At 32.2% G+C, this 135912-nt stretch overlaps 7 protein-coding genes and 1 pseudogene across 7 annotated transcripts; 3 read left to right on the top strand and 5 right to left on the bottom strand.

Moving 5' to 3' along the window:
• Positions 1–5714: 5714 nt before the first annotated feature.
• On the top strand, positions 5715–10755 carry LOC133200840 (tubulin-specific chaperone A-like). Its single transcript, XM_061336659.1, has 4 exons — positions 5715–5854; positions 8212–8317; positions 9245–9331; positions 10021–10755. Exons 1-4 carry the CDS (start codon positions 5802–5804, stop codon positions 10108–10110), a joined length of 336 nt encoding a protein of 111 aa, XP_061192643.1. The 5' UTR covers positions 5715–5801; the 3' UTR covers positions 10111–10755.
• Positions 10756–15681: 4926 nt separating this feature from the next.
• On the top strand, positions 15682–18125 carry LOC133173764 (polyubiquitin-C). Its single transcript, XM_061308795.1, has 2 exons — positions 15682–15766; positions 16337–18125. The coding sequence occupies exon 2, from the start codon at positions 16341–16343 to the stop codon at positions 17940–17942; it is 1602 nt and encodes a 533-aa protein (XP_061164779.1). The 5' UTR covers positions 15682–15766; positions 16337–16340; the 3' UTR covers positions 17943–18125.
• A 2184-nt stretch (positions 18126–20309) lies between these two features.
• Positions 20310–38910, bottom strand: LOC133173757 (protein misato homolog 1-like). Its single transcript, XM_061308783.1, has 14 exons — positions 38797–38910; positions 34230–34322; positions 33942–34054; positions 33660–33732; positions 32376–32475; positions 31919–32066; positions 27229–27346; positions 23916–24050; positions 23364–23516; positions 22861–22986; positions 22161–22342; positions 21717–21800; positions 21106–21221; positions 20310–20912 (listed from the first exon to the last, which is right to left on the bottom strand). Exons 1-14 carry the CDS (start codon positions 38872–38874, stop codon positions 20701–20703), a joined length of 1731 nt encoding a protein of 576 aa, XP_061164767.1. The 5' UTR covers positions 38875–38910; the 3' UTR covers positions 20310–20700.
• Positions 38911–45765: 6855 nt separating this feature from the next.
• On the bottom strand, positions 45766–55798 carry LOC133200829 (uncharacterized). The gene is made up of 3 exons (XM_061336648.1): positions 55398–55798; positions 53619–53723; positions 45766–46799 (listed from the first exon to the last, which is right to left on the bottom strand). The coding sequence occupies exons 1-3, from the start codon at positions 55703–55705 to the stop codon at positions 46646–46648; spliced, it is 567 nt and encodes a 188-aa protein (XP_061192632.1). The 5' UTR covers positions 55706–55798; the 3' UTR covers positions 45766–46645.
• A 7977-nt stretch (positions 55799–63775) lies between these two features.
• LOC133200819 (uncharacterized) lies at positions 63776–76127 on the bottom strand. Its single transcript, XM_061336637.1, has 5 exons — positions 75887–76127; positions 71024–71168; positions 67944–68259; positions 64751–64855; positions 63776–64502 (listed from the first exon to the last, which is right to left on the bottom strand). The coding sequence occupies exons 2-5, from the start codon at positions 71031–71033 to the stop codon at positions 64349–64351; spliced, it is 585 nt and encodes a 194-aa protein (XP_061192621.1). The 5' UTR covers positions 71034–71168; positions 75887–76127; the 3' UTR covers positions 63776–64348.
• Positions 76128–76632: 505 nt separating this feature from the next.
• On the top strand, positions 76633–102235 carry LOC133178078 (MAM and LDL-receptor class A domain-containing protein 1-like). Its single transcript, XM_061312842.1, has 9 exons — positions 76633–76793; positions 77183–77324; positions 78294–78450; positions 96578–96715; positions 97144–97400; positions 99451–99532; positions 100380–100517; positions 100791–101047; positions 102143–102235. Exons 1-9 carry the CDS (start codon positions 76633–76635, stop codon positions 102233–102235), a joined length of 1425 nt encoding a protein of 474 aa, XP_061168826.1.
• An 899-nt stretch (positions 102236–103134) lies between these two features.
• LOC133178077 (patched domain-containing protein 3-like) lies at positions 103135–107689 on the bottom strand (annotated as a pseudogene).
• Positions 107690–113335: 5646 nt separating this feature from the next.
• LOC133200808 (patched domain-containing protein 3-like) lies at positions 113336–118438 on the bottom strand. Its single transcript, XM_061336627.1, has 3 exons — positions 117481–118438; positions 116248–116454; positions 113336–114729 (listed from the first exon to the last, which is right to left on the bottom strand). Exons 1-3 carry the CDS (start codon positions 118436–118438, stop codon positions 113336–113338), a joined length of 2559 nt encoding a protein of 852 aa, XP_061192611.1.
• Between the last annotated feature and the right edge of the window lie 17474 nt (positions 118439–135912).

Here is a 135912-nt window from a genome sequence, read left to right as displayed (position 1 = left end):
AAGTTCTATGGTCGATACAATAACCTTGTCGGCAAACATAATTTATCATTAAGTCAAATGCTGACTAACGTTTTTCATACTAATTGTTAGGCCATTATTTACACACTGAATTGTCGACGGATTATTCCGTTATTTCCCGATCATGACAAGGAGCACACGGCGGGTGTGACTGGTCGGCAGGGGATGCTCACTCCTCCATGGCACCTGATCCCACATCTGATGGTTATGAGGTCCGTGTTTGCTCTGCTCCAAAATTTGTATTGTTTAATGGACTTTAGAGCTTGATTACTGTTCGTTGTCTCCATATATTTCATACAGATTTATTGCATGCATAGATCATTTCACTTAGTAAATATATATTAAATATAATATTTAAAAAAGAACATATAATCATAAATATCTACAAACAAAATTATGTTTAGATAGCCTATATCCTAAAAGTTTTATTACATATATGAATGCATGGAGGAAATGCAACATACACTCTGAAGAGTGCCTTAACATGTGTAATTTTTATGCCCCCATAATCGAAAAAAAAAAGAGATAAAAATGTATATATGGAAGCCTACAGTTCATCGTGTCCACCCAGAACCAGAATTGCTGAAAACGTGAATGAATGAGATAGCTTTATTTGTGTTTGTTAACTAAATTAAATGCATTAAAAAAGAAGTCTTATATCCTTTAAAAAAACTGCTGGAATTTATCCAAGATCGCATTGTTTGATCTGTCGGAACAATGATAGTGATCCTTGTTGTCTTCTACAGCGATGAAAATGAAGCACCTATGAGGTAGCATATTTTTTTTTTTATTTTGAGTGATAGTTTAATGATACACATATACACAAGTATATTTTGATAGTCCCTACCCTAAACAAAATTATTATTATGAGTCGGGGAAATGCAACATACACTCTAAAGTGTCTTAACCTGTCTTAACATGTGCATTTTTTTCTTAGGTATATACATGTAAAAAGTTTTATTGCATCTATAAATACTGCTATACACAGTTTAATTCCCTTCCTCTTTCTTTAACATAGAATTTTTAACCAAAAGGACCTTTACTAAATTGACAAGAGTTATGCCCCATTCCTATGGTAATTTTCATACATAACAAATTTATGAACCCCCAAATAATGCTTTTCCCTAGTCCGATTTTGTAAGGTATTTTGTGATTCCAAAGGACAGGGTGTGGTTACGGCGGAATTTTGCCCCTTATATGATGTAAAAATCAAATACAGTTAAAATTGTGACAGTTAAGAACTTTAAATGTTGCTTGTTTAAAAAAAATCCAGCACTAATTTTGATTCAAAGAATAGTTGGAAGCAACAAGAGTGTCCCAAAGAAGGACATTTCACCAAATTTCCTCAATTCTGATGGAATTTGTCATATTTGAGATATGTTCACTTCGGGAAACATAGAGCACAAGCTTGCCTATCTGAGAATTGTATACACAAGACGATAAATGTTTTGTGTTTTCTGAAACAAAATGTGGTCTAAAATTGATAAAATTTGCATAAAAGTGAGAAAATTCGGAAATTGAAATATTTCGTGACCTTCTTAAAGTAGAAAAAGACAAAAAAAAAAAAAAAAAATGAATAAATAAATAAATAGATCAAGACAATTTGGGACGTAAATTTTAACCATCTGTAAACAGATACTTCATTGTGTTTTATGAATTTACCTTTCTTGATGAGTGAAACCAATAGAACTGCTACAAGTATGAGTACACTAGTGTAAAGTTAAACAGAGAGCAAAATTATAAGGATTTGGAATCAAAGTCATTTTTATTGTTTGCTTGTTACTATGTGTTTACTATGTGTTTGTATATATTCGTGTGTATATAATTTTAGAATATTATTTATTTATTTATTTATTTTTTTTTTTTGCTTTTATCAGTTCGAAAACAATCAGATAAGTTGGTTGTCATGTGTGCTATCTGTACAACAAAAGGCCATGCAGTCATACCAATTGTGTAATAAGCAACATTATACACCTTGTCGTTGTATATATACTTTAAATACACACACTTATCATACCTATCTTTTAGCTTCGTGAGTTTAATCCCATGTCTTACGTTGATATTGGACTGTCCGAACAAAAATCATTATCATCAATGGTTCTATTCTCTTCAAAATGGGTTATTTCCAAAATTTAATTGACCTTTTTTTGTTTAAATATTATTTACCAAATTAAAACAATTCATGTCCACAGTAACAATAAAAATACAAAATTCAAATTACATGTACTAGTACTTTCACATTTTACATTCTGAAATACAACATTGCACGCGCACAACAACATACGATTACGGCTCATAAGTATCTGCAGGAATCATGTGTACGAAACATTTGTGCAACTCGCTTCTGCAAGACGTTCCAAACAGCTGGAAAGTTTAATATAGTTTAAGGAAGCTCTAAACACTGCTTACAGAAGAGTACTAATTCAAGGGTAGTTTTATGCATTTGGAGTAAACTGCCTTTAGATGCAAGGTAGTACAGTGAAATCTTGACACAATGTGTACTAGATAAAAGTATTCTTAACATTAAATTAGAAAAAAGATAAAGTTATTGAATAAATTACTTGCATGTATCTAACCAATGTAAGGAAACAGCAGTAATTTCTGTTCAATGAGACATCATCGTCTTTGAACTTTTTTTCTGGGGAAATATATTATTATATATTATTTGAATAATTTATATTTCAAATTATAAAGAAATTGTACAAGAATTTTGATCATTTATAAATAAATACAAAAAGTACTTTTATAGTTTGGCTTATGTTGGCTTATTCAAAATTCAACAAAAACAGAGGTGCAGTTATCTTTTGCAGCACGAGGAAACATAAATAATTGCGTTGTTTAAAAAAAAGGCATCGATTATGAAATGAAAAGTTTTGGAGATTCCCTATAAGGAAATGTCAGTATTCCTCAAATTTCCCCCTTTTTTGGGGGGTCTACTTTACGATAAGACAAGGGCAATTCTGACTCGTCTGATAAACTTATTTCAATTGTTATTAAAAAAAAAATATAAGTTGAAACTTTACTTCCGTACAATAATTTGAGAATAACTTAAAAAAAATTTAGATCAACCCGGACTTTTATACCCGGTACTGTATAGGATACATGTATGTCCGTATTTGCATCATATTTTTCAACTCGGTTTACCAATTTTTAAATCATTTCCAAGATTTTCACTTAAAGCACGTGCCTACACTTCATTCTTTTCTGAGGAAAACAAAAATTTTAAAAAGAAAGAAAACCTTTTTTTCCTGAACAATCTTAATTTTTTTCATTATATTTGTTGTAAAATATTGATTTGTGTAGGATTATCTCTTTAATACTTTTTAAATAAAGAAGAAGGTACAGTTTTAGCTTAATTGTGCCCTAAAAATTTAATGTTTTTAAAAAGTTTTGAAACTGGCTTAAATATTAGTTAAGTATATGACTGTGATAAATTAGGAAAGAATATGGCATGAAGGAGTACCATTCTGGAAATACGACGTCATTAATTTGATGCATTTCTCTATTTTAAACAGAAAAAAGCCTCAAAATGACCAATTTCAATGGTTATTTTCCTTAAGAAAATAGTGTCCACAGCCGTCGCCCACTTTAATTTTCGGATAAGTTGTGTAAAATTCTGATGTTTTCGGCTAATTTAAACATTGCTCCGTATTGTACAATATGTATATATGCCTCTAATGAAGAAAAGTTTTAAGAATACGAGCGGTGCGTGCGTTATGATTTGGGGGTGGATGCTTATGGGTGGTAGCAACGGTTTCAAAAGTGGAGAGCCAACTTCCTCAAAAAAATCTGACAAGCAAGCAAGCAAAAAACAAAAAAACAAAAAACAAAAAAAAAAAAAAAAAAAAAAGAAAGAAAAAAAAGAAAAAAAAAGAAAATAAAACAAATCTGCTTCCCAAATAATTATAATCTGACAAGCAAAAAACGAAAGGAAAAAAAAAAAACTAATTAACAGTCCAAATCCTGGAATTTGCCAGTGCTCAACCTTACTAACCTTACTGCAACAAAAAGTGGGGGGGGGGGGGCATATAAAGGAAAATTTACTATACTCAGAAAAAAGTGCCCCCGGCCCCTCCCCGCGTTCTACTGGCCTGGGTGTTATTAACAAGAGGCTTATGGGCCACAACGCTCACCTGAGTCAATATGGCCCTGCTGTTCTTTGTCAGCAGATTTCTTCTTCTATATAGTCATATGTAAAGCTTTGATCGTCTGTTCTAGGCATACCCTATCCCAAGGTACCATGTTTTGAATGAAATTGAATCTAAACTTTCTGAGGATGCTTCTATATTCATATAACTTATCATGGTTTTGCTGTTTTTAAAAACGGAATTTTAAATATGTCTGCCACCCTACCCTGGGGGGTGGGGGTGGAGGTTCATGATTTGAACAAACTTGAATCTACACTACCCGAGGATGCTTTCATATCAATATGACTAATTATGGCTTTGTTATTCTTGAGAAGAAGATTTTTAAAGATATTTCTTAATATATATATATTCTTTTGTTAAACTTTGATCCCCCATTATGGCTTCACCCTACTACTTGAGGATGCCTTGAACAAACTCGAATCTACAAAACTTGGGGTTGCTTCAATGTCAATATGACTAATCATGGCTTTACTGTTCTTGAAAAGATTTTTAAAGAATTTCCCCATATATTCCTATGTAAAACTTTGATCCCCCATTGTGACCCCACCCTACCCCCGGGGGTCTTGATTTCAACAAACTTGAATCTACACTACGCGAGGATGATTCCATATCAATATGACTAATTGTGGCTTTGTTGTTCTTGGAAGAAGATTTTTAAGGTATAGTGGGTCTTTGCTTCATGTTTTTGGTAACCAAAAATGTATATTTTATGCAAACTTTGAGGATTAACTTTCAAAAAAATGGAGCAAAGACCCACTGATATCGAAAAATAGTGTTATAGTATGAGAAAATGACTCTTTTTGCTCTCTTTAGTGTGTGTATAATATTTCATAAGCAAATAATTTCAATCTATGTGAGATTTTTGCCAGTTGTAGAGATTTTTGCATAAAGTATATTTTAATGTTATATGAAATATCAAGGAAAATTTTGATATAATTGAGATTTAATTTTTCACCTTCATGTTTGTCACACTATAGGCTTTTCGCCCATCATGTTCACCCATCTTTTTTATGAATAATGAAAATATTATTAAAATCGTTTTAAAGTATATTAATCATTGGTAAAAACAATTTATTTTTAATCTCTCTTCCCGAGAAGGATCCCCCAATTTTTACTCCACAAAATTCCTCAAAAACCTTGAAAATAAATCGTTTTATAATGATAGATTGACAATAAATGAAAAATCATCATGTCATTATTGATCTGATTATTGATGATTGCAATAATTAATAACGATTTTAATTTCAATGTTTTACCGTTTAAAAATTATACAAGAGTCTTGTACGATGAGTGTTGACAGATGTGTATGGAACTCTGGATAGAGAATGAATACGTACATGTATCATATGTCAGGACTATGCTGAAATCTTTGTGACCTATCTTGCCTTTTCTCATTCTTTACTATTTTATGCGGTGGTATATTACTTTATACTCAAAAATATTTTCTTTTTTTCTATTCTGAAACTTAATATCTTTACTTTGCAGCCGAAAACTTACCTGTACGCATTATCCATACACGATGAAGCACTTCCGGTTCTTGTAGAAGCGTGAGTAACCACGGCAGTAGTGTTATTCGTTATTCTGGTACTTTTGTTTTCAGTGACAACTGTGCTGGTGGAAAAGAACCAATATAAAATGGCTGATCCAAGAGTTAAACAAATCAAAATTAAGACAGGTGTTGTCAAAAGGTATCATGTTGTTATATTACATTTAATATTTTGTTGTCACGGTTCAGGGACAGGGGCATATTATCCGCTATGTTTTCAGGGTTTACTGAAGCATAGGCCTCTGAATTTCTGTCAATAACTAATAAGTCGTTATATGATTGATCAGATTAATATATCCATAACCCTCTATATATAACAGTATAAATGGATAAATGGAGGGGTAGATATCTGGATATATCACCCTAATCAATCATAACGGCTTATTGATAGAAAGTCATAGGTCTAGCTGTGACTGAAGCTTTTAGCTCATTACTTGGCATGACTTGGGTTAGTGGATTTTAATATTTAGGCTCACTGGAAAATGACAAGTTCAGGTATCCACAATGGATAGAAAAATATTTAGTACTCTGAGAAACTTTCAAAACTGATTTGCAATTGCAGATAGTGATAGCTAGGAGAGGTTGTGGACATCTGAATTTAATTTCTCCAGGTAATGATAGAGAGATGATTTGATCCTCAACATAGTTGCCAGCTTGCCTGATTTTGTAGGGTTGCATCCAATTATTCAACTCTTAACCTGATTATTTTTTATGATATGAGGGGAGGGATGGGGGGGGGGTCATGCTTTTCACCTGATTTTTGCTGAGCAACATGAAAATCTCCCAGTTTTTGAATTTCGTTTGTAATTAAGTTCGCAAATGTCACTTCCATTTAACGAACAAGCTTGGCTCTCTAGTTAAACAATGCCGATAGCTACTTACCGAAGTTGTGTATCGGTAAATTATCAGTACAGGTGTTAACAATTATCTGGGAGATGTTTTGACATATCAAAGTTTAAAGTCATGATAAAATGACTTCCAATGGAATGAATCCTCACCATTCCAGATTATTTTTTACTCTACATCATAGGTCTAGTATCTTGAAATATATTTAATATAAGTACATGTAAAGATATACAAGAGAATGAAATTTTCGTGAGCAAATGTTGACGGATTTGCATAATTACGTGAAAATAAAGTTGTCCTGAATAAAAAGTAATTTACAGTATACTGGAGATGTGTGAGTTTTGAATTGATTTGCTATCACTATCTGTGGCATTTTTCTCTAAAAATTTTTATTATTTCCAGGGCATTTTTTTAAGTACAATCATTTATATTTATTACATATACACATGTAAAAAGTACATGTATAACATTTACATGTAACTACATGAGTATCATGTTTTTAGATATAATTTTCCTTCCCTCTGTATTTTATTCTCAAGCTCCTCTTGCAAGTGCATGCCTCTCTGTTCAACAGCAATTTTCTTAGTTGCTACCTTAAAAAAAATCCAATTTACCTAAAACAGTGAATTGTTTCATTCAGTCACTGAAAAATCATGTTCTTTTGTACAGTAGGTATTTATCACTGGGGAAAAAGTAGTATAAAACTGTTGCTGAAATGTAAATATTAAAGCTGTTTATATATGGCTTATCAGAGCTAAAAAAATAATAATAGTTGAGCATTGAAACACATGATATATGTCATTTATGTTCAAAAAATTTTTTCACCAATTTTAAACTTGAATAATTTTCCATTTCTATAGTTTAAATGACTTTAAATTTGTCTCATATTTAAATGTGAAGTCTGTAAATAAGTTGGTTATTGTTTTAAATTAGATTAATATCTTTTAAACGCAATTGATTTAAATTGTATAAATTGCAGAAAAATTCTATCTTTATACATGTATAAAGTAATATTTACATTTCCAATGTCATTGTCCGAGATAAAATTACAAATTGTAAAAATACTTTATTTCTACATAAATCTACTGGTTCATCGATAGGCGCGGTTAAAAAAAATCGGGGCGGGACAAAGAGACAGAAGCGGGGCTATTAGCACGGGAATTTGCAGAATCAGGAGCATGTAAATATAAGGAATAACTGTCAGATTTTTTGGATTCATGACGATGATCAATCGATTGGCTTGCATGATAATTTTATGCATAAGCGCCTTTGGCGTTTATGCAAATTATCACACAAGCCACTCGATTGATCACATCATGAATCCAAAAAATTAGACAGTTATTCCTTAAATAAAACAAATAGAAAGATCTTGTTAATTTTGGTTATATGTACTTTTCAAATATGCGCCATATATGGCTTTAATTGTATAACTGTAAAATTGATGTTAGAGTAAAACTTATTTAATCCAGACACCTTTGGTTCCAAAGAAATTGGCCAGATTAGACAACATTCTGGTTTAGACAAGACTTTAAACAATTAAATTTAATGAAGGGGATTGATACGTGAAGCTTAGTCTTACATTGTATTAGGCAAGATTTCAGATTACTCAGCATCCAGATTAGACAAGTTTTACTGCATATTAAATCTTTGTAGGTTGACAAAAGAAAAGGTTGCTTATGAAAAGGAAGTTGTCAAAACTGAGGAAAAAGTAGAAAAGATGAAGGCAGAGAATAAAGATGAATATGAAGTCAAGAAAATGGTAAGTGTTCACTCGAGGGATACTGCAGAGGAAGTTCTCTTTTGAGAGATACTGTAGGAATATTCAATTTCTTTGATATTTACAGTAAGTCCCTCTCAGTGAATTTATTGATTATAATCTTGTGCGATCCAGAATTTGTTTTATGTTGTTCTATGGAACTAGTGGTATTTGGAATAGACAAGTTTAACTGTTTATAGAAGGGAAATATGAGTTAAAAAAACTGATAAATAAAAAAAATAGCTCTTCTACTACTGGCAATCTTGTTGGGGGGGGGGGGGAATGTTTACCAAATAAATGGTAAAAGATTTCACAGGAAAAGCTGTTGATACTTAGTTGGGGTACATTTTCTTGTTCACTTCTGATAATACATCTACAATATTAACAACATTTTCATATCAGGCTGCAAGTTGCACAAAAAAAGGAATTTTAATGTGATTCATTCAAGATACATTTTTATAGGTATGAATTAATATGCATGTCTCAAAAAAATTTAAGAACATGTTCTCGTCAAATTGTCTACTTCATGAATATAACCTTAACCTGTTTAGAAAATCTATAGGGATAGGTCCTACTCCCATATTTATTTATTTCGTATGTTAGACCTGCCTGGTACATATGATACATCATTAATTATTTTCAATTCTGGATTAAATCTTTGTAATGAGATCACATGACATCCATAGGAGTGGTCAATATTTCATCTATCAGTTAGGAGAATTAAAGGTCAAAAATTGGTTTGGGTCAATAGATAGGAATTCTCTTTTTAAAAAAATGAAAGCTATAAATGTAATTGAGGAATAATGCTCTATTTTATTTGTTGTTAATGAAGATAATAACCAGCCCTATATGACTTATGTTACAATAATTCACTATGCAGTATAAATTAATAAGTTGACACTCATATATAAAGTAACCTGTGTTTTACAGATTGAAGTTCTACAAGAATCCAAGATGATGATCCCAGATACACTAAAGAGACTTAATACTGCTTATGCTGACCTAGAAAACTTACTGGTTTGTTTTACTTATAATATAGTGACCTGATATATCACTGAGTCACTGACAAATACTCCCCACAATCATTTACAGTAAAACATGCTTCTAACAAAGTGCCAGGGATGGACGATTTTGCTTCATTATATGCGTAATTGTTACATGTATATAAGTTAAGTTTCAAATATATTTTAAAGTCACTGGGAATAAAAATCGTTGCGCTGTAAGTGTCATTTCATTACTGGTGTGTTCATTATATGCATGTTTTACTGTACATGTTTTATGCTGATATAAACTATAAAGGTATTATATTTTTACTTTAATTTTTTATAACTGTAAGGGAGCATAGCTAGTATAACAGCTGAAAGCAAAAACCAGCGTATATTTGAACTCTCCAAAATTCTCTTTGACTCCAAAAATTTTATCTTCAAAGAGTGCATAATGATCCTTGGTTTTCAAAGATAGTAGAAACACTGAAAGAAGGAGAACTCGTGTAATACCATGAGATACACAAAAGCAAAATTTTGTGTACGATAAATAAAATGGCTGGTTTCTGGAACTTATAGAATACAACAATAATTTGGGCTTTTTATTAATCATCTACTTTTAATGGGCATATCTGCAAATTGAATTTTGCACAAAGTATTTTTCTTTTTATGCCTAATGTTAAACGAGGGCCACTAAACCATCCCCATAATCTGTCATTGTAGAATAAAGAGGAGGATCTAAACGAGACAGAGGAGTATAAGGCTGGTAAAACTGCTCTAGAGGAAGCCAAAGCTGTAATGCCATCATCATAGGAACCCGCATCACATGTATACTAATTATAGACTGTGCTACAGGTGTTCAACTGTAAACTGTGCTGTAAAATGTTCCAACTGTAAACTGTGCTGTAAAATGTCCCATGTGTGAAAGAAGAGTCAAGACTGATTGAATGATTTTTTTAATTTTAATTCATTATTGCCAATATATTTCTAAAAGATAAATTGGTTCACTCATTTCCTCTTGCATGCATAAATTATTAGCGTGAATGATTTTTTTAATGCAGGAGTAAAATTTTAGTACATGATGGCCAATATATTTCTACAGGATCATAAAACACAGGATTGAACAATAATTAATTGCTTCACTCATTTCCACTTACATGTATTTATATATTTATTAATAACTCGAAACAAGAATCCATTTTGAAGTGTTGCAGTTGTACACATAATTACATGTATATGTATGTTATAAAAGGAAAAAAAAACTCACACTTTACATTAGATTTTCTATGGCTTTTGTAAATGTGGGTTTTTTAAACTCAGCGGTAAACTATACCAAGAATTAATTTAGTGAATTTCATATTGAAACATTTGTGTTCCAATGCTTGTGTGATGTACATTTCCCTCTTAAAATTAATATTTGAACAAAATTTTGAAAGAAAATAAAACTGTTTTTTTTTTTATGTGAGTGTGTTCTAAATCAAATAGAGTTCATTTTTTGGAATTTAGTAACATTTTCATATTCAGATGGTGGTATTCAAGTTTTTAATTGCTTTGGGTGAAGTTTAAACTGAAATACTTGGATATAAAGAGTTGTGTAGTAGCTTAATAGCACATATAATAAAACAACATGTAAACAAGAATAAGCTTTCTGAAATTTCTGTAATTTGTTTAAAAGTTTTTTGTAACATACAGAATGTCCAAATTTGTTTGCAATTTAAAGCAAACCAGTTTTTGATAATTTAACATCATTCACATGCATGTACATGCAGAAACGTAAATTATAATAACTATTTATATATGTTTCTGGTACAGGTAATATTCAGACAACCTTCCTTCCTATAATCTCTCTGTTTGTGGAATACTTAAGTATCAGACTAGAAAGTGGTCAGAGTCTTTACTAGTTGTGTTATGTAAAATGTAGAAGTCATAAGGGGGAGGGGGGTTAAACAAGAGATAAAAACCAGAGACAAAAAGTAACAGAATGTGTCTGTAAACTGGTAAAAGCTCTAAGCTATTGTGTGACTGATCTTGTCTGCACAAAAATTCTGTGTATTTATGTAAGTTATACCTATAACATATATAATGTATATATAGACTTTTTTTTTTACTATGTGGCTACCTGTATATACTGTACAAGAGGCGGATCCAAGAATTTTTTCCAGGGGGTCCACTCCAGTCAAAAAATTTCCAACCCAGAGAAATTTCTTGACAAGCCAAAAAAAAAAAAAAAAAAAAAAAAAAAACAAACAAACAAACAAACAAAAACAAAAACAAAAAACGTCAAATCCATTTCCCAAACGTGAAAAAAACCTACTTCGCGGTGGTGTCCACGTGTTCCGGGGGAGGGGGTCCAAAATCATTTTTTATTTGCTTCAGTATATACTTTTATTTTAATAATTCTGCAAATTCCGGGGGGGGGGTGTTTCGGACCCCCAGCAAGATCCACGCATGCTGTAAAACGTCTACACAATGTACATGTTTGGTAGAATGATTAAGTATAATTTAGTGTAATTCATTCATTTTTCAATTCTTTATTGTCGTGTCACCTGCTCAGCTCACCTGAGCCGAGAGGCCATGTGAGCTTTTCTGATCACCCTTTGTTCACCTGTCTGTAATCATTTCACATTTTCCGACTTTTTAAGAAACCCTGGGAAAATTTTAACCAAAGCTGGCAAAATGCATCCATTGGTAAAGGGGATTCAAAATGGGCCAAACCCCTTTCAAGAATCACTGGGCCAGAAAAGTAAACCTATTTGACGACTCCTTCAGGTAATGTTGATTGTAAATTGTTCAAACAACCCCCTCCCCCTCCAGAGGGTAGGGTGTGGCCCCGTACAACAGAGGATCAAAGTTGATACTGAAATATTTAAGAAACATCTTTACAAGTCTTTTCTTAAGAACCACTGGACCATAAAAGATGAAACTTAAGTGAAAGCTTCGTTAGGAAGTGTAGATTTTAAATTGTTCAAACCATGGTCATGGTGTAGGGTGGGGCCACAATAGGGGATCAAAGTTTGACTTGGAAATGTATTTTAAAAAATCTTTTAAAAATCTTCTCAGGAACTACTAGACTACTTATAGTTCTCTGCATCTCCCTACAAACAAACTCTGGCAGCAGTATGAGGAACCACTGGATCAGAAAATATGAAACTTATATGAAAGCTTCCAGACATAATGTAGATTCTAAATTGTTCAAACCACCCCCCCCCCTCCCGAGGGGTAATATGGATCAAAGTATATACATGTATATACAGGAACAATCTTTTCAGAATCTACCAGATCTAGAAAAGATGGAAATTATACAAAATCTTTCTTATAAAATGTAAGTTCTAAATTTGTCAAATCATGGTCCCCGGGTGTAGGGTGAGGTTACAATTGGGGATCATAGTTTTACATAGAACTATGTACAGCCGACATAAGAAAAAAAATATTAAAGTAATTAGGTGCGGCCATAAAGTTGGGTCACAATTTTTCATGGGAATATAATTTTTTTAAAAATCTGATGAGGAACAGCAAGGTTTAAGTTACTCAGGTATGCACGAATCCGGACCCCCCCCCCCCCGAATTTGCAGAGTTATTTAAAGTATATATACTGAAGCAAATAAAAAATGGCTTTAGACCCACCCCCACCCTCTGGAAAACGGACCCCACCACCACCACGAAATAGTTTTTTTCACGTTTGGGAAATAGCTTTTTTTCATGCTTGTCAAGAAATTTTCCGGGTTTGATACGGCAGGGAAAATCAACTAATTAGTAAGTGGAATATTTGACCCAATTAATCTACCCGCCAAATCGAAAATATTGTACGTAATCCATTGTTAATTAATTGCCACTGCGTGTCACATTATTGTACCCGGAAGTTTCTCTGTCCTGGTGCTGTATTCATTCGAAAAACTTCAAGGATGTTTGTCAATGTTTAACCCAATCTACCTGCCAAATCGGAAATATTGTACGTAACACATTGTTAATTAATTGCCACTGTGTGTCACAATATTGGACCCTGAAGTCTCGTCCGTCTTGGTGCTGCATTCATTCGAAGAAGGATGTTTTGTCAATTAAGTATTATACATGTATGTACATATGAGAACATAAATTATGATTATATATATTGTTTTTAATTGTACATGCCCTTTGAGCAGCCCTTGATTGGTGAATAAACATTATTCTATATGCATAACTATATACATAAAGACAGGCATATAAATGTGATTAAATGGTAAATATTCGTACATGCATTGAAGTTTGGTTTAATATTACCATGCAGGTACGTATACATGCATGTATATGCATAGGTCCCTGATATTACGACTTCATGTCTTATACAGTATATATATATATATTTAATTTTAATCAGTATTTTATTATGTAAAGCCACATCACATAATTGGCGGATTGGACATCAGGCATAGTCCTCTCCAAGAAGGTCAAGGTTACAAAGGAATTGACAATAATCATGTATAATTGTTTACAATTAATGATGAAATTGTTCATAACAAAATATATTAATTTCTAATGTAAGCTAGAAAAGGAAAAAAATAAAAAAAGATAAATTATACACAAGAGTTATTACCTAGCATATATTCTAAGTATACAATATAATGAAAAGATAATAGAAGAGGTCAACAAACTACAAAATTGAATAAATAAATAAATAAGTGCAAAAGGCAAATATGCAAAGAAAGATACAAAATAAATAAATAAATAAATAAATAAATAAATAAAATAAATAAATAGATAGATAAATAAATAAAATTGGAACAAACAACAAAACTCAATAGGTAAATAAAGAAAGTGCAAAAGACAAATATGCAAGGAAAAAAAACATTCATATACATTGGAATGCTGAGATTTGAAGTAAGTATAAATATCAAAATATTAAGATTTCTAATAAAACTTAAAATGAAATAATCTCAAAATCTCTTTGAAGACTTGATATACAGTTGGACTGCTTCAAAAATTGAACAGTTAGTTTTATTTGGTATAATTGCCTATCACCAAACAGCAAAGTATGCAAAACTTGATCGAAAGAGAGGTTTTCTAATTCTTTTATGCTCTGAAGACTTTCAAAAAGTATCATTCTCTGATTATTATAGGCAGGGCATCATAAGAAAAAAAATGATAGTTATCCTCGCATTGATATCCGCACTTAGTACAAGATGCTATTAAACAGGTGAGCATTTAAATTACTATATTTATTTCTTTGTTGACATTGTATAATGTTTTCCTTGCGATTACCATAATTAAAGATCTTGACAATTTCTTTATTCTATCTACAGTAGGTCTCTTCATGATATTCTTAAATCTTGAAAAGGAATCAATATTGACAGTTAAAATTATATTACCAAATAAAACTAATTGTTCAATTTTTGAAGCAGTCCAACTGTATATCAAGTCTCCAAAGAGATTTCGATATTATTTCATTTTAAGTTTTATTAAATTTCTTAATACTTTGATATTTATACTTATACTGATTAAATATGATGAAAAAAATTAAAATGTAACCATTAGATTAATTTTGTGAGGGAAAGGAAAACAATTACTGAACATCTGACTAGAGACATGATCTGACATACAGAATAGTTACACTTTTTTTTAAATACGTATAAGCTATAATATCCATATAATATTTCATTTTTTTTTTTTTAAAAATGCAGTCACGATAAACATATGTACTCTCCTCTCTCTCTAATTGCTCTCTGGAACTGAATTTTATCCGTCTTTTTAATGTGTCAGTATAAGCTGATTTTATGTGTTAATCCGATTATTTAAATTACACGGTATATATATACGTATACATGCATGTACGTACTCGAATTCCTTGCCCCTGGCTGGCATGCAATACTGCCCGGCGGATAGCAACTAAACCTGTATGATGAATATAGCAACTAGACCATAAAATTAATCAAGTTAATAAGAAAATAATACATTATGAAATATTATCATATGATTTTCTCCTAGCTAGCAGCGTTCTCGGTCGAACTGGCCGCAATATTTTATCTGTAATTTAATATACAAAATAAAGTTTTTCCCAGGCCCTTCAATTATTTTAACCCTCCCCCCCCCAGCTCAAAATACCTTTCAGATGTGTGTGTACTCTCCAACTATGTATTCGGGCTAAATTTAAATACTAAATCAACGATTCTCATATTACGTAACGCCTAAAAACATGTCTGCACCTGTTTATCACAGGGACTTATATATATTTAGTAGAATGTACGTAATAAATATTTATTTCGATACTTCGTTTCGTGTGTTCTAAAAACAGACTTGCAATTGTGATGTCATAATAGGGGATTATTTTTAGAATTCAAGTCATGTGCTGGAAACTTCATAACCAATCAAACGAAGACCAGATATCACATGATCAGACGGTATATATAAAGACAAACATCCCGGATGACAAGGTAGAACGCAACAAAGACGATCAATAAGGAAGAAAAACGCAGTCGTTTTAAACGAGGAACAAAAGGTACGTAAAACAAATTTTATTTAACGAAAAATAAAGACTCAAAAACTGAAGAAAATCTTAAGTAAATTCATTGATTTTTTTGTGAAAGTAAAGATAGTAAACAGTAAATTACCTGTTCATTTTGAAGTGGAATTCTGAAACCCGCCATTTTGAGAGCAACAATCGTGACGATTTTTAAGGAATCAAATCTGATATTTATTTAAATGATACATACGCGTTATTGTATATTTGTATTTATAATGATTACTCTTTATGTGGCCTTGGAAACGTTAAAGACCAAATGTGGAATATTCACGAACATTCGACATGGATTCCTTTCCGCCATTGTGAAAGTCGAATCCCGTGAAAGTCAATGGATACATAACGCAATTATTGAAAGAATTGCATCAGTAAAATTTTGAATTTTGTATTTTAATGTAAAGTAACGGGAATAAGTATGTTTTAAAATACGGCAGATTAATTAATTGCTCTAAAAAAAGGTGTCGATTTCCGTTTCTAGGAATTGTGCCACTTGTTTTCTAGGATATTGTGCTGTATACAAAAAGATCAATGTAGAATTTGTCTTTCCAGAACCATGCAGATATTCGTCAAGACACTTACTGGTAAAACCATTACCTTGGAGGTGGAACCATCTGACACCATCGAGAATGTCAAAGCTAAAATCCAGGATAAGGAGGGTATTCCCCCAGACCAGCAGAGATTGATCTTCGCCGGAAAACAACTGGAAGATGGCCGCACACTGTCCGACTACAATATTCAGAAAGAGTCGACCCTCCATCTAGTACTTCGTCTGAGAGGGGGTATGCAAATATTCGTGAAGACCCTCACTGGGAAAACCATTACCCTGGAGGTGGAACCATCTGACACCATCGAGAATGTCAAAGCTAAAATCCAGGATAAGGAGGGAATTCCCCCAGACCAGCAGAGATTGATCTTCGCCGGAAAACAACTGGAAGATGGCCGCACACTGTCCGACTACAATATTCAGAAGGAGTCGACCCTCCATCTAGTACTTCGTCTGAGAGGGGGTATGCAGATATTTGTCAAGACCCTCACTGGGAAAACCATTACCCTGGAGGTGGAACCGTCTGACACTATCGAGAATGTCAAAGCTAAAATCCAGGATAAGGAGGGTATTCCCCCAGACCAGCAGAGGTTGATCTTCGCCGGAAAACAACTGGAAGATGGCCGCACACTGTCCGACTACAATATTCAGAAGGAGTCGACCCTCCATCTAGTACTTCGTCTGAGAGGGGGTATGCAAATATTTGTCAAGACCCTCACTGGGAAAACCATTACCCTGGAGGTGGAACCATCTGACACCATCGAGAATGTCAAAGCTAAAATCCAGGATAAGGAGGGAATTCCCCCAGACCAGCAGAGATTGATCTTCGCCGGAAAACAACTGGAAGATGGCCGCACACTATCCGACTACAATATTCAGAAGGAGTCGACCCTCCATCTAGTACTTCGTCTGAGAGGGGGTATGCAAATATTCGTGAAGACCCTCACTGGGAAAACCATTACCCTGGAGGTGGAACCATCTGACACCATCGAGAATGTCAAAGCTAAAATCCAGGATAAGGAGGGAATTCCCCCAGACCAGCAGAGATTGATCTTCGCCGGAAAACAACTGGAAGATGGCCGCACACTATCCGACTACAATATTCAGAAGGAGTCGACCCTCCATCTAGTACTTCGTCTGAGAGGGGGTATGCAAATATTCGTGAAGACCCTCACTGGGAAAACCATTACCCTGGAGGTGGAACCATCTGACACCATCGAGAATGTCAAAGCTAAAATCCAGGATAAGGAAGGTATTCCCCCAGACCAGCAGAGATTGATCTTCGCCGGAAAACAACTGGAAGATGGCCGCACACTGTCCGACTACAATATTCAGAAGGAGTCGACCCTCCATCTAGTACTTCGTCTGAGAGGGGGTATGCAGATATTTGTCAAGACCCTCACTGGGAAAACCATTACCCTGGAGGTGGAACCGTCTGACACTATCGAGAATGTCAAAGCTAAAATCCAGGATAAGGAGGGAATTCCCCCAGACCAGCAGAGGTTGATCTTCGCCGGAAAACAACTGGAAGATGGTCGTACTTTGTCCGATTACAACATCCAAAAAGAGTCCACTCTCCATTTGGTCTTGCGTCTCAGAGGTGGAAATTAAATTTTGATCCTGTGACTGTATCATTCAAAATTACTGTTTTTAAAGTTATTTTTGGACAATAACATCTAAAATTATTGTTTTTAAAGTTTTTATGGACACTTGAGAGAATATAAACAAATAATTGTCAAAAATTTGATCAAACCGTTTACTTTTTGTCACCTAAATAAAAATTTTTGCAACTAATGAGCTTTTTGTTTGAAGGGAGTACATATTACCGAGATTACAGGGTTTAGGTGATTATACTTGGCAATTTTTTTACTAGGAGGGAGAAAACAAACCGTTTTAAGTTGTAAGAACTTGAATGAAGAACTAAATAATACTTGGAATTTAAGTGTGTGGTAGACCAGTGTAATAGACAGATTTCACATTCTTAAGAGTTGTCATAACTCTCATTTTTCTCACTATATCCCCTTGTAACTTAACTGTTAGTGTAAATATGTTCAACCTTCGAATGCTATCGCACAATTTCGATCTGTTCCTGTATTACCATAGTATGGGGCAACGTAAAAAACGAACATACTCCAATTAAAAATTTTAAGACATTGTCCCATAAAATTGGTAATGGTGCCTTATGCCGATTGACCTTGCAAAGGGAAATAACTTGTAAATGTTGAAATTTTAAAACGAATAATAAAACAGCCTCCAATAATTGGAGATGAAATTTCAAAGCAAAAAACCTCATTGGATTAGCTTACAGTATGTCTACCCTGTTCAAATGGTGCAAGTTTGATTATGGAGTACACTACTATAATATAGTACTTTGCATTTGTTTAGCTCATCTCCCTCCAGCAGCTATATTTGAATTAATTTTTTTTTATTGGTGATAGATCAATAAGTCTTGATTTATGTGTTGGTTATAATGATCGCCACCTTTGGTATGGTTCTGAGAAATTATTGAATTAAGTTTCATGGGTATGTAGGTGTAACTACTGTTAAAAAAAAATCATTTGTGTAGATAGAGTAAGGTACATGTAAATGCTGTTCAACAGATCATGTAATCTGTCATTTGAATCTGGTAAAAAAAATTCAAGCACTGCACTTTGAAAACTGTTGGATGTATAAATTCACCATTTGAAAAACATTGCTTACAAAACTGATCTTTGATGCCATTTTCCAATAACTGATGTGGGCATAAAAGTAATCTTTTTTTATAGGACAAAACACTTTAATTGAGTTACTGTGTCTTGAAAGTTAACTATATTCTGTCGTAATGAATATAAAATGTTAACCAAGGGATAGGCTTTCTCATTTTCAGATCGATGCAACATGCGTGAATTAAAATCATTGCTATGTAAGAAAATTTCAATTAACATGCATATCAAGTTAGACAGAATCAACACATAACCTGGCTATATGCAGCTCCAGCTTCTGTAGGTGGCAGTCAGTAAATTGTATATGAAGTATCGGTATTCTTCTCTGTAGGATTCATAGGGGTAAAAAGAGAAATTTACACTAGTTTCAGCTATTGGGTTAACTGCAGTATACTTACATTTGTACATGAACAAGTAAATTATAGGAAAATATATACATCTGTTTAAAAATTAAAACTTATCATATACATGTATTTCTAATTCCAAGATTTTGATGTATATAATCCCAAAAAGACCTTGAAGATTTTGCTTGTCTTGATCATTTTTTTGTGAGGCACCTTCTCAAACAGATTTTTTTAAAATAACAATATAACATTTCCGCCTACAATCTGTTCATAATTTTCTCTTTGATCTGAAAAATCGGTTCATTCATCTCAAAATGTTTCAGAATGCCACTCTGTATCTAAATAAAAGTATTGATACAGTACTGAAAGATTGGTCAAATTATTAAAGTTCATTATTTAATTTTTATAAACTTTTCCACTGTTTAAGATCTTCATTATATACATGTAGTATTGTAATACAGATTCAAATAAAAATCAAGAATTACCGTAAAAATGAAATTGAAAAATAATGATTGTAAACTAACATTAGATGCACTTTGTATTAAATTTATAGTTGTGGGACTTTCATGTCATTTTCAGTATTTAACAGGGTCTGAATTAATCTGACATTAGAACAGTGACTCCGTCATGTATTAGGGTTTCCAGGTCTTTGTCAATAAGATTAAAATTTTCAAAATTATTCACTGATATCTTTTATTTGTATTGTAAATCTTCAAATTACTTTTGCTTGATTTAGCATGTGCCTTTTTTGACCAAAGCAGTTTCTGCACTCATTTTCTTTAGCATAGATTCAACTAAGGGGCTGAACACACAGCATCCATTTGAGTCCTCAATAGACAGGTCACATGATGTGACCCAAATAAAAACTATACCACATATACAGGTCATAAGCAGCAACGACAAAATACAAGCAAGCTGATTATTTTTTCCCATTTAATGACATTCTTGAAAACAAAATTTGGCACATTTGAAGTAATGTACAGGTATCACAAATGTCTTAACAAATCTAAACTTTCACACAACATGAACTTTGAAAATGGCTTTCTTTGGAAAACTCTTAAGTGAGGGCTCAAGGAAGCTGTAATTCATAAACTGTATATGCCACACATATAATTGTAAGAAAAAGAAACAAATCTTACATATTCCAAAAGGTAGCTTTCAATAGTTAAGCAATGCACTTAAAAAAATATTATTGCATTGAAGCAAATGTATCAGTTGTTGTATCTTGTGTTCAGCTAGTCTGTATAAATGGTAATTGGGGAAGCTGAACTGCACTGTTTTAAGCATTATTTGTTTTTAGGTAGCCTAAGGGTCCCTTGGCTGTCAACCCATGTCACTTTTTGGCCTGTAACATTTCTCTAGGTCTGCCACATCCTGAAGTATCTCCTGATACTCATCTTCTTCCAGGCCACACTCTAGGTACCGTGCGTGTTTCCTAATGTTTAGTTTCTTGGCTTCCGTGTACAAGGTGTTCAGCAGCTGTGCAGTGTCAGGACTGGACTGCATACTGGTCATCATAGGGACTGAGTCAATGCCTGGTAAATTATATATGGTTATGTACCTTCATATTGTACAATGAAACATGTACAGTGTATGTCATAGATTATTTCTGAAATGATCTGATATTTTGTTGGAACCTAAGATTTAATGAAGCCTGGAAAAGGAAGTGCCGTAATCTAAGGATTAGCATCAAATAAATTCTAGATGAAAAAAGTCATTTAATCTCACCTTCAAACTGATGTCTCTCCGTGGTTGAAACAAGTCCATGTTTGTTAATGTTCTTTCTGAAGATGTGTGGAAATGGTGTACACACTTTTGTAGGACTTTTGACCACTGTTCCAGCGCTTTCATTTGTAAAATAAAAACATTCAAAATAAATGTCAGAAGAATGATTAATTTTACAGTCAATTCATGATAAATGCCTTTGTCTTAAAGGCCTGTTAAATGAAACAACCATAAGGTTAAAGCTCCATTTTAAGTAACAACAGTTCTTGACAGTGTGTGTACCTAGTGAGATCAGCTTTGTATGCATCACGGATCCATAGGCAGATAAGTACAAATATCAGTAAAAGTTGAATGCTCATTTTATTCAGGTAGCCTCTAAATCATAACATTTAATTGTGTTTGATACAAAAGTCGGACCATCCATGCTCACCTTATATTTTAACTTACTTGAGACAGGACTTGAATTTACTGTGAGATATAGTAACTTACTTGAAACAGGACTTGAATTTACTATGACATAAAATAACTTACTTGAGACAGGACTTGAATTAAATGTGAGATATAATAACTTACTTAAGACAGACATTGATTTTACTGTGAGATATGTTACTTACTTGAGACAGGAGTTGAAGTTTTCTGTGAGATAAACTTGTAACGTGTCATTAACTGATCGACAAGAACTGTAGAGGCCTCTAGGACTGTAATAAAGATAGAAATATATTTAATTATTAGTTTTTAATCTGAATATCAGTACCACATTTACAACTAATTCAAACTTATTCCTGCAGTAATTTACGATTGAACTTCAGGATCTCAAACACTGATATCAAGAATACCATGGATATGTAAAGTTGATTTCGAAGTCCCAACCACTTTATATTCTTTAATTTTTTTTATACCCTCAATACTCAAATCCTTTGATGTCTTGAAGTTTTTTTCTCAATCTCATCAAGTTTGAGAAAAAAAGGTTTGACTGTACAGTAATTGTTTCATCCAAAAGGTCTTATTATCCCCCTTTGTCCTTAAAGTACACAATTACATGCATTCTTTTTTCATACCTTCTTGGAATATTTTCTGGAATTCCCCTGACCACCACTGACTGCATGAAAGGGACGGACTGATTAACACAATGAGGAGTGATTGAGAGCCATGGTAGATGGCCTTCTAGTTCCTGTATCATGTCCACAAAGTTGGATTCAGCTTCCAACAAGAAAGGCAAGGCCGTGCTCATAGATCCAACCTGCAAATTCATAAATATATAGCCACTATTTGTTGGATTCTAAATAGGTACTGTATAAATGATGTGTGAAATCAATTTCACCATCAAAATTGGTACCGTACAAGATTTACATAGATCTAGGCTTTTTCCAATTTTCTGTTAGGTGAGTTATTAAAAGGTAATCCATCCAAAACCCATATTTTCCACCCCTATTCTCTCATAAATACGTTGAAATCACATATTTTTGTGGGAGTCAAACTTTCCTGGTTAAGGAAAAAAAACTGAATTTGTGGGGATTTGATTTTGTAGATGAAGGATTGTTTAGTAGTTATGTACAAGATATTTTACATTTCATGGTGGACATGAATTCGTGGGTCTCTTCATATCTTGAAAACTACAAAAATTAAGCCCACCCATGGAAATTAGTGATTTCAGAGTAGTAAAAGACAACTATGTTGCTCTAAAATTATATTCACATGATATTCTAAAATTATATTCACATGATATTCTAATGTTAAATTCATATGAGATATAGTTACCTTTTTGCCAAGACTGTTGAAGTTGTTGGTAATGTCACACATGTGTATGGGATTAACTGTTCTGTAGGGCATGGAGACAGTGTCTAGACTAGCTGCTAAGACAGCACTTGTGTGGTAGTCAATCAGCTGTTTTAAATACACAAGCACATAATCCCTATTACTTTCATATATGTCCACCGAAAAATCCAAAACAGATCTGACTTTAAATACAAGGAAGCAAAGTGCTTATTGCTACAGGTTCAACATCTGCATGTTTAGTCAAGATGTGTTTGAGAGATATAAATCTTTTGAGTCCAATTTATGACAAACTAAATAAGACAATTTAATTTTCAGGTCAAAAGTTCTTTGTAAATCATCTCTCTTTTTAAACTTAATTTGAATAAGTGTATGTGAAGTGAGAGAAATGCTTGAACAGTGTGTAACATTCATTTATATAATACCACTGTACAACTGCCAAAATGGAATCCCCATTACAACTACATGTCAAAATCATTTACATTTACCTTATAATCAAGTTGAGGAAAGTTTGCATAATTTCCTATTGTCTTCCATAGACTATTTGCTAAGGATAAAGGGAAAAACAGGGAACTGTGTGTAAAACATCTGTGATAACTTAAAACTGAGTTCAGGATTCTGTTGGCTCTTCTGACTGCAGTCTGAAAGTAAAAGAAGCAATACATAGAGGAATGAAATGTGAAATTGTAACTGAACTCATATGTAAGTCTAAATGTTACATGTATATGAAAATAATGCCATCTCAGAGTTTACAAATACAGTCATGTACTGAGGAATCATTTTAATCTGAAGTTTGTATGCAATAAAAATTTTACTGGTTCAGGACTATATTCTGGTGGGTGATTCATATATACTGAAGATTCATGAGTTGATACATGTACATTGACAAAGTTATTGTTCATGGGCATGAAATTTTTATGGGTACGAGTGAATAAGGAAATCCACAAACACTGGTCCCGCATGAACAATGATGATTCCACAGTGGTTCATTTCTCTTTGTTAAATGAGAGGTCTTAGAAAATTCAGGTCCACATGCTTACATCATCAGGAAGATTAGATGGGGTGAATCCAAACGTCATGATAGACTTTGATGAGTAGTCGTCTTGTAAATGTTGCAAAGTCTCAGCAGCAAACCCTCCAAATCCATCATGTGTATCCACCAGTACATGAAAACCCTACAGATCAAATGGAAAACTTAGAATTATCTGTGTGAAAGAAAAGTTGACATGTATGTTTCACAGAAAAAATGTCAAGCTGAAACACAACTCCAGATGCAGCAATTGCTGTGACCTAGTTGAACTTGAATTAAATCAAAATTTGCATTTGTGATGGAAAAAGCTGTATATCCTTGACATTTCAGAAAGTTGTCAGAAAACAAATTAAATATCTATCATTAGTGAATTCCTGAGTTTTTTTCAGGTGGGATAACATCTAATTTGGCTTGTACCTAAGAAATCCGAAAACTACACAACATTTCAATTCTGATCACAGTAAGTTTATCAACATTTATTCCACAGCTATAGAGGAAGTCCAATCATTTTCATCAAATTTCCAATTAGCAATGTGATTCATCCAGAGAAAAGGTGAATTTGTATCAAAGGTCATGTCGCAATTCTGACTGGTTTGTAAAGAATTTTTTTTATTAAATGTGGCCATATGTTGTACAGTGAAACACACAAGCATTAACTAGCAGGCTTGCCCTTTAAGTAAGCTGGTAGAGTGGGATTTTAAGTCTCAAGCTTATTGGTAAGCCATATTGTGAAAACACCATACCTAATGGCTCATAATTAGGGATGTCAATTTTGTCAATAATTCATATTCGAATATTCAGTTAAAGTATTCGAATATATTCGAATATTCGATAAAATCTGTTTTATTTTAAATATGCATCATCCTACTCTCATGCAGAGCTCCAGATAAGGTGCGTATCTGCAGAAATATGCATTGAATTTTTCAAAATACGCATTAAAAATTAAAACAGGGTGTACAATTACACATTAGCAATCATAAATAAGCATTACACTACGAAAATACTGTGTATGACGGATTCAATGAACAAGTAAGAGTTAGCTAAGGTCAGCTCAGTGTTTGAATTTTTTGATTTATAAGTGTATTCGGAATAACCTAGGCCGAATTCCAGTTCGGGAGAAAGATTTGAATATTAAATACTTGTTCTTTGCCTGAAAATATCACAGATTTCCAATGTTCATATAACATCCAAATTTTCATTCTTGACGCGTACACGTCGATATTGTCAAAATTGCGCAAAACATGCATGGTGTCTAATTTATCCTTTATCACTGTTTATTAAACATTTCTTGTATATTTAGCATTTTCTGTAGCAATAATATCATCTAAAGTCCGATGACAACCTTTATTAATTGTATGAAAATAATTGCTTCTTTGTTTTCCACATGATCCTGTGCTTTAAGTAGCTATAGCGCCACGCAACTTTTAATGCAAACGGGGAGTAAATCTAAAACTTTTACATGTACCTCGATCGATGCCAACAATTTATATAGCAAAACATAGTATATAATTTTGATTAAAAAAAACAAACAAACAAACAAAAGGGAAAACAACGGGGCTGGATATTTTGAGAGGGGCAGGTATGGATGAGAATCTAAAGATTAATTTTGTTTGGCCAAAGGAAGGATATTTTTCTCAGTAACTCTTGCTATGATCGATATAGGCCTTATCTTAAATGGATTTCTGTGTGCCTCTGGTAACTTTGCCTACCGTATGGTCTTTCTGGTTAAAAAAACGAAATGTTTCTCAGTTGTAGCTAAAAGCTGACAAATTTTTTTAAAATTTCATTAACCTAATTGATAAATGCAGAAACTGTTTTTTACATTCCTCTTTTAAAACACACTAATTCTGATAACAATTTTTAAGCTAAAAATCACATTAGATGTCAAAAGAGCAAAAGATTAACAAATACTTTCTGATTATTTTGCTGAAAAACAAAATCTGCATTGATTTGAAAATCAGGGAGTAAATACACTTGGAGGTAAAAAATTATCTGGAGCTCTGCTCATGAAAGGTTTAGCGTAGGTGTACTTATATTGGAAGTAAAACTGTATGAAGACTTTTGTAGGTGTACAATTAGAAATTTCATTTGATATTTGTCAATGTTTGAAATAAATAATTGATTTAAATGTAGAAAAGTATAATTTTAACAAATGAAACGTGTATTTATAGTAGCTCCAACTGAGGAACCAGTCGTCTTACAAAAGGTAAGATAGTCGTAACGGTATACTGTTCAGATTTCAATACGTGTAATGAATTACAATTATCTGCCTAATAACAGATATGATTATAATCTTTGATACAATGTAAACAAATATTTCCATAAACAATTTGCCTAGGTAATTAAATAATTTCCCGATAATGAATATAAAATTCAGGACTATGTACAACCCGAGATAATCAAGTAATTTACACATTTATTTTGAAATTAAGCCCTTTACAATATTAATTACAGACTAATTCTATCGGATATTCATTCAATGATCAATTAATTTATACTCTTCACGCCTTTTATACATTCTAAGATTTACATTTTGTTGTCCTCAATTATGAAAGTACGTTTTGTATTACACATAAAGCATTATTGTACAATTCTTTAACACTTTACTCAAAACAAAATACATGTAATTTAGTAGATCTATAAGATAAAAAAGTAGTGAAAGAAATCAGGCGATCCAAATTAATCGCTAGTAAATTAAACAGGGATAATTTCAGCACTGTTCTGATCAAAATTTATAAATCACAGTACTTCTTTTTATGTAATCTGAGAAACCCCGAATATTCGAATCTTAAATTCATATTCAAATATCAACTCATCGAATGAATATTCGAATGTTCAAATATTCGTTGCTATCCCTACTCATAATATCACCTGAGTACAAGACCCAAATGATGAATAAGTATTTATAATTTCATGTAATAGATTTCTAAGAAATCTCAAGAAAGTCAGTAAGAAAGTGTAATAGAGTTTCATGAAGTCATGTTTTTATTTTACATGCTCCTTCTACCACTAGTTAGTTAGTTTAAAGTTTAGCTGAGTTTTAAAGTTGTACATTCAAGCCATGTTGTGGACACCCCTCAGGTTTATATCTTCAGAATCATGAGGAATATATATGCATGTTGTTTATAGCACACTTGCATTAAGATTCTATAGAATACATCTCGTGAATAGTTTATGTCAATGTACATTTTGAGCAGAAAAGCTTCACTTTAGGTCAATGCTCAGGTGAGATTAACCGCAGGGACATTTAGTAACACATACATTGAACTAGTAGCTAGTGCACAACTTTCTTTGAATCGGCATTGAAAGGGAGATAACTCTACCTGTAAACTATCACACTCTTCGCTGAAATAGTGTATCCTGTCTTCGAGTTCCTTTCTTGCCTCATGATCTTCCAAAGCTTTGTGACCAGCTCCATGTATGTCAAACGGATGGAGGCTACTACAATATCAAGTATATTTACATGTATATATGAAGTGTCAAATTTTCATTTTTTTTTCAAAATTGACATCACAAACAAAATGTGCAAAATTATTCCCAAACAATGCACACCAAAACTAGAGGCCCAAGGGCCACATTGCTCACCTGAGCACTTTGGCTAGGAAAATCAGTATTGAAAAGTTTAAATATAAATGTGGTTCTGACATTTGATCTTCTATTGAGGCCTTGCCCTACCTCCAGGGACATGATTAGAACACATTTGAAAATACTCTACCTGAAGATGCTTCTGAATTCATAAGTCAAGCTTTGATGTTCTTGAGAAGAAAATTTTATTTAAATATATCCCTTATATTCTTTTCTCTAACTTTGATCACCTGTTGTGGCCCCAACCAACTCCCAGGGGTCATGATTTGAACAAACCTGAATCTACACTACCTGAAGATACTTCCATATTAGTATGACTAATCATGGCTTTGCTGTTCTTGAGAAGAATTTTTTTAAAAGATTTTTTCCTTATTATTATTGTCGTTATGGGTATTTCCTGTGTGGAAAGAGTGGTGGATCTGTGTGGTTTTTATGTCACGCAACATGGTCAATAAAGTATTGCATTCGGATGTTGAATTTGAATAAAAATGTGTTGTAATAAACGTTCTGATGAGCAGCATTCCATATACATGAGTTTGTTATTTTTTCAATCTTACTTATAAGTACAGAATAAAGAGTATAATTAATTTATATTCGGACGAACATAGTGAGGGAGAATATAATATATATTCCAATGTAAAACTTTGATCCAACATTGTGACCCCACCCTACCCCAAGTGGTCATGATTTAAACAAACTGAATCTATACTAAGAAGGTTTCAAATAAGGCCATCATTAAAAATATCTTTGTTTCCCCTAACCCAACCCAAAAATCTCAAGTTGGGTCGGTAGGTAGGTAAATTATTTTTTTTTCTGACAGCAGGTTTTGGAATGCATTCTGAAAAATTGAATAATATCTTTATAAGAAAGAACAAAAGAAACCAATTTTAAACCGAATATCATACAAATGAAGCAATATGTATGGTAAATTAATTCACAAATATTATTCATTTGAACTTGTAAAATGTCTCAGACCAGCGTAAATTTATTGAAATCGGATATTTACAAAAAACACAAGATTCGCAAATACTGAACCATCGGGCATTCGAGTACATTTGTCAAACCTACTATCATCTTCGAGAACTTACACAGACAAAATGTCAAGGGCCTTGCGTGGCACAGTAATTCTAGTGTTTCATTTTGGAGTCATGACGTAACTCGGGAGCTAATTCTAAGTCACAGGTCCCGACGTGGGACTTGCAGACCGGTCAGTCGAATAAGACCATAAAAAACGTAGGTCCAGTGTCGGAGTATAAATGTAGATGGCACGTAAAAGATCCCTTACTGATGCTTAATGATCAAAGGCCATAAGTGCCGAGTAAAAGTCTGAATTAAGAGCCCTCCACCGACCCAACAAATTTTAAAGGTATTTTAAGCAAAGAAACAACCTGTTTTCAAGGGCCTAACTAAAGAAAATAAACTGGACGTCTCAGGAAGCCGTACCATAAGCAAATTTTAAAGATATCAACACTATTTGGAAATAGTGTACATGTATAAACAATATATAATTCAACCAATCCATATCTAAAATGATTAAAGTTTCATATATCTAATTTTATAGTCACGGAGTCAATACCCCATAAATAAAAGGAATAAAGAAACGACATCTGAATTATATTTTTCAAATGAAATAATCATACAAAGACATATCTACAACTCCTATGGTCCTTCGTAGTAAAAATAGGATCATACATGAACTGTTTATTAGATCGAAACGAATCAAATGCAGTGAAATTTATTGATATGTATTCACAAGGAGCGCCCCTCATCTACAGTACCAACCAGACCCAACCTGACACAAAGCAGTCCCAGAGCAGTCCCGGGGACTGCTTTCTGGGACTGCTAAAGCAGTCCCACAGCGGTCCCAGAGCAGTCCCACAGCAGTCCCACAGCGGTCCCAGAAAGCAGTCCCAGCAGTCCCAGTGGGCGGGGTTAATTAATTTAATGGGCGGAGCTTACTCAGAATGAGATTACCAATAAACAATGTAACTATATAAAAGGCAGTTGAAATTGATGAGCAATTCTTTCTGAGTAGTATCAACAAATATTTACAATTCTTACGCGACAGTCATTTCTGAACTGTTAAGAAAATCACAGTACGCGTATAGAAAAAATTATAATTATTGAATGAAGAAGACGTTCACACCTATTAATAACATGAATATTTAAACACAATTATTTGGTATATTAATTTTTAACCAAAATAAAACAATTTCTTTATTTTTTGTGATTGATATTGGTTTTCATATTTATTTTTTTTACATAGAAAATTAAACTTGAATTGTTTATTTTATACCAGAATTAGCTTTAAATAGATAATAATAATTATAGAGCAAGGCCGATTCCCATACTATACTCTGAATGCATTTTTCTTAAGTATTGGAGCTTTTGAAAAATTCTTTGTTAAACATTGCCGAGTATTATATTTCAGTCATGATTATTTTCAATGACTTTCCAATTTAATTATCTTTAGATTCTCAGTTTTAAGTGTTTTATTATATAAATGTTCGAGTGTGCATCTGTAAATCACGCAAATGGACCCCTCAGATTATGTTCAAAATTAATTAATCCCGAAATAAATTTATACACAATTATTGAAACTAAGAGTTTTTGCTGGACATAGATTGAAATTGGTGTCAATGTTGACCAGCGTGTTCAGTGATGTGTAACACTGATACCCAAATAACATGCATTGACTTTCTGCTTATTATGCCCAAAGGCGATTGAAACTTCAGGTGTTGACACCATTTTATACAATCCCATTGTATTAACCGGCCAGGTAAACACAAACAAAAGAAATAAGAAACAAGTCACAATTCCCGATATTTTCAAATGTTTATTTTTTAAATAAATGTACTCTTTTAATGACTTGTTTATAAATTAAAAACTAATTGTTGTTCACATCGTTTATGTGACAGAAGAATGGTAGAATAATTTTATTTCATGGTCATTAAATAAATTATTAGGTTTTATCTGAGGGTGGTAAAAAATAGCACGGAGTGCTCTTTTTTAAGCATGCATGGTATTAGCTTTTTCAATTAAGAAAAAATATCCAGTACAGTACGTTCTTCTTAATACATGTATCTTACTAAATGACAGTTTGTTTGTTTTTTGTTTGTTTGTTTTTTTTTAAATAGTGCTAATGCAAACTTTGAGTACATATGTAATTTGACAACATTAATTTATTAAATAGGCCTAGATAATTTTTTTTTCAAACATCTGTATTGAAGTTTAATTTAAGGGATAAAAATTATCCCCTGACTTCCCTTTTTAACTACTTTTATTTTCTTAAAATTAATTCTAGACTATAATTGTGTAAATTTACAGACCTCTGAAGACATTTAGTAATTACATGTATAACTATCTCTATTTATTAAATTTTTGTAAGAAATTAATACTTGCTTTTTTATATTTGCTTTTATCTTAAACACCTCTCTGCAGAAAGTAAACAAAACAACAACAAGGAGCTGCAAATTCAGAATACACAAGGGGCGGAGCTATCATGTCACTCAGAACCTTTTTCACGCATGAGTGAACAAAGCAGTCCCAGAAAGCAGTCCCAGGGACTGCTGGGTCTGCTTTCTAGAGCAGTCCCACAGCAGTCCCAGAGCAGTCCCATAGCGGTCCCACAGCAGTCCCAAAGCAGTCCCGGGGACTGCTTTCTGGGACTGCTTTGGTGTCAGGTTGGGTCTGGTTGGTACTGTACTCATGAGGCAGGCTTTGCTATGCTTACTACGTACGTTAATTTTAGAAGACACATTTTTAAATACCATCTTAACACTCCTTAGTCATGGTACATTAATTCACGAGATGTCTCAAGAGTGTAGGATTCTAATAAGTTAAAGATATGTCACCATTGTTTTACAACACGAACTAACCCTCTGTGGCCACATGTTGTCGGCACCAAATGAGAGTAAAACAAAAGCCGCCGTTCTGATAAAAAACGGATTTTGATGAAATTGTATTTTATAAATTTGATAAACAATAAAAAAAAATATTTAAATAATCTTATCAAAAAACTTTTCAGTCGGCACGATTTAAGTGGGTCGGTCACGTTAGGGGAAACAAAGGTATTTTTTATTTTGGCCCAAGTTTTAACTTTTTTGGCCCAGTGGTTCTTGAGAAAAAGATTTTTAAAGGATACCACCAAATGTTCACTATTTCTTATTTATCTCCCCTAGGAAGAGGGAGTGGCCCTTCATTTGAAGAAACTTGAATCCCCTTCACCCAAGGATGCTTTGTGCCAAGTTTGGTTGAAATTGGTCCTGTGGTTCTGGAGAAGATGAAATATTAAAAGTTAACGACAACAGTAATGACACACAAATTTCGATCAGAAAAGCTCACATAAGACTTCGCCTCAGGTGAGCTAATAATTACTGACACATTTTCGAGAATATTAAGATTTAACAAAATCAAAGAGACACTAACTTTAAATGGCTGTACTGTTCTATGATGTGGATTGACTTTGGATGTAGATAAACTCGGAGGTAATCTGACCAAACTCTCACAACATCATCCAAATTGTGAAAGACTTTACCGAAAACCACAGGGGCATAGTTGCTAATTTCGACTGTATCTACAAAGAAGAGACTTACATTTTAATTCCTGACTAATGTGGTTTTATTGCTTATTAATATCAAAAGATGCATGCCTTAAAACTGACACTAAAAAAAAAATTAATTGACTTAATAATAGAAATGATATAATGTATTTCTTGAAGAATTGCACAGAAAAGTTTTTTTTTTAAAAATGCAATTAAAATTCACTCCCCCCCCCCCCCCCCCCCAACATGACCACATGTTTTCTTGTCCTGTAGTATAATATAAATTTCCTAATCACATTGATAACTTTTCTTGCTATCATTTAAGTCATTAATTTTTGAGACCTTTTGTTGTATTAGAGGAGGAATCTTTCATGTCTACATCATCATATATTACGTCTGAAGTGCCTGGGAGTCTTCCTTTGTCTTCTAATATTGCTTGATCCTTAGAAAATAATCAATAAAAATGCAAGCATGTCTATACTGTAAATTCCTTAGTATATGTGAGGAAATATGGTCACATCATTTTGCAAGAAGCACTTCTTGCTAGATAAAATTATCGGTACTCACTTTTATTTTTATAATACTGGAATAGTTTGTAAAGACTCTTGATAAATTGTCCACTCCCAAATTCATAATCTTCAGATTTGACATCTATGAGTCATTTAGTGATATAGATAGTTTTCGACAGGCCTGAATTTAGCAAGAGTTATTTCCCTTTGGTCGCCATATTGGAGGTCCAACGAGCAAATTTTCCTCTTTGAGCAACCAATTTTAAACTTGTATGGCAGAAGTATAAGGGAAAAAATCTTTAAAACACTAAAATTACGAATTAAAGAAAGTTTGTGTTAACATAAATTTGTACGAAGATTGTATTGACTCCACCCAATTGCCCGGTATGACAAGTATTATAAATTGGTTGAATAATGAAGGAATTCGGGCTTCTATACCTCCAATATGGCGACCAATTGTGTCAATCGAAAACTATCTATTAAATACTCTCGTAAAATAGGGAATCTACAGTATTCTCTCAAAAGAGGATGCAATGCATGTAACAATGGACTGAAACATACATGTATTATCATAATTCTTTCTTCAGTGGTCTCATTGTATTTAAAAGTATCGAATAATCTTCCCCATCAAATTAAACTAGAATTAAAAAGCTAATATTCCAGTGACTCCATAGCTTTATTCTCCCGGGTTTATAGCTGAAAACTGAGCTATGCTGCCTATGCATGTTCACAATGCCTTTTTCCCCGATTCCTTTGTTAGTAGTAAGAAATCAATGACAGAAGCTATTTACGAAATTAAATAATTTATATATATATATATATATATAATTAGGGATGTCAAATCGGTCAATTTTTGGTAATCGGTTACTCGGACGTTTTTCCGATCGCGTACCATTATTGTGACTGATTATTTGCTTTAGCTAATGAGGAATCATGGGTATAAAATATAAATTATAAGCCTTAAATTTTGCTGTGGAATTTTATTTGGTGAAATAATTACAACACTTAATTCCTATTTGTCAAGAAATGACCATAAATTTCCCAATCTTAATGTCATGGGCTATCTTCCTAAAACAATGAAAAAATGCCCTGGACTCTAAATATCAAACTAACATACCTCTTTTTCAAGTTCTGTTAAATAAGCATTCTTTTCTGCTGGGGTTGACTTATGAAGTGTGATATCACCACTCCTAAGACATCAAATATGTAAATAAAAGAAAACAAATCAATTTTACAACATGACTTCTAATAAAGATCATTTATTCCAATAAATATGCTTTTAAGAAATAAGAAAAAAAAGGAAAAACATGAAATCTTAAGGCTTGAAGTTTATAGAGTCACTACTTACATTTACCCTACAAGTAAAATGCACATATATTTAGCATTCTAACAATCTCACCATTTGATATCTTCTTGTTGATTTGTTTCATACAAGACTCCTTCTTGTTTTAGAGTATTCAGACTCCCTTTCAGATCCACTGCTACAAGTCTGGGGGTAAATGTTATTTCACCCTAAAAGAAGCCAACAACTTCATTACTGTAATTATCACTGTAAGTTAAATTTCAGTACAATATACCATATAGCAGGTTTCTTTAGCGGGTGTGAAATTTGCCATTTTGCTTGCTCAAAGGTATGCCAATTATTTTGGCGGAACTTTTTAGTAGTAACATGGAGTCTATACTGTACTTTGAGTGTTCTTCCTTCTCGCCATAAAATATCATGATCCACTTCTTTTTCTTTCTGTTGTGCTTCTGTTGGATTGTACAGGAAAGACGCATCCTTCAGGAGAAACACAAACTGAGTAAATCGCTTATTTCTACATACAAGTCTTATAACACATAATCACAGACATATGCAGTTGAACTTTGGTATCTCGAACACTGATATCTCGAATACCATAGATATATCAAAGTGATTTGGGACTCCCAACCTCTTATTCTTTAAGTATTTTACCCTAGATATCTCAAATCCTAGTATATCTTGAAGTTTTTTCTTGGTCCCATCACAAGATAACGAGGTTTGACTGTATAGCAGATATACTGTAATCATACTTATTTTTGCTGTATAAATTATACAAGAGGCCCATGGGCCAAAGCGCTCACCTGAGCAACTTTGGCCTTGCTGTTTTTCACCTGATTCCCCCCCCCCCCCCCGCAGTACTTATTGTGGCCCCGCTCTATCCCCCGGGGTCATGATTTGAACAATTTAGAATCTACACTACCCCAGGATGCTTCCAAGTAAGTTTCAGCTTATCTGGCCCAGTGGTTCTTGAGAAGAAGATTTTTAAAGATTTTTCCTATATATTTCAATGTAAAACTTGGATTCCCTATTGTGGCCCCGCCCTACCACCGGGGGTCATGATTTGAACAATTTAGAATCTACACTACCCCAGGATGCTTCCACATAAGTTTCAGCTTTTCTGGCCCAGTGGTTCTTGAGAAGAAGATTTTTAAAGATTTTTCCTATATATTTCAATGTAAAACTTGCATTCCCTATTGTGGCCCCGCCCTACCCCCGGGGGTCATAATTTGAACAATTTAGAATCTACACTACCCCAGGATGCTTCCACATAAGTTTCAGCTTTTCTGGCCCAGTGGTTCTTGAGAAGAAGATTTTTAAAGATTTTTCCTATATATTTCAATGTAAAACTTGGATTCCCTATTGTGGCCCCGCCCTACCCCCGGGGGTCATGATTTGAACAATTTAGAATCTACACTTCCCCAGCATGCTTTCAAGTAAGTTTCAGTTTTTCTGGCCTAGTGGTTCTTGAGAAGAAGATTTTTAAAGATTTTTACTACATATTTCAATGTAAAACTTGGATTCCCTATTGTGGCCCAACCTACCCCCGGGGGTCAAGATTTGAACAATATAGAATCTACACTACCTTAGTATGATTCCAGATAAGTTTCAGCTTTTCTGGCCCAGTGGTTCTTGAGAAGAAGATTTTTTAATGACCCCACCCAATTTTTGTATTTTCTTGATTATCTCCCCTTTGAAGGGGACTTGGCCCTTCATTTTAACACTTTAAACTCTCGAAGAAGTCGAAAATGTGAAAAGTTTACAGACGGACGGACGGACGGACAACGGGTGATCAGAAAAGCTCACTTGAGCTTTCAGCTCAGGTGAGCTAAAAACTGTTTATTACTTTTCTTTTCTTTACTTTTCTTCTATGATAATTTATATCTACAAAATTATGTATGACATGCTTGCTTTTACTGTCATTTATCAGCATAAACACCCTCCAAACTTTGCTCGCCAGCTGGGAAACTGGTTTCACACCACTAGGTGCCATAAATGTACTAGACTCAGAGAGAGAGAGGAAAATTTAAAACCAGTGGGTTTAAAATTGCAATCTCAAAGTTAAAATATACCGGTAACAATTAATGAATATAATGTTTTTACTGGTCATTTTCCCTAAATAATCTATATTTTTCCAAAGTAATTTTAGAAACATCCTTATAGCCAATCAAAATCCATTAGAGAAATGAACTTTCCAGTTGGCAAGCAATGGTTTCATGCTGTTTATGGAGATAAAAAAAAAATAAAGACTAGCATGCCATTTATGTTTTTGTAGATAAATTATTGCAGAAGAGTATGTTAGTCAACAGTTTTCCACTGCAGGTTCTATGAAAGTGCATTTGACTGCAACTCTGGGGAGGGGATACTGCTACTTAATTTGGTCAGGAGTAAGATACCTTCAGTTGTGTTATTATTATACTATGAATAAAAATTATTACATGTACAGAAACAAGAACCTGTGGGTAATATCCTATCTGTCAGTGAGTGGATGACCTGATGACATAAAATATTAGTTTCCAGTCCTGCATTATGGTTATATGTTAATTTATTGAAATCAGCTGATGCAAATAGAGACCAATACGGATAAATACAAATTGAAATATTTATTGCATTATGTTGATACAATAATACATGTAAGAGCCATGCAACATTATCATATTTGGTAAATTCAAAATCTTGTTAACTTGTATATATACATGTCTGAAAAGCAGCAAACCACCATAAAATTTTATTCTGTTATATATAAAAAGAAAAGTTGTTTACTGATATCGAATCAGGTAGTTTATGCACTTAATGATTCACTTTTTCGTGACATGCTTCGTTAAAATCAAATCAATCATATATCTGAAACACATATTTAGTTGACTATCTTTTTGGTAATTTGTATTGTAGTATCTTCACTTTTGCCAGGATTAAACTGTTTTGTTTACCGTAGACATGGTAGAAGGACATTTTTTTGAAACTCAAAATTTTTGGACTGAAACTTGGAAAACAACACTTGGATCTCATAATTTTATTTAAAAATCAATTACTGTGGAATCATCATTGTTCGTGGGGGATCGATGTTCATGGATTTCGTGGGTCACCCATACCCACGAATTTACATCCCCACGAACAATTTTTTTGTCAATGTACTGATTAACTAGATCTACCAAATAAACGAGCAGCCCACGAAATTACATCCCCATGAACCATTAAAATTTTGCTCGCCCACGAACATTGACCCCCACAAATTTAAATGATTCCACAGTAGCATTTAATTTAACATTTTACATTCATCCTAAATATAACTTATCTAGTCAAGAACATACTCAATCTGCACAGACAATTAACACACTGAAAATTTTAATTTAGACATATTTGTTTGCATATATACCTTCATTTTTTTGTTTGCATATATACCTTCATTTTTTTTTTTATAACTTGCACTTGCGCATTTTCAAATATGGGTCATTGTTTCAAATTGTAAATAATGTGGAAAATAATCATGCATTTGTTACTAAAACATTACACACGGAAAAAATATTCATCTTTATTGTATTTACCTAGTATACATGTACTAGGAATTTTTAGTCACTACAATATGATTTTCAAGAATATTTAAATGAAAAATTATTCGATACTGGTAAATTTTTGATATCATTAAATGATTGTATTACAAACTGATTTGGGTTCATTACAGGGATAGACATTAACTTTCAGATTCACTTGCCCTTCGGGCAAGTGATCTCAAACTTTGACTTGTCCGAATGCAAAACTTGGTTGCCCCAAATTAGGCAAGAACATAAGAAGAAAAAATTAATTTCTGTAAACGTTACGATAAGAAAAAATGTGATCAAATACCAGCTACAAGTCAATGAAAAAAAATTGATGCTGCATTTGTACATAAATGTATACCACTGTACTTGTAAATTTAACCTTTTAACACACACTGTCATGCAGCAATACCCCTTTCCTTTTAATTTCCTTTTCATAAAATTTATATTTTTAAACAAATTATTTCGGTAGGCTACGAAACATACATCTTTATCCTGATCATGATACATTGAGTTACACTGTACTTACATTTTGTGAATGAATAAATAGTCTAATCTCCTAATAAGACGTTAACAAAATGTTGGTAGATGTAGAGCGTATATACTACGAAGGAAAATAACAAACCTGATTTTTAAATGAATGGTATAATCCAGAAACGCTATCAAGGAATTCCGAATGCAAAACATTGTCAATAAGGTGCGTGGCGGGAATCAAGTGTTCAATTTATTGTTTTATTCATAAATTAATGTAAACTAAATAAATATGTGCATTTCTATGAAAAAAAAATTACTTGCCCGATCGGACAAGTACGTCGACAATTTCACTTGCCCGAACTGAGAATTTGCTTGTCCCGGGCAATCGGACAACCGTTAATGTCGATCCCTGCATTATGGTCTCTATTCAAGTCCATATTAGTTCCATTCAATAGACTAACGTGTAAGAACAGAGGGAATTCAGAATGAAATTTGTACATACGTCAGGCAAATTTTCTTGTGCAACATTCCCAGAATTTCTTCGCTACCAGGGTTCCATGCAAAATTATTACAAAACATACAAAAGAACAAGGATAATTGTTCCTTACCAAGAGATACGTTTACATTTATTTCTTTGCAGAGAGGTTAAAAGAAACAAAAAAACAATTGCATCTACTCTACAATGTATTTCAATTAATTTTGCACAAGAACTGTAGTCTTTCAACCAGACGTTCGGCTGTCTCCGTACATTCCGAAGTCACAGTCTAGACTGTGTCTCGTGCGATTTGAAGCTTGAAGAGGCGGATCAACGTTTCAAATGTAATCTGTGTATATAGGGGTTTTTGATGGTACAACTGCGCTCGCCCCAACGGTCACACCGTAAAACATATTAGTGTTCATTTTGGGTAAATCGACACATTGATTTCTTCATTTACGGGATTTACCTGTATGTTCCACCAGTGTGTGCCAACAAAGTTTGAATAATGACCTAACTGTAATGTAACGATCTCTCTGGAACACATTTTTTTCTCTAATAAAATCAAAAAGAAGCAAAAATAAATAGAGATCAATTCTGAATTCTCACATGCTGTAATTTGATCAAAGTACGAATAAAACTTGAAGTTTCTGTTTCAATGAAGTATTCATAAAGCGTTGTTTTGATTATGCATTTGAACACATTATTAAAAAACCAAGAACAATTGGAAAATAGTTTTCCGGGATAATCAGGGGCAGATATTTTTTGTATATCCGCTTGATTTCAGGAAGGTGTGTTTTGTGTGTTGTGGTTTTTTTTGTCTGTCTAAATACACTCATTACTAAGATAAAAATAAAAAATAGGTGAAATTTGCATTTTTTTTTTAAAATATGTAATTTCTGTATGGGGTCTAAAAAGACTTTTTATATACAGAAATATGGTGATTTTTTAAGAAATGCTAATTTCAGCGAATTTTGATTTTCATCTTAGTAATGAGAATATTTAGACAGACTTAAAAACACAAATGACTGTATTTAGTCAGACACTTTACACAAAATACACCATCCTAAAAAATCCCTATGATTTTGGTGCATTCTGCATGGTTCATATGGAAGTAAACTGAAGTTTGAAGGAAGGTTATATAAATAATGTCAGGTTTCCCAACTCTTGGTTTCCGGAAAAACCTCTGCTTAATTTATAGAAATCTGGGCGATGCAGTGATCTGTACTTTCCTGAAATACAGGCAATTTTAGAAGCACATGCATTTTCATAGTTAGATAAATATATGAATAAATTGATAAGTCTCCTCGACAGAGGATATTGAGACCAGCTGACCAAACAAGTATAGAAATATAGATAGAGTGCCAAAAAATTATAATGCCGATAAATTTCTCTTCGTAAGTCTAATTCTTGGTACGCAAATGGTATTTCGACAGAACTGATTTGAAAGGTAAATTATGCAACCTTGAAAATAAGATATATTAATCGCCCACTCTGGTATTTTATATGGTAAAAGTACATGCAGAACAGAACAGAACATTTATTTTCTAATTTAGAGCCCATAACAGACAAGTATGAAATTATTACAATAATAAGGAAAAGATATGCCAATGGATAGTATAACAATTGTAAATGTCATTGCTCATTTCAACAATAATATTGTACTATTTCATATTTCAGTTAAAAGGAATACTATATATAAAAGTGTATACGTACATGTATCTTGATATTTTGTCTTTCGTCATTTTTTCCCTTTGACTTCATGGCCGTAGGAACCGGGGGGGGGGGATGCCCCCTCTTCAATAACATGAATAACGTTGCCAAGCCGATATATAGAATACTATAGAAAACATAGCTACTGCATGCTTGTGCCTCCTCAATATTAACGTCTGATGACCCTTTTTTCCTTTTATTTGTCAAGAAATTTTGGAATCTTTGGTTGTGCCCCCCCCCCCAACTGAAATTGCTTTCTACGGGCCTGGACTTTATTGGATGTACCCGATATTATGCAAAAAAGGCTTAGATACATGTATACAGTTACATAAATGGATTTGTTTTGTTAGTGTAAAATATACACGATTATATATAATATAGTATGCAAGGCACATATGTAAAATGGTGTGAATTTGAACCTTCAGACCAAAACAGGAATTAGGTCCAAAATAGCCTGATACTCTGAAAACTGATTTGTACACTGTAATATAATAACTCCTTGGATTAGCGATATCATTTGGCAAATACATACTGGACTGAAATCCTGAGAGAAAGAGAGAGAACATTTACCAGTTATCTTTTCAAGGACGCTAAATGAGTGAATCTCAGTTTTCTATAAAACAAGCTACAACTGCAGAACCAAATAATTTCTACAACTTTCTTTTTCTTGGACAAAACACAAAGAAGATTGGCAGTTCAGCATATGCGGTCAAAAGATGAGTTTGCTCTGAAAAAATTTGCGGTTTCTGGTCAGCTTCCAAAGCTACTTCCTTTCAATAAAATCACATGTCTCATTTATTAAAATACAAAAAGAAAGCTTGCAAAAGAAAACGTGTACTATAATTAATCAGCTAAAATGTTTTAGATAAGAAAGTTTTTGACCATTCATTTTAAATTAATTTTTGAGAACAGCACTTTCAAATAATTTCTAGCATTTGAGGTGGAGACTACAGTTTTCTGCCTTGAAAACAATTGAAATGTATTTTAATTTAAAAATTCTTGCTTAAATCCGTAATCTATATAGTTTTGAGACGACTTTTAATATAATTGACAAGTTACGTTTGTACATCTAGTTTACAGACATAAAGTACTGTTAATGTGAACCTTGGACTCCACCCAAAACACGATTTAGAAATTTGTATATACCGTCTGTCTTTCTGACATATTTTCTATTTATCCAGTATAGAACGATGTTTTAAAGTATCATTTATTCACACTAAAACTACTTCTTAGTGTCGTGCAAGAATCTTATTTTAGATATTTATTTGATAAGCCCTAAACATTCACAAACAAGTGATATGCTGTTATATTTTAAGGGGATCAAACTGTTTACATGCATAACTTAAAGTTTTCCCTGTTTTCTTGAATTTGAATGATCTGCACTGTTTACAAGTTTATATATAAAAAATATTTTTTTTTACTCATACAAGTTCTTAACCTCAAGTCGTGATATTTCACTGCATGTCACCCTCTACCCACACTAGGCAATCAAAGAAGAAAATAAACATAAATGTTTTTGACATGGTGTCAATTTCTTTGAATACTTCTTTGAGACACAATTTTATACTTCTGATGAATAAATCTATTGAATTAAATTTCTTTATTCTTCATGTGCTGTACATGTACTTGTCAACTACTATCATAACAACAAAGGCATTTCAGCATCGACGAGTCCAAAGGTTAGTGTCATTAATTACTCTTAAACGTGTTTTATGATATTTTCACACGGAATGCTAATTTTTCAAAACATTTTTTTCCCTCAAAGTGCAGATAGCTTAAAAAGCTGTCTGTTTAAGTACAAGTAGGAATAATGAATTCAAATAGAAGCCTTTATGTCCCCATGATATGCCTCTATTGGTATGCCGAGGGAATATATGAAATATCAATAAACAGGGCCAGGTTTCTGGAAAGGGGTGTTTGGGGAGAGTCTGGGAGGGGTACACCCTGAAGCCAGCAATTTTTTTTGGGTTTATATATAGGTACGATTTTGGATGGTTCCCCTGCATTCTGAAAATCATTTTCAAGGATAAAATTGATTTTACGTCCTTTGCAAGATTACTAGTAATTTACTCATATGAGACGTTACCATATACCGGTGAAAGGCTTTTATACTCACACTCAGGGCCACTTTATTCTGTGCAACAGGGGATGTGTTCAATTGTGCCCAACGTACCCCCCTTGGCGACGACCTTGATATAACACAAATGCTAAATATACAAAATCCGATTATGGGGAAGATTTTGCAAACACATTTGTGTTATTACATTATTAATTTTCCCCCAGTATCTCGTACCCACCGAAAACAGACTTCTATATATAGACCATGGCTGTAGGAACCGGGAGGGGGGCACGGGGGGCCATGCCCCCCTAATTTTGCCGATATATAGATTACTATAGTATATATAGATACTATATGCTCGTGCCCCCTCAATAAAAACGTCAGATGACCTTTTTTTTGCTTGTCAGAAAAATTTTTGTTTGGTAGTGTCCCCTCAACTGTCAACTGAAAAATGTATGGCTGTGCCCCTCCCTCCCCCCCCCCCCCCAACTGAAATTGCTTCCTACGGGCCTGTAGACATTTATTCCTCAAATAGATTCGTGTTCACATTTTTTCTGGTATGTAAAATTTTACAATTTGACAAATGAATATTAGTGTTGGAGATTATAATCACTTGTAAAGTTCCAGAGGAAGGATGGTATTATATTGAGACCAACTGGATATTCACATAGAGTTTACAAGTACCGCTTTCCTAATTAGTTCAATTACATGTATGCACGTACGCGTAAGTATTACAAATATAAAATCCTATTTTTTATTCAATATCATGTGATATTCTTATAGGCTATATAACAGGGGGAAAATTATTGTATTCTAGGTGATTGTAATGAAAGTTTTCTTGTAGGAATTTATTTCAAACCATACAACCAGTCATAGTTTCTAGAAAATTGTCGAGAAGAAGTAAGTTTTCAATCATTTCTACGTCAATTTCAATCACTGTATCTTTGAAAGAACTATATGAAATAATAAATCTTTTATTCGAATATACACTGTCGATCTAAATTAGCGGCGATTTTTTAAAGTACACAGAATTATAAATTCTAATAAAAGGCGTTTTCAAAAATGTGGTCAATTTAAGTCATCCATTTTTTTAAAAATAAACGCCCATCATATATATACTTTCAGTATGATATTTTTTTCATTTGAAATTTCAGAAAAAAATAGTCAACTAGAAGGCTATTTAATACAACTTTGACTGACTTCAACGTTATGTGTCTAGACTGTCTTCAGATAAGACCACCCACAGAAATTTAAGGCGGAAGAAAATTTGATCATATGATTGAATGTCAGTCATATTTACGGAAATGTCCTTGTCAAAGCGAAAAAGCAACATTCCAAGGACATAATTTGTTTATACGTCAATAATACCCTAATTAAAACTTCTATTATTTTTTCTATCTTGTGCTGTCACGCCAAACAACAATACTTGATAATGTAAACAAGCCATTGTTTATTTTTTAATTTTCAAAACTTTTTCTAGTTCTTAGAAAGCAATGTTCATTAGGCCTGATTTGTATCAAAAATGATTTCTCTCAACCTAAAAAAATAATAATAATAAAAAAATTGAAACACTTCAAGTTTCTATGTAGGCTTTGTTCCGGCAAAAAATATAAAATCTCCTTTTTGTAAGAGCTTCAGTGAAAATCATTTAATTCCACGAAAGAAAATTCTTATTCTTCTCAAATATAGAAAACAATTAATTAATTTGTAATTTTGTCACTCTTGCCATAAAAACAAACTTCGTTCCTTTGTGCTCTCAGATTTAGTGATAGTTTCCAAGAATATCACTTTACTTTTAAGAGCAGGGAAGAGCGTTATTGACTACACATGTATATATTTCAATCCCGTCCACTTTAGTTAGAAGTCTCCCTAAGTCTGCGTATGACATAAAGATTGTTCAGATACTTAAAGAGATTAGTTACATGTAGTAGTAATATTGTACTGGTTTATAGCAATCATACACAGTATGTCTGATTATGTGACAAAAATGCCTGAAAATGCTGCAAATCATTACTATCTGACGCAAATTAATATCATTTTTACTACTTGTATGAATATAAAACCTCAAAATAGTTCCAGGCGACAATATATGAATTTTGAATTGTATATAAAAATAAAAACATGGATATTTTCAGACATGTGCAAATTTAAAACAATACTTTTAAGGTGCAAAAACTTAAACATTGTCACGTCCATATTGCTTTAAAATGTGTTGTTTTGGCTCCAACAAAGTAGATTTTATGAGAAATAATAACGTTACCTGTTAGAATTTTTGATGAATGTTTCTTCACCACCCACTATTTTAAATTACCATTAGCATGTAAATAGACGGTATCTCCGATTAAAATGCCACGAAACGCATAAGAAAGAGATTCCTGTACGAATTTGTGGTTCAATAAGCTTTGTAACAAGTAATACTACATTTTAAAAAGTTTTTTTTCTATTGAAAAGCAGTCTTTGTTGGTACTGATCTACAAAAAGTACAGACAGCAATTAAATTTCTAAGCAGAAGGAGTTGCATCTAATGTCACAGTCTTCTACCCCATTTCAATGCAAATATGTTGCCTCTTTATCCCCTACGACTCATAAGTCTCTACCCCACTGTTCATAAAACTATAACGTCTTTAATGTAGTTTTTTTCTAATTGAATATAGAACTGAAATATACTCTTTGATATCAAACCACGAAGGACAGGAAAAACAAGGGCCAGGCACAACATATACCAAAAATATCCACAGGCAATAATAAAGCTATAAACTGATAAGCTAAGTATCACTTAAAAATATTTGCTTCACAAAAGCACTTTACAATTTAAATTCTTTTAAGGAATGGTGATTCCAAAAAATGGCAAAACTCAGATTAAAGAACAGAAGGGACAATAATATTTTTTTTAAAAATTTGTTTCGTGGTACAAATTCAAAGTTTGCTTATGCTGTACACCTTGTATACAAAGATAATGGAAAACTCCAGTTATTTGAAATTGTCATTTATTTCTACTAACAAATGACAAGCATAAAGAACGAAAATTGAATGTTATGTATTCTTAAATAATAATTAATTGACGGGTTTTCAGTAAGAAAATTAACCAGTAACTTACAAATTGACTAGTAAAAGTTTAAAAACAGATTGCCTATTCACATGACACAAAATTGTCCATATAATAATACAAATTAAAAAAATTTAAAAACCCCTAAATACAGCAAAAAAAGTGCACAATATTTACCAACATGCTTATAAACATTTAGAGCATGTAATCTTGAGGTATAAAGATTTTTGCAGGAGGAGGTACAACACATATAGTGTAACTTATACTATATTATCAAAAGAAAAAAAAAAGAAAGAAATTACCCAACATAACAATATGATTACACCCAGCAACTTAAAAATTTAAGAAAACAAAATATTTCATTATTTATCTAACGAAAAAGAAGATTTAGGTGCTAGGAAGAATACCCCCCCCCCCCCCCCCCTTGAAACAAAAGTGGTGGGATCAGGTGCCTAGAAGGAGTACATGTAACCATCCCCAGAAAAAAAAAAACTAGAGGTGGGATCAGATGCATTGGATGAGTAACATACCTTGTTGACCGTTCAGAGCTGACGTGTGTTCTTTGTATTGATCCGGTAAATTGAGTAATCCGTGGTCAAAAGTAGTATGAAAAAAATTGCATAATAATAGGTATGAAACGTGTCAGTCAAGTTCGACCCAACGATAGCATCGATAAACCGAGTTTGCAAACAAGGTCATTATTATGCGAATAGAATATTCTCTCTTTCTCTTAATTGTTTTTTGTTTTGGTTTTGGTGTTATGATCCTGTTGACATTGATGTAACTAATATAAAGAAAATCCTTATCACTTCGAATAAAATATTGATCGTCGTTAAGTAACTATGTCCATTTTGCATGTAGGAATCATGAAAATGCTTTTATATATCCTGTTATTTAACATGAATAAAGTAAATGTATTTATTAAAACTGAAATACAGAATTTGATATTCATATGTTCATTAGCTTTAGGTAGAAAGAAAGGAAGTTATTTATTCTTAATTAGAATGTATCCCCGGTTGATTTTAACAGAATGCTGACAAATAATTTGATGTTACAGAGGTATCAACAGTCTCGTTTAAAGTAATACAGACATTTCTCGAATTCTATGATTAATAAAATTACCTCATTTGCATGTACAACCTGTCGTTTTAAATCGCAAGTTGACATACGTTTTTAATTGTTTGCCATGTACTCTGTTCATCCGATCAAAACAAGAGATCAGAGCGGGTGTGACCGGTCGACGAAGGTTGTTTATTCGTCCACCTGATACCACCTCTGATGTTTCCAAGGGTTCGTGTTTGCTCTTCCCGCAAATTATAATGTTTAATCGCAGTTTGGAACATGATCACTGTTTATTATCTTCACAAATTTCATCTAATAAACCCAACTACTTAATACACCATTTTAAATAAATTGTAATTTAATGCATATCATTCGTTGACAAGAACTTTTCTATTCTTAAGTTAGAAGATTAGGTAATATATCTGTATTTATCTGTTCTTACGACCCCACATTTGCACATTCACAATGAGAGGCGATTTCTACTGGAACAAAGGTCACTGGAGGGTAATACTGCAAGGTATCGTCCCAAACTAGAAGCCATTGATAGCGATATTGCTGAATACAATTTCCTTGTCCACATTTCGTATTTGGCCTGAAATTTAAATACATAAATATTATTTTTTACGTCAACAGAAGTTTTGAACGTCTATTTTGGTAGTCATTTACCTTTTTTTCAATTTAAAATTGAACCAAATTTTATTAATGAGAAGTTGATGTAAAAAGTATCACAATAAAACGCCATTTATAAATTAATGTTTTTATTATATGGATTGAAATCTATCTTTTAAAAATTTGACGTGAAGCCATTCTTACACTATACAAATATGCACCAATTCTCCACGCATAAGATAAAGTAATATTCATGTATTAAATATTCCTAAATATTTTAAAACTGTAAGGCAACAACAACAACAACAAAATAATAATAATAATAACTAGAAACTCATTACTAGTAATGAGAAGGTCTTCCGTTATACTAATTCCTGTTTGCATGAACATGTCTTTTCCAACGTCGGTATAAGCCTTAAACTGATGTAGAAACAAAATAACTTAAAAAAATACTTTTTGCTTCATTTCCTGTCACGACCGGAAGTAATGACGACAGACGATTTTTACACGATGCAAATGAACTGATGACTGACTATAAGTCCTGAAAGTTTTAGACTTCAGTCTTTTACTCTTACCGAGCAATTGTGAGAACACATTCTAATTTTGGGGACAGGAAAACACACGACCGGAAGTGAATTGAATAAAAATCTCTGAATTTTCTCATGACATTTGTAGTATCTACAGCATATGTATATAAAAAAAAACATTTCAAATACTTATCTGTAAGTGATATTTATGAGAAAGCTAAACATCGAAATAATGTAGTTTATCTCTTTAAACCGGAAGTTTACAGTTTTTGTTTCCGGTGGAATCAAACATATTTTAAAACACGAAAGAGATGCAATAAAGTGATGCAAGTTTTAATTTTATAAAGAAAAGTTGAAATTTTCAATTTTTTGATCACTTCCTGTGACGACCGGAAGTGACGGCTGACGCGTCTAACCCTATGTGTTTTGCCTACTCCTCAAGGTCTCTTACTCATTAAAGATTGGTGTCTTAATCTCCTGCCGTTTCCGAGATCTCGCTGAGATAACTTTTCATTTTGAGGACAGGAAAAACACGCGACCGGAAGTGAATTTTACTAAGATTTTTGACGTTACTCTAGACATTTGCAGTCTGAATAACATGTCTAAAAATCTTTTCAAATACTTAATCTATAAAAGATATTTAAGGGAAAGTAAAATACTCAAATTATGTAGTTTTTCTCTTCTAACCGGAAGTTGTCGTTTTTGTTTCCGGTGGGACTGACATATTTCGAAACTACACACAAGATGCAATAATGTGATGCAAAAAAAAAATTAAAAAAAGAAAATTTGAAATTTTCGATTTCTTTGATCACTTCCTCTGACGACCGGAAGTGACGGCTGACACGCTTAACCCAAATGGGCTCGCCTACTCCTCATGATCTATTACTCGTATCAGTTTGGTGTCTTAATCTCTTACCGTTTTTGAGATCTCACTCGGAAAAAATATTTTTGAAAAAAACGAAAATCGGACATATATGACGACCGGAAGTGAATTTTGAAAAAATGAAAAAAAACGCCTCGAGGTATTTTCATTCTCTATCAACCCTGAAAATTTCAGGAAAATCCATCCAGTCATCTCTGAGAAATCCTGCCGACAAAAAAAGGGGAAAATAATAATAATAATAATAATAATAACTAGAAACTCATTACTAGTAATGAGAAGGTCTTCCGTTATACGACTTCCTGTTTGCATGAACATGTCTTTTCCAACGTCGGTATTAGCCTAAAACTTATGTAGAAACAAAATAACTTAAAAAATACTTTTTTGCTTCGTTTCCTCTCACGACCGGAAGTAATGACGACACACGATTTTTACACCAAGCAAATGAACTGATGACTGACTATAAGTCCTGAAAGTTTTAGAGTTCAGTCTTTTACTGTTGCCGAACAATTGTGAGAACAAATTCTAATTTTGAGGACAAGAAAACACACGACCGGAAGTGAACTGAATAAAAATCTCTGAATTTTCTCTTGACTTTTGCAGTATCTACAGCATATGTAAAAAAAAAAAAACAAAAAAACATTTCAATTACTTATCTATAAGTGATATTTATGAGAAAGCTAAACCACGAAATAACATAGTTTATCTTTTAAAACCGGAAGTTTAAAGTTTTTTTCCGGTGGAATTTAACATATTTTAAAACAGCGAAAGGGAAGCAATAAAGTGATGAAAATTTTAATTTTAAAAAGAAAAGTTGAAATTTTCGATTTCTTTGATCACTTCCTGTGATGACCGGAAATGACGGCTGACGCTTTTAACCCTATGTGTTTTGCCTTCTCACCAAGTTTTATTACTCCTACAAGTTTGGTGTTTTACTTTCATGCCGTTTCCGAGATCTCGCTGAAATAACTTTTCATTTTGTGGACAAGAAAACACGCGACCGGAAGTGAATTTTATTAAGATATTTCATGTCAATCTAGACAACTGCAGTCTCAATAACATATATAAAAATCATTTAAAGAACTCTATCTATAAGCGATATGTTGGGGAAAATTCAAAACCCCTATTATGTAGTTTTTCTCTTAAAACCGGAAGTTGTCGTTTTTTGTTTCCGGTGGAACCAAGACATCTCGTAACTGTGAAAAAGATACAATTATATGATGCAAGTCTTATTTCAAAAGAGAAAATTTGAAATTTTCTATTTCTTTGGTCACTTCCTGTGACGACCGGAAGTGACGACTGACGCTCTTAAGCCAAATTGTTTTGTCTACTTCTCAAGGTTTAATACTCTTATCAGTTTGGTGTCTAAATCTCTTACCGTTTCTGAGATCTCACTCGGACAAGTTCTCATTTTGCGGACATTTAAACGCGCGACCGGAAGTGAATTTTACAAAGATATTTGACGTTACTCTAGACATTTGCAGTCTTGATAACATATTCAAAAATCAGTTCAAATACATTATGTATAAAAAATATTTATGGGAAAGTAAAATACTCAAATTATGCAGTTTTTCACTTATAGCCGGAAGTTGACGTTTTTGGTTCCGGTAAGACTAACATACTTCGAATCTACAAATAAGATGCAACAATGTAATGAAAGAAAAAAATCAAAAAAGAAAAGTTGAAAATTTCGATTTCTTTGATCACTTCCTGTGACGACCGGAAGTGACGGCTGACGCTCTTAACCCAAATGGTTTTGCCTACTCCTCAAGATCTATTAACCGTATAGGTTTGGTGTCTTAATCTCTTACCTTTTCTGAGATATGACTGGGACAAAATATTTTTGAAAAAAACGGAAATCGGACATATCTGACGACCGGAAGTGAATTTTGAAAAAATGAAAAAAACGCCTAGGGGTATTTTCATTCTCTATCATCCCTGAAAATTTCAAGAAAATCCGTCCAGCCATCTCTGAGAAAACGCTCCGACAAGAAAAGGGGAAAAAAAAATAATAATAAAAAGAAACAGTAGAATCACTATAAGGTCTTCCGTCTGAAACGGAAGACCTTAATAACAGATTGCCGTATAAGGTTCACGTCAAAACATGGCTGACGCAAAACAATTCCTGAATTTTCCCCTTCAATTCGAGCATTTCTGCATTGGACAGGGCTGATGGTTGTTTATGAGATGAAAAACTATGTGTAAACTTTCTTAGTTTAGCGGAATCATGAACATTTTCGGCGTGATGAATAATTTGTTTACAGTAGTGATGAGGCTTTCGCGCACCTGCAGGAGCGGATCCAAGGATTTACAAATGAATAAAATTTAATAGAAATGAAGTTTTAATACTTTTAAATATTATTTAATGAAATTATTAATATGCAAGTAATAGATATAGAAGAAAACGCGAAATGCTAATGAATGCAGCTGACAATCACTACTTTCTAAAGATAAATTAATTCTAAATAAAATAATTATAAATTCTATAGACAAAACAGAAGAAGAATGAATGGTAACAAAATATCAAATCACATCAGGGGAACTGAGTTTTATTAATGAAACTCTTAAGACGTTCCTTATAAGTTGTAAAATTTTTATCTGCGTACTGTACCTGGTTGCTTCGAGGAAGGGGGGGGGGGTCTTGAACATAAACATGTAAATTACCATTATATTGTAGAAAGAATAAAGCTTTATCATTTTGAAAACTTCAAGAAGAGTTGTTTGTAATATGAAGGTCAAGGTCATTTTATTAAGAATCCCAAACATAAAAGCGGAAAAGAGAAAGAGGGGGGGGGGTGTCGGTAAAGATCACAATGTCTTCTATAGTTGACCAAAAAAAAAAAAAAAGCGGGGTGAATAAAATGCGCACACATGATATACATCATATACAATCGTTTTTATTCAATATAAACTCGTTTCCATGGCAACAGGAAGGTTTCTCTGGCCTATCTCAATCACCAGGTAGGTGTTACTTCTACACCTCCTCCTACGTGAATGAGCAGTGAGCACTCCCCGCAAACTATATATACGGCGAAAAAATCAATACTTTGTAGTGTTTAAGAAACGTTGGTCCTACGTTGTCGGAAATTCTAAGATATTGGAAGATATTTTATTCCTTCTTAATCCTATCAAGAAACTGGTAATACGTAAAATCTTCAAAGAGGGGCCTTTACTTACCCTATGAATATTACAGAGAAAAGAAGTTAGAAAGACGAAGAAATTGAAAAAATCGACTTTTTAATCCACTTTCTGTGACGACCGGAAGTATTGACGACGGAGAAAATGTCCATGGTGACATCTACAAGTCATTATCTATGATATCTGACAGAGATAACTTTCATATCTTAAGCTGTTCTGGAGAAATGGAGCGGACATAGTCCTTTACCAAATTTCGTCTATACAATAATATTAAGAATACTAGAAACTCATTACTAGTAATGAGAAGGTCTTCCGTTATACGACTTCCTGTTTGCATGAACATGTCTTTTCCAACGTCGGTATTAGCCTAAAACTTATGTAGAAACAAAATAACTTAAAAAATACTTTTTTGCTTCGTTTCCTCTCACGACCGGAAGTAATGACGACACACGATTTTTACACCAAGCAAATGAACTGATGACTGACTATAAGTCCTGAAAGTTTTAGAGTTCAGTCTTTTACTGTTGCCGAACAATTGTGAGAACAAATTCTAATTTTGAGGACAAGAAAACACACGACCGGAAGTGAACTGAATAAAAATCTCTGAATTTTCTCTTGACTTTTGCAGTATCTACAGCATATGTAAAAAAAAAAAAACAAAAAAACATTTCAATTACTTATCTATAAGTGATATTTATGAGAAAGCTAAACCACGAAATAACGTAGTTTATCTTTTAAAACCGGAAGTTTAAAGTTTTTTCCCGGTGGAATTTAACATATTTTAAAACAGCGAAAGGGAAGCAATAAAGTGATGAAAATTTTAATTTTAAAAAGAAAAGTTGAAATTTTCGATTTCTTTGATCACTTCCTGTGATGACCGGAAATGACGGCTGACGCTTTTAACCCTATGTGTTTTGCCTTCTCACCAAGTTTTATTACTCCTACAAGTTTGGTGTTTTACTTTCATGCCGTTTCCGAGATCTCGCTGAAATAACTTTTCATTTTGTGGACAAGAAAACACGCGACCGGAAGTGAATTTTATTAAGATATTTCATGTCAATCTAGACAACTGCAGTCTCAATAACATATATAAAAATCATTTAAAGAACTCTATCTATAAGCGATATGTTGGGGAAAATTCAAAACCCCTATTATGTAGTTTTTCTCTTAAAACCGGAAGTTGTCGTTTTTTGTTTCCGGTGGAACCAAGACATCTCGTAACTGTGAAAAAGATACAATTATATGATGCAAGTCTTATTTCAAAAGAGAAAATTTGAAATTTTCTATTTCTTTGGTCACTTCCTGTGACGACCGGAAGTGACGACTGACGCTCTTAAGCCAAATTGTTTTGTCTACTTCTCAAGGTTTAATACTCTTATCAGTTTGGTGTCTAAATCTCTTACCGTTTCTGAGATCTCACTCGGACAAGTTCTCATTTTGCGGACATTTAAACGCGCGACCGGAAGTGAATTTTACAAAGATATTTGACGTTACTCTAGACATTTGCAGTCTTGATAACATATTCAAAAATCAGTTCAAATACATTATGTATAAAAAATATTTATGGGAAAGTAAAATACTCAAATTATGCAGTTTTTCACTTATAGCCGGAAGTTGACGTTTTTGGTTCCGGTAAGACTAACATATTTCGAATCTACAAATAAGATGCAACAATGTAATGAAAGAAAAAAATCAAAAAAGAAAAGTTGAAAATTTCGATTTCTTTGATCACTTCCTGTGACGACCGGAAGTGACGGCTGACGCTCTTAACCCAAATGGTTTTGCCTACTCCTCAAGATCTATTAACCGTATAGGTTTGGTGTCTTAATCTCTTACCTTTTCTGAGATATGACTGGGACAAAATATTTTTGAAAAAAACGGAAATCGGACATATCTGACGACCGGAAGTGAATTTTGAAAAAATGAAAAAAACGCCTAGGGGTATTTTCATTCTCTATCACCCCTGAAAATTTCAAGAAAATCCGTCCAGCCATCTCTGAGAAAACGCTCCGACAAGAAAAGGGGAAAAAAAAAATAATAATAAAAAGAAACAGTAGAATCACTATAAGGTCTTCCGTCTGAAACGGAAGACCTTAATAAACAGTACAATCACTATAAGGTCTTCCGTCTGGAACGGAAGACCTTAATTATAATAATAAAAATAATAATAAATAACGTATTTTTATCATATCAATATTATTAATGTCCTCATAACGTGTCATTAGTACAATTATGGACATCCCCAGGTATGACTTACGGACAAATTCCGGTGGGGACAAACTGAAAAGCATCTGGTAAGTGAACCACTTTGAGTGTTCTCATATTGTAGTTAGTGTAGTTAAATATTTCGAAGGCATACTCTCTGAAATGAACAAACATAGAAATGTTTATGAAATAAAATTTGTGAAATGAAATAGGTGGACCTAACGAACAGTGATCTGTATCAAAAAACCTACAAACAGTACAAATCTGTGAACAGGGCAAAACCACAGACCCCTGGAAATTTCAGACGGAGGTAGAATCAGGTGCCTAGGAAGAGTTAGCTGTTATGTATTCGAATGTATTTATATCCTTAAGAAAATATTTCTTCCCTACTTAAAAAAAACTTTTTGACAAAGATAATGACTGAATTGGCACTAATCTTGGTTCACCGTGTATTTCAGTTAATAAAAAATCTCTAAAGTTTATTTACGGCTAGTAAACGGTTTATACCGTGTCAGATATCAATGAATCGTATTTTAAAGTCTTGAATATAAAATTTAAATGATTTTTGTAATATCGTGTTATACATTTTCTGATATGATTTTTTAAAGTTATTCCATCATATTTGACACACATTCCATTCTGTTTTTAAGATTTTTATATTATACTTTTAAATAGAACTTTAAGAGTAATCAACAAAACAATATCACTGTTTAAAACAATGTTTTAACTATTTTATATGATATTTCATATGATAAATATGATTTACACACAGCTTTATTTTCTATTCAAAAAAAGGAAAAAGAACATGTGCTCAGAAATTTTTAAATTAAAAGCAATATATTTCACCGTCAATACTCTCGAGTGTTTAACTTCGTTGAAAATGGATCAACTTAAGATATCCGTGTTTGGGACTCTTTATACACTTCCAACAGAGATCGTGACTTTCAAATGAATTAACTTTTGCGTTTTGCAATTATGACGCTATTTCCTATTTCATCACTTTTTCTCTAATTTAAAGATCCGTTAATATTTTTAGAAATTGAAATTTTTGGAACAACACTTTACAAAAATTCTTTAATATAGTGCTCGTATTAAATTTTACAGTAATTAGTTAACTGATACTGTAGTTAAGTAAGTAGTTAACTGAAACTGATTAAGTTTTGATCACAAACACAATCTAACATAATTTAGCCATTAAATAAAATGTTCTTAGCATTCAAGTTCTTTTGATTATAGTTAGATTCTGTATATCAAGTGTGTATTTTTAAAATACATTTATTTAAATGTGGTTTTACTAAATGTTTGGTGATAGGAGGGCAATTGGGCTCACAGAGTAAACACTTTTCTGTAAAGTATCTATTTTATTTGATACATAGTATAAAATTAATCATGTTCATTTCTAACAGGTTATTCTCCAAAAATTAAAGCAGGGAAGTTTTTTTTTAGTTAAACTACTTCTTTTGCATTTGGCTCCACAGGGATCAAGAGAGTGTGGTGTGAAGTAATACATATTCAACTAACTAATGATCTTTGTAATTTATATTAGAGAAATTTGCTCCATAATTACAATAGGTTTATTTTTAGTGTATTGTATTTCTCTGCAAAAATGACGTGCTTTTTTGACTTAATGTGTTCTATTTTAGAACATGCCCTTAAGTGGAGCCCTGGAATAGAACTTCTGGTCATATGTGGTGAAAGAAATTAACTGCTATTCCTTATTCGGGAGGAAAGTAAAATCAGATGACCAATCTCCAAGGTTTAGAAATGGAAGCAATTCTATATTTAATATGTATGAATAGCATTTCCAGAAATATAAATCAGGGTTACTTACGTATTACAGCATGACGGTGATTCTTTCCCTTGATTTGTAACTGTGTGAACAGTATATGTTGTTAAATTTCTCTGAAGTTCACTCCTACCACCAACTGGTTTTATGACCGGAAGATGGTACACTTCCGTGGGTTTCACAAAAAGTCCTCTGTAAAGTTTCCGAATAGTTTGTGCTAAAGTCCTCGCGGGTTTGCAAGGGCAACTGGCTTGAGACAGCCAGCCTTGATGGTTTCCATTTATAGGATTGTTCATCAGAATCACAGCAAAAAATGCTAGTGGGAACAGTGTCTGTAAATATGTGATTATCATCACCTACACTTAAAATAATTCGTCACATTCTTTTTTTATTCCACTGAAATATATATACCAACAGAAGGAAGCAATTATTACGCATAAAAAAAATTCTCTCTGATCAAATTAATGTTAGTTACATTTCATGCAAATCATAAGAGAGAAAACCATTACTGTCAATCTTTAAGCCAGGCCCGGAAAACAACCGCGAGACTTATCACACCTCACAACGTAGAGCCACAAACGGTGGAACACTCGATTTGATTACACTTGCATTAAATTAAAGTTTTATTTCTTATTTTACTGTACAAGCCATGTACCTGTAAATCTGCATATGGTTTTTAGAAACTGAAAAGTTACACACAATAATCAAGGCAAGGAAGTTTTAAGAAAAGATGTCATTTGAAAATTGAAATGTACTATACTAACATCCTGTGCATTTGCATTATTTACACCTGACTATTGAGATGACAACATAAACTGGTAAATTATCAAATATGAACTCCTGTCCAGGGTCTATCAGGGGCGTGTTTGGGACTCATTTAATGTGCATTCCAAAAGTTAGAGAGCGGGAAGTCTTCGTTACAGGCGAGGGTAAAGCAGAGTCCACTGTGAGACTTAGCATAAAATACACTGAAAAAGAACAAATTATAAGCCTTAAAGATATATCTGTATTAGATTTTACATGCACTTCTCATTTGTGAGCCATTTTAACATTCAGACCTTTAGAATACGTCTCTTGCTTTCATTTTTTTTTTATTTAATGCCTTTTCATGTCAGTGATAAAATCTATAATTCAAAGAGAATAGTACCGTCTTTGATAGAGAAGTACATGTTTATATCTGTACAGAATTACTCCTCGAAAATAGAAGCTCCAGTCCCAAAACTGTAAGTAGCTTCTTTAACTAACACATTTTTTATTCATATGAAGCAATAACCGGGAAAAAAATTCAAAGCATAAATCAACTTTAAAGGAAGCGGTATTACATGGGATTTTTTTGGTAGACTACACACATTGTCTGCTTCAGGAAAAACATAAAATTCAAGCAGTATTTCAAGCGCAATAAAATTGCCACTAACAAAGTATGAAATATTTTTTACCTATTGATTAGAAATTCTAACTTACCTAAGATTTCTAGGATAATTTAGTCAAATTAAGTTTTAAACTAGCTGTTATTGACATTGTTTATTGATATTAAATTGCAGAGATTTGTTACGAAATGAATACACGTCTATCTTCTCTTAAAGTAGGACGTTGGCTCAATTTTCTGTAAGTGTAATCTTATGAAAACTTTTTTTTCCTGTCAGATTTAGATTCGTGAATCATGCACTGACAATAAACAAAAGTAAGCACAGCTACACTTCACTTTTAGAACAACTAAGTTTGTGAACAATTTAATTTGAACATAATTTAGATTTGAAATAGAAAACAACGACTGATTTGGAATAAACAAAAACAACTACAGTCAGACTCGTTTACATTGAAATTAAAGGGGCCTTGAGATTTATTTCAAATTACCCGAATTTCAATATATCCCTGTGTCATGTATATTGTAGGTATGATAAAAAAAAATGATGATTACATGTAGAAAAAAAAACTTGATACAACATAAGTTCGAGAATTTATTTATTTATTTATTTATTTTTTTGCATATAACATTCCATGCAGTGTTTTAGAAATATCTCTCTATTTTTCAAAGAAGTCTGTAATTTTTGACTGTCCACACTTCGCATTTGGCGATTTCAATGTAACCATTATCAAAACAACATACTTTGTGTTCAGCGGGCCTCAAAAGTACTTCAAAATAACAGAGTTTTTCAATCTAATCGATTTCAGTCTAAACGATTTTTCTTAAAACTATCAGTTTTGTAGGGCAAATGAAAGTCATTTCAAACTAACCGATTTTTCATATTATGAGAGTTAAATAAAAGGTAGTTTGAGTAAATTCCATTTCTATTAAAGTCACTCTAATTTTATAGCTTCTGTTTGGCATAGTTCATTGTGACACGTGTTCCATCCTTACTGACAAAATTCACGTATGAATATATATATATATATATATATATATATATATATATATATATATATATATATATATATATATATATATATATATATATATATATATATATATATATATATATATACAATTCCGCCTTTTGGAGTGTCATGCCTGATGATTTCCATTCCAATTCTTATTTGTACAGCATTGTCTACTAAATGAAATGAGTATTTATGTCCTTAGTTCATGTAAACTTGTTGTTGGTTTGATATCTCCCTAACATTTACACACTCTTATTTTAAAAACAAATACAACGTTCAATCATATTCAGAGGACATCAAAGATCTCTTTCATCTGAGTATAATTTTGTGAAGATATTGTAAAATAACCAGGTAACGGTGAAGATAATGAACAGTGATTCATCTCAAAAAGGGCATAAAACACGGAAATTCCGGAAGTGCAGTCAAGTGCATAGAAGAAGTAAGAAACTCTTGTCGATCGGTCACACCTGCCGTGAGCACTATGAATTGATCAATATTGCGTGGTCAAATTTAGTATAAGGCCTATCAACTGGTATGGAATAGTCAGCCAAAATACAACCAGTAGCTATTATTTGCTAACAAGGTCATTTTAACGACCATGGAATTTACGAAATACTGACTTTAAAGGAGGTTGTTGAAATCCCTGTAACATTAACTTTTTTGTCAATAGCCTATCTTGGTTTAAAAATTGATCGTACTCAGAGCATGGTCTTGAGTATAGCAGAGACATTTTATATGTCTCTGAGTATAGGTATATTAAGTTGGGAGACAACGGAATATTACTAAATAAAGATAGTTGACGATGGAAAAGATGAAGTCAACTGGTTTGTCGTGAAATTTAGTTGTTGGTAGGCTTTTGTCGTTTGTAGTCAGTAAAACATCCAAATATAAAACAGATGTCTCAGACTCTGTTCTATCTTTTATTTCGAGTTCACTGCGATATATCGGGTCGACATATAAATAGAAGTCATTATTGTTAAGTGATAAAACGTCGTCGATATATATTAACGAAATTGAAGATCACGGAAAGTGTTTTCTTCTACTTAATAAAGATTTAGAAGTATTTAAATAAATTTTATTTTGCTTTATAATAATATTTGAAATATGTTGGCTGATAGGAACTGGTCTTCAAGACTTGGTCTCCAAAGACTACAAGATGTTATCAATGAGGAACTCCAGTATCCTTTAATATCAACTACAGAGTACTTGTGTGTACTTGTGATTTTTAACTAATGAAATATTGAGATAACGAATAGTAATTAATTTTGATGATGACTAATCACAAGATATGAAAATTTCCGAGATCCGTTTTTATTGAAGAAGCAATTTTCCATGATATCAAAAAGCCTTATTTTTAATTTTTCGCGAGGAATTGTTGTATAAAATGTAGGAAAGTTCGATGTTACTGACTTTTGAAAATTTGGTGAAACTAAAGTTTCTAAAAGTTCTTTGGAGTTTTGAAAATCCACACCTGATTTACACCACTTCTAGAATATACTGTAGGGCAATACGTCTAAAGTTCCTCCTTCACAGCAGTAAATAATTTTGTGAGAAGTGAAGATAGGGGGCTGGACCCTGTAATGTATCTTTGTTTGCAAGGATTTTTATGAATAAAGGGTTCAAGTGTAGGTAGGGTAGATCAAACTCACCTTGGTTGACTGGAATGTTAAAAGTATTTAAGACTGTAAAGTGATTTTGAAGAATTTCTCTTTAGAAAGTGAACTATGGGTATAAGTTAGGTTTCCAGACGTGGAATTAATTAAAACCAAGTTTTTCTAAACTACAATTATATTAATAAGTATTACAAACAAAGACAGTGTTGTTACAAGCTTTGTCTGCTGGAACCATGTTACATTGTTACATTGTTCATATAGTCCTTCTATTTCTTTTATCACCTCCAATTTAGTAAAGGAAGGTTCGCATATTGCCTTTTAACTTTCTAGTACAATTCTTTAATATATTTCTAAAACACTGATCCATTCTACTGAATGTTCAGCTCTTCCCTTTCATATACCCAACGTCTGGCATATTCTTCGACATAATTCATGATAGAAATGAAGTGCTGTCGCCATTGGAAAGATCAGGGTCCCTGTATTTAGGACCTTTTACAATGATTGCTTTTAGATCGTCATTTTCAACTATATTAACAACTATATTAACATAACTGATAATGACGTATCAAGCAGGATTGTAGTTAAAAGACGAATAGGAACACATATTTAATATCAAACCACTGTAAAGTTTTTTTTTAATTAAAAAGCTTGGAAGCAACAGTTTGGGAATATCTGTAGTAAATGCAGGATGTAGACTTCAACTTGAAATATGGTCGAGCACAATACTGATCTTTCTTATGAATAAGAATGTTACATATGTTCACAGCATCTATTCAATTGTTGGCAAATTAAATTAAGTTTAAGGAACCGACGGGTTGGATCAGAATTAATGTCATCCGACACACATGGAAGTTTAAAGAGCCTGTCCTGGGTAACATCCATAATCACAAAAACCAGCTTGTATATTGCAGTATTTAATCGTCTGTCTTGGATGCTTAAGGTTAGGTTCACGTATAATTATGCTCACAATGCCTCACATTTAACAATTTAAACATCTACCGGTAAATGTTTCTCTGTTACTATGAGAAACGACGAAAAGAAACTTTAAAATACTTTTTCCTGCAATGGCGCTAAATTTATCTTATATATAGCATTTGTCTAAATTTTAACAGAGCTTATGGATATTATGTACCTTTCTTACAAGACTAAGCATTAAATATATCTTTGTTTCCAAGGTTATCTTGTCTTCTAATATTTGAAAGAATAAACAAATTATACATATTTTAAAATACATTTTAAAATACACAGATTTAATAAATATGTTATGAGTATTTGGTCAACTAAGCTTCAATCCAAGACTTGTATCCCCAAACCACATATTTTTTAAAAGAATTAACATTACGAGGGCCGAAAATCAATACAGATTAACAACACAAATTCTGATCATTCAAAGGTTGCATGCTCAACTTTTAAAGTAAAATACACAATTTCTTCTCTCTCATCCGAGTCAATATTTATGTACAAACATTATTTAAAGTCTTTACATACACTGTAAATACCTCTGTTTGCGATGTTTGGGAAGTTGCAATATTATCAGGTTTTAGAACACCGAACCCCAAATAGCAGATTGGATGATACATAATGATGGAAAATGTCAGCTAGTATCCCTTAGAACCTAAAAAGCTTCATTTCTTATCGATGTCATTGTTGTAATTATCTGTTATATGTAATTATAAGAAATGGGCGTCCTTATTTGTGCCTAAAGATGATATTCGCATGGTTAACGTTATATATACAGTAACTTCAGAAAAATAAATTTGGCTTCTAAAATTCCACATTTCCATATATCTGTATGTATCATTCATAATAAATATTTTATTTAATCACATAGAAATTAAATACAATGGTTCTAAAAACAATTAAGAAAGAGGTTAATTTAGAGAGTCATATTCTTTTACGCAAGTCACAACTAAAAGATAAACGTCAATTCAAAGCACCCTAAACTTTCAAATTGCATGAAGCTTTTTATTATGGGTTCTAACCTTGTCAGTAATTTTGAAATATGTGCTCTAAGAACAGATTTGAAGTCTTTAACATGTCAGTGTATAATTACATACTGGTCTTGATGAAGTATTAATGTCCAGTATTCTACAATATATCATAAGAATGGTGTCAGGGTCTCCTTTTTCTCCGCATAAATCAAACTGTATAATACATGTACATGTACAATCGAAACTTAATTGGCAAACAGGTGTTTAGTGGGGATATGCCATGTCTATTTTGTCTTACTGAGTAATGTCGCTCTTATTGGAAGGTCAAGAGGGTTTTAATCTAATTTCATAAAAGAACATAAAGAGGATTGCTATTATATGGACTGATTTATGATTTAACAAAAATGTTATAACCACCATATGCCATTTTCAGCTTTGCATTATATTGGTTATACCTTGCCATGTTTTGAAAAAAAAACAAACAAAAACTTTAACTAACCCCCTTCCTTTATTTATATGCACAAGTGAAGGTTGAATTTTCATAAGCATGTAACTAATACATGTAAAATAAAATAAAAAAAAAGATTTTAACAAAGAAAAGAACTAAAGTCAAAGGATGATTTCTACTAGCATAGATTGAGTCCTGTGAAAAATGTACCTATTTAAATAACTTACTTTTATCACTTTTATACAAAAGAAGAAAAAAAAACTCTTTTCTGTGGCCTTAAATTAACAATTAGATATTACGACGACATTTATCAATTAACAATATTTACTTCCGTTCATATGTCGACTGGATATATCCCAGTGAACTCTAAATTAATGACACCTCACATATACAGAGTCTACTACATCTGTTTCACATTTGGATGTTTCACTGACTATAGACGATAATGGCCAAATAATGGATAAACTGTATGATAAACGGGATTACTTCATGCAGCTTTTCCATCGTCAGTTTCCCTTATTTATGTAGTAATATTCCAACAATATTTTTCACAACTGATTCGAAACGGAAGAGCATGATATGAGTACAGTCAGTTTTGAAACCTAGATACGCTACTGATAAATAAGTTGATGTTACAAGAATTTCAACAATCTCGTTAAAAGTCAACTTTTTGCAAATTCTATGGTCGCTTTCATGACCTTGTCTGCAAATACAACCTATCAAAGGGTGAAATTTTGTTGGACATGTTTCTTGTCAATTGTTAGGTCTTTGTCTTTATACTAAATTTGACTACGGATAATTCCATTTACCTGATCAATATATAGGGCAAACGGCGGGTGTGACCGGGATGCTTACTTCCTATAGGCACCTGATCCCAACTCTGTTGTTCCAAGGGTCCATGTTTTGTCCTGTTCACGGTTTGTATTTTCTGTTGGATTTATGAGATTGATCACTGTTCGTTATCGTCACCGTTCACACTTAAGCTTGTAGAATGAAATCTGGACCAATAAAACAAAACAAACGGACAATTTGATTTGCAAAATCAGAATAGGAAGAATGGATTTCAAACACATTATTTCCAAAGGGCTAGCGATAGTACTATTTTCCTGAAGTTTTGTATTAATTTTAAAATGTTACACACCTTGGGAACCATTGTGTTGTTGATGGCATACAATTTTACAATTTCTCTACTACATGTATTTCTTTTGTAAAAATGACACGCTTAAGTTACTCCAAAGCCAGTTGTGTTAACATTCTTTTAAATTTTTGACTAATTTGTTGACAATGAATAAAGCTTTTTAAATTTGATATATCAGTAGGTTTCTTCATGTAGGAAAAACATACTAAATCCAAAAAAAATATTCCATACAAATTCACATATCCTTATCTATCTGAATTTCATATTTCATTTACGAAAGGATAAGTCTTATTCTACATTTAATGCAAGCTATCAAAAACATTTTATTCTTGAAATCTTACCAACACATCACAAAGTACATGTAAATGGCCAACAGCAAAAAAAAAAAAAATAAAAAAAAAAAATAAAAAAAAAAATAAAAAAATAATTAAATTATGAAATTTCATTTGGAAGAAATTTACTCCACCTAAATTTGATCTTATTATTAATTTCTACGCTCCCTCTTTTTTGAAAGCAATAATGAAAACTGAGTACATTGTGGTTTTGTAAACCATTGCCATTTTGCTATATTTCGCAGATTAGCTTATTCCTAAAGAGCTAATATGGACATGATAATGAAAAGAACGTAGGTTGTAATGATGTCAAGCTTAAATTATGGAAACATCTGGTGTAACCTATATTAGGATTTATTAGAATTAAGTACAATCATTACGTCTAATTGGAATCAAAGGTGTTCCTTAGAAGTGTCATGTTTCAAAATATGCCTTAAAGCCTGATCCCAAATAATGTATTAGAGTCACTGTTTATATAGGCTAATTTAAAATAAAGAGAATAAGATATCGGAGTTGATAAACTGTGACAAGGTTATTGTTTGTAGTAGAGTATCAGCTCTTTGCTTGCAATATTTCAGCAGATTTTAACCTAAACCAGGAATTTTATTTGTAGATTACTTGTGTGACATTTGCATCATATTTTTAAAATTCCATCAAAACATCTATGAGTACAATTAGTTGCAGAAATCAATTTTCTGACATGGATACATAAACATCAGATAGAATTAATATCGATTTTAGTTTCTCTAGCGAATTCAGCGCTATCTTAATATTTGCATAAAAATTATGATGGCACGCTACAAAAAGGAATTATATGACATATGCATAAAAAATAATATAAAATTTGCAGTTTGAGTTCCTCTTCATTTCCGAGGAAACAAGATACACATTAATATAAACATATTTATATATGTATATATATTTAACACCGGATTTACTGTCCGTAGACACATTAAAATACACCTGTATTTTGAAAACCTTTGAACTTTTTTTTGCACGTAACCACGCTTTTATAACATTGAGACACGACATAGTCTATCGTATAAAGCACAAAAATAGAGAAATCATAATGAATTCTAGTGCCATAAAGGGTAAGACTTATTTAAGGCATTTAGCTCACTACGTTTTCTGCCAAAATTTTAACGGGCGTGTATCCTACGACCCGACATTGGCACATTCACAATGAGAGGGGATTTCTACCGGAATAAATGTCACTGGGGGGTAATGCTGCAGTGTATCGTCCCATACAAGAAGCCAATGATGGCGATATCTCTGGATACAATCTCCTTGTCCACATTTTGTCTTTGGTCTGAAATTAAATTAAAAAAAAATGCAATTTCATTCCCTGCAAATATGCTAGAGATAAATTGTCAAATATATTTTGGAACAATTAATTTTTTATCGTAAAGCAAAAGCTTTATGCTATAAAATATATTACATGATGCTTTTGCCAAAAGGTAGTTGGTTTGTTTAAAAAAAAGTAACCTAATTTTGTCAGTCATTTTAAGAGTAAAAATGAAAGAGTTTTATACTGGTGAGTTTCAACTGGATACTTACGGACAGATTCCAGTGGGAACAAACTGATAGGCATTTTGAAAATGAACCACTTTCAATATTCTCTTATTGAAGTCAGTTTTATTAAATATCTCGAATGCATATTCTCTGAAATTGAGATATACACTAAGAGTTAAGTATCAAAGAATTTCTAATTGCAGATATATAAAAGGAAATATCTTTAACGGTTTTTTAGCTCACCTGAGCCGAAGGGTCAAGTAAGCTTTTCTGATCAAAGAGTGTCCAACGTCCGTCTGTAAACTTTTCACATTTTCGATTTCTTTTCAAGAACCACTGGCAAATTTCAACCAAACTTGCCACAAAGCATCCTTGGGTGCAGAGAATTAAGGTTTGTTTACAGGAAGTGCCAGACCCTCTTTCAAGGGAAGATAATTAAGAATTCGTGAAAATTTGGTGGCATCGTTTAAAAATCTCAAAAACCACTGGGCAAAAGAAGATGAAACTTATGTGAAAGCTTCATTCCATACTATAGATTCAAGTTTTTTCATATCATAACCCCCAGAGGTAGGGCGGTCAAAGTTTTATATAGGAAAATATAGGAAATGTCTTAAAAAATCTTCTTCTCGAGAACAGCAAAGGTATGATTAGTCATATCATAATAGAAGTATCCTCAGGTAGTGTAGATTCAAGTTTGTTCAAATCATGACCCCCAGGGGTAGGGCAGGGCCACAGCAGGGGGGGGGGTCAAAGTTTACCATAGGAATATATAGGAAATATCTTTAAAACTTTTATTCTCAAGAACAGCTAAGCCATTATGAGTCATATTGATACAGAAGTATCCTCAGGTAGTGTAGAATCAAGTTTGTTCAAATAATGACCCCTGGGGGTAGGACGAGGCCATAACAGTGGGTTAAGGTTTACATAGTAATATATAGGGTTAATGGTTAAGGGGCATTTGAGTAAAACTCATTGAAGACTTCAAATAGTGGAATGACCTGCCAACCCTTGGAATGAACTAGCCAAAGGGTGTATATAAGGCAAAGCTTTGGGAAAGTCAGGCATTCAGAAACTAGCTGAAGAAGTTGGATGTTGAATCAGCAGTTAAGCAGTTAAGGTATTCTGTCCCTAACAGCAAAAGGTTCAATGAAATTGAATACATGACAGATGTTAAGGTGTTAAATACTCAGTATATTTAGACATAACTCCAATTTATTACTATTAGCATATAAGGATGAGAAGTGTCATAATTTATTACCTTTTAATTAGAAAAAAATTTAATTTGAATAAATTGGTAAAAACTGTTTTCAATTGTCATTCTTTTTTAATGTGTTTTAATGAATCTTTCTACAATAGTATTTATTGATCTCCTTATTATTTGGTTTTTTATTTAAAAAAAATTGCTTGTCTCCATAGACTTTAATGCAATCTTTGTTAATTAATTACTGCTTTTCAAAATGTCTCTTGGTAAATCCTGTTCTACTGTAAAATGTTTTAAATTAATATCCGAGTATTATGTATGTGATGGACATTTGAGGATAGAGGATGGAAAACCTTAAAAGTAAGAGCAAAATAAAAGTATAAAAGTTATAAACACCAGTGGCAAGTATCGTAGTTCTGGGTGTGGTAACCGCCTTCCAAAATACCTGGTCTGTGTACCCCTGTCAATCAAGTGCATTAAGGTACATCATTGGGTGCTAGAACTTGATTGACATTTTCTTACTAGTCCCTGTGTATACGCTGTACACATTGTTTGGCACTCGTGGTGACCTTCAAATTAACATTTGATCCTTTGATATTTACCACACATGGTATAAACAATTCAGAGAAGCTGTATTACTATAGAATATTTAGCTTGATAATATATATACACACCTTTAGTATTTAAAATAATTATGATATTCTTTATAATAATATATATCAACATTTGGTATAACTTTTTTTTTCAAAGCTCAACAAATATTTAAATTTGATAATTAATTTTTTGTTATGGGTGGGGATGCTTTGACACACATTCAATTACAATTAATAAAAATTATTCAGATTAAACTTTATTTACAACTTTTTATTTCTAACTGAAAATCATCTCAAAATCCCAACATAGGTAAAGTTTGACTTCTTAGGTACTCCACTGTGTATTAAATCACTTCCTGTGTATAGGGATTAGGAGACAGACGACCACAGGTAGTCTGCTAGCCCTCAAGGCATTCACACATGTACAAAATAAGCCCCTCCCTCACCTGTAATTTACCACCCGGTAAAAAATCTCTGCCTTTAACTAAGCCATTATTAGTCATATTTATACAGAAGCAACCTTGGGTTTTGTAAAATCAAGTTTGTTCAAATTATGACCCCCATGGGTTGGGGCACAACAGAAGGTCGAAAGTTTTGCATAAGAATATATAGGAACCATCTTGAAAAAATCGTCTGCTCAAGAACAGCAAAGCCATGATTAGTCATATTATTATAGAAGCATCCTCAGGTAGTGTAGATTCAAATTTGTTCAAATTTAGGGTGGTTAGGGTGGGCCACAATGAGCAATCAGAGTTTTATATAGGAATTAATAGGAAAAAAATCTGTATTTTTTTCTCTTTAAAAGAAAGTCATGATTAGTAATATTGATATGGAAGCATCCTGAGGTAGTGTAAATTAAGTTTGCCCCCACCCTGTTCAATACTGAACTGATTTCTGCTTCTTCATAGCCAATGTGCTCAGGTGAGCTATGTGGCCCATGGGCCTCTTGTTTGTATGAATATGGTGATTATTCTGTTTTATATTACATTGAATTCCTTGCTGAAAATAATTTTGCACTCGTTTGATATCATATACCTGCAAACTCTATGAATTGTGTCTAAATATGGATATAGATTTAAGATTCGATAAATGAGCGTGATCCTAGTGTAAATGTTTTTTTCTTGTACACTCATTGAATAACAAAAAAAAAATTGAAAATAAAGTCTTGTTCAGTAACAAGGAATGCAAAATGTTCTGAAATTTATTCCCAAGAAAAAAAAATGTTCATAGTTAGTGGCCTGTATTTGTTAGTTTGAAAAAAGTACCTGTCAGTCAAGAATTTAATTGAAGGTTTAATTTAGCAGAAATGCTCGTTTTAGAATTCCAACAACCTGTAACAGAAATTCTACATGTTGCAAGATTAAAAAAAATGTTTCAATTTTGATAACTGCTATGCAAAATGAATAAAATTGAAATAGAAAAAGGTCAAAATGTAGTTACTTACGTATTACAGCAAGAAGGTATTTTTTTCTCTTTACTTGTTACTGTGTGAACAGTATATGTTGTTAAATTCCCTTGATGCTCACTCCTACCACCAACTGGTTTTATAACCGGAAGGTTGTAAACTTCCTTGGGTTTTACAAAAAGTCCTCTATATAGTTTCAGAACAGTCCTTGCTAAGGTCCCTGCAGGTTTGCAAGGGCACGTGGCCTGAGACAGCCAGCCTTGATGGTTTCCATTTATAGGATTATACATCAGAATCACCGCAAAAAAAGCTACTGGGCACAGCGTCTGTAAATATGTGTAAATCATCGTCGTCACTGAAAACAAATAGTCACATCGAGATTAATTTCACTGAAATATACACCCACAGCTGTGTCATCGGAAGCATATCCCACTACCCTGTTCATATTTCTTTAAATCACATTTCATGCTAAACTATAAGAGAGCAGTTTTACAATGCCCATCTTGGAAAGAAATGTAAAGAATATTATACTGCACTCTGTTAAGTCACAAACCGAGCACACTTGAATTGATGTCATTTGTATTCAAATAAAGTGATCATTTCTAATTTAGCTATACAAACCACGTCCCATGTATACTGGATTGAAATTAGTTATCTATAAATCAGCATGTAATTTTCAGAAAATTGAAAAATTATGCATCAAAATGAAGGCAAGAAAATTTAAAACTTTCGGAATGAATTGGCTCATTATACAGCACTCGAAACGAGAGTTTATGTTATGAAGTAATCACCTTGTCGAAACACCATTTATTAAGCTCATTTAGAATTAATTCTGAACTTGTTGTACCAATGTAAGCCTAAACACCTGTGGTGCTTGTTACGATCACTTTTAATAGGAAACACAAACAATAAAATTAAGAAATTAACGTTTATTTTTTTGTGCGTATAAACATTCTTACCTGTGAACTGAGTAAAATGTTTTTGTTTGTAACAAGTAATAATAATAAATAGATTTCATTTTCTTTTGAAAATCATGTTAAATCGATATTTCATGAAAATTTACATTTCAAATCATTCATATTTGAATATACTAGCTGTAACAGAGGCTAATAATATAAATATAATGAGGTAACAGTTTAATTTTTATACACTCCCTATTAACTTTCGATTCTTTGAAAAGTATAAACTTTGAGTCCCTGAAAGAAACATTTAGACAATGAAGTAATTTGCAAAAATTAATTCTAATTTCAAGAACATTTGATGTAGAATAAACACAATAGATAAGATGCTGGAAGGGGAAGTTTTGCGAATTTCAGTCTGGTATAAATTTTGCATGATCATGATTATCTTCAAATTGGAAGTTCAAAAGAATTGCATCCTATTAAACCTTCACAAAACAATAAAGTTTCTAAAACATTCAAAATGAAGTTCCGGGAAATGTAAAAGCTTATTTTCTTGCATTGTCATTGATAATAAATTTGAGATCATTCCGAAATATAAGTACCTTTTAGTCCTATGTTTTATGTCATATATCTGTATGATACTTTGTCAAACAAATGAATTGTGTTTTTGATAACAGGTGCTTACGTGAAACTTCCCGTTAAAGTATCCAAATTTATGTAAATTTGTCTTTCCTGATGATTCGGTTTGTTTGTGGTTTCTGTTGAACCAAATCAGTCATCATAGAAGCTATTATTCTTAATTTAAGGTCATTATGACCAATATTTATATTGCTTTAAAATCCAGAACTTTTTTTTGGATAAACACATTCTTTACTTGTAACTTTGCAACTGAAGGCATATGATGAATAAATTACTTAATAACTGTCAAAATTCAGAATGCCCCAAAAGATTCTGCTTGCCTGTTTACCGAGAGACCTTTGAGAGATTTATTTTTATTTCTCCAAACTTTAAAGACTGAAGTAAAGATACTGAATTACGCAAGAGAAACAAATTACGAACACAGCAATATGTATTTTATGCTGACTTTAATTAGAAGTGATAAGGATTCAAATTGTCACAATAACACGCATTCAAATGACCTTTTCTGTAAAAGGAAGTTCGGCCGAGTTTGTTTTACAGATTTTTAATCTTATTTCCGGATATGTTTATAAACCTCGTGCTATAACTCTGTCTTGTCCTATGCTTGTCAAAAAATTAAATGGAGAAAATATTAATTTGTTTTTATCCCTTCGTTTTATGTTTTAAATTACGAATGTAATGCTTTGAAACAACTCAGATCAATCGTTTTCAACAGAGAAAGTTGATTTCTAAATGGACATAATATTAGCACTGGTAAATTTTACCGCCAAAAAAGAAAATAAAAGAATGGAGGAATATAATCCTTATATCTGTAGTACAAGTTGAGCTTAAAGGAAGAAAAATGTACCACAGTAAGGAGCTGTATTGTTATGATCACACAAAAACCTCCTTCCTAGGTCACCAAATAACGGACCTTATATTCCTAGGTATTTAACTCAACTATGCAAATTAAGTAAATATCAGATGAATCGGTAAAAGGAAAACTGACAAGAGAAGTACATCATTCTCTCCTAGAAATATGTGTTTCTTTGATTTTCCATTGAAGTCTGAAAAAAGTTTATGTTGATAAGCTATTGCTAGGCAGTACTCCACATCAAAAGCAAAATATCTTTACCACGAAAAAGTAATATTTTTTTATTTGGACAATTATTTCTAGACATTAATTGTCGGTAACAGAGTAGGCAGTTTGTTTGCATGCTCTGCACTGAAATCTTTCCTAATTTCAAATTCAGTATCAATCCAAAGTATCGTGTGTTTAAAAATGATAATTAATTTTATATTCAGCAACATATTTCTATTATCATTCTGGTTAATTTCAATGAGCTGTGGTTTTCTTTTAAAAAGGTCCTTATTTTGAATGTAATACACTGAACAACATAAACACCATTCACATTATATGTTTCTACAATGAAGCTGTTCGTGCAAAACAGACAATTGAGACATTTCGAAGTTTTTCAAAAAGAAACTTGTTCAAATCATTCAAAAGTCATTAAAATAATGACAAGGACTCGCATTTAAAAAATCTTTCAGTGATTGATGGAATTGCGCAGCAGCAGATATATTTTTTTTAATTCTTACCTGTAAGCATTCGGAAAGGCTACTCTGTGTGTGTGATTGTTCAACAGGGGGTTCGATGTAAACTAAGCACACGGTGACATAACGTTGATTGATGTTCTCAGGCTATTGTGCTTTATTTAGCTGAACAGTTTGACAGGTTTTAATCCTAGAATGGTAAAATTCTTCGATATAAATTACTCAAGAAAATGTAAAACCATTATTTTGTAATCGTGATGAGGTTAGATTTATTAGTTACAACATCAAGGGAATGAGTCATCAGAAATAGAATGTAAGATTATTATTACATTTTACCTGAGATGGCATATAGACAATGACATGCACTACAAATGCTCATCAGTTTTCTAACCATTGATTGATTCAATACAAAGCGTGTGGCACTGATGCTGGTGTGCAAAATAAAAGATTTATCTTATTTTGACAGAGATTTACGTATTATCAGAAGTTTCCTTAGCCATTCAAAATAAAAACAACATGCATATCCTTTCAAACGGTGGGAACTTAAAGGGTTTATTTAAAAAGAAAAAAAAAGTTTGTTTGGGGAAATGAAATAGCATAAAGTATGCATGTTGCAGGATTGTGAAGATAAGAATATGACTGTTATTCAAACATGTTTGTAATTCTTTCTTATCTGATTTGAGTGAAGACACAAATATAAGGGGAAATATTCCAAAAAGTGTATTGAATAAGATGAGGGAAGCTTATTTTGTAGAAAATGTTAGTGTTATCGTAATTATTTAATGTTTATTACACAATCTATATAAATGTGTTCATTTGAATGTACATGGACAGAATCTTAAAAAGGTATTTGTTAAAAAAAATTCCTGCACTTTTATTTTTGAACAGAAATAAAACTACGTGCACTTGTATATTAATTTTAATACATGTGAAATAGTGCATAGCAGTTTACGATTGCACACACATTAAAAACTCTTATCACCAAAACTTGTTCCTGAAAAAGGTCGGTTTACTGTTTGTGTGGATTTTACAATTATGCAAAAATATTATTGTCTCAGCCAAAGGTCAAGTGTCATGGCAAAATGTTTCAATCAAACTTGAATTAAAAGTAAAATCTAATTTTAAAAGGAAGCTTTTCTCTCACATGAATACATCCTTGAAAAGTGATGACATTGACTTCCTGTAATTTTTGTGGAAGTTCAAGCCATAAACTTTTTGGCTTTTAAATCACTTATTCTATTTCAATGTGCCATTTCTCAGATATTTCAAACTAAAAAAGATAATTAGAATTATTAAAACAAAATATGCTTAAAATGCAAAAATTTAATCACAAGAATAAAAAATATGTTCGAAGCACTGTACAAGGTCATTTTAATATTTGGAATGTAATTATGGTAATATCAACCTATTAGTTACTAGATATGACCTCTGCAGATTTATTCTTTCTTCCATGTTCTTCACTTTAATTGAATACCAGACAAATCTTACAATTGTAATAAAAATCTGCTAATTTTAAGATTCATCAAAAGAAGTGTTTAATTGATTTTATGAAGTATTTGTTCTTTATTCATATTGATGCATTTTTATGCAGAAAAAACTATTTATATCTAATATATTCTTGACTACATTTATATCTATATTCTTGACTATTTATATCTATATTGTTGATTTTTGTAAGGCTTGGATTACTTAAATATTGTGTGAACATTAATTTACGTATATTGTCTTATATCATATGGATAATATCATATCATGTGACGGAAGACATTAAAGAACATCCTGTTTAATTTTTTATAATGGAATTTTATATATATATATATATATGACAGAACCGTTCGACCACCAGCCAAGAAGTATGCGACATGAAGAAGTGGCCCCAAAATGCTTAAAGAGAGAGATACAGAAATATGTTATTGGTTTTATAAATGAAGACACAATCGAGAAAGTCTTCATCTAAAAGAGTTTCCATGCTGTTATTTTTCCTGAAAGTGAACGAAATAGTAAGTTTTTTTTTTATAAGGAAAATCAATCGTAAGATTTTTTTTGTGAAAAGGGCTCCAGTTCCATAGTTATATAAATATTTTTAATTCTAGTTATGGTAAATGAGTGACATATTGATTGATATTGAAATATGTACAGTTATATGAAGTGTGTAAAAGTAGTTTTTTTTAAACCCTTACAACATATGAAAGTAAAACTGTGTAAAATGAAAGTAAAAATGAGTGTAAAATGCATGAAATATTTAGTGTTTGTAAAATTGTTTTCTAACAATCATTTTCATATTGATTTTTTATTGATAGCTATTTGTATGGATACAAGTGCTACGTATTGAATCAGCGCTTTTGCTAATATCAAATAAATTTGAGCTTTTTTACCACTTCATTATATCCATACAGGTTAACTCTATCATGCCCCCTTTAAGTGTTGCTTATGGTTAGTAGCGTTTCGGGAAATAAGCAGCACCAAGCCTATTTTAATTTTACATTGAGAACATTTAAACTGTTTCCAGCGCCCCTCAAGCTTGTCCATTCTATGAAAAATAATTTTGTTGATTGTTATCATTTTTCTATAAATAATTTTTGATAAGCGCAAAATAAAAACAAAACCGTTCCAAGGCATCAAGTATAGTTTGTTTTTATTTGCAGGTGCTAGTGGGTAATATGAAATAGAAAAAAAAATATTTTTCCACATTTTTATCACAGGTATTATTTGGGTTTCTAAACGCAGTCAATCATATATTCAATAGAATTAAAAGAAAATTTAACATGCCAAAGTGATTGCACTGAATTCCAGCCAATTACATTTATTCACAATGATATGACACCTCAATTTAATTTTCTTTCCAGTACATTAATATTAACAAAGAAATATTTTTGTTCGAATTAGAATTGCTCTTTTCTATCTAACCTACTATTTGCAAAATTTCTTTGATGTATTGATAGTAGATTCTAAATTTTTAATTAAACACAACCAGAAGAAATTCTATAAATTCTTGTTAATTAATTAAATATTTTAGAACAGCAATTTAGACGTAGGCGTCAATACTAGATACTTTTGAAACTTTAAATAATTCAAATGCCTGTTAGAGATTCTTTGTATAAGAAATAATCATTTTATTAAAAATATCTTTACAAATCAATACCTCTTTTTCTCTTCAGTTTTGTTGCTTGCATATTGTGTCTAAAATACTGAAATCACTATGTTTTCCTTTTCTTTGAATTTCATTTATTTAATTAATTGTTTCTTTTTATAATTAACTGATCAAACACGTTTACACCCAATAGAATTTTTTTTCTTATTTCATTATTATTATTATTACAATTTTTCAGAGGTAATATCAGCAAGGTCGATCATATATATATATATATATATATATATATATATATATATATATATATATATATATATATATATATATATATATATCTATATATCTATATCTATATCTATCTATCTATCTATCTATCTATCTATCTATCTATATATATATATATATATATATATATATATATATATATATATATATATATATATATATATATATATATATATATATATATATATATATATATATATTGGTTTTAAAGCTCGAATGTTAACCAAGAGTGTCTATTATATAAATTGCACTATAAGCTGGAACGTTAGACATTCAACTTTACGTCTTATAAACTGACTAATTTTTCGATTCAATACTTTTTTGAACAAAAATAGTAATAATAAATTGAAAAAAAATAAACTAAGCATAAAAATACAGGAAAGGCATTTTCATTAATTCTTGATCGTTATACACTGTAATTTATCCGCTGTATTAAATTGTTTTTTACAGATGTTGTTTTCATACTGTTTAACTGTGAAAACAACGTATTTTTTTTCACTATGTGGAAATAACAACAGGTCTATCATTTTAAACGAATTCTTTCATATTTTAATGTATAAATGACTATCAATAAATTGAAGTTGTCTAATTGTTCAAACTTATTGATTTCTTTATTTGAAATATAATCATATAAATCACTAACAATTGCAAATATGCATTCCATTTTAAAAAAAAAAGCATTCTGATGTATATGTCTTAAGACAATAAATCAAATTATTCATGCCTAAGCAGTGTTAAAGTAATTATAACATAAATGGTTGTAATTATAAATACTAAGGATCATAAATCAGTTATATTTGAATCATGTAAATAAACTTTATCACCTTGTGTTTGTGACAAAATATACTGAAGATTGTCACACGTACACAATAACAAACTTCTCAAAATAATCACTGAAAAATTGGATTGCTCGTATGTTTTTATTTATCAAAAAATCCCACCAATTGCTCACATTTTTTTGGATAAATTAAGTGCATCTAATTGTAATTTTCCTCTCTAAAGATGAAAAATGAGCTCGTATTAATTAGCAGTCATTCATTTAGAAGATATAGCAGAATAACTGTTTAAGCTAATTTAACATGCAATGTCTGTCCTTTAATCACCCAACCTATTTATAAAATTTATAGATTTAAAGAGTTTCAATTATGGATTGTACGCAAGGAAGGTATTCTACAGAATATATTTAATAACAATTTGCAGTAAGTTGTTTTCTCGGCTCTCGGTGTCACAAGGGTAGATAATAGTTTTAATGTTACGAAATCAAGATTTTGTGTCTTAAGCATACAATGAAGCAGTTTAGAATTGTTTTAAAAGTATACAATTATATAGTTATTTTAAATCTGAAATAACTCAACTAAAAGTTATAAACATTTACAGTTAATAAAATAACCGAAAACAAATGCATAGTATCAGTTTTAAACCAATAATGATGCAAAAAAAATTATAAACAAATAGTATACACATTTTCAGAGCTAGGAATGTATTAATGTTGAAGAGTTGATAGATAGTTACAAAGAAAGGAAGCAACTTACCCAGAGAATCGCTCCTTCTGAACACATACAGTGCCAACAGAGGGCGGTCGACTTTATATTTCATCGCTGAGTCTGACAATAAATTTTGCAATGGAAGAGTACACATGTAGTAATTTGATAGACATCAAAACTCGTAAGAAGGCTGGACTATTGCGGAAACAAATGTGACAGATTGGAGAGTCAATTAATATACCATAAAAGTCTCGTAATTGTCTCAAGGTGACATAAATTATCAGTCAACATGAATTGAATTTAACGTAACGTGTTGTTCAGGACGACTTTGTCTGTAACTTAATTCTGATTTCAGGTAATTTTGATTAATGAATGTGGGGAACAGGTTATAATAGAGAAAGCCGGAAACCACCAAAGATGAATTAAAAAGAAACTTATCTGCTTAATACCTGTATTTAGCTACAGACTTTATTCAAGGTTATGTGGAAATTTACAAGAGAATTAAAAATGCATCATAAAAAAGAATAAAGTACATAAAAAAATTAATGATGTTCTAACAATGCTCTTAAAAATGTATTTAATATAGATTTTTTTTACCAAATAAGAAACTTTCAGAAAATTTTTAAAATTTAACATTGTATTTTACTGACGTTCTACAACAGGAATCGCATTGTTTATCTTATTTGATATTGATATTTCAAATAATGAGCAGTGTTCTATAACTATGTACAGATACAGTATATACAAAACTCCAGTCTTATCTCTACAATAACCTCTGCTGTTAGCAATTTAATATGAAGGGAGTTTGTTTTATCTTGACATTCTCCTATGTGGTCATTTCTGTAATTGGTTACAAAGACAGAAACTGGTCCAGTGATACAGAAGGGTGCGAAAAATTAAATGTTACAAGAGTCCGTTTCATGATAGCAGTAAATGCAACTTATCAAGGGGAACAGTGAGTATTGGTTTTATTTATCACTATCTCTTACCAAACGTGTCATAACAAAATCCACCATATTTAATTTACTGTTATAAAATAATAACATTGCATTTTTTCTGCTTTGGTCGTTAAGTGTAATGGCATATGTAATTCTTGTGATGATATTCTTGAGTAAATGTAGCGAAAATTATTCTAATTACAAATGGCCAAGAAAGGAAACATAAAACATTAAGTACAGAATTAACTGACATGATCTTCCTCGTAATTTTTAAAATTACATCAACCTTGAATGTCTGTTTATTTTTATGCGGAAACCACATTAAAAAGAGTTCATGTTCCTGTCTGGAGAGATGAGTTAACAGAGTGACTTTCCTCGTTCATCGGTCACTTTCATCTGTTTTCAGTGGCTGTATTGCTTCTGTTCAAACACCCTGGCTTCCACCAGGAAAAAAATTGAATGAGACCAAGCCGATCAAAGTAGGGTATTGTGACAAGGGACAAGCGATTTACCAAATTATTCCAGCAACTGACGGAAAAAGCAAAGTTGTAAGAGAACAGAATTATACTTAATTCCCTTTTTAATTATAACAGAAATGTCTTGACTTCATCCAACATGGGTTAAATCTAGAAGATTCAAGAAGGTTGAAAACTTGACCCAGTGATCACAAAATTTAATAAATGTTTTACTGTGTCAATGGTCGTTATTTTAATAACCCTTCTGTGCACAGTTCTGGTCACGAGCAGGATAAATATGTGGCTTGTTATTTACAGCATGTTCTGGTATCTGAATTTTAATTTTATGAGATTCAAATTAAACAAAGCATACAAATACATATATCAAATATATCTTGCATGATAATTTAAGAATCCGATATTCGTATTAGGTAAATAAATTAGTGCAAGTAGAACAGTCATTGGATTTCAACAACCTCGTTTAGAGTCAGCATTTTGTAAATTCTATGGTCGTTATAATGACCTTGTTAGAAAATATAAGCTATCATTGGGTCGTATATTGGCTGACGTGTTTCATATCAATTGTCAGGCCTTTGTTTTTATTCTGATTTCGACTACGGAATGTTCCGTCTAACTGATAAATACATAGAGCTCACGGCGGGTTTGACCGGTCAACAGGGGATGCTTACTCATCTTACGCATCTGACCACACCTCTGAAATTTCTAGGGATCCGTGTTTTATGCCCTCTTCACAGATTTGTATTATTTATATATTTTTTTTGAGATCGATCACTGTTCGTTATCTTCACCTTTTTCATTAGGTATTCTGTTAATTGTTGTATCTGAAGAAAGATATCTTTTTCAGATTATATATATCAACTTTTTAGAATAACTTATAACACCTTTTATCACACCTTTTTATATCAAATAAACATTTTTTTCTCAGAATTTTCCCTAATTTCATTGTCAGGTCTATCAGGTCAAGGACTTTCAAAATTAATAATCGTCAAAAATTATATATAATTTGACAATGATGTACAATTAATTGTCATTTATTCACAGAGCATCAATGTGACTTTTTTCTCCTCTGATGTTCTGGATGCTGACCCGCCAATGTGTCAGATTCCATTTAATGGGACTTTTCTCCTTCCTGGTCCAGATGGGTACGATGATGAGCTCATGCCCAATTGTTATGTCGAAGATTCCAGGGAGGGGGACCATATGACGTACTTCTGGTTTAAAATGTTTGATTGGAGAATAGAATAAATAAAAAATCACATGCTTTGAGTCGCTGCTTTATAAATTTATGGTCCTTGATAGATAGGACTGTTCACTTTAAGTTGTTTTATGATTATTAAATGTGAAGAATTAATTTATGTATATTGTATAATTAAATGCAAATGTAATTTCATAGATAAACTGGCATCATTATAGAAATGTTACATGTTTAATGTATAATTATATCGGTGTACTTTAGAAAATTTGGTATCAAAACTGGAATAGATAATTGAATACAACCTTTGACTATTGATACATCACTTCATGTTTTATGACATCCAAGTTCATACATAATAGCATGACATAATTGTTTTGGTAATTATATAAGGTAGATGTTCATGATATTGTTAAATGAAAATGTACTGGTTGATCTTGCCAGAGCATTGCAGTTTTGCTTATCAATGCATAATGCATCTGAGTTTTAACGTCTAATAGTAGGTAGCGGAACAAAATGCAGAAATGTTGTAAGACAAAATTAAGGAAATGAATTTTTCCTGTAAAATTTCACTTAAATCATTATTATTTTTCTAATGTGGATATCTGCAACCGTTTTACTAAATTTTCTAACTTACTAAGACTAATGATGATTAAGAAAAGGATCTGAGAAAGCAAATAGATCTCAGGTTTTCTAAGACAGAACTTATATTATTAAGGATTTTTTGCACTTAGTACAAGAATATACGTGTAAATTGCTCGGGAAAAAATTAGATTCTTTAAAAGTGGTCCGTTTTAATTTGTGAAGATTTATTTGAGTAATTCAACCAAGGAGTAAGGCATGATCTTCATGATCTTTGAATAATTCCTTAGAAATCGCTTGTATATACTCAATTCTATTTATAAACTTTTGAAACTATGAAAAAATATACATTTATATCATGATTAACAATTCATTGCCTCTTTGACGGTTTATATAAAATTTTCAATTCATATCTTTTTGATCTATTACGATACTTTTACTGCTTTAGCTCTATAAAGTTTTTACGTAAAATAACATTTCATACTTTCAATGTTAGAGAATAGTATTCAATAAAGAGCTTAAGGTTGTTTTATACATGTACAAATAATTAAGAAATTAGCTATTCTTTAAAAGTTTACACGTTTTACTTTTCAAGACACATTATAATAAAATAAAAGTGTAATAAATGTGAAATAATCTTAATTATTGAATCAATGAAAGTGCAGTATTGGATGGATACAGACATGACATTAATTAACAAAGGATATAAATATTACTTAATCAGATCAGAAATAATCGGATAATAACCCTTGGGTCGAGGCCTCTGCTGGTGGACTGTTAGTTCCCAAAGGGTCTCTACAGCCTAGTAGCTAAGTACTTCGGTTCTAGCTTGAAAATACGGATATATAATTCATTGCTGTAGTAAAATTTAGAAATTCATTGCAAAATATCTCCCTCATGAATATCTCTTATCCTTCGACGTATATGACTTCAGTCTTTGGCACCTCTTTTTTTCAGCTCTTCAAAGTTTTTTTTATTTAAATATTTCGGATTTCCAACGTTTCGGCATGAGCACCACTGAAGAGACATAATTTGTCGAAATGAGCATCTGATGCATCAAAATTGGTACCATATAAAATTTACATCCTTATTTCTAGATAATTATATGAAATGTTTACTACTTGGAAATGTCAATTTTCGTAGTATATTACATAATTATACTATATTTATTGTTACTTTTTTCGATATAAGCACATGAGTCAATGACTTAATATATAAAAAGTTGAATCTCCGTAAATGTAAAAGATTTCAGTTTCATAATAAAAATTTCTTTTCTTCTTCTTCCCTTATTCTTTTTAAATATTACTGTTCAGTGAATTTACCTTATTTAATATCAACGACCCACGTACATCACGGAAGGTCTTTTCTTTTCCTTCTACGTCGCGATTTCATTATTTAATGCATCCATAATTCATATTTAAATATGGCTTTTTTAGTTTATAATCAAGGATTTATATCTGTAAACACTATAATTTTAAGAGCGTTCATCGGCCATTTTTAAAAATTAACATAAGAGTACTAGGCTCGCCAGTCGCAAAATTGACAGGTGATAGCTCTTTTGGTCAAGAAATGATTGTATTATTCACTTTTTAGATAGACTAAAACCACCACCAAAATATCAGCCAATAGCTTCTTTTCATTGTGAAACATAGAATTTCAAATATACTTTTTATTTGTGAAACAGAGAATTTCAAAATATCCTTTTTGAAAAAAAAAAAAAATTTACAAACCAATCTTTCATTGCTTTTCAATACAATTTGTACAACTTCAGACAATTCAACTTTAATTCATAACCTTTACATGAAAAGAAACTGTAAGATAAGTTTAAATAACAATATTTCACAGTAGAAGAATAGCAATCTTTAGCACTTTGTGAATTATGAATTTCAATACATGCATTCTTAGAAAATGACATTAATATTTTTTTTTATTTCACAGTCATGGGCATCAAAGGTATATATAACCTAGATTCTGAAGTTTATGATAAATTAGCAATTAATGTTTCACTTTCCAAATGTTTGTAATCATGTTGAACAATTATTGAGCAATTATTGTCAATTGCATATCATCTTTAAATATGAATAAACGGATTACCTCTGCTAAATCAAAAAAAAAAAAAAAATCATTCGCACTGGTATTATCAGTTCTACGAAATTACGGGAAATTGGAAGAAAAGCCATCTCCAGAGCTATCACTATTGGGACACGGTAAAAACTATGGAAGGGGATTTTAAACGTGGAATATAATGCGCCAAGTAACCGATGTTTGTTTACGCAGAATATAATACTTGCATGGTAAAATCGTAATTATAATTTTCATAATATGACCCTCAGAATCATTTCACTTAATGTACAATACCATGACATTTCGAATTATCATATTATAAGAATATAGGGTGATCATTTAGATCAATATAGCCACATAAGTAAAAAGAAAAAAAAAACATTATTTGTGCTAAAATTCAATAGAAGTATACAATGCATTCATGTATATTTATGTAAAGCTTATTTTTTGTGTACTTTGAGTTTCATGGACTGTGAAAATGATGAGCAGGGCCAAGCTTAAAACTTTAAATACTGAGAGCAGGGCAAATACTGATCCCTGAAAACAGCAGGGGACTAGGTGTAAGAAAAACCCGTCGACCGATCATACCCGCCAGAATCTCTCTGTGTCGAACAGGTTAACGATTCAAATCAGGAAAAGGGATTTGTAGTTTGAAACAATAGCATAACAATCTGACCCAACACATAGTTGTATTTGCAAACAAAATCATTGTTACGACCACGGAATTTGCGAAATGACTTTAAATGAGATTTATAATACAACTATTACAACTAATTTCTCAGTAGTCAGTCTCGTTTTAGAAATTGTTCCTACCAGAATATGTATGAAAAATTGAAATTATTTTACCTATTCTCATTAGAACAAATAAGGGATATAAAATGCAGTTTGCTTCTGTTAATCTCGGTGATACATCTCGGTGAACTCGAAATCAAGACATTACCGACTTTGCCACAACTGTTTCATATTTGGATGTTTTGTTGACTAAAGACTATAATGGCCAACTAATAGCGAAACTGTATGTCAAACAGGATGACTTTAACTTCCCTTATTTATGCAGTAAAATCACCTGCATATGAAGTTTATGTTTCCTAACTGATCAATTCATTTCGCATAGGCAGGTTCTGGGTGCGATGAATTTTAAACCGAGGCAAGCTACTGACAAATAAGTGGATAAGGATTTCAACAATCCCTTTTAAACTCAGCTTTTTGCAAATTCTACGGTTGTTATACTGGCCGTGTTTGTAAATACAACCTATCTTTGGGTCGTATTTTGACTGACATGTTTCATACCAGTTGTTAGGCCATTTCTTTTATACTTAGTTATCACTTCCGTATACCTGATCGATACATAAGGCTCACTGTGGGTTTGACCTGTCGACATGGGATGTTTACTTATTAGCAGACCTATTTCTGTATTCATATGAAGCAGAACTTATTCAAAATCTTATACATGAGAAGAAAACACTTGCTGTGGCTGTCAATTCGACATTTAGAAATACCGACGACATAATATCAGATAGCAATAGTTACTTCCATTTATATTTCGACTCGATTTATCCCACTGAACTTGAAATTAAAGATACTAAAGAATCTGACACATCTATTTCATATTTGGATATTTTACTAAAAAAAGACGTTAATGGTAATCTAACAACAAAACCTTGTGATAAACGTGATGCTTTTAACTTTTCGATCGTCAACTTCTACCTGCTTCCTTATAAGGCAATATACCCTTATCACATGCATATTCGGTTTATGTCTCCTAGTTGATTCGATACGCAAGAGAATGCTCTACGTAAGAATAATTTCTAAAACGAGACAAGCTATTGACAAACAAGTTTATGAAACAAGGATATTAGCAGTCTCGTTTAAAGTCGTAATTTCGCAAGTTCTATGGTCGATACAATGACCTTATCAGCAAATACAATCTATCATTAAGTCAAATGCTGACCGACGTTTATCATATCAATTGTTATGCCATTATCTACACAGTGAATTGTCCACGAATTTTTCCGTTTTCATGACAATGAGCACACGGCAGGTGAGCAACCGACATGGATGCTTTCGTCTCCAAGCCACCAGATTCCACCTCTGATGTTTTTAGAGGTTCGTGTTTGCTCTGCCTCCGTTTTGTATTGTTTCGTTATCACCTTATTTCACTGAGCTTTAGAGATTGATAACTGTTCGTTATCTTCATATATCACTACTCCTAGCCACTTGATCCCACCTTTGGTGTTTTCAGAGGTCAATGTTTTTGCCTTTTTCACGATTCATTTTGGATTTGTGGATCGATCACTGTTTGTTTTCTTCATCTTTTACATTTATCGCTGTTTTCCTCCTAGGAACTTCATGGCTGCATAATAGTAGTAAAGATAAAAAGAAAATGAATGTATTTGATAGCTTTTAAAATTAGAAAAAAATCAGTTCTTCAACTGTACAAATATTTTAGAAAAGCAAATTCTTTAATATTAAGTCTCCTAACACTGAAAATGCCTAGTTTTCGTCTTGAAATATTTTAAATTTTTTTTAAAAATATTTCTATCATTATTCAAAACTCAGAACTATATCCTTGAAGTGTCCTTTGGTATTAAATGATCACAAATACACATTTGGATATTAAGCATTATTCAAATAATAAATATATCAAAAAATTAATTAAAATTTGTGTTTCGACTTTTATCTTTCAAGTAAAATTCCTCGTGTGATAAACTGTCAATCTGTCTCAAAGTAAATGCCTATCAAAACAATTGAGTCGAAATTAGCGAATGACGTTAGGCATAACATTACAAAGTTCCCTTGGGTCAAGGTCTTTTAGCACTTAATGTAAAGATCGTAAATATTCTCGTCTTTATCTATTGAAAGTTAAAACAGAAAGTTAGACCATTACTTTCATACTGAATTCACTAAAGATTACTCCGTTTATCCAGTCATGACATAGTACACGGCGGGAGTGACAGGTCGACAGAGGATACTTGCTCCTCCACGGCACCTGATCAAACATCAGATGTTGTAGTGGTTGGTGTTTGCTCTGGTCATAATTTGTATTGTTTCAGTGGACCTTTGAGATTGATTACTGTTCGTTATCTTTATATTACAAATATCGATTGTTGAATTAGCAATGCATTGATTGATCATCTTCTCCTATTTAAACAAGTAGAGCTTTTTCAAAAAGCTTGGCAGTCTATAGCAACAATAAGCAATAAACAATAAACTGCCATACACCTATCCGGCCGTATTATTCTTGAGCATTTCTTCAACAAAATTTTACTGACATTAGCCCTACCATGTGAAAGTTCAACCAGACGCTCGTCTTTCTCTGTAAACTTCGACTCTGTTGCTGGTCGGAGTTTAAGGAGAACGCCGAGAGATTAGAAAGACAGTGCAAAAGAAAGAAAAAGAATAAATACAAACTAAAAAGCTGACAAGCAATAAAGAACATTTCTGTCTACATTGAAAATATAGAAACGCCTTGTAGGAATTGTTATAAAAAAATTAAAGTGTTATTTAGATTTATTTATGGTCATTTTCAACTGTTCGTTTTGTCAATTTTTTTAAAGATTGAAAATGTTGAGAAATTGTTAAGTCGTACGAAAATTACATCATCAGAAAATTATCTCCCTTGCCTTGAGCATTTTAACCAATGAAATAAATGGAAATTCTTATCATGTAATTTCTACCAATCACAAAAAAGAGGAAGTGCATAGTTCGAAGACTGTAAAATACTTCAACTCTGTATACCGTCTTGTAAGAAGACGGTAAAAAGCTTGCATGTGTGTTATCTCCACTCAAATATTGAATTTTATCATTTCTTTTCATTGAATTTTGAAATTAAAAAGCAAATTTAATGTATGAGGTGATGATAAGATTAGGTAAATGATTTTTGTAACTGGATTATGAAGTCCCATATGAGACTTTATTTTTAGTTTGGTTGGCAAACGCTTTCACATATACAATGTATCTGTCACAGAGAAAACGAAATTTTGCCGTAAGGAGTTTATATTTCAAATATCAAATGTTAATGTTTCAAAGACAAAACTGACTCTCATATTATGATGCTGATCATTAAGAATTCTACAATGGTTATCACAAAGATTGAAGGAATGTCGCGGTCATTATTCTCCAATAAATCATAAACATAATCAACAAATTATCAGAAAATTAAAATCGGTTTCCTCTAATTTTGAATTCTCTCACTAGGAAAAGGATCGAGGCATCTTTTGGCTGTGACACAAATTTGTGAGAAAAAGGTTATTTGGGATTCGGATTACATCGCACTTTTTCTAATGCGTGAAGTGCAATTGAACGAGGAGTAGTATCCAATTATGACATCATAAGACACTTCTGTTGACGTTGAAATATAGTTTCTCTGTTTCTCTAATAATACTTTAAAAATTCTCAGTTTCTTCGGTCTCTGTTTTTATTTCCAAACAAATCTCCCGACTATCAGGGTAAAATTTCCAACAATTCCAGCTACGCAGGAATCATGTCTTAAATATTTCACTGGAGGACTTTGAATATTTTTATAATATATTGAAACATTTCAATATCATTTGGTCTATTTCGTTTGTTTCCAACATAGATTTGTTGAATTAATAAAGATACACAAAATTCTTTTAATAGTTAGGAAAAAAGTTATCAAATCAGACGTAAATTACTATCTTTTATTAAATATGTAAGTAAATTGGATTTAAAATTTATATGAGTGAAATGAAATTCAAAATTTTTTTTTAAAAAACTTCAAAATTGTCTATAAGAAATTAATCTATTTTTAAACTTGTTTTCTTTCTGGTTCAAGGTAGTATCTCCATTTCAAGTTAATTTTATTTGATTGATTGGCAGCTTAAATTTAATTGCAAATAAAATAGAGACAGTAGAAGGAAATTATCATCATTTTTAAATGATTTACTTGTTATTTTCAGAAGCATGAGTTTGCAATTTATAGAGTTTAGCACAAATCGATTTCCACAATGCTTGAACAATATTATTCAATCTCTCTAAAATGTTATGATTTTGATTAAGTACATGGATAGGAAAAAAATATTAAATGGCCTAATATTTAAGGTTATGCAACTTTTTATCACATGTGCGAGGGCTGTGTGGAAATCAGTAAGACGTTTTCCCTAACGTTAAAAAAACAAGGTCAAATTATGAAAATTTAACAAAATTTTATCAAGAATATTTACTGTAAATGTATTTTATTTGGCGTCTACTATATTTGGTGGAAATTGATTTTTTTTTTAATAATTTAGCATAGATTTAAATTAGCACATTCTGAGCGTGCTTTTTATGAAGATATTTAAACAAGACATTAAGTGCTGCACTTGATTTGGCTGGAAATGCTTTCCGCGAAAGGTGTTAAAGAGAATACACATCCAAATGTAATACGTTTTGAATAATATATATGTAAATATGTCAATTTTCTAGGCAATAGCATCATTAGATAAATCCCGGTGAAAATTATAAACCTTCATATGTCTATTATCTACTAGCGCTCCATAGAGATTATCCTTTGTCATAAGGCGTTAGACTTGTTCTCACATTGAAACGTACATTGTTTTTCTGTCATCGGATGCTCACCCCTCCATGGCATCTGATCCCACCTCTTGTTTTAGAGGTCCATATTTGCTCTGCTCCTGATTTGTATTGTTTAATGGACTTTTGAGTTTGAATACTGTTCGTTATCTCCATATATTTCATGTTAACAATCTAAGCAGGGAAAAATCTCTCCTTGATTAGAAGTTAAGTGTTTTTGCTACCTCAATGTCAGATTTCCATGGAATGTATATTACAATCTGAAGGGAGTCATTCTGAATCGACTTAACGCCGCTAATATTAGTTCGTCCGTAAAAACTGATGATTGTCCAGCTCCATTGATTTGTTGAATAATGGTAGTGTTCGCTATACATTAAGAAATCTTTATTCATACAGAATTGCCAACACCAAATATTTCATGTTTTGTCTCAACACGCATGATTTATGCAAAATTGTCTCAGACGAATAAATCAAAAACCTTTGATTTACATTTACCTAGAATAATTTTTGAAGTTCATTAGATTGACAGTAATGCATGCAAAGATTTTTCTTGCCAAGAATGCATTTTAATATTTTTTATGACTTACTTGAAGGTCATATTAGCAATGACAAAAAAAATCAAAGAACAGCTTAGACTGTGACCTTGCATTCTAACAGACCTCAGGGTGAATAAAACGCCGAACTTACGAGAGCACGTTGTGATAGACCAATCTTTCGAAGTTTCGAACATTTCTGAAAAAAGAGGACAACAGACATAGGCTAACTTTGTTAAGATAGGTTGCCTGGTTCAATATATTTGCTTATTTTCCCGGTTTATTAATAGCGTAAAGCAACAGATGTTATAAAAAAAGAAATAAAACATATACAAACATATGTTTGTATATGTATAACAAAATTATGAAAAAAAACCCACAAACACACAATAGAGGCTGAACTGGGCAAACACATTTTTTGTATGGCATATAATAAATATGATACAAGTTTTTTGTTTCTGCGCTGAGTATAATTAGAAAACTTAAGAATATCCCTTTTGAATGCCTTTAAATGAACAAGTTAAAATAATGCAATGAGGATATGGATCAACAAGCAAAACCATTTTCGTGCCAGGAAGTGCAGACACAAGTATTTAGGTTATCGCAGTTTAATTCAGACATGTGTCCTAAAATATGCACCTTCAGCAAACTTCATTTGCAACAGAAAATATTTTTGATTTTATTAAATGTTTTTTCTGATACCTTTAATATCCATGATTTCAAGTGTTGAAAGTTTAGATGTGAGATTTAAGATATTCAATTATTTTTAAAATTAAGAGAGAAAAAAAATAGAATATATGAATTAAACTAAGAGACACACATTTTAAAACATTTATTGCGCTTTGGCTTGTAGCTTTACAAAAGACTTCCAAATAACTGCTATAAATTTTTGAAAAAAGCAAAACCAAATATTCAACACATGAAGAAATGAGACGTGAAGATAACGAACAGTGACATTCCCAAAGTCTGGTCAGTTTAAACAAAACAAATTACGAGCAGAGAAAACGCGCACCTCAGACAAAAGAGGTGGTATTTAATGCCATGGAGGAGTAAAGATCCCCTGTCGACCGTTTACATCCGCCGTGTACTCCTTGTCACGATCGGGTATACGGAAAAATCCATGGACAACTCAGTATGAAAATAATGGTCTAACAATTTCTATGGAAGACGTCAGTCAACAATCAACTTAACGACATATTGTATTTGCAAGGGTCTTTGAATAGAATTTGCGAAATATTGACTTTCAAAGAGATTATTCATATCTTTGTATCGTCAACCTATTTGTCAATAGCCTGTCTGGCTTTAGAAATAGTTGAAACGTTAAACATGGTCTTCGTATAGAATCAAATGAGAGGCATAAACTCCATATGCAGCTGATAATGGAATATTGCTACATGAAATATGTAGATAACGAACAGCTCAAAAGTCCATTGAAACAATACAATCGGGAGCAGAGCAAACACGAACCTCTATAAAACATCAGAGATGGTATCAGGTTCCATGGAGGATAAAGCATCACCTGTCGGTCAGTCACACCCTCCGTGTGCTTTGTCATGATCGGGCAAACGGAAAATTCGGTGTTTAAATAATGGCCTGCATGTAACAATTACATGTAGAATAAAAAACGTCAGTCAGCATTCGACTTAATGATAGATTGATTTTGCTAACAAGGTCATTGTATTGACAATAGATCTTACAAAATGATGACTTTAAACGAGATTGTTTCATCAACTTGTTTTTCAATAGCCTGCCTCATTTCAGAAATTGGTCGTACGTGGAGCATGCTCTTGCATATAAATAAGAGAAGTCGACGATAGAAAAGTTGAAATCATCACGTTTTCATTAAGTTTATTCGACAGTGTGTCTTCATTGTCTTTCTCTACTAAAACATCCAAATATGAAGCAAACGTTTCAGACTCTGTGGTGTCTTTCATTTCGAGTTTAGTTGGATACAAGTACCGATTAAACGAAGGAATGAAACTGAATATTATTAACTGATAAAACCTCGTCGATATAAATCGAATTTAAGGCCAAAGTAAGAGACTTTTTCTTTCATGTTAAAATTTTCTGAATAAATTCCGAAGAATACAGTCATTTTCAGACAAAATTAACTCGCCTTTAACTTATCGCTATATGGGATTATGTCATTCATGTCGCAATGTAGGTGCAACTAATAATAAGAAAAAGAATACATCAACCAAAGGAAGTAACATCCACAACTCAGCAAACTTAACGTGAATGAAGCACATGTACACGACACATTTAATATAAGAAAACATGACTTTCAACTTTTAGGCAGAGGAATCTCTCACATTGAAGACTCGTTATGGAAAAAAAGTCGGTGTTAAGTATAGAAATCAGACACACTCAGGACTCATTCATTTAACAAAATATATCAGTGTTTAGCATAGAAATAGGACACATTCTTAGACTCATTTCAGAAAGCATATCAGGGTTTAGCATAGAAATCTGACATATTCAAGTCTCATTCAAGAAAACATGTTAGGGTTTAGCATAGAAATCTGACATATTCAAGTCTCATTCAAGAAAATGTCAGGGTTTAGCATAGAAATCTGACACATTTAGGACTCATTCATTTTAATTCTTGGGAGTCAATGTTCTTCACAGAATTCGAATTAGAGGTACAATCCTCCAAGGTAATAGAACAAAAATATGAATGAAAAGATAGAATCCTTTGAAATTCATGCGTCACAAAAAACTAAAATAGGTAAACATAAATGTGTATTCGGTATGTGTCTTTATCTTCCCAAGCAGACCTTTGTTTTGATTAGAATAATATATCTTTTATGTTAGAGATCTGAATTTTCAACTATATCACAAATTATTGAACCAATAGCATTTTAGAATAGGGAATTGTCTGCGAAGTAATACTAGGATTTATTTAAAAATATGTTAAAATCCTCTTAGAATGATGATGTTAACAGAATGCTGGGTCATTCAAAAATCTTTCATGATTTCCATCTGACATATATATAAGTTTAAAAGTCATATAGTACTTTCTAAAAAAAATTGATTTTCGCTCAGTTACAAAAAGGCTTTCGTAATTCAAGGATTGTACCTTATGTAACACTTATGAAATTGACATGTTAAATAATAGTTTAAAGATAGTTTTTATAACAAACTTTATGTAACTTGTTTGTATTTCCACAACGATTATTTTAAAATCTGCATTTCTTTTGACAATAATGGATACATGGACCTTGCAGTTTTTCATCGAGTGTTTTGTGTTCTTGTTTCAGATCACATTTGCATACCATGAGAAAGAAAATGCAATGAAAAATAATCATTTCTTTTACATGTATGTCTTTTAATTTTTTGATATCAAAAATGAGAAAAATACATACACTGTCAAGTAAGAGTGTTGTCCAGAAAAACGCTTTATTTTAAAATATAAATTTCAAATACTTTCCTAAAAAATTATAAATTTTGCACATTGTTCCAGGAAAATTATATTTTTGTTGACATAATATTATGAGGCTATATTGTCCTATGCATAAGGAAACAGCATTTAAGGATGACATTTACTTTTATGGCAAAAGAATTCCGCTGATGGCAATGAAAAACAACAACCTACTGTACATTGTAGACCTATGATTGTTGTGCTATTTTTCACTTTCAAGTAAGTAGGTCAATGACCAGCTTTTCTTGCTAAAGGTCTCTTAGTATTTTGCGAAAGATTCACATTAACATGCTTAAGATTTTGCACTGTGATAAAAAATTTCGTTCTCCGCAAAATGTAATAAGATATGAAACGCTTTGGATAATAAATTATATTAAAGTAAAGAGTAGTGTTACTAGTGTAAATAAATTAAGCGATTAAAGTTTGAGCAATACACTTGTTAAAAATATTCAGTCCGAATTTCCTCTATAAATTTTCTAACTATTCCCATTTTTAATCTAATATTTAAAAACTGAATGTTTGGAACGCACACTATTAATAGCCTCAGTTTACATCTACTGCCCTTTTTCTGTTGGTATTAAATCTTATAAAGTCAATAATCATATTTCTGAAATATCATCTCTTCAATGGCTTTTGTTCATTTCAGGCTCTCTCTTTTTGTATGCCTTCCAATCATTTATATTAATACATGAACTTAAACAAACATAATATATGCAAAACAATATAGCAATAATAAGACGTTATAGTACAAACACTCTGCGTTAGATATTGTCAAAAATGGTGACGCTGGGCGATATTCTTCGCATCAAATTATCCTTTTCTGTGTTGAACGGGGTGTGACTCCTTTTCATACAGAAAAAGAGGAAAAGAGGGAAAAGAGATGGAAATGATGCAACAATGCAAATATGTCTTGGACATTGGTTCATATCTGACAAAAAAGGCTCGAGGAAGCTGTAGTGGCAATCTTGTGGAAGGGGCGCTTAGTAGAGCAAAAATGACAAGAAACTGGAAGCATCATACGTGGAGACCGCCATTTAACTAATCGAGAAATTTGATCATGATCGGGGATTGGAAATTTTCTATTAAAAGACAATTCCGCGATCTCTCGATGAGTCTAATACATGTATGTGCGACATAAGTACCTCGGTTATTAACCGAATCATATCTAGTGTCGAATGCTTGCTTCAGATGATTGTTTTAAATTCTAAAGAAAAGACGCACGATTCCTGAACAATTCAATAAAGGTTTAGACGTCGTCGGTGTTCCGCTGACAGATAGTATGCAATATAAATTAAAATAATCTCACTCTTTGCTTCAATTGTACATACAATTGCTGCTAAAATAATGATTTTTGGTTGCTGTTTAATTACAAACATATGTTGAAACTTTATACTTACTTTAAGTTAAGTCAAAGAAATTAACACAGGAATGAGGAATGTAATATAAATGCACATACATGGAGTTATTGCATAAATCAATATTTTCACTGACGAATTAAATAAAAAGAATGTTCATGTAATTTTTTCAAATTTGGATTCGTTTCTTTTTGGGGGAAATAACCTTGATAACTTTCAAATATTTTTGAACAAAATGCTTTTAGAAAATAACTTATGACCTTGGATATAATGTAAATGAAATGTCTATTTTTATTTGTTGTGGTTTTATACATAATCATTTCAATTGATGAAATGTATTACGCATTTCTTTCCCACACACCGTGATTATTATATTATTCATTCAATGTTTATTTCCTTATCAACTAAGAAATGACCTTGTTGACCGTCCGGTCGTCTGATCAGGGACTCGCGATCTATCATGTCTCGGGTCTTTATAGTATATAAATTTAGCATACGTGATGTACATTTTTGTACTGATTTTCAATTTTGTTTTTGGTGAGTAAATTTTTATTATGTTTAAGGGGAAGAGTACCTCAAAATGCTAGCAAAATTCAATAACATACTTTAAACTTTATTCACAATATTATGAATCAATGACTGTGCTAACTCGCAGTGATCAGTCTTAAAATGAGAGAATCTGTTGTTAGTTCATCGCTGATCTGAGTTCATTAATGAGAACGTTTATAACACCAAAAAGTATGCCCCCATTCCCCACAACAGCATACGCTATATCAAAATTGCCACACCTGTCCTTCGATTGAATCAAGTATTTACACAAAATCACAATTCTAGCAAGTAAAAAAAAATGTAAACCAAAGAAGGTACCTAATTTAGAATTTCAAGGAACATCCTTGAAAATATACATGTAACCAACTGAGGAATACTCTAGAAAAGCAACAAAAAGTGATTAATACATATGCACTTTACAACAATCTTTAATGAATTCCTCGTATGTCCAATATCATGCCCTGAATATTAAGCTTTAAATTCTTCAACATGTTGGGGTGAGACTTAAATTTTTTTTCTCAAACTTGTTTGTAATCTTTTTACTATTTTATGAAAATTACTTTTTGCATCATGATACTTTACTAACTAACTAACCAGTTAACTAAAATTTACTATAGTTAATTATAGTAAATACTTTGATCTTTGATTTACTATGAAACTTTACTGAACTTTTTTTCTTATCGAAATATTTCAATATTAAATATGTTCATGTATGAATTAGAGAACATGAAATATAACAATTTGATAGATAGATTGTATGTTGTTTTACGTCCCGTTCGACAATTTTTCACTCATACGATATACCGGCGAAGGGTTTCAAATTTTTTACTCGACACTCAGGGCCATTGAGCAGTTAGGAATCTTTATCGTGCCAACGCCTGCCGTGACACGGGGCCTCGGTTTTTAAGGTCTCATCCGAAGGACCCGCAACTTTCACTTCAAAGTGCCGAGCGCTTAGCGAAAGAACAGTTGCTACCTATTTTCTATCGACTTAGGTCAGTCGCGGCCGAAATTCGAACTCAAGACCTTCCGATAACGGAGAGAGCGATCTACCGACTGAGTAACCGTCACGGTTCATAACAATCTGAAATCCATGGCAAAAATTCTTTAAAAACTTTGACACTATAGTAAACTGTAGTTAACTTAAGTAAACTATAGTATTTTGATAGGGAATTATAAGAATACGCCTTACGCCTTTTAAGTTTACTTCTTTAAAGTAAAAAATCTTTAGAGGTGTATCGAGTCTATATATATCTATACTTATAAATGAATAAATTTTGCAAATAAACTCCGAAACGGGTGCGCCAGAGTTCTTACTTACTCCTCTAAGAATACACACGATACAAGATGATGTCCGTAAACTATATTTAGATTTCGCTTGCATTGTAAGAATCGTACATTAAATTAAAAGTCTACTTTTATTTTCTATAAACAGCAATGAAATAGCAAAAACGTGAGTACGGTGGCGTTTCCGGTTGGCGGATCTAAGTTACTGGCAATTTTTAATGAAACTGACAACAAGCAATCGTTTATTTATTTCTTTATCGTCATTACTGAATCATTCAATCAAAAGTTGATTTAAATGATATAAAAGAAATAAGTTGTGATAACCGATTAAAAAGGAAAATGTGAAAATTATTTTTGTCATTCACCGATCGTAATATTGACGGAGGCTTCTAGAACATCATCTGGCATCGAGCCCGATGTTAAAAAGAAAATAGCTGCTTTAACATAAAAAAGGCTTTTGTGTGAATGGTTATTGAAATAATGGTAAATCATTGATAACACTGTAAGTTGTGAATATATTTATATATCGAAAGACTTTTACATATACGAGGGGTTATCAAGAAGTTCGTGGACTGACGCGATAAAATTAATAATATGTAGTCTTTGCTTACAAAATTTATGCGGAACATAAAACAACAGAAGTTTAAGAAATGTTGAAAATTTTAGCTTGATACGTTGATAATTTGCCAAATTATTCTAAAATTAAAAAGACTTTATGTGATCACCCGGCGCTGTCGCCGTTTAGTGTCATGACGTCCGCTTAACGTCATTGTTTCTTAATGTCCGCTCTCTCTACCTCATACACTTATCTTGATGAGATTACATGGAGTTAAGTAAGGACTTAAACCCGTCTTATTTATATGAATTTACAATGTCATGAGCAGCTGTTTTCAATGCATATAATATTGTAAATGGATCTTTATATGGGGAAAGATCCTCACTTGATTATGCCAGAATACTTAGCTTGTTGTAGTTCAATTTCTACCACACATGATCAACGTCACTTTTCGACGTGACTGACTTTAGACACCCTGACTACAAATCGACACTAACTGTGCATATTTCATCGCTCTGAATCTTTTTGGGCATTAAAAAACAAGTACTCTGGATGCATTTTATTTTTCTGTAGCCAGTTTAAACATTCCTTAGGTCAATACCAGTTTTTCCAGGAGCGAAACTCTATAGAGTGTTTGAAAAAGAAACCCCTCACCCTTTTTGACGTTATTTTCAATCCCATAATTGTTTGGACACTCCATATAAAATTTACGATAAAATTTCATAGAAATTACAGAATGGGGTAAAAATTGCAAATTTTACTGAACAAATGTGTCGTACCACATGCCTGAATTAACGAGATTTTTATGATGACAAATACTCATATCTAAAGAGTTTTTCTCAGTTACATTCAGATAGAAATAAACGTCATATTAGAGGTTGCGCCTCCTGGACATACCTTTGCTTACAAAAACACTAACAATTTATTAAAAAATAAAAATTATGATTTATGGTTTATTCTATAGATAGAAAAGATGATGCTAACTAAATGTGTAAAAATTCATTGATGTACCTAAAGCGGTTTTAATTTTATGACGCTAGTCCACGAACTTTTTGATAACCCCTCGTATTTAGTAGGTTTTCCTAATAAATTTATCGGTAAAATTTGTATAAATTCCTCACTGAGAGCATCGTGGCAACGAACCCGAAGTACAATTTGTACTTCGTAATAAATTTGCTTACATGAAAAGAGAATTAAAATCAATGAATAAGGCATTGTTCAAATACAATTATGTTGTAAAATTTTGTGCTTTAATCAATACATTTCAGTTTTTTTTCTGAATATAGTCTTTTGTATCAAATACTCGGCCTATTCCAGTGGCGGATCCAGGAATCTTGAAAAAAAAGGGGGGGGGGCAGTTTGGAGTTGGGGTAGGGGCCCACACACACACTCAAAAAATTGATTTATTAAATTTTATGTATATTTTGGACACAAAACGCGAGGGGAGCTGCCCCCCTCTAAATCCGCCAGTGTATTCATAGGGCCTTATATAAAAGCTAATTTTTACACAGGTTCTTGGGTCTTGGATTATAAAAATGTATGTACCTTATTGATATGTTTAAAAAAGAGGTAAGGTACAGTTTTTACATATCAATAAGGTTCATACATATTTATAAACCAAGACCCAAGTACTTGTGAATTTTTACCAAATAAAAAATCAATTTCTCAGTAAATTGTGCATTTCTTGACGGAAATGAAATAAGAGCATCTGAAGTACAATATCTATAACACAGTATATACAATATCCATAACATAGTATGTAGCAGGTTTCACAATAAACGTCAATTAATGAAATTGTTATTTAAGTTTTACAAGGGGGGGGGGGGGTTGGGGTGGAGACGTACTTCTACTTCATGCGGGATTTTGAACTAAGTATTTCTTCCTGCTATAAGCCTGTAGGGTGTCAGTAGAAACTATGTATATTATGTATATGTATATACAATATATATATTATTGGATTTTTTCTGTCGATAGTGGTATAAATTCAATTCCCCGTGCTTGCGCGGGATTTCATGTAGTATATATACATACATACATACATACATACATACATATATATATATATATATATACATACATACATACATACATACATACATATATATATATATATATATATATATATATATATATATATATATATATATATATATATATATATATATATATATATATATATATATATATATATATATATATATATATATATATATATATATATATATATATATATATATATAACATGTAGGTGTATGGGGATTAACGTGTAACTTTGATAATGGTCCTTGTGAGTGGTATTCTGTAAAAGGCAATTCAGTTCAGTGGAAAATTGGCACCGGAAGTACCCAGGACCCATCCTCCGGTCCAGACGGTGACCACTCACCAACAGGAAGTAAGTCCTTTTTTGACCTTACTATTTTACCTTGTCCTCATCATGCTGCATTTGTAACAAATTAATTATTTTTAAAAAATTAAAAATGATCTCTACCTCACAAATAAGAAAATAAAATTTGAATTGTTCAAATTTAAAAAAAAACCTATTGAACTTTTTTTAAATTAAATATTTTCCTTGCTTGCAAACATTAACATAAACTATTTTTTTTAATTTTGAAAGAGCAATTTTTCATAATGCTTTTCGTTCAGACTAACTTTTTTTAATTTTATTTATTTATTTATTTTTTTTTAAATGTTCTTTAGATAAAAATCACCCCCCCCCCCCCCCAATGAACATAAACTATATTTTCGAAAATCAGATAACATTTGATATTCGATCATTTGAATTTGGGCAAAAACAATCTTAACCCAGATTTAATGTTGTAGATGGCCAGTACCTCTATATAGATGGCCATGAGTTTTTCAACTCCTCACTGGTTGCTGAGATAAGAAGCCCGGATTTCTACATTCTCGACAATTCTACACTCTCCTTTTGGTACCATATGAATGGCGCGGGTGTCGGAGAATTGCGGGTTATATTTGTGGACCGATATAATTACAGAAATATTGTCTGGTCGAAGTCAGGTAGACAAGGATCAGGATGGCACCAGGCTATTCTCATCTTAAATGACCTCACAGCTTACGTAAGTGTGTTTATTATGAAAGTTTTGTTTTTATAATGAATATGACATCTAACGTACGGAATGTTGTTTTTGCAACGAATTTTCGAAATAGGGAAAGACAATATTTAGAATGTGATTTAACTTATTTATATACTGATGATCTATATGTATAATATTTTCAATTTAATTTAAGTGCAATTCACTATTAATGATAATTCTATTTGAAAATTGTATCTGTCGAATAAACGATAGTCTTTGGTTAGAAAAGAATACTAATTTTACATGGATAAAAATTATTGTTAATATTTTGTTTCAAATTAAAATAAGCAGAAAATCGAACGACTTAAAAAAATGTTGTGCAAAATGCATATATGCAATATATTTATCTGAAAAAAAAAAGAAAATTATTTTAATTTTTAACTTTACTTAATGCTTCTTACAATAATTATCCATTTTATATACTTGAAAAAGATATTCATCATTCGACATTGCACATTTACAGAAAACTCAGGTAAAAGTTCATGGCCCTTGAAGTAAAACATTGTGGTTAAATATATGACAATTTGCTAATTACACATTTGTGGTTTTACACGAATATTTATGTTAAGATTAATTAATTCTTTCACATAAACTTCTATTGTTGGTTTATTACGATCCTTTTTTTCTCTAGATCTAAAATGAACACATTTTTATGTCTTCCTTGTGGATTTTGCTTTATTTATCTTTATTAACAAATGGGGTAACGCTTTAATTGAGGAAAGGTTATGTTTCTATTTTCTGAAGTCTGCATGCACATCTGTTTTTCCTGGGATTCTTATGTAAAGATGACAATGGGTACATTTCAAACAATTTACAATTAATCAAATAATTAATTCACTAAGTACATTGTATTACGTATTTAATAATATTTGTATGACGGTCGTAACAAAAGGTGTCTTATAAAGTATTCTATATTTCGTTTCATTCTGAATTAAAAAAAAAATCTTTCATCTATTTTAAATTAAAATGTTCATTTTCTCCTGTTTTTTTTTTTCAGTTAGAATAATTTATTTTCATGAATGAATGTCGAGTAAATGTACAATATATAAACATGTACTTATTTCCCTTTACTCATAATTATACCCTTTTCAAGTTTCATACCAAAATCAATATTCTTAAGGAATGGAAATTCATTTTTTAAGGGATTTAAATTATCATGTGTATATGACCAAAATTTTAAAAATGAAAGAATAGAAACTTTATTGAATTACGAAAAAATATCGCAAACTCGAATTTAACGAAGACTTATTGTAAATGTATTATATTATGCTTGTACGATATTTTGCAATTCTATTTTACGATTTTACAACAAGTTAGCGTACTTTCTAAAGGTGCTAGATATGAATATGAACATGCAAAACATTTAGAGACGTACTTGATTTAGCGGAGCTGCCTTCCGCAAAAGGCGCTGCATGAATAGAATACGCCACCAAATGTAATACGTAAAGATATATATTTTAGCGGAAACAATATTTTAGTGCCTTTAGCGCTGCTTCATGTTCAGTTTATGAACACGCAGATAAATGATTAATGATTGTTCTAATCAGTTAAAGAGGATAGTGCTAAAATTTGAGTGCGCTTATTTTATGTATATTTATAATGGTATTACATGAAGTAGTTTATTGTGGTTAGATATACTGCTGTAGGATAAATGACAATAAATAAAAAGATATATACAAGACACAAACCGATACCTTGATACCTATCGGTGTTATCTTGAAATATATTCATTGATGAACGTTTAAATAGAAAATTCTTAACTGATGTTTTTATTCACACTTCTTCAAACATATTGGAGATATCTTTAATTTTACCTACAACTACTAAGATTTACTCTGATGACGAACTTTGAAGAAATTGCTTTGACAGATAAACATTATTGTGAATTCAGTGGTATTTTTCGAGTATATTCTGCTACTAAATTGCTGATTTTCCAAACCTGAAGGATGGATAACCTTAATTTAGATTGGAGAGAAATTATGTACGTACTGGAATTAGTTGTACTTTGAACAATCATTGTGCCTTAATACAGGTTATATTTGAAGGATCAACAAGGCTTCACTATTCCTCTGACATCGCCATTGATGACGTATCTGTTTCTAAAGAGCCCTACGGTATAAATATGAAATATATAAACCATTCAAAATTTCATTATTTTGCACAGTTCATTGAATTTTAGATAGCTTTGAAAATTAAAGATTTTTCACTTACTTTCAGAGTTAACACACAGACCGTTGTTTACAACCACGACTTCAACACAAATGACGTCAACTTTATCAATACCCATTATTCCACGTAAGCCCCTGAATTTTCATTTCGTTTTCACCTAAAATAATTCTTATTTTTAGAATAACATACTGTAGAGATATCCTTTTGGAAAAAAAAACAACAAAACAAAAACATACTAGTACTTCACAGGATAATACACATTTTCATGCAATACATTTAAGCTTTTGACCATTTTCAAAATATATACCTGAAGGAAACATTCAGTTTTTGTACGAAGCACTTTCTTACATCTTTTAACCAAGTGTGTCTCTGAAATAACATGATGTATGGTGGTGTATTTACTCAATTAATTTAATCTTATTTGCAAAAAAAATAAGTTTAATGATTTTGCTTTTTGTAGTCATTCATTACCTTGCAATAACATAACTATGGAATGTTTGTGTTTAAAATTTGAAAATCAATTTCGTGTTACCTGACGCAAGGAATCAAAACTGATTTTACAATATTATTATTAATCTCTTGTCTTTAACCAAAATATGTGATTTAAAATAAATCCCATGGTTATTGAGCGTTTTGTTTGTTTTTTTTCTTTCTACATGTATATTCAGCAGTGTTAAGAGTTGGGCTGTTTATCAATTCATATTTCAATTATCTTTCTTATAATACGTGAAATTATTATTTTGTTTGTCACAAGATTTTTTTTTAATGACTTGGTGATTTTCTTTGTTTTAGAGATTACACTTGACTGTACCTTCAACAAAGATACGTGTTCTTGGCTTCAGGATTCAGGTGACAATTTGGATTTTCATAGGTGGTATGGACGCTCTCCAGACTTTACTTCCGGTCCAAAGATCGACCATAAAAATACAAGTAAACCAATATCCATGTTTTAGAGAATCAAAGAAATTACTCCATTTACTGTAGTTTTAAAATAAAATTAGAACGTTAGATGTCAGGATAAGAAGAAATTGCATCAAAATCACATAAATTATCAATGTAATTTGTGACTTAAATGAAGTACATGTGTAATCAGGTTTGTAGATTTGAAATATATAGCTACGAAAGCCAGTTTTAAATAACACTTCATATGTGCAATAAAATTGAAAAAAAAAATTGAGAATAAATAAAAGATTTTCCATTTAGCGGAGTTCTACTTACTACTAAAAGGCCACGAAGCGCGAAACAGCTCTTGGACAGCTCGTATGTACAGCCCTTATGTCAACATCGATAGCCCAAGGAACCTGACGTTTTGGTATCATATGAATGGAGCCAATATTGGGCATCTCAAATTATACCGAGAGTTTGCTGATGGAACTAAACAACAACTTTTTATAAAATCAGGAAGACAGAGCTCAGTTTGGGAACAGGCACATATAACGCTTCCTACTGGTTTCTATAAGGTTCATGTTGTTTTTAGATCAACCAGGTCCATTTAAAGTATAAAAACAAAGTAAGCTTTGACAATTTTTTTTCCCAGCAAAAGAAGTTTGGGGGGTATATAGGAATCACCTTGTCCGTCTGTCCGTGCAATCTTGTCCGGGCTATTACTTTGTTATGGAGAAACACTTGAATCTCATACCTGGTACAAGGATTGCTTATGACCCAAGGGTGTGTCAGACCTTGACTCAAGCTCATTTTAGCAAGTTCAAGCTCAATGGCAGAAATGGTATAAAATTCTTGTCTGGGCTATACATGTAACTGTGTAACAAAAAAATCACTGGAAACTCATATTTTATACGGAGATTGCTTATGATCTACGGGTGTGTCCTGACCTTGACCGAAAATAATTACGACAAGTTCAAGATCACTGACAGAAAAGCATAAAATTCTTGTCATGTAGAATCATTGAAAGCTCATACTTGATACAAAGATTGTTCATGACCTGAGGGTATATCATGACCTTGACACAAGGTTATTCTGACAAGTTCAATGTCACTTGTATAAATAATGTAAAATTCATAACAAGTTCATAATTTTCTATTTCACTGAAAGATTACTTATGACCAGAGAAAGTGTCATTTTTTAAACCAACGTCTTTTTGGCAAGTTCAAGGTCACATTTACAGAATTTGAATGGGCACATTAAAATAATAGTGGCGGGGGGATTATTTTGCGAGCTCGCACACAGAACGTCCAGTTAATTTAAGGTACAAATTTGAATTATTGAATTGATAATATATGAGTAACTCCCAATATAATGTAGGGCGGTTTTTCCTTCCCTTTTTGTGAAATTATCCAAAATTGGATACATTGCTACATATGTACGAATGTAAACTTTGAATTCTAAATGAAAATACTCCATTTATTCCATTTATTAACTGGTTTAATATATATATATATATATATATATATATATATATATATATATATATATATATATATATATATATATATATATATATATATATATATATATATATATATATATATATATATATATATTCAATCTTGAATGTTAGAAAATCAATTTAAAGCAAAGAAATTTTCTCTTTGCAGTTGGTATTTGAGGCCGATGCAGCTCATCATTACAGTAGTGACCTCGCAATAGATGACATCCGTTTACATGGTGGTGTACCTATAGTAGGATAGTATGTAACTTTATTGTATTAAAATAACCGAAAAGTCTCTTCTTGACAATTTATAACTTATAATGCACTTCATGATTTAAGAAATGAATGTAATATTTTTTCTTTGACCTAAGTATCAAAGAAACATTTGCGTAGCGCATTGATGAAAAAGTTTTCCGTCCAAAATTTTCTTTGATACTTCAAAGAAAAAAAATATTACTTTCATTTCTTATCATTTAATTATGATTTAAAAATAATGAAATAAAACTTTCTTTCACTTTTATATTTAATTTACGCATCGAAGACAGTGCGTAGGAAAAGATCACAACAACGTTGCTGGAATTCAAAATGGATTAACGCGCATTGATGGAGTTTTCCGTCCAAGTTTTCTTTGATATATCGATCAAAGGAAAAATTAAAAGATTTTTTTCTTATCATTTCACATCGATATATCTGAACGTGGAGTTGAAGGCCACAGTAACCTCATGTAGAGGTTTTTGAATAAATTCTGCCTCATAAACATAAAAGCACAATTATTGTTCATCAGAAATCCAACAAATTATTGGAAAACCTGGTCTCTAAAGACTATATACGTACTGTCAATGAGGAAGTCGGGCATATTTTTAATATCAACCTCGAGTACTTGTATGTAGAATCAGAAGGATTTTCATCAAAGTAATGACTAATCACAAAATATGAAAATTTGCAGGTTTCATTTTTATTGAGAAAGCAGTTTCTGTGATGTCAAAGACATGCGCCTTTATCTATTGTGAGAACAGTTGTAGGAAGGAAAGCTGACGATGGAAAACTTGGTCATCAGATTTACCATTAAATTTGTTTGTTTGCCATCAATGTCTTTCTTTAGTAAAATATCGAAATATAAAGCAGATGTGTAAGACACCGCTGTGCCTTTCTATTATTTTATTCATTTTTAGCACTAGTTACACTAGTTATTGAACTTTGTCTTTGTATGGTGTAGATTTCTATGTCTTTTTTGGCTTCTATTTTACCTTCCGATGGTCCAACAAATGATAACACAACAGGAATCAAAAGAACTGAATGTGCCAGTCCGAAAAATATTACAAGAAACATTAGCTTGCCGAACGTTTTGAAAATGTAACTTTCTGCAAATCCCAGGACGGAAATACCAACAAGTGTGGAAAACGCTCCGTTAAATATAGGTCCCCCAGATCTGTCCAAGGCGAGGTCAACTTTAGTTGCTCTGTTGTATGCACCTTCATTAAGATAGGCATGACAAATGTGGGCACTGAAATCGACAGAAAATCCGACAGTCATGATGAGATGTATCATAGTTATGGAACTTAGAGAGATGTCTCAGAAATACATGAAACCAAACACTCCAAGGAGGATAGTCATCAATGATGCCCCGACAAGAGCGATTAAAATTGGATGAGGCATGAAGAAGATGGTAACTGCTATTATAACAACAATAGCGATTCCAACAGTTTGCAATGTGCTTGGAAGAAATAGGATAAACTGTTCGAAGTAAATAAACGCATGTGAATACACAATCATGGGAATTGCAGAATCTTTAGTCACTTCCCGCATGCGCAGCATCATCAGACTTTGATCAATAGTTGATTTCATGTTTTTGGTTTTCAGGAAGAATCTAGAGTTTGTAATACTCGTTCCAGAAGAGCCCAATACTACATCATTGGCGTAAATTGGGTTATTTGTCAAAAATGTTCGAAGAGCAGAAATGAATGCAGTCTCCGATGAGTTGACATACAATGAAGATTTTTCAAATGTCGCAAGCCAGTTAAGTTCAAATGAAGAATCTATGTCTTTATCTTCTTTTGCCTTAGTTATAACTGATTTCAGGGTTTCTTGTTTCAGTGAAGATGAATACGTCTGGGTAGTTTTCACATTAAAAGACATAAAAATCTCTCTTGTAAAGTTATCTTCCAACCAACTGTTGAATTTGAAATAGAGTCTTTTGGAGCAAGTTTTCGAAGGGATAGACCCTCCTTGAGATGAATGGCTCCATAAATAGAACATATTAGGTAAACTAAAAAAATATTTATGATTAAAATCTTTAAGACAAAATGAATCATAATCATTTAAATTAGTTTTTTGGGATACTTCTCCAGAGGACTGTCAACGTCGTCTCGTCGTTTCGGTGCATATCCAGCGCATGCGAAGAGTGATAATCCGGATTTTCCATCTTCCCTCAGTGAGTCTATGTCTTTAGTTTTTACACAGCAAACCATACAATGGGGATTGCTTTTAATCCTTTTCTCATTAATAACTATGCATACACAGAAAATTGTTATTTGATTGATGTAACAAAAAAGCACGGAAACACCTGAAACAGCACAAAAAATATTGATTTCAATGAACATTTTTGCATACAGCACATCTTTGATTTTCAAAACTATACTCACAGTAATTTTATGTGCTTATGAAAGATGTGTTTGCAGATCTGACCCAAATAAATTCAATACCCACATCCTTACAATGTGTAACAAACTCTTGATAAAATATACTTAGTGCTTAAATTATCGTGACGTAATGTTTTTTTTAAATTTTTGCCAGAGAGGTTGAGATATTTATTTGTTCTTATGTCTCGTTAATTATCGGCTTGTTAACCAATAAAATGCATCTTACAAATTATCTTGAAAATAAAACCATACATCCTTTGCTTTCACCTCACAATAAAACGTACAAAAACATATATCGTAATTGGCAGGCTTTATGTTTGCAATATATATTAATGTAAATGCGAGAGATTATTTTAAAAAAAATATTGAAACAATTGTACTTGAGATGATGCATTTTGACATTCGATATAAGTTAGATATACGCACAAAACAACATTTTAATTTAGCTAATATTATACATATATCAGATGGCTTCGAGGGTGACATACCAGAATGTTTGCCCCAAGGTGACAGGAAAGTCCTGGAGTGTTATGTCACCCGATGCCGAAGGCAGAGGTTGACATAACACTCCAGGACTTTCCTGTCACCGAGACAAATAATCCAAAATGCTTTCATGACATTAGAATTACGCTCCGTTGTTTACATTTGCTTAGCAACTGACGTCATTACATCTCGAACCCGAGCTACAAATGCGTAACATAAAAACACGTGAAAGTGATCTAGAGGGTGTTAAAACTGTTTCCGTCGGGTGACATAACTGTTTCCGGCGTGTGATTCAGCATTCTTCAAGGTTTATGGTGAAACTTATTACATTTGTGATATAATAGGAAAAATTTATTCAAAATTGTTATATAAAGCACTGACTTACCTGTGTAAATGCAGAAATTTCTGACACTCATGAAAACTGAACTGGCACCGATTACAAAGGCTAGAATATCAGTTACTGATGTAATGGTAATTGCGACTCCACTAGTTTTCATCATGTAGTAAATTCTATCCGATACACTGGCCGTATACTATCGATTCGGCATCAGCAATGCCAGATATTAGAAGGAAGACATCGTCTATACCGATTCCTGAAAGATTTGGTTTATTAAACAAATACATGCTGATCACCATCTGGAAGTGTACAATGAAGGTCAACTCTATAGCGGTATTATTTTGTAAGAAATGTCATTTAAACAAAAGAGTTAAATTAGATAAAAAACTTCCTGGGTATGAATACTACGATTACTTTCCTATGATAAGGAATGGCATAGCGCCCACAATGTTAACGAATTTCACTCCAACGAGACTCGAAAAAACTAAGGAAGACAAGACAGACAGTACAGCTAGAACCCCTACTTGGCCAAGGACTGCCCTGCCTGCTATGAAATTACAGTTCAATTTTGAGGTGGCAATGGATGCATAAACCATCATAAGTAGCAATGTCGTAACGTAGAAAATTATGTCTCCTTCTATGTTTTCCCTCAGTTCGTCATCAACGGCCTAAGAATATGAGAAAGCCAATTCTGATACATTCACAGCAGCAGCTGGAATAGCTTCAATGAAAGCCTTTTCCCATTCTCTTGAATATTTGCTAAGGAGATGATATGTAAGTTTTACTCCAATTGAAGACGTAAGGTATCCATCTAAAGCGGATGGGTTTGCAAGGAGAGAACTTAGCGATTTTTCTTTGAATATTGGGTATGTAATATTGTTTGACAACATCTTTTGCTTAAAGTCACTGCTTAAAAAAAATGTTACCGTCTACAACACAAGATCCTACTGCTCTGGCACACAGATCTTCGAATTTATACTCCTTTTCAGAAATTGAAATCGAGATCGAGGTGCGAACAAATCTATCAGAAGAGGTAACGTCATCCAAGAATGCTGACGTCAACATATTTCCTCTGTCCTTGGTTAAGATTAGTACTTCTGCGTAGGACGAAAAACCTTCATTCACATAGAAATCAGGGCTCCAAGGACATAAGTCATGTAAAAAATCTCTGTCTTGTGAAGCTTGGCTATTCTCGGGTGTATAGAGCTTCTCAACGCCAGTCTCCTCTTCAAAGCGAAGCATGCCTAATCCAAGAAGAAGGTTAACAGTGATGGCGATGGATAGGACTTTAACAGGATGTCTCGCCAAAAATCTTCCATACATTCCAAAGAAATTACCAATTTTCTCTTTATGACGATGCTAGCAGTTACGTACAAATCTGAAATATGTAAATATTATTAGTTTACAGACTGTCGCATTTTTTTGAGACATGTAAAATTTCAGTAATATTTACAAGCAGGAGCATTTTTCTTCAGTTATTTAGTATTAAATAGAACGTGTAAACATTTGGTCAACCAATTACCCATAAATCATTTACAATCTATCAAGTACGTATTCAACACTTTTTTCACACATACCATTGTTTTATGTGTTCTTTTTAGTCCCCTACCACTGAAACCTGGAGGAGGACTATAGGTTTCCTCTGAGTCTGTCCGTCCGTCTGTCTGTCAGTCTGTCCCACTTGGTTTTCCGCATTTTTTTCCCTAAACGCTTGCCGATATTGAGCTGAATTTTGGTATGTGGGTGTATCTTGATGAATTACAGATCGAGTTTGCATTTCGTTCCGCTTCATTGATTTTTGACGGAATTATGGCATTTTCAATTTTAAACGGGAACTAGATTACACTTGCCGGTAGGGAACTAGTATTGCTAATGCAATACTCTCAGAATGCGTGTTTAATTACATAATTATCGATACGCTTTTACAGATTTCTATTTTTTCCTTGTTTGTTTTTAGTTATTGAAACAACAAAACAAGAGCATAAGTATCAATTTAGAGACAATACATGTTCATCTATAATAATCATATTATTGTTATTTCTTGATAATTTGACCTTACTTTCGGATGAAAAATTGGTATTCCTGTTGTAATTTATTATAAAATACTTACAAAAGCTGTAGGGGAAATTAAAGTTTAAATCACACTCCAGTAAATTTTTAAAAGTTTTAATGAAATCTGATTCTGACGAGAATTATGAATTTATGATTTCTCTCGTACTTTCACATCATCTGAGAAATTCTGTTGAAGTAACATATTTAATTGTTAAAGTATTTGAAATATTGACTTTTTTATTTTAAAAAAATGTCATTTTATTGAAAAAGTTGTTAAAATATATGGAATTTTTATCATATAAATTATCATATTTGAAATTTAAATTGTTAAAAAAAATGATTAAGATACAGGTAATTTATGTTTGTTTAAATAAAGGATACTTTCGAAAATTCCATAAACTGAAAATGTGGTGCAAAATTTTAAGATCTGAATTTCGTTTACCTCTTATATTCCTCGTAAAACTATTAATGATACATTCTGATACCTGCTTCAGATTTTTAACATTTCGGAAGACCTAATACGTGGATTAAATTACTTATTAATGTTTGTAGCCAAATTGTATGATAAACAAAATATACCCCACATATACGAATTGCTTGACAAAAAAAAAATAAATAAAAGTTTTTAATTTTCAGAAGCCCAGCCAATCGTTAATACATGTACTAGTACATCAATCTTTGCTCATGGAGTCCCTGGACTTTTATACACTCAACAAAACTGAAAGGATGTGGAATAACAAAAAGGTACCTAATACTGAGGAATCCTGTTTTCTTAAATTTCAAACTAGGACATGTAAAAAAGATTCTTAAGGCTCTTTATTTTGTTTTCCTCAGTTGTGCATTCAGATAGTTCTGTTTTTAAACTTAGCATGAAACCAACATATATGGTGGAATGTGATTTTTTTTTATGAAACTGACATTTCATGGCAACAAAGGGCTGTTTGTGACCATTGAAAGTTAGATGAAGTAACAATCAGGAGTAAAGTATATGGTTAAATTACGAATGCCATGCTTTTGGTGGGGGGGGGGTACAGTACAAGAAATAGTACCCTAAGCGCGCGACAAAAAAAAAAAAAAAAAAAAAAAAAAAAAAAAAAAAAAAAGCGCCGTCAAACATATTTGACCGTTTTGCATCCACAAAATACCAGGATTCTGGCATGAAAAAAAAAAAAAAACATGAAATTAAACATTATTTTAAAGGCTTAAACTTTTACTGAATTTAAGGAGGAATGCCATTCCAAAATTTTACTTACAGATCTTTAAGACATTTTAATTTTTTTCTACTTAAAAGTTATTTATAAAAATAAAACACATTATTTGTGAATATTTTCAAAATCTATGGATAATTTATTCAAAAAACAAGTCACAGCTACATCGGATATGTTAGACAATCATATTTTAAAAAGAAATTGAAAATGATTCTGAGTGATAAGAAAGCCCCGCCCTCTTGTGTTTTCTAAATTTGCAGGTTTCATTTTGTTTAGTAGTTTTGTTTACATGGTAACAGAAGTCATTTTGAAAAATAAAAATATATTTCGTATATCTATCGTTGCTGATCGTCATTTTGAAAAGAAGTCTTTAGGGTTGTCCTAGTCTTCTCCAAGGAAATGCTAGGAAAAAATAATAGGTCTGGCGATAACAATATGTCTTCCCGACTTGCGTTATGGACGACATAATAAAAGATTTAAGAAATAGCCAACCTGTACGGCCAACGTTACACCTAACATTTTTTTCAGTTGGAAATTTTAGCTTTTAAGTTGTTTTTTTTCCAACTTTGAGGGTGGTAATTCCAATGTTAATCTTGGGTTTTTTAATTTTGAATTAAAGCTGGCTTTTCCTACTTTAAAGTTGATTTTTGCCACCTTAAAGTTGGTTTTTTCCTGGAAATTCCATAATCTTGGTTTTTCCAAGTTTAATCTTGGTTTTTCCAGCTTTGATCTTGGTTTTTCCAGCTTTGATCTTGGTTATTCCAGCTTTAATCTTGCTTTTTCCAAATTTTTCAGGCTTCATTCTTTTTATTCCTTTACTTTGTACTTTATTTGCGCCAGTGTTGCTGCTATCTGATAACAGTGGAAATTAACAATTTCACTATACATGTATAACGATGATGATACAGGGTTCTCCATGAGCTGTTTTACTGTGTCGGTCCCGACACAGTAAAAATTTCCCCGACACAGTAACGATTCAAATTTTATGTGTGCGACATAGTAAAAATTTTGCGACACAGTAAGATCTGTGATAATCAGAAAATCAGAACATAAATTCTCTCTAACCTTGACTTTAATCAAACAAATCTACCGTCTTTCAATTTTTAAGGGAGAGCACTTAATTATCTCTTAATTAGGACACTTTGTCTTGCTTCACCTTGCTTTATTTTGTATGCTCTATATTGTGTATAAAATCTGATGAGCCTTTGGCTTAAAGAAAATAAACAAACAAACAAAAATCTTCTAGACCCTCGAGCTCGCTGGACTTTACGCATGAAGGAACAAAGACAATTTTTTCCACACTTCCATGTAATCGTATAATTGCTAGTTGCGTTTTAAAATATTATTTTAAAATTTAAAGATTTATTATAAATATATGTCTTTACTTCATAACCATTATTTTAAATTTAAAGATTTATTATAAGTATATGTCTTTACTTCATAACCATGTCTCTAGAATTATGTCGGCACTGTGAGTCAAACATCGGTCTGTAATCATTCAATTGATGTTTGTACATTATTTTATGGAGACATTCTAATTGTTTAAAATATCCATTATTTTTTTTTTAAATTTTATTGATATGCACGTCGGTTACCATGGCATTTGTGTAACGAATAAGTGATTCAAAATGTTGTGTGTATATAAATTTGTAATTATAATAAATAGTGGTTCATTTGCGAATTTCATCGCGAAATTGCGGCGAATATTCGTGTTTCAAGAAAAGTCTGCAACACAGTAAAATTTCAAACGATGGATAACCCTGTTATAGATGGAATAATTTTCATTGTGTTCTCATATCCAGAATTGATATATTTGGTGCAGTTGTTTTTGTTGCATGAAAAATAGTGTTGATTCATCCTATAAATCAAACACCTAGCATGGTCTCATTTGTTGAAACTCATCCTCAACAGACCGTTCACTGTAGCTCAATCGCTCCGTGATCGGAAGGTCGTGAGTTCGAATCTCAGCCGCGACTGATCTAAATCGATAAAAAATAGGAGCAAACTGTTCCTTCGCCATGCGCTCGGCATTTTGAAGTGAAAATTGCGGGTCTTTCGGATGATACCTTAAAAACCGAGGCCCCATGTCACGGCAGGCGTTGGCACGATAAAGATCCCTCACTGTTCAATGGCCCTAAGTGCCGAGTAAAGGTCAAAATTTGAAGCCCTTCGCCGGTATATGGTGACGTCTTTATATGAGTGAAAAATTCTCGAATAGGACGTAAAACAACATACAATCAATCAATCAATCATTCTCAACAAATTTATATATGTCTGATCTCTTAACTATGTATGGTTGAAATGTTCTCGTTTACTGAGTTGGTTGAATGTACTAACCCTCTCGTAAAATGTGACGTATCTTTGTTCATTTGTACTGTTGTTTGTCAATCATTTATTGTTTGCGACCCATCAGAGGAATGGAAAGTGAACAATTTTTCCCCAAACATATTTATTGTTTGTATCTCATATACCAGGAATACAAGTGAAATGTACAGTGCATGTATGTAGATAACATTTGAAAGAATTTAAAATGACATGATATTGAAGTTTCTTTAAATTGTTTTAATCAATCACAGTTGATTCATATCAAAGCTTTCAGAAAATAATTGCTTTGCAGGTACATTATAACCCTTTCATTTCATTAATTGTATTTAAATCAGATTTTTTTCTGTTACATATGTTTCATGATGTATCCAACAAACGTTTTTTACTTATAATAATGTATTAAATGTCACACATATTTTATATCTATATGAATGCTGGACTTTTATTCATTTCAAACATATCGGGAAATTTAAAATTAAAAAAAAAAATAAATTAATAATGAGTAATTTGAGAAAATTCAAGTCATGCATGAATGCTTTGGGGAAGGTTAATTTTAACATGAATTCTTAGACGGATTTTCTGCGTTTTTTCGAATTCTTATGTTAAAAATACCGGAAGAGTTAAAACAGATCTGATATTCTCAATTCCTGATTATTTCCTCTTAAGGAGTACAAGAACCTGCCTGGTATCAGATAATACACTGTATTATCCTTTAAAAATAAAATATAAACTCTTCTGATAAGCCACATTATGAATTGTCTCTCTTTCAAAAGTAATTGTGAAAAGGATAAAATACAGTATTCAGATTCGAAACGGAAAACTCGCAGGAAAAACCGTGATTGACATTTTTACATGGACTGAAAGATTATTACATGCACGATATAAATGTATTTATAGTACTCGTACAATATTACTGGACACGTTTTTTAAAAAAGATTCATTATATTTAACGATCAAATTCTTAAATCGATATTATATGGTACGTCTTTGAAAGCATGTGTTTATTTGGTAAATACGAGTGTTGTCCCCAAAACGCAATAATTCATAAACTACCCGGCCACAATTATTCATTTTTGGAACATTGTTTTGAAATGATATTTTCCTTATTTTTACTTAATAATATAAGATTAGAAACGGCATTTAAAGGAAGTTATATATATCGGTAGTTGGCGCAGAGCCATTTCTTCACTTTTAGAAATAGCAATGTCCTGGATGTTTTGGGTCTTACCAGATTGTAGAAACAATAATGTGATAAAATGTACATCGATTAAAAACTCTATGATCTGGAGTACTAATTTTTGAAAAATTAATTAATATATTATCAAATGTGGCAATTATATGACGTTATATATGCATACATTTCCGTTAGACATTGCAAAAAATGGTGAAGTTAGACATAAGTGTAGCGCACCAAATTATCATTCAGAATTGTATTGAACGGGTTGTAACTCCTGTTCATACTGGAAAAGGGATGGAAACATTAAAATGACACACATAGATGTCTTGGACACTCATTTGTTCTTGAAACAAGAGATTCCATGAAAACTTTACTTATTAGACTGTAGAGGCACTTGGTAGACCCCAAAAATGACAAACTGAAACGTAAAGAGCTTGACCTTATACGTGGGGATCGCCGTTTAATACTCCAGAAGTTCATGATCAGAGTTCTGAAGCTTTCTATTTAAAGAATTAATTTTGCCATCGACTAAAAATCAATGTATTGTCGAATTTCTGCTTCAAAAAACTCTTTGTAATTCGAAAGAAAAGAGGCACTATTCCTAGACACATTTTCAAACGCCATAAATTAGCAACCGTTTTGACGCCGTTGGTATTGCGAAGACACCTATATGTTAGACTGGTTTAACTAAGAGGAAAATGTTTTTTATAGAGATATTTCGTTGAAATTTCTAATATTGAAAAAATGTTGGTAATGATGCATGTTAATTCTTACATGTAACATTATGGTATCAGTGGAACAAAAAAATATTTAAAAAGTTCGCGATTTTTGGGACAGTCCTCGTATTTTCGTCATTTGTACTTGTAATCGAGACTTAACCCGAGTCATATAACAGCAGAAAATATTTAAGAAAACGTTTTTTTTTCAAATTTAATGATAAAAACGATTAATAATTGTCACACTGATTATGAATACTGAAACAAATTTTGATAGAAACATATCAATAACAAATATTAATGATACTTTAGATGATTGAAAACAATTATGATCTTTGTAAAATGTTCCAAACTGAGAGTTAATTAAAAAAATATGCAAAAACAAAACAAACAAACAAACAAATAACCAAATTATTCTGTAATCAAGTAGATAAAGCATTTGAATTTTGTTTTTGTATGGTGAAGATTTCTATATCTTTCTTGACTTCCTTCTTTTGTTTCAAAGGTCCAATATATGACAGCACAATGGGAATTAAAAGAACTGAATGAGTCAAACCGAAAAATAAAACAAGAAACATTAATTTGCCAAACGTTTCAAAGATATAGCTGTTGGCAAATCCTAGGACCGAGATACCAAGAAGTGTGGAAAACGCTGCGTTAAATATTGGTCCCCCGGATCTGTCCAAAGCGAGGTTAACCTTTGTGGCTCTGTTGTCTGCGTCTACATTAATATAAGCGTGACATATGTGGGCACTGAAATCGACAGAAAACCCCACGGCCATGACGAGGTGTATCATGGTTATAGAGCTCAGAGAGATATCCCAGAAATACATGAACCCAAACACTCCAAGGAGGATAGTCATTAGTGTTACCCCGACAAGGACGATTAGGATTGGATGAGGCATGAAGAAGATTGTAACTGCTATTATAACCACAAAAGCGATTCCAACAGTTTGCAAGGTGCTTGGAAGAACTTGGATAAACTGTTCGAAGTACATAAACGCACGAGAATACACAATCATTGAAATATCAGAGTCTTTAGTCACTTCTCGCATGCGCAACATCATCTGACCTTGATCATTTGTAGTCTTCATGTTATTGGTTTTCAGAAAAAATCGAGAGGATGTAATACTCGTTCCAGAGGAGTCAATTACTACATCACTGGCGTAAATAGGAGCATTTGTCAAAAATGTTTGTAGAGCAGAAACGAATGCAGTCTCTGAGGAGTTGACATACAATGGTGATTTTTTAAATGCCGCTAGCCAGTTTATTTCAAAAGAAGAATCGATGTCTTTGTCTTCCTTTGCTCTGGTTAGCACTGATTGTAGGGTTTCCTGTGTCCGCGAAGATGAATATGTCTGGGTAGTTTTCACATTAAAAGACATAACAATTTCTCTTGTAAAGTAATCTTCTAACCAACTGTTGAATTTGAAATAGAAAGACTCTTCTGGGGCAAGATTTCGAAGAGATAGACCTTCTTCAAGATGAATGGCACCATAAATAGAAAATCCTAAGTAAACTGCAAAAATGAAAATAATTGCAATCTTTAACGCTGTATAATTCATTATCTTTTGAATGAGTCTTTTTGGATATCTCTCCAAAAGACTGTCAACGTCGTCTCGTCGTTTTGGTGCATATCCAGCGCATGCGTAGAGTGACAATCCGGTTTTTCCATCTTCCCTTAGTGAGTCCATGTCCTTAGTCTTTAAACAGCAAACTATACAATGGCGATTGCTTTTAATCCTTCTTTCATTGATAACTATGCAAGCACAGAAAATTGTTATTTGATTGAGGTAGCAAAACAGGACGGATACCCCTGAAAAAGCAAATTATACATTGATTTCAATTAATGCGCAAGAACAAATCTTTTCAAAAGGGTTTATTTTTTGTGTTCAATCAAAAACTTGGTTAAATTGGAGATCTAAGTTAAAAACTATAACCTTTGATTTGCAAAATATTATTTTAAATTCAATTTTTTAAATACAAAACTTTCATTGGGATCAATCCAGTTTTGATTTTAATTCTATTTTTTTTTTTTTGCGTGTTCATTTCTGCTATTGTCTAATGTTGTTTGACATTAATTTCAATAGATAACAAAACTTTATGAAATTTTGACATTATCTTAGATTATTTAGTTAATTAAAAAAAAGAAAAAAGGGAGATTTTTAAGGTTATTTGTTCAAAATTATGGATAATTCATGACTAGTCTTTTATTAAAAAAAAAATTAATTTAACATGGAACTGTACATTAGCTCTCGGATGTTTGTCTTAAGTATGTCACTCGATCGTATCTTTTTAGAAGTTTGGTCAGAACCTCTAACTGCAAATCTTTTTATTGCTATTCAATTCTAATAACATATTTCATTTCTGCAATTTATACATTATTTGATTTAAAACTGGTCACAAAATCATAAAGAAACAAGAATGATTTCGGTATTATATTCTAAGAATATTAAATATAGGTTTCAATTAATATTTCTATAACAAGAGAACAAAGTTTTCACATTCATTCAGCAGACTATGCCAAGAAATGGAAATATATTGAAGAAGTCAAGATATAAATTTTACATATTGCTTTTTGCCTGAAAAACCCATGTTTTGATCAATATCTCAAAATTTACTTCATGGCCTCAACTTTTTCTTTCAAAATTTGAAAATACACGATACTCTCAACTCAAAGCTAGATACAAGAAAATACTGTAGATTCCCAAATACTAGTATACAATGCACGCGAGAAATTAATTATCGCGTAATTTTGCGAGAAGCAATACCCGCGAAATAAAAAATTATTATCATTAATTTTATGGTGCTGAAAAGCATGTAAAATATCTAGATCAAACGTCTACTCGCGAATTATTGTTCTCGCGACGGGCCATTTCGCGATATTAAGTACTCACGTAAAATGAGGAATGTACAACATTTTATTGTCTGTTTAGATTTTTTATATCCAAAATATGAAATTTTATCAGTGCAAAAAGATCACACAATAAGTTACGCACATTAATTTGCAGGATTTTTCAATACTTAATATATTTCAAACTGTTTTACTATATAAAATCAGGTTATATTTATTGCCATGATTACATCTGCTAAAATAGGATGAAGGTTAAAGTGAAAAACCGAAATGTTGCAATTTAAGTGCGAAAAAGTCAAGTTTATTGTACCTTTGCTCAATAAGATGCACACTGACCCCAAGTTTTCTTTGCAATTTTGAGTCATGCTATAAGAAGTTATCTAAAATATACTACTAAAAAAATCCTTGATATAACTAATGTCAGGAGTGACATACCTTAAAACACATACACCACGAAATTCCAATCAAAATTTGAGTTACCTGTGTAAATGCAAAAGTTTCTGACACTTCTAAAAACTGAACTGGCCCCGATTAAAAAGGCCAGAAAATCAGTTATTGATGTAATTGTAATTGCAACTCCACTGGTTTTCATCATGTGGTAAACTCTATCCGATACACTGGACCTGTCTATCGATTCAGCTTCAGCTATGCCAGACATAAGAAGAAAGACGTCATCGATACCGATTCCTGTAAAGATTAGGTTTATATAAATCTAAAAATGCATGTTGATTAACATTAAAATTGCCCTAGCAGGATCATTGTGTCAGTATCCTAAAGGTCCATAAGCCTAGATGATCACCTGAGTACCATGAGTTTCTGTGGCTCTGACCACTTAAGGTTTATCATCCCTCTGTCCACTCATATAAAATATTTCCCTAATGCTTATAATTATTAAAAAAATTATAATTCATAATTAAAATATACAAAATTTAAGCATATCTTGGGAGGCCTTATTTTGACAGAAATAGTAGATTTACTTCAATTTTTTTTATCAAGCAATAATAGTCATTTATACCAGTTAAAGTTATCTGTCTTATCAGAGTATCAATGAACCTGAAGTCCCACCTATAAAAGGATTTCTGGTCTCATGTGACTAAAAACCCTATTTTGAATCATCATTGAATCTTTATTCAAACAATGTTCCCAGATATAAGCCCATGAGTAAAGAAACGATTTTTTAAAGATACAATATGTTTTCAATATTTTATTTCACTAACTGTCCAACCCTAGGATCCAGTCGAACCTTGGGCCATGGATTTCTCAAATTTGGTTTCCTCAGTATTATGATTAAGTATGCAAACAGTCTCCTGCCAGATATCCAGGAGTTAGGAAGATTACATTAACTTTTTAACATCTCTCAGGCACAAGGGAGAGGGGTGAGCACTGAAATTCACAATATTTGTTTCCCTTTACCCAAAGATGCTATGTACCAATGTAACAGGAAAGGAGAGAATGTATGACTTGACTGGGAATCAAACCCGGAACCCTTGCATCACTAGTCAGGTGCTCTAACCATTGAGATACCAGGCCGCCATCTACTGCCCAAACCATTACACCACCTTTGGTTGAAATTGGTTCCTGAAGGACTCAAAAGAAGAGGAAAGTTTACGACCGACGGATGGAGCAACCCACGAGAAAGGACAAAACAGATAGCAATAGATAACTCAGATGACCTAAAATTCAGTAGAATGTGTGAATATTATGTCTACTTACCTATGATAAGGAATGGCATAGCGCCAACAATACTAATGAATTTAACTCCAATGAGACTCAGAAAACCAAAGGAAGATAAAATCGACAGAACGGCCGCTAGAACCCCTGCTTGGCCAAGAAGACCTCTGTCTGCTATGAAATTACAATTCAATTTAGAGGTGGCTATTGATGCATACGCCAGCATAAGCGACAATGTTACACAGTAGAAAATTATGTCTCCTTCTATGTTGGTTTTCAGTTCATTATCTGCTGCCAAAGAATACGAGAAAGCCAATTCTGAAACATTCACAATAGCACCTGGAATAGCTTCAATGAAAGCCTTTTCCCATTCTTCTGAATACTTGCTAAGGAGGTGATATGTGAGTTTTACTCCAATTGCAGATGTCAGAAATCCATCCAAGGTGGACGATTTTGCCAGAAGAGAACTAAGAGATTTTTCTTTGAATATTGGGAATGTGATATTGTTTGACAACATCATTTGCTTAAAATCACTGCTTAAAAAAATGTCACCGTCTACTACACAAGTGTCATTTGCTTTAGCGCACAGATCTTCGAATTTATACTCCTTTTCAGAAATTGCAATCGAAATCGAGGTGCGGACAAATCTATCAACAGAGGCTACGTCATCCAAAAATGCTGACGTCAACATATTTCCTCTGTCCTTGGTTAAAATAAGCACTTCTGAGTAAAATGAAAAACCTTTATGCACATAGAAATCAGGACTCCATGGGAATACATCCTTCAAACTATCCCTGTCTTGTGAGGCTTGGCTATTAATTGGTGTGTAAATATGCTCGATTCCAGTCTCTTCTTCAAAGCGAAGCATGCCTAATCCAAGAAGAAGGTTAACAGTGATGGCGATGGCCAGGACTTTGACAGGATGTCTCGCCAAAAATCTTCCATACATACCAAAGAGATGACCAATTTTCTCTTCATGCCTGAGATAACATTTACCCATGGCTCTGAAATATTGAAACTAATATGTTTTACGGTGCAAATGTTCGTGTGAGCACAGCTGTATTTACACATATATTTCTGGGTATCATCAACAAACTTTACCATTAAATAGCTTACACTTTTTTAATTTCATCAAACAGCATAATACTCAGTCTATACTTGGACGTCACATGACGTCCTATGTAAGAGTTGCACTTATGCTCCAGAGTCTAAATAGACTTGTTTGGTTCATCTTGTTATAGCGTTATATTGCCAAAGTTTTGTAAGCAGAAAAATATTATTCTTGAACATGACTATACTTAAGAAGGAAACCCCTTTTGTAAGCAAAACCTTTATACAGTAGTAATAATTTTATCGCATCAATCCACGAACTTTTTAATAACCCCTCGTACAACTGCATATGTACATGTAAATAGAGCGTGTTTTGTTATGTTTGTTTTTCCATAAAAATGCCTATTCTTTTATCAGACACCAGATACATATTTAACACGTTAAATCAGCTTTACACATATATGGGTACTTTTTTTTCTAGATTTATACATTTCTTGTTTGTTAACTTTGTCCTTACTATGCTAGCAGCAGAGTGCAGTTGTAGTTAATCAAGAGTCAATTATATAATTATACATGTACATGTATTATTGGGAATTTTTGAATGCTCTGTCCCAAAGTGTGACAATCTTTATCATTTTAAAGGAGGAGGTAATGATGTTAAAATTGCGCCCCAGTAAATTTGCTAAGTCAAGAGATAGCCTATGCCTATTAAGGCTGTAGCTTCAATTTGTATGATCCTTAGACCAAAGAAAAGACTTCTGTCGAATACTGGGTTTTTGCTTTAAAAAAGATTTAAAATATTGAATAAATACATTAAAATATCGACGTTTTCTTACAAATAAAAATAACTAACATTTTGAATGAAAACAATAATAATAATTTAAAATATTAAGTTTCTGCTATAAATTAATTTAAAAACTTGTGCTTTGGTTTCCCTTTATTTTTTTCTTTACATAGATGAATAGGGGGAATTTTGAAAATTACATATACGTGGAGATTTGATCATCATTTTTAAGCTCTGTCTGAAATGCAAATGATTATTAATATAATAACTAAAATAACACCCTTTCGTATGTGACGTCATACACACGAATTATCCGATTGGATGGTAAGAAAAGGATGGCATTTTGAACATTATTTTAATTTAATGGCTTAATTCGGAATTATCATCATAAAAATTTTACTACTTATATATGTATAGAAATCGAATAATTATGAATTTTGAATAATGTAACCTTATTTTACTTTTGATAATTAACTGAATCATTAATTGCTACCAGAGCAGAGTTTTTATCCGAATTAATATACGTGTAATTTTTTTTCTAGATCACAGATCATTGTCTCTTAATTTTGGAAATTGTTCGCTTCTTTAACATTGTAATTAAACCTAATTGATTGAGTAAATGAATAATATATGTATTTCTCTTTATCATCCGTAGCTCAATCGGTAGAGCGCTCGCTCCTTGATCGAAAGGTTGTGTTTCGAATCACGGCCGCGACGACTGACCTAAGTCGATAAAAAATTAGGTAGCAACTGTTCCTTCGCCAATTAAGCGCTCGGCACTTTGAAGTTAAAGTTGCGGGTCCTTCGGATGAGACCTTAAAAATCGAGGCCCCGTGTCACGGTAGGCGTTGGCACGAAAATGAACCCTCAATGCTCCATGGCCCTGAGTGCCGAGTAAAGGTCCAAATTTTAAGCCCTTCACTGGTATAAGGTGACGTCTCTATAAATGAGTGAAAAATTCTCAAACGGGGCGTGTAACAACATACAATCAATCAATCTTTATCACCCTATCAACTACAATACGTTCTTAAGGTATGTCACTCTTCAGCTTTTGAGAAAAGTTTGGTCAGAACCTTTAATAACAAAATTATTAATTACAATTTAATTTCTATAACATATTTGAATTAAAGAATGGAAATTTTTAACATTCAATTCAAAAGAAAACGCTCTCAAAATCAGCAAGAAATAAGACTCACTTGGGACTATTTCTTGTGGTGGAAGGATATACAGAAATTCTCAAAACGTTTAGATTTAATTTATTCAATATGTTGGAACTTTGGCCCAACATATATTCACTCACAAAAATTTTCATAGTACTATATGCTAGAAACATACAATGTAGGTTTCACATGATATTTTTAGAACACATTCAGTGTACACTTTTTATCAGCATTCTTTGTCAAATGTTACAAATATATTAAAATTAACTTGTTTTCACCTTGAAATTTGCATTTGACCCATATCTCAAAATTAACATTAGTGGCTCCACAGTATTGTTTCATTAATTTTCTTAAAATTACACGATTAAAGCCTTGAAATAGCCAATGTCAGGAGTGACAACCTTAAATACAATTATAATTTTTCTTTAAATTACTTTTCATCAGAAACCCTGCCTATTATAAACACATCAGTCTTCGCTTCTGAAATCCGAAATTTCTATAAACACTCATCAAAACTGAAAGGCGATAGAATGATTTAATTAAATAAACATACCAAGTACTGAAGTGTGCCATTTTGTAAAATAGCTGTAACCCCCCCCCCCCCCCATAAAAAAAAAATTAACAGACCAGTCGTCCATCCCAATTTTCCAGACAAGCGAGCTACATATCTGCAGCTACCATAGGCTTTTTGCAGAAAATTCAATTAAGATAGATTTGAAGTATTAGACTACAACATAAATCATGCTCCCACCTTGTGCATACATGTAACAAAGAAGTTCTCGTCTGATTCATAGTCAAAATCACAGCTAGATCGCAGGATAATACGCAATAAACATGATAAAATTTCAGATAAATAATGTATACAAGTAATTGATGTAATAAATTTGTAGAGTGCGATAAAATTTTTACATATAATTTGCCGAGTCTTTCATGTACTTTAGCGAATAAAACAATATACAACATTGTATAGACTATTATTGCTAAATCAACATTCACAGATGTGAACAAGACATAGTCTCAAAGTGAAGAGCGAAGTCTAAATTTTTTCCAGCTAAATTCGACCAAACTGGTTTTACTGATTACACTTAAATTATATTATTTAAATTTGCCTTAAATTTGCAGATAATGACAAAACATATACCTCTGTAAACATATACCTCTGTATAAATACACTGGAAATGTGTTCCTAGTTATGAAATAATGTCGGTGACATTCGATCAATCCCGTATGGTGTTTGAAATTAACAAAATTATAATAAGATATCTTCTTTTAATTTGATGTGTTAGTAGGAAAACAATGTATCTTTCTGTGTCAGCGGATATTATACACGAATACGCAGTTTGTAGCAGTGCTGCATAACGCTTTATAAATTTACATAAATATGAAGCAGATTATCCGAAAATCCGTGATTATATTCCAACCGGATCCCACGATCAATAAAGTTCATTGAACCATAGGGTTTATTAAAATACTTGGAAGACAAGATTAATTCATTAGTGATATTTAATTTTGAAGTGTGATCTTAGGAACAACAATAAAGTGAAAGGTATACTAATTTATGCCGGTATTAAAAAAAAACACAAGCCGATGCTTAGAAAGTAAACCTTGGTGTTTGCAAAAAAAAAAAAAAATTAATTAATTTTTAAATCTTTCATACCGATAACAAATCATGAAACTCAATAACCATATTTATTTTTTCGCCTTTCTCCTATGATTCAAATATTCAGTGCATCGCTTGAAATATCATTGATAAGTTGTATATCATCCCCCCCCCCCCCCAATTAGATTTCAATGTACAATGTATCTACAGGAATTATATAATATTTACATGTAGTTATATTTTACCTTAATTGTAACTTATATTCTAAACCTAGTATACAAGCAGTATCTGTCGTATGTGTACTAACCACTATTTGTGCCAACAAAGACTGGCAACCTGCAATTTACTTCTGCAACTTGTAGAAGGAAGCACTTAAAAGGATAATTCCAACAAAATTGAGGAGTGCTTAGATAATTTAAACATTTAAAATCTAGGGCCGATTTCATGATTTGACTCCATCAGTTATATTGTCGTGCTTTCGAAAATGAATACAGATTTATTCACAAAAGCAGATAAATCGAGACTTAAACCATTAGTTTTCATTTTGTATAGATAGGAAATGGTGGATGATTAACTTAGTCATATACGGGAATGAGAGGGTTTAATTACACGTAAAATGTATTTGATATAAGTTGTAAGACGACTTTACGTTTCTTTGAACACAATGTCTCTACACTTCGTATTATTATTATTAACAATGAAACACCCTAGGTACCATTCAAATGTACGTATGAATGGAGCAGTTCTGTTCTCATCTGACCGACTCAATCGAAACATCTCTTGCATGGCCCCTTTTCTTCCAGATCGGGTTGTCAGAGGAGGCCGAGCGTCGTGAGAATTTTGTACACGTACAGCCACGTAATTAATCGCATCATACGCAATCAGATATGGTCATACTTGTAATTACTTAACTGTACATACTTGAGTGTAATTGATGAAAATAGATTACATAAAGCTGGTCACGAGACTTATGTAACTGATTATCAATGGACTACTCTGTGTGTGTTCCGTATTATATTACTTTATAAATTACATTTAGTTCAACAAGAAGTTAATTCTAAAGACTCTCATCCAGAAGAGTGGATTTCAGTGCTTATCAATAACCTATTGAGGATCTACTCTGTATACCTTCAGCAGAGTACAGATGTGTCTCCTAATCTGGCGACAAAGTCTTAAACAAACAAGCAAACAAAAAATAATTATAAACAAAATCTATACTTATAAATTAACAAATTTTGAAAATAAACTCCGAAACGGGTGCACCAGAGTTCTTACTTCCTCCTCTAACAATACACTAGATGCAAATTTATGTCCGTAAACTATATTTAGATTTCACTCGCATAGTAAGTATCGTACATTAAATTAAAAGTCTACTTTTATTTTCTATAAACAGCCACGAAATAGCAAAAAAGTGAGTACGGTGGCGTTTCCGGTTGGCGGATCAAAGTTACTGGCAATTTTTAATGAAACTGACAACAAACAATCGTTTATTTATTTCATAAAACGTCATCACTGAATTATTCAATCAAAACTTGATTTAAATGATATAAAAGAAATAAGTTGTGATGGCCGATTAAAAAGGGAAATGTGCAAATTATTTTCGTCATTCACCGATCTTGATGTTGACGGAAGCTTCTAGAACTTCATATAGCATCGAGCCCGATGTTAAAAAGAAAAAACGAGGCGATTATCTAGATGCATGAACATAAAAAAAAAATTTTTGTGTGAATGGTCATTGAAATAATGGTACATCATTGATAACACTATAAGTTGTGAATATATTTATATGTCGAAAGACTATTACATATACATGTATGAAGTAGGTTTTCCTAATACATTTATCGGTAAAATTTGTATATATTTCTTACTGAGAGCATCGTGACAACGAACCAGAAGTACAATTTGTGCTTCGTAATTAACTTGCTGATATGAAAAGAGAAAATTAATAAATGAGGTATTGTTCAAATACAATTAAAGATATAAAATTTTGTGCTTTAATCAATTTCATTTTTTTCTGAATACAGTCTTTTGTATCAAATACTCGGCCTATTCATAGGGCGTTAAAGCTAATTTTTACACAGGTACTCGAGTCTTGGTTTAGAAATATGTTTGTACCTTATTGATATGTGAAAAAAGTAAAGTACTTTTTTTTTACATACCAATAAGGTACAAAAATATTTATAAACCAAGACCCAAGTACCTGTGACTTTTTACCCCCCCCCCCCAACAATTTATCAGTAAAATGTGCATATTCGCTGCTTTTATCCTTTACGGAAATGAAATAAGAGCATCTAAAGTACAACATCTATAACATAGTATAACAGATTTCACAATAAACGTCAATTAATGAAATTGTTATTTTTCAAAGTTTTTGCCCAAAAAATGGGGGAGGGGGTTGGGTGGAGACGTAAATCTACTTCATGCGGGATTTTGAACAAAGTATTTCTTCCTACTATATATATTAAGCCTGTAGGTTTTCAGTAGAACTACAATATATTTTCTGTCGGCAGTGGTATGAATTCAATTCCCCGCTCTTGCGCGGGATTTCATCTAGTTTCTCTATAAAAGGGGGTCAATCAACAATCATATAGACAAATACTAGTATATTAATAATATGTTAATTATGTCAGCATGCAAGATTAGTATGTTAACATACTACTAACATATGTTAACATGCAATTTATTTATGTCAACATGCGAGTTATATTTTAACATGCAATAAATTTATGTCAACATGCAAGATAATAAGTTGCATGCCAACATATATGTACATGTCGCATGTTGACATAATTAACTAGATTGCTAACATAATTATCTTGCAAGCTGACATAAATAAGTTGCATGTTTAGGCCATCATTTAAAATATCTTTGTTTCCCCTAACCCGACCCTAAAATCTCAAGTTGGGTAGGTAGGTAGGTAAATAATTTTTTTTTCTGACAGCAGCTTTGAAAATCCATTTGAAATTTAATGGAATAATACCTTTATAAATAAGAAAAGTACAAAAGAAAGCGATTTGTAAACAGAACATCATGCAAATGCCGTTTAAAAGCAAAATCGAAGGTACATCAATTCACAAGTATTATTCAATTGAACTTGTGAAATATCTCACGCCAGTGTAAATTTATTTCAATCGAATATTTAAAGACAATATTCTCAGATACGCAAAGACCGGACATCCAAGTATATTTTTCAAACGTACTATCAACTTCCATTGCTTACACATGCAATGTACTTTTTCGAGGACCTTGAGTTGTGCAGTGGTTGTAGAGCATTTCGTTTTGGCGTTCGGAAGTAAGGAGCTAATTTTAAGTCGCAAAAAAGGTTCAAATTCAAATGAGTGATGAGACCTGTCCTTCAAACTTAGGTCCAGTGTCGCAGTAGATGCTGGCTTGAAGAAGATCCCTCACTGCTCAATGGCCAAAAAAGTGCCGAGTACAAGTCCTTCACTGGGGAAATATTCAAATGTTGTCGTCCGGACAAATCTCAAAGGGGTTTAATTAAAGCAACCTTCAAGGGCCTTATTAAGGAAAAATAAACTGGTCGTCTCGGGAAGCTGTATCATGATTTCAAAACTATTTGGAAAGAATATGTAAACAATATTAATTTTAATTAAACCAAACCATATCTAAAAATGATCAAAAAATGCCATACACAATGTCATAGTCACGAAGTTTAACCCATGAATAACATGCATCAAGGCCGTCTGAATTATATTAATCAGGATGAAATATGCAGACACATTTACATATACAACAACTCCCATGGTCCCAAATAGTAAACATAGGAATATAGATGAACTGTTTATTAGATCAAAACTCAAATTAAATAGCGGTAAAGTGCAATGAAATTGATTGATTCGTTCACATGGTGGGTCCCTCATCTGCTCATGAGGCAGGCCTAACCATGTGGCATGTACTACGTACCTTTATTTTAAAAGCCAGGTTTGTAATTATCACCGAAACACTCTGAATTAGTTATGGTATATTTTATTAACGAAATGTTTCAAGAGTGTAGGATTCTAATAAGCTAAAGGCATAAGGTCGATACGTCGCCGTTGTTTTATAGCATGAATTAACCGGGTCACCCTCTGTGACCACTTGTTGTGGGTTCCATTTTGTTTCCAACAAATGCTTGAAAATCACAGTAGAACAACGTCGGCCGTTCTGATAAAAAAGCGGATTTTGATGAAATTGTATTTTATAAAAGTTGATAAACATTTAAAAAAAATATTTGAATGATCTTATTTAAAAGAATCTTTTCAGTCGGCGCGATTTAATTGGGTCGGTCGCGTTAGGGGAAACAAAGGTATTTTTCATTTTGGCCTTACATAATTATCTTGCATGTTGACATAAATAAGGCGCATGTCTGCATAATTTATCTCGCATGTCTACATAATTATCTCGCATATTAACATAAATAAGTTGCATGTCTACATAATAATGTTGTATTACGGAATTAAAGGTCTCTAAATTTGTTGTATTATAACTTGTATATTGTCTTATATTCTATTGTCTTATCAACATATAAAGTTTAATAACTATAAATGAATTATATAAAGATGTTTTACATAATTTAAGGCATCTTCTTTTATTTAATTGATTTTATTGCTATACTTTTTATCGACTTAAAAAAATATTGATTTTAAGATATTGATGAAAGCAAGATATTTAATCATATCAATATAGTAATGTCGATATGTAAAAATAAATATATAGTTATATCGATATAGATATATGAATATTTCCGAGAAAGAAGTGAGAAAGAAGTGTTATTGAACTAACTTCGCAGTGGCGGGAATTCTAATGAATCTTCAATTCATTCGGGATTCAATGAAAGCTCCTATACCATGTATTTGCTATCGTATACGATTATAGGCTGATACAGATTCAAAAATATTTTTAACAAGATGTGTATGTGAAACACTATGCCCCCGATGGTAACACAATTCTGGAGTGGGACGTAGACTACAGTGCAATAGTTATGGCATGTTAAAGTTTTTCAAATGTAGGTCAAAGGTCACAGTTGAGGTCACATGATCAAAAATTTCAGTACCAATGAAGAATATAGGACAAAGTTTGCAGCTCTCCACCGGCAAGTGGTGGCGTCTCCATATGAGTGAAAATTCTCGAGAGGGACGTTAAACAACATACAAACAAACAAAAAACCAATGGAAAGGTCTTGTCATAATGAACACTCGTGTCAAATATTAAAGCCTTACCCTTGACAGCGCAATAGTTATGAGCTAGGTTAACAACAGACAGACAGACAAACATACAGACAGGACAAAAACAATATACCCCCGGGATCTTTCGATCCGGGGGCATAAAAAGGAGATGGAGAGAAATCAACAGTTAGATCATAGGCATAGTTAAAGGGTCTATTTATTGTCACTATAAGCATTTTTGAAGAGGGGAGAGGCAAGAGTATCTTTGTTCCCCTCCTCCAGCTTTTTTTAAATCTGAGTATAGTGGAGATCCGCTTATATATCCCAATAATAAAGAAGAAAACTCGCAGTTGGATAATTAAATCTCTTGGGGTTTTTTCTTGTCATTTATTTTATTTGGCTGACCACACCCTTTCCCTCTTTAAACTCTGTGACTAAGCTTATGCAGATTGACTGCAATGAAGCACAGATTATTTCACATTATTTTAAGTAATTAGAAGTGTACATGTTGATCTGATGTGCTGATAGTCAATTTTTATTTGATATATATCTTCTATCTGTCTATCATGATTCACTGCTTAATTTTTTTGAGTTTGGGGGGGGGGGGCAAGACTGTGGAGATTCACGTCTATGTGGCACATCCTATGTTTACCACAGTGGTAAAACATCAAGTATTTACAGAGTACATGTACATAGCCAGTGTCACTTTTATCATGTTTTACTTTCTACTTTCGCTTCATCCACAAATAGGACAAGTACTAAATGTATTTATGAATGGAACATTGAAACGATGGGAAAGGGGGAGCTGTCCTTAATTATTTTAGTCGCAGCATATTTGTTATGCATACTTTGCTAGCACATAATTTTTTTCAAAGAGAGTTTGATGTAATTATAATTGATATTTGCTTCAATGGGGACAATCTAACTGATCATCTCCCTCTCACCCCTTCTTCTTTAAATTGTTTTTCTCTATAACCATACAACAAATAATTAACACTTTACACAAGACACCGTGACATTGTGCATGTGCCGCCAATAAATCTGAGAGATGTTACGTTTCATTAAAATTCCCGCGAAGTTAGTTGGAGAACAATATTTTCAAACTTTTCCCCTAGAAATTCTAGCAAATTTATATCAATTTAACTCTTATGCATATATTTTCATTGTGTGTGTCGAGCTTACTACATCGATATCTTTGACTTTCATGCTTAAATCAATATTGTTCATATCGATATTTTTTTAAGTCGATAAAACATTTAGCAATAAAATCCATCACACAGTAATGTGAAAATACCCAGATACAAAAGAACATATAAATAAAAATTAGAAGTCATAACAGAATACATGTTGATAAGACAATAAAAAGTAAGACAATGTACAAAAATATAACACAACAAGTGTAGAGACCTTTACGCTTTCGTAGAAAGTTTTGGAGCAGAAGTGAATAAGATATAAGCACCCTTCTTTATTTTTTAAACTTGAGAAATATTAATTTTATTATTTCTCTTTACGTGTTAGCATCTTTATATTTTGATATCTGTTGTACTGTTATTACATATTACACTTTGGGTACACTGTTTCCATTTCCATCATAGATTTAAAAAAAAAAGAAGAAGCGAATTTGTACATTTTACTGGATTTGTCAACACATTTTTAAGGTAAAATTTAGCCTATAATCTCCTTATGTTAAGGCCTCATATTTTTAAAAAAAAATTGACTGGCGTCATGAGAAAAGGGCCCTTATCTTTCGACGTCACAATTCACAGAAAACGACGTCAAAGTTCGTGAACTTAAATCTTCAATATCGCGGCAACGTAAACCCGGAAGTTATATTGTCGGCTGCGTTTGTTTACATCCTGGATGCGTTGTTTACAAATTCATCACATGACAGTTCTAATATAAAGGCTTGAAATAGACTTTCAAATGGATTTACAGGTAAAAATTGCTTAGAATAATTCATTTCACAAAACGGGTTACAAGAAAATTTGCCGTTTTGTCAATTGTTTTTTAAAAATGTTTTTATTCAGCACCGTTATGCACAGTCTTTGTATGTACGTTGTACATGTACAGTATCTATTCAGATTAAAACATTCTAGATCATTTATTCACAATTATATGAATGTACAATAAATACGTACATGTTGTTTTTGAAATTCAATATATTTATAACTTGAAGAAAAACAACAACAGGTATTGTAATTTAATTTACAAATATGCATACATGTAGAGTACATAAAACAATATGTATGATCCCCCTTCTTTTCTCGAGATTTTTTTTTTTTTTTTTTTTTTTTTTTTTTTTTTTAGTTGGCCTATTAATTTTATTTCATATTATTATTTCATCTCAGGGCCGGTTGGTTCCTGTTTTTCGTCGAAAAGAGAGAGGACCCCCCCCCCCCTTCAAACAATCACAGTGACACATTTTTTTCATCTATTAGTCCCCCCTCTATTACTCCCCCTTTTTAATGAAAAATTAAGCTGCAGTTACTAAGTCCCTAAATATATTTCATGAATGTTGTGATTCTGTAATATTTGTAAAAAAAAAAAAAAAAAGAAAGAAAAAAAAAATTGAAACTGAACAGGATTAAGTCCATGATGAAGAAAAAAAAAATATTTGATGGTAACGGTCTTTTATTTGTGCACGATAATACATACATGTACAATCATTTTATTGAAATACCCTTGCTAACATAAGAATTTAAAAAAAAAATACCCACAGTACATATTAAATAATTTAAGCACATGAACATATTACATGGAAATACTTTTTTACATAAAATCATATAACCTATTTTTAGAATGTTTAGGTGTTACCATGTTAGCACAGTTATTAAAAAGTACAAAATAGAATTTGACAGTCTCATATTTTCCGGAATGTTCTTAGGAACTTGAAGTAATACGAGAATTCTTTCCGAGGTCGGAACACAAAGTTAATAATGACACTTAGGCAGTTAATGAAGAGCCCCCTTTTTCTGAACCTATAGAATCAGACCAAGAAATGATTAGTAGACTTTCTTCCAACTATTCGCAAGATCAGGGATGTGTTGTATTTGAGGAGGATCCTTGTTTGGACAACTTAAGAGATACAATTTCACTTGGTTGTTCTTGCCATTTGAAATGTTTTGATAAATTTCAATGTGAAGAGATTAAAGAACACATACTTACAATGCGCGAACTTTCACGTGACGAAAAAGACATGTACCTAATGGGAAAATTGAGAAGTAAGGGTACCGGAATCGACGCAAGTGACAGAAAACGGCAAAGGTACATGTACAACTACGACGATAGGGAGGTATGTAAAGAAGCTTTTCTTGTAATGCATGACATCGGCGAGAAGTATTTAAAAACTTTGATAAAACACATGAAACTTAATGGACCAGTGCCCAGGTCCCATGGAAACAAAGGTAGAAAACCTAAACACGCCCGGTCGTTTCTGGACATCAAAAGAGTAGTGAATTTTATCGTGCGCTACAGTGAGGAGTGCGGGTTGCCCCTCCCCGCTATGCCCCATGGCAATGACGCTGTCCAAACACCCGTTCTTTTACAAGCTTCCTCAACAAAGGTTGAAATTCACTCAAGATACAAGTCGGTCTGTGAGGAGAGCAATGAAAGGTCTGTCATGTCTTTAAAATTTAGCTGATTAAAACTGGTCATGTGTTATATTAAAGAATTTATCAATTTAAACTTAACTATATTAATTTTTCCGAGTGTTGGTTTCGTCGTTATACTTTAATCTCTATAAATTAATATACAGTTAATATTAACTTAAAAAAAAAATAATAAAAACTATACGTAGGTCGGTGGAACTGAAGAGCATCTGGCTGCAGTGTGTTCCTCACATCAAAATCGCCTCTCCCAGATCTGATGTTTGTCCAAAATGTGAAACGCTTAGATGCCGCGCGATGGGTGCAGTCTCAGAGGAGGAAAAATTAATCGCTCTGCATGATTATAAGCAACATATTGAAATTTCTCAAGGTACATAAAGGCTTAAACATAAAAGTTTACCTGGTTTTCATAAAATTCACTGAAGATTTTTTTACCAGCGGGGGGGGGGGGAGGGGGGGGGGAGGGGGGGGTCTTAACTCAAGAAAGATAGTCTGTGAAAATTCCATTGAGTGGGGTGAGTCCGGGCCACAAGCAATGGGAAACTTTACAAACAAACACAAGAAACGATAAAATTATCTACGTTTTGTTTGTTTTTTTTTTGTGTTTTGGGGGGTGGGGGGGTTTAGTTCTTACATTCCTAGATATTCAATTATACTTTACAAGAAATTATTTTTTCAAGAATCCAAGGTTAATTATATAACTACGAAAATTTCGTGGCACTCAAGCCCCACCCCCACCCCATTAAGAATGCATCAACACCAGAAAAACATTTTCTTTTGTTTTATTTACTGATACATATCATCACAGAAGTCTAGATATAAATTCATATGCAGGAGACTTCCGCAGACCTTGGCTGAAGGTTAATATTATTTGACTTTAGATCTGATTCTTTAAAAAAAATAAATGCAATGAACTTATAACTTAAAACACTATACCTTTTTGACAGGTGGACTTTCTTCGGAAAGACTCCAGTATCTCTACAAACACGTGAGGCCTTTTGTAAAGAGCCATGCCAGAGAGGCGACATGTCCCACTCCCACTGAGGAATAAATGACTCAGACGATGATGGCTATAGCCTTTTTTATTTATTTATTTATTTATTTATTCCTGTGTGTAATTATTGGTTGATTGTGAGTTATATATTTAAACGTATGTAGAAGAACAAGGAAATCTGAGTTTGCACTGGAATTTGATTCATTAATATGTTGTTGAACTTCTGTGAAAATGAACAACTGTACAGACCTTACAGAATTGATGAAAAATGGTGCATGACCATTTTCTTTTAACATGTGTAATAAAAATATAAACAAGTATAAAGTTTTCACGGTTCTAAAACAAATAAACAAATGTTTTAAACTACATTTACAACGAAAAGATGCAAAGGGCACATAATAAGAATCGACACAATGTTTGACGTCGATTGACGTTCCGTTGACGTTATGATTTTCTAAAATGGACGTTATCAATATTTTTATATATGCGTCGCAAAAAATGTCATAAAAACGTTATTTTACGTGATACGAGCAAAAGTTTGGTATTTTCATAAACAGAAAATGATGGAGACTTCATTTCAAGAAAAAAATAAAAATGTGAAATTTTGACGTTAAGGGCCCTTTTCTCATGACGCCAGTCAATTATTTTAACAGATTTAGTAATTTAAGAAAATTTTGAATACATCGCATTTTTACTTGATATATTTTCATTGGCATTTTCTCTTCTATATACATGTACACGTATATTTTACTTCGGGTTCTTGCTTTACTGGCGAATGTGAAAATTTTGTTGCTAGTTTTATTAGCACAACTTACATGTACAAATGTACTAAGAATCTTTCGATATATAAATAGATTCATGATTCATAGTGTTATCAATTGCTTTACCATTATTTCCCAGTCCAATTTAAATATTTAGGCATCGTATTTTCTTTTTAATATCGGGTTCGATGCCATCTGACATTCTAGAAATATCCGTAAAGACTCAGATCGGACATAAACGAAAAGGATTTGCACATTTTGTTTTTTTTTTATCAGTATTTACAAGTTATTTCTCCTACATCAGTTAAATCAAGTTTTGATTGAATAATATATCAACGACGTTTAATGAAATAAATCAACGATTGTATTTTTTGATTTTCATTGGAAATTGTCTAACTTAGACCCGCCAACTATAACCACCACTTTACTCTCTTTTTGCTATTTGTCTGTTTATCGAAAATGAAAGTAGACTTTTAATTAAGTTTGCGATAATTACTATGAGAGTGAAATCAAAATAAAGTTTACCGCTCAACACCTCATATATACCAAGTGAAATAATGGGGAGTAAGTATGAACTCTAATGCAGGCGTTTCGGATTTTCTTACAGTGTATCTATTCATCATATTATAAATAAGATAAAAAGGTTAAATTAATAAAAGTTACAACGAAGATTAAAGTTTCTTAAAACTGCATAAAACCTTAAGATCAAGGTCATGAGGGCAAATATCATAATGCAATCCGGATTAAAACACTGTGAAGGTGTGCGACGTTTCATTCCCACCTCGTTTCGCTGAATCGATCAGCTGATGGATGTCAAGTCTTCGAGGAAAAATTAAATTAAGTCGATTAAATTACCCATTATGTTAAACTAAAAGTTTTGAAGAATTGAACATAGATAGAAATATTGTCGTTTGCTAATTATTGAATTATAAGAAATTCATATATGTAATCATTTTCAACTTTAGATTGAAAATTAATAAAAGACATTTGTCATGGAGAAAAACTTACAGTTTTTCAATATACTTAATATTTGTCTCTGAAATATGTAATTAATTCTAATAATTCAAAACAGTTAATTTTTCATTTTTTTGAAATATTTTATAATAAATTTAATTATTACAGAATTTAATGTTTCATTGATTTTTGTGCTTGAAAAAAAAAGTTTTCAGAAATTTTCATATATTTTATTTTAGCTTTTACCTGGCCAATAGTTGTTTAATTACTTGCGTCACAAAGACCTATAGATTAAGTGGACACGCAATGACCAAGTGCTCTTTTGTAATCTATTTTTTTTTCGTCAACTATTGTCTCCAGAATCATTTTTTGATTGGTTAAAAAGAATATGTTAGAAATTTGATTTAAGCAGGTTGCGCGTCCGGGCTGGTCACTTTTCATCATTGAATAAAACCAGCCGGTTGTTTGCTTTATTCCTGCCTTCTTTTAATTTATCTAGGTAACTATAGTTTTATTTTTATTTTTCGTAGGTAATTAATTATTGTGGACAAACTTTTAAAATCATTGTAATTAATAAATTTTAGAGCTTAAGATTGATTTAGTTAAAGGATTTAATTAAAAGTTTAATTTGCTAAACTTTAAGTTTTTAAATTTTTGTCATTGTTCACTTTGGTCTTTGTCTAAGTTAGAAATAATTATAGTGTAGTTAGTACCTTTGGTATACATATCTATTGCAAACTTATTTACAGAGTGAAGGTATGTAGCCAAATAGTTTTTATGTTGCACAGTAAGATTTGTAATTTTTATGCTTTAATAGGATCGGGATCGAGATGCAAATTATTGTTTGTTTGTTTGTTTATTGTTTAACGTCCCTCACGAGAATTTTTCACTCATATGGAGACGCCACCACTTGCCGGTGGAGAGCTACAAATTTTGACCTATACTCGGCACTCAGGGCCATTGAGCAGTGAGGGATCTTTTTCGTGCCAGCACCTACTGCGACACGGGACCTCGATTTATATACGGTCTCATCCGAAGGACCGGTCTCCACGCCCCACAGTGGGATTCGAACCCGCGACGTAAGGATCAACGCCTTACTCCACGACTCTAAAGCGAACGCTCTAACCACTGCGCCAAGCGGGCGACTGCAAATTATTGTTAAAAATAGACAAACTTACTTTCACTTATTGTTAGGAAATATGTGAGACGATCGCCGATGTGTAATTGACGATTTACCTGACATTACTTCAAAATGCTAAAATATGCATAATGCTTAGATGCTTTTGAGACTGCAAATGCCATTATTATATAAATGGCATTTGTAGTCCCAAAAGCATCTAAGCATTATGCATATTTTAGCATTTTGAAGTAATGTCAGGTAAAGTAGAATTTGCAAAGTTTTTCAGTTTCTTTGTCTTACGTAATCAATCGCCGCGTCTCTGATCCCAACCTTATTGTTTACATTGTTTGCAAAAAAAGTTAAAGTCAGGTTGTTTTATAGCAATGTTTTATTTTTGTTTTGATTTAAGTAAGATACTGATTTATGATTTGTTGTTTTTGATTGCTTTTTATAAGTACCTTTAATTTTAGTAAGTTTTTAATGAAATGAATTTTTTAATTACATTGGTAAATTTGTAAGGCCTTGAGTCCCTCTTTATAGCTTTGTTTTATAACACTTTTCATCATTGAATAAAACCAGCCGGATGTTTGCATTATTCCTGCCTTCTTTTAATTTATCTAGCCTCAACAAACGGATATATCCATTGGGTTGAGAAGCTGCCCAAGTCTTCGTCTATAACCAAAATAACAAGACATATCAAGACGAATAACGAAAGGGTGTGACATCATTTTCAACTTTAGATTGAAAATTAATAAAAGACATTTGTCATGGAGAAAAACTTACAGTTTTTCAATATACTTATTTATCTCTGAAATATGTAATTAATTTCAATAATTCAAAACAGTTAATTTTTCATTTTTTTGAAATATTTTATAATAAATTTAATCATTACAGAATTTAATGTTTAATTGATCTTTGTGCTTAAAAAAAAAATGGTTTTTGTGGAATGTTAGATATTTTGCTAAACAAATAAAGGATCACAAAGCTTTCATGGAAATTATTACAAAAACCACCAAACAGTAATTGAAATGACAGTGAACATTTAAAATCTTTAAATTTTTCATCACGACAATATATTTGAACTATCTGCTACAGTAGGCATATCCGATCTCTATGGTTGATTGAGCCCCGAACCGGCCGGGGAGGGGATCAAAATGGCGTTGTACACCATGTGGTTTTATATACCGTTATATAGAGAGGCAGTAGGTTTTTTTCTTGATCTAGGGCTTTATCTGTAACTAGTGGATATAATTTCAGGTGCCCGTGAATGGAGCAGTTTAA

Source organism: Saccostrea echinata, unplaced genomic scaffold (assembly GCF_033153115.1).
Source record: "Saccostrea echinata isolate AGI-Se365-2 ecotype Australia unplaced genomic scaffold, CSIRO_AGI_Sech_v1 ptg000002l, whole genome shotgun sequence".
In the NCBI taxonomy this organism is placed as follows: Eukaryota; Metazoa; Mollusca; class Bivalvia; order Ostreida; family Ostreidae; genus Saccostrea; species Saccostrea echinata.
Note: the sequence above shows the minus strand (reverse complement) of the source record. Positions and strands in the feature narration are given on the sequence as shown.

What these genes read in the sequence shown, in the direction of transcription:
- LOC133200840 (XM_061336659.1), top strand. Translation starts at nt 5,802, where the DNA reads ATGGCTGATCCAAGAGTTAAACAAATCAAAATTAAGACAGGTGTTGTC. An exon ending in AAGACAGGTGTTGTCAAAAG is followed by an intron (nt 5,855 to 8,211) that starts GTATCATGTTGT and finishes AAATCTTTGTAG; the next exon opens with GTTGACAAAAGAAAAGGTTG. An exon ending in AATATGAAGTCAAGAAAATG is followed by an intron (nt 8,318 to 9,244) that starts GTAAGTGTTCAC and finishes TGTGTTTTACAG; the next exon opens with ATTGAAGTTCTACAAGAATC.
- LOC133173764 (XM_061308795.1), top strand. Translation starts at nt 16,341, where the DNA reads ATGCAGATATTCGTCAAGACACTTACTGGTAAAACCATTACCTTGGAG.
- LOC133173757 (XM_061308783.1), bottom strand. Translation starts at nt 38,874, where the DNA reads ATGTGTTCCAGAGAGATCGTTACATTACAGTTAGGTCATTATTCAAAC. An exon ending in TAACAGAACTTGAAAAAGAG is followed by an intron (nt 32,476 to 33,659) that starts GTATGTTAGTTT and finishes TTATTTTCTAAG; the next exon opens with GATCAAGCAATATTAGAAGA. An exon ending in TTCCTCAACTTGATTATAAG is followed by an intron (nt 22,987 to 23,363) that starts GTAAATGTAAAT and finishes TATTTAAAACAG; the next exon opens with CTGATTGACTACCACACAAG.
- LOC133200829 (XM_061336648.1), bottom strand. Translation starts at nt 55,705, where the DNA reads ATGATAATCACATATTTACAGACACTGTTCCCACTAGCATTTTTTGCT. An exon ending in TCACCGTCATGCTGTAATAC is followed by an intron (nt 53,724 to 55,397) that starts GTAAGTAACCCT and finishes TGTTCATTTCAG; the next exon opens with AGAGTATGCCTTCGAAATAT. An exon ending in GTCCCCACCGGAATTTGTCC is followed by an intron (nt 46,800 to 53,618) that starts GTAAGTCATACC and finishes TTTAAATTTCAG; the next exon opens with GCCAAATACGAAATGTGGAC.
- LOC133200819 (XM_061336637.1), bottom strand. An exon ending in ATACCTTCTTGCTGTAATAC is followed by an intron (nt 64,856 to 67,943) that starts GTAAGTAACTAC and finishes TCTCAATTTCAG; the next exon opens with AGAATATGCATTCGAGATAT. An exon ending in GTTCCCACTGGAATCTGTCC is followed by an intron (nt 64,503 to 64,750) that starts GTAAGTATCCAG and finishes ATTTAATTTCAG; the next exon opens with ACCAAAGACAAAATGTGGAC.
- LOC133178078 (XM_061312842.1), top strand. Translation starts at nt 76,633, where the DNA reads ATGAAGGGAGTTTGTTTTATCTTGACATTCTCCTATGTGGTCATTTCT. An exon ending in CTGACGGAAAAAGCAAAGTT is followed by an intron (nt 77,325 to 78,293) that starts GTAAGAGAACAG and finishes ATTTATTCACAG; the next exon opens with AGCATCAATGTGACTTTTTT. An exon ending in TAAATGACCTCACAGCTTAC is followed by an intron (nt 97,401 to 99,450) that starts GTAAGTGTGTTT and finishes GCCTTAATACAG; the next exon opens with GTTATATTTGAAGGATCAAC.
- LOC133200808 (XM_061336627.1), bottom strand. Translation starts at nt 118,438, where the DNA reads ATGGGTAAATGTTATCTCAGGCATGAAGAGAAAATTGGTCATCTCTTT. An exon ending in TATGCCATTCCTTATCATAG is followed by an intron (nt 116,455 to 117,480) that starts GTAAGTAGACAT and finishes TAATCTTTACAG; the next exon opens with GAATCGGTATCGATGACGTC. An exon ending in AAACTTTTGCATTTACACAG is followed by an intron (nt 114,730 to 116,247) that starts GTAACTCAAATT and finishes TTGCTTTTTCAG; the next exon opens with GGGTATCCGTCCTGTTTTGC.